Genomic DNA, 102,363 nt, shown 5'->3' on the forward strand with positions numbered 1-102,363 from the left:
AGAAATCCTGCTCTCCAGCATGGACAGAGATTGAGAGATTATTTTCTCAAAAGAGAAGACAGTTATTAAAACAGTACATGAACCTCATGATACTTAAGTTTACCACTGCATTTATATCTCAGTCCCACGTAGATTTTCCATACCAAATTTACCATCAAAGAAAAAATCCTTGAAGTCTGAACTTGTTGCACTGGTCTAGTAATGCCACAGTACAGGCACACCGAAACCCAGACTGCAAAAAGGAGGCAACAGGAGCGCAGGGTGAAAAGACAAAAAGATGAACAGCAGCGCTTCGAAAAAGAGAAGTTCAAAGTTCATTCTTCTCAGCGGATATGAGCAGGTAGAAAGACACCTGACCAATAAATAAAAACATTAATCTTTCCTGAATTATGAAATAATAAACCATATGTGAACTGAAATGCATTGATTCCCTCTTTAAATCTCTCGTTCTCTCTCACTTTTTAAAAAAAAAATATACACTACTTGTCAATCTTTTAATGTTTTTGAAAAGTCTCATGCTCATGAATGCTGCTTTTATTTGATCACAAATCCAGTAATGGTAAATAAAACAGTAATATTGTGAAATATTCTTTCAATTTAAAAATGTAGCTACAAGCAGCAATTACTAGAGTAATTTAAAAAACATTTTAAGATTATTTTAGACAAAATGGCCATAAACCATAAATACAATCACTAGTAATTTGATTTATTGCCTTTTCATTTTTGACCAATAGGTGGCACTGTTATCAAATTAATATGGCCTGGTCAGTGTGAGGTGACATTGGCACATAAAAAGGTGGGTGTCAATATGTCAAATATTTGCAGAGAAACAGCCTCAGATGCAGTTTGGCACAATGCCTAAAATTTGTAGCGGCACTGTACGAAAACTGTTCAAATTGGACCAACGGTTGATGAGGAGTTCGAAAAAGTAGGTTTTCAACATAAATCCAAATGGCGGACAGGAAGTTCAGCTTACTCCAGCGTATTTGGTAGCTATGTTGTCGGCAAAAGCCACGTAATATTTTGAGAATAGTTTAACTTAACTTTTTGCCAGCTTGGTCTGAAGATGATATGAGTCAAATTTGTTGAAAATTGGACTAACGGTCTATGAGGAGTTCAAAAGAGTAGGTTTACAACATGAATCAAAATGGCGGACAGGAAGTTCAGCCAATTATGGTATCGATGTTCTTGGTATGTTCCAAGGAATCTAACAACATCAGTCTCATTACAATATGATAATGTATGCAAAAGTAATTAGCATTTTTATAAATTCCCTTGTCACTTTTGACCACAAGGTGGCGCAATTTTCATGATTAACAAAGTCCAAGCGTTCTTAAAATATTGAATTTTTTGAAAAAATTCAAAATGGCTGGCGCCCAAGATGGCTGACCTGGGAAAATTGGGTATGGATCGAGTTGGCATGATCCACCAAAACTAAAGATATGAGTTTTGTGATTTTGGGTCAACCCATTCAGGAATTATAAGCAAAAAATGTGAATTTTTCATATCTCCTGACCACTAGGTGGCACTGTGCCGAAACACTGCAGGTAGTTTCAAGTCATGCTTGTTATAACACACACCAAGTTTGATCTCAATACACCAAATTGTTGCCGAGATATAGCCTCATATGCATTTTTTTGCGTGCTTTTCGGCAAATTCGTTTGCATGTTATTAGAGAACAGTTGTACGAATAAACTTGAATTCCATAACTTTTTGCCCCAAGGTCTGAAGATGATCTGTTTACATTTTCGTAAAAATCGACGCAACGGCCTAAGAAGAGTTTGAAAAAAATACAAAGTATTCGAACAACTGAAAAGAGCAACAAAAAAAAACTAAACCTTGCTTTTTTAAATTTTGGGGTTCACTCAACTTGGCATAAGCCATTTTCTGGCTTACAGTTATTAGCATAAACATGAGTGAAACTTTGGACAAGTGGTGGTGCTAGAGAGTTTTAGTTAGAGACTCAAAATTGGCTCTGGTTAATGTTGGGACTGTCCTCTATCAGTGTGTTAAGTTTCATAAATTTCCCGTAATTGGTTCTATGGGCTGCTAGACTTTTGGTGGAGGAAGAAGAAGAAGAATCCCAAAAGATACAATAGGTGACATCGCACTTTCAGTGCTTGGCCCTAATAACTGTTTTCTATTTTAATATACTTAAAAATCACTGTGTCAAATCTTAATCATTACAAACATTTAACCAGTAGTATTTTTACTATGTATTTTAGATATGTATTTTTATACATGTTGCTCTTAAGAACATGGGTTATTGTTGACCTCTTAAACATTCTTAAAAAAATAATAACTTTCTTTCATTAAAGTATGGGCACTGTTCTGAAGGAAACACAAAACCATCTCTGGCTACGGAAGTTTAAATCTTAACTGGTCCAGCTCACTCTTTATCACTTAAGGACAATCAAAGACTATTTTGTTATCAGGTACAGTAGACCTTTGCTCATACTTGTGTTGACTTGTTCAAGATGATATCCGTTTAATCTGGGACAAGAATAAGATTCAAACTTTGGTCATCTTTAAAGTTTATTATGGGATATGGTGGTTATCTTAGAATAGGGTCTTTGTATATTCACAGTAAGATTAATAATTATTGAGATGCTAGAATGAGATAAAAAATTGGCAACTTTTGTGAGCATGCTTTATTTAAACAGAAGCGGTGAGCATGTGGGACCTGGACAATGGAACGCTATTGTCTCGCTTCACACTTGACTCAAAGATCCAGACCATCTCTCTGCATGGACCCAACAACAGCACACCACTTTTGGGCTTCAGTGACATGTCTAATCTCCAGGACAAAACCCAGCACTACTTGTGGAAAAGACCTGTTTGGGGAATCCAGCAGTAGTGAAGATGTGAAAGATGAAGAAACAAACCAGAAATGATAAGAAGAGCATGGTGTACTGTATAATATAGGTTAACAAGAATGAATTCAGTCTGAATGAAAATAAAGGGCTTTATGATCACTTATATTCACTTTGTCTTGATCTTAAGGATTCAAAAGGAAATTTTAGTTGTACACTGTCCTGGGAATGCGAATGTTTGACTTCTATCAAAATGCAATGCATTATGATCAGCATTTCTATTGCTTGTTTTTCCACATACTATAAATTTACCAGAACTTCCCCGCCTTGCCCTCAGAGTCATGAGATCCATGTTATGATAAAACAAATCTTAGCTTGCCTGTGTTATAACGTTACATCATTTCAATGTATTTTCTTAGAATTCAGATATATGTATATTAAGAGAAAAATATTTAATTGCATATGCGAGTACTTTGACAATTTGGTGTGTATATGCTTAAACAGACCCTCCTTACCGTCAAGCATGGTGAGCATGAGTCAGATTTTCACTTCCTGCATTTGTCACATGATAGATAAGCACAATAACAACTTCCTGCTTAAATTCGGTTTAAGGATATTTAAACAATTGTATCTGCGTTATTAAGGCAAATAAAAATTAACTGATGCAATTTTTGTTTTGGCTTTCTTTTGTATTTATTTATTTTAGTGCTTTCTGTTTTCTTTTACATGAAAGTATGACAAGGGTGTGAAATCAGCGCATGACCCCTTCATTGTGTCAAGGTTGTGCTGACTGGTGTTGCTGTTGCCTTGTAACGACACGTTTAGACACTTTATAAGATGCACTATTTGCTTTTTGATTTGCTTTTTGACAACTCATCGAAGTATGAAATCTAATAAACAAGGCTTTCAATGCATATCTGATTCAAACATGAATGCCACGATAAAAAATGTCTCTTAAAAGCAATATGTTCCAACTAGCAATAGCCTACATATATAACAATGAGAAACAGTGACAAAATCTTATCAGATGTTAAGTTTCTTTTTCTAAACTAACTCGGTCACTGTATTGAATTTCTGGGACGCTAAAAAAACACACAAGAGTTGTGATTGGACAAACGCTCAAAGCGAGTGGAAAGGTTGAACCTCCTTCACTTCATCAGTGGTTTCGTTTCAGGCGAATAAGTGCAGTGTGCGAAAGCCTTTCAACAGCTCATACTTGCGCCGCTCAACAGCTAACAATTCAGCAAATCTTTGTGTCAGTTACATCGGAATAAATTCCACGATGAAACACGTATTATTCCTCATCGCGCTTCTCATTGCTGCAACAGGTAAAGTACATTATTTTACAATATTACTCGCATTGAACTATGCAATTACCGTGTGTATTTACCATTAATTAAATACTGTGGTAGTAACTTTGACACATAGTCTACCAACTGCAAGATTACTGAATTGCATTGCATTGCATATGTAAGGAACTTGAAAAAAAGAAGGTGCAAACCAATATAACACTGACAGATTTCAGCAATAAGGAAGTGGTTGTGTTCCAACATATAGACCTATCTGTAACCTTATATCTGATACCTATTTAAACATTTGACGTCAAGTCTTACTATTGAGAACAATTAAAAAAAAAAAAAAGACAGGGGATTTATTATTTGACATACTTTCCGGGAACTACAATAGTTTCGATTATACGCTTGACTTGAATACAACGCCATTAAAAAAAAGCTGGTAAAACAGCGCTAGTAAAACAAAACTAAGGTCAAATTTTAAATGAGATGTTAGGATATAGTTATATACAGGAACACAACCACTTCCTTATTGCTGAAATCAGTCGGTTTTATTGCACCTTTTTGCACAGAGTAGCCTACCATACTTTATCTTTCAGGTTCCTCACAGTTCGGTGCAATTTCGTTATCTTTCAGTACTAGTGTATATCACTTTGTTATTGTATATTTTCTCTTACTCCTATTAATATTTATAATGGACAAGTGCAGTTCACAAGTGTAGCTACACAAGTTTTTTTTTGTCTGGTGAACTGGTAAACGACCCGCCGAAACTTTCCCTAAACCAAAGAGAATGTCAGTCACTTTGTCAGCACTTACATTTCTTTTATGCGGCTAATCGAATGATCAGACATCACGTGAAATCGGCTGAAGTGAATTGTCACATTTCTCTGTTGGGAAATGTTTGACGTGTGTGCACTTGTGACAGCGCGTGCTAGGGAGGAAGTGAATGTGTGTAAATAGCACTACATGTGCAGAACAGATGGACGCATAATTATAGCTGCATAAATATTGTTTTGCTTTTTTTCCTAATGTTTCTTATTGAGGATGAAGGTTTCGTCAGATTTAACTTCCATTTGGAGAGAAATTTTCACATTCTCTGTCTGCATCTTTCTCCTCAGCTCTCACCTCAGGTGAGGATGGTTCAGCTTATATGGCCCTTAACCTGAAAACAACAACAGCCCCCAGCCTGAATGCAATTAATCTCAACACAACAACAACTACGACCCACAGCCCCAACACAACAACAACTACGACCCACAGCCCCAACACAACAACAACTACGACCCACAGCCCCAACACAACAACAACTACGACCCACAGCCCCAACACAACAACAACTACGACCCACAGCCCCAACACAACAACAACTACGACCCACAGCCCCAACACAACAACAACTACGACCCACAACCCCAACACAACAACAACTACTACCCACAACCCCAACACAACAACGACGACCCACAACCCCAACACAACAACGACGACCCACAACCCCAATATAACAACTCACAACCCAATCTCAACAACTACTGCACCTACTACTGCACCAATACCAATGCCAACACCATCTACCAACATGACAACTGGGAACTATAATATCAGTGATGGTAAAGGCGCACTGTGTATTATGGTTGAGGTGGCAATCGGGATTCGTGTGAACACCAGCGAGGTAAGATTTCTTCTGTTGGAGTGAGAGATCTACATCCAAATGTGGTTCTGCTTATTTCTAAATCACTTATATCTTTCACACTGTCTACCTTGTCATTCTTCCATATTCCATATAAATATAATCTGCTCTTAAACATTTGTGTCTCTCTAGGTAAATGATACATACATTGTTCAGCCGAAAAAAACGAATGTCAAAGGAAATTGCTCGGAAGAAGAAGCTTTTTTCATGATCTCATTCAATGAAGGCGAAATTTCCTTACAGTTTCAAAAAGTAAGTCTGTTTTCATCTTTTCACAATAAATTCTTGAAAATGTTTTTTAAAAGGTGGCAAGACATTTCATAAACCATATTAACCTTTTAAATGTAGAACAGTGGTTTTCAAACTTTTTTTTTAAGAGCAACCCTATTTTTTTCTTCTAAATTCACATTTATTCATTTAGCTGACACTTTTATCCAAAGCGACTTACAATTGCTATATATGTCAGAGGTCGCACGCCTCTGGAGCAACTAGGGGTTAAGTGTCTTGCTCAGGGACACATTGGTGTCTCACAGTGGATTCTCACAGTCACACCAATGGCATGTGTCTTATCCACTGCGCCAACACCACCATGAATACTGCTCGTCAGGAGCAGCTGGGGTTAGGTGTCTTGCTCAAGAACACCTTGACACTTGGTCAGGTGGAGCCGGGGATTGAACCAACGACCTTCCGGTTTGTAGACAACCTACATGAACCACTGAGCCACTGCCACCCCGTTTCACACGACGCTATTTTTTCAGTCTATCTATCTATCTGTCTGTCTGTCTTTCTGTCTTGAAACAACTTCTGCACGTACTGTACGCCAAATTTTAGCAGCATGAAAAACAAAACTTTTATTCAAATTCTGAATGCACTATATGTAGCCAAGAACGCGAGCAAATAGCGCCCCCTAAATCACTGAATAACTTTCACTCATTTCAATTTATTGTGATCTCAGAAAATTCCTCAGAACTCCGGACTGAAAAAAAACTCTGGCGTATTGAATGGCGAGTGGATTCTGACTAACTGAAATGCCTCCGAAATTGCTTTCCAGAAATAAACAGATATGTCTGTGATTGGCTACAATGTTCAAGACTGAGTGCCACCACAAACACACATTGGAATCTGCCGCGAGGCGGTTGACGCTTCCTTTCGTTTTGTGTTTATGTGTTTAATTTGTTTATTTTAGTCATTAAAGTTAAGTTTGCCAGTTACATGTTACATACTTTTTCCTTTAATCATCCTGGCAACCCATTTTTTAAGTGTTGCAACCCACTTGAGTTGTCACGACCGAGCGCCAACCTCCCGCTCTCTCTCATGAGGCCAATAAGGAAGTGACTAAAACTGCAATTCATCGACTGGCCGCTTGAGGCTGGCTGCAAAAGAGAGTCAGTCCCATAGACTCCCCATGTTAAAATGCCCAACTTTACAGCAGAAAAAAAACATGTTTTCAGCCTGGTGCAAAAAAAGATTTTGGTCTAAATAGCTAATTTTGCCCTTCATGACAACTTTGAGGGGGTTGAATTTTTTTATAACTCATCTGTTTAAATTATATTAAGACTTAAAGTTCTGCATAATTAAGGGCGTAGCCACTTGAGTGACAGGGGGATTGAAGCTGTTGACACTGCCGTCACGCTAGGTGGGTGTGGCTTCAGCAATTAGCTCCCGCCTTCTTGCCCATTTTTGATTGTCCGGGAGAGTCACGCAGTGACGCGCTGCCAAGATGGCAACGGCCTGCTCAACACACTTTAGGCTTCAAAAACACACTTCAGGAGTCTACAGGTGACGTCACGGACACTACGTCCATACAGTCTACAGTCTACGTTTTATACAGTCTATGGTCACGACCAAGGGTTTGAAAACCACTGATCTAAAAGATTGTTTTAGCATTGCAGTGTAAGGCTAGTGCTAGTATTCTTTCTTGCGAAAAAAGTTAATGTATCTTTCAGTACAACCTGAAAAACTGGAACTTTGAAGGAGTTTAGGAGGAAGTATAAAAGTATTTTTATATTTATAATTTTTAAAATTATTTTCGGTCTGATATGAAACTGAGCTGACTCAGTCATTTATAAAATAAATCAATAGGTTAACAGGGAGGCACAAGGTATTCGTATTCTATTGTGTTTGTGTATTTTTGGTTAACATTCTAATAATATTTTTTCTCCCTTTCCAGAATAAGGCAACAAAAAAGGTTTACGTCAAGTTTGTGCAATACGATTTGACCTATGCTTTCAGCAAAGGAAGTAAGTTCCCTGCCAAATATGACTAGTACAATTTTTCTTGTAAAACATGCACAACAACACACATCCTCAGTTTTCTGCAGTTTATTCCCAGGACTTTGAACTTTTATTTATATAGTTAAAAAAAGAGCGTATCTAAATAAAGTGGTTACATTTTGGTATTGGTCTATTTTAACTGTAATAAGTTATATATGATTTTTTAACTTATTGGCTTATTTAAAAATCTACTGAAAACAGAAATCTTGCTTCAGATTTTTTTTTTTTTTTATGATATAAACAGAAAAGCTTTAATAAAGCAAACACTAGGCCATGCAGCTTAACCAGTCTGGCAACAATAAATATAAATGTCACCTTCTGCCAAGAGAGAATAAGGAAGTATTAGTGTCATTGTTGGTTACAGTAAATATTGTCTTTACCTCACTGTGAAAAAGTAATGCGTGTACATGCATTTCATTTTCAATTTAAAAACAATAACTTTATGGCATTGCATAAGGACTCATAGATATTTAGTGCTAATGGCTATAATTATGACTATTATTATCACAATTAAGTTTGTGGGATTAAGAACAGGGAGAGACCTGGTTAATGTTTTTATCATTTTGTGCACATCCATGCCTACACTAATCTAATTAAATCTCACTAATTAAATTATGTTTATTTTTGTTATCAAAGTGCAAAGACTTTACAAAGGGATGAACAACTCTCTTGAGCTGTTTTCTGTGGATGCGGGTTACTCTTACTCCTGCAAGGACGAGATGGTGTACATGGGGAACGGTGTGAGTCTGGATCTGACTCGATACAAGGTTCAGGCTTTCGATATCAAAAACAAGAATTTCGGACCACGTAAGTATAGAGTGATGATACTTCATTATATTAAAGCACTCCATCCTTGCAGTGGATGACAGTTATTTTGTTACAAGCTTACAAGTTATGTTGCTACTGAACTGGACATTTTTAGGCACTGCATATTTTGTGTCCTAGATTCTTCATACAGCTTGTTTACAAGGATTGTTGCAAAACTGTCATGGCGATGCAAAAGAGCTGGTTAGACCAGCCAGATGACTCTAAACAAATTTCTGCATGTTATAAAGTCCAAAGGCCACCTATTAATTAATGTGAATCTTATTCCCAACATGTTTTTTTATGATAGTCTGCTTTTAACTCAAAATGTTTGTTTGTTTGTTTGTTTGTTTAACAATTTACATGATTTGTTAGCTTTAAAAGTCATGTAAATGAAAATATTATCTTCAACAGAACTGTTGAATGAGCAGCTGTTACTGCAATTTTTATATATTAAAACTTATAAAAAACATGCTGGGAATAAGAACCACATTAGTTAATAGGTGGCCTTTAGACTTTATAACAGCCAGGTGTCTCCTAAGTATCTACTGGAATACACTGCAAAACTTTGCCCAGATTTTAGCCCCATTTTGCAGTATTGAAAAAAATCAACGCTAGTTGCCGAAAGTCACAGAAATTCATGCAGTTTATGATATACCAGGGCTGTCAAAATAGCTGAAAAACTGAATTTGAATTTTGTACTTAAATATTATCAAAATTCAAATTATATTCTAATTTAAAATGCATCATTTCAGTTAGGGTGAAGAAAAGCTTTTGGCTTCTCTCCTGAGGCAACGAGAGCGCATCGAGCAAAATATTACTAATGCACGTTTATTCATGTAGGCAAATTCAGACACATGGTTATTGTTTTCATATGTCATGCATCTCCAGGCAATGGCACTCATTTCTGCACGAGTTTAGAACAACTTGTAAGTCCTTGATAGTGTATAATGCCCATTATCCCCTCTGTAATCATTTACAAAGTCAGTTATGATTCCTGGTGTTTTAAAATCTGTTCAGATTTGAAAAGTGGTGTGGTGTATAACAGCTTTTAATTTTTGCAACTACAATATTGACTTTTCAGTTCTTACAATGAGACATAAATTCAATCTGTTCTGTTTGTGCTTGTACAACAGCTGAACTATGCAAGGCTGATCAACCTGACTACCGCGTTCCCATCGCCGTGGGCGTAATCCTCATTATACTCATCATCATTGTAGTCATTGCTTACCTCATCAGCAGGAAACGGAGGACTGATGGGTACCAGTCACTATAAAGGCCTATAATTCATGATTTATGAGAATAATAGCAATTTCAGTTTGCATGAATTTTAAAGCTGTTATGTATGTCTTAAGCAAATGTTGCCTATGTATACCAATGAACATGGATGGCCTAGGACCTTTCCAAACAATGTGTACTATGCAGGGACAGTCTGCCACATCCTAACACAAAGTGAATCTGCCATCCCACTTTCGACATCACTTTAAGATCATAATACAACCAGATGGCAAATGGCTTACATGCATTGTTTTAGCCTATATTTGTAAACTAATTAACTTTTTTCAAGAACCTAACCTAATACTGACAATACAGAAGGATGTGCATAAACTATTGTTGCTCCATCTTAAGTGTAATTGGTCTTTTGTCTAGGTATTGGTCACTGTCTGTCACACATCTAATGCATTTTCTGTGATAGACGATAAGACATTGTTAATCTGATTCTTTTTAAAGGGGCCTAAAGGGATGCTTATAAGGGAATTCATTTGCTTACATTGTGTAATTAGTAACAGAAAGGATTCTACTAGCAGTTGCAATCTAGTAATCATTCTGAAATTTTTTTTTTTCAGTTTTTAACCTGAAGAGTTGTACTATTCTGTATTGTGTTCTGAAGGTGCATTTACAGTGTGAACTGTCTTTGGGGGAATATTGTGTAATTTTGGTTACAAATAAAAAAGAATTTGTTTAAAAAAATCAGTGTTTTTTATTTATTAAATATGCATTTAATAGAACACAAAATAAACAATGCATCGTCCTGGAAAAACGTTTAAATTTGGTCTTATTTAGTCTGTCATTCTCACCTTACACAGCATTGTTGTGTGTTAGGTGAAAAGCAGTTCACTCATATTTAAGAATTTCATGTGGATTACCTTGTGTATCAGTGGAACCAATGCAAACTGGAGATTTTTGTTCACATGAATTCTGTGGTGTTAGCCTGGAACGAGCGCTCCTGAAAAATGAAAAACACAAGCACTATTTTTGTCAGTGTGTTGGGAAAAAAGCACACAAATAGATGAAAAGGAGTTAAGTTATGAAGAATTACTTAAATATTTATTTAAATGTGCTTGTTGCTAGAGTGTGACAGTGGGACTGATTAAGGTCATCTGTACAGCGATGTCACTCATGCATCCACCATCAACCTTATTTTGCAAGTTACAAATCAGCACGGTAGTAAAAAAAAATTTTTTTTTTAGTATGGTTACCCACTTTCTCAATGAATCAATAAATGATAGATAGATAGATAGATAGATAGATAGATAGATAGATCTAGAAAAAATAAAAATACCCCCTAAAATATGTTTTTGATTTGAATAATTATGTACGCCTTGAGAGGATGAAATATACATGGAATAGAGAGGTGGCGCTCAAGAGCTCGTGCGTACGGGGGTGCGTCTTAAATTTGGGAATTGCTAGGAAATTTGAAACCAGCGTCGGTCAGGAAATATGCAGGAAATATGCAGTAGTGGACGTAGGGGAAAACATTTAACATTTGTCAGCTTCAAGCTGCAGCTATCCCCGCCTCATCATGTTTTCTAATGCTTTCATAACATAGTTGAGAATCATTTTTGTACAAAGTTTGGTTAAAAAAGAACACGAAACCTAAAAACTGATTGGTTTATGAAAAAAAAAAAAACAAAGAAAATAATAATAAAATAATTGTTTTTCCTTATACATGCCCTTTCATGTCCATTTTTTAATAACTCCTGGCGTTAGAATAAAACATTAATCAAATATATTTTTGACAAAAATCGTTTTTCTACGTGTGTTTCTTATGCTCCAACCAATGTAATGACATAAAAAGAAAAACTTTTTCATGGTTCTCAGCCTAAATGCAGCTCAGTCGTGTACGCTGCCATCGGTTTTTTTTTTTTTTTTTTTTACAAACTTTTCATTAAGTATTGAAGGAGACCTCACTGCAAAAAAGACGTAACGTTAACGTTATGTGGTGTCAAGTTTAACCTCATCATCTGTACTGACGACAGACCGTGAACTCTTCACATGCCGGATGGAAGAGGGGTGGAAACATTCCGAAAACCCCACAAAAGAGCCTTTCTAAGGGATTCTGGTCGCAATAAAATAGCGATTGTTTTGAACGTATGTTTACATTGAAGACCAGCAGAAGTGAAGAAAATGACCAGTAAGATATAAATGACATGCATTTTGGAGATTGTTATTTGTATCAGCCGAGCCAGGACTGATCCAAGAATTTTGTTGTAAATCAACAGGCGAACCCGAGGAGGCAACGGCAGAGGTCTCGGAGCCTGCTGCCGCACAAAGCGCGAGCGAGCCGGGGAACTTACTGGAAGTTACTTTCCAGAGGAACCCCCGTCAAAAATACAAATACCTGGAGGCAGAACCCAAGATATTAGGGGTAGACCTGAAGGTGATATCGGAGTAGAATACAGTGCAGTTTCAAAAACATCTACTGAGTAGTTTTATGTCTCATCCACAGGTGACCGAAATCGCGCTGGCTGTCTTCCTTGTTGGCAGAATCCCCCTTTTTATAGGAATAACCGGATTTAATTTACAATGCTTAACTCTGTCATTTTCATTTGTTGTAAGTGTTCATTTAAAATGTTTTAACAGTAAAATATTGTATATATTGTTAATTGTATTTTTCCTTATATATATATATATATATATATATATATATATATATATATATATACAATACAGACCAAAAGTTTGGACACACCTTCTCATTCAAAGTTTATTTTCATGACTATGAAATGTTTGATTCACACTGAAGGCATCAAAACTATGAATTAACACATGTGGAATTATATATGGAATTATATACATAACAAAAAAGTGTGAAACAACTGAAAATATGTCATATTGTAGGTTCTTCAAAGTAGCCACCTTTTGCTTTGATTACTGCTTTGCACACTCTTGGCATTCTCTTGATGAGCTTCAAGAGGTAGTCACCTGAAATGGTCTTCCAACAGTCTTGAAGGATTTCCCGAGAGATGCTTAGCATTGTTGGCCCTTTTGCCTTCTGTCTGCGGTCCAGCTCACCCCTAAACCATCTCGATTGGGTTCAGGTCCAGTGACTGTGGAGGCCAGGTCATCTGGCGCAGCACCCCATCACTCTCCTTCTTGGTCAAATAGCCCTTGATGCCTTCAGTGTGACTCTACAATTTTCATAGTCATGAAAATAAAGAAAACTCTTTGAATGAGAAGGTGTGTCCAAACTTTTGGTCTGTACTGTACTGTATATATATATATATAATTACTAATTTTATATTTAAAAGTAGAATTTCTGATAGTATAAATGTTCCAGCATCTCTCTATAAAAATATCCCCACTAAGATATACCACTATGATTTCTTTGAACAGGGCATAATTGCTGGCGGTGTAGCGATAGCAGCACAGAAGCTTCATCTGCGGACAGTAAGATGGGCTTCTGGACACATCAGAAGACATGAAATATCATAAAAGATATCTATCATGCATGCTAATTCTATGTGCAGAATGTACCCCCTAAATTTCCCATTCAGAATGTGTCGCTGAAGTGGCACTTAGAAATAAGGTTTTGAGTGTGTGTCTGTCGTTTTGTTTCTCAACAGCTCAAGGCTTGTTTGGGAATGCAGGTGGTCACATGTGTGGCATATATCGTAAGTCTTATGGAAACATTTTTACGGGACCTACACTTTATTAGCTGCCAGGATCCTTATTTTTTCGGGATAACACATGGAAATGACACATGTGTACAATTAGAGGTAAGCAAAACAGTTTTAAATAGAAAATGTTAAATTTATCATTGTCACTGTATGCTGTTCACATTTGCAAATCTCAATATGCTGTGGATTATGCATCATTTAAATATTGTTATATATGCCTATGTGTGTGTGTGTGTGTGTGTGTGGGTGAACTACATGATATTTGGCAGGTGGTTTTAATGTTTTTTATTGTTCATCCTCTTTACTTACAGAAGGGATTTCGTCTGCTGTATTCAATAGATGAGCTCACAGAGGTGACTCAGATTGTCCTCTCTGCCACACTAGCTGCGTACTGCTGCAAGGTGATTCCTTGCTGCTCTCCCAGATCTCATGTGGTGAGCAATTCTCATTTCATATCTGTCGATGCCAGCAAGCAGTATGAATGATGCACAGTATTATGCACAGTTCTCGATTGTAAACTGCTTCTGTCTTTTTCAGCCCGTCATCGTTATGACGCCACCCACAACTCCGCAATGAAAGTGAGAGTGTGTGCATCTAAAAAGACTAATATTACTAATAAATCTCAATCTTAGAACAAATAATTAGACACAAAATAATACATTATACCTTTGTTAAACATAACATCACTAATATATATATATATATATATATATATATATATATATATATATATATATATATATATATATATATATATATGTATCAATAGCAATAAAACATATTTTTTGCATTGTACTTAAAGTAATAAATTTCATATACACCCACCGACCTGATGTCATGATTGAATTCGTTTTTTTTTTTTTAAATGAATCAAAACTTAACAAATGTGTGATGCTTAGCAATTTCATGAGAAGAAATAATGCCAATTTTTTTTAAAGGTTCAATGAATTCAATTATACGTCTGAAAATCATTACTGACAATTTAGAAATTATCTTAATGAAGAATCTTCACAGGAGATAACCATTGGCAGAAGAATTGTCTCTTGGTCAAACATCAGTTTGTAGCAAACCTTACTTCACATTTTAATATTGATGATTACTAATGCTGGCCAATAGACCATGAAAATATGATATAAAATATATTTAAACTGTCAAGTCTATCTCATGATTTGACTATAATAAGACATCTGAAAATAGAAATCAAGAAAAAAGAGAAGAGGCTTAAAACCACAAGTACACACAATAAAAGTGTGAAAATAACTGGATGAAATAACTATTTACTTTATGAACTAAGCCAACTAACATTATTCATATTCTTTTGGTTTCTGTGAATATATTTATATTATATATATTAGAAATACTTGTATTAGTTTTATTAGTTTCTTTATAAATATATAAATAATTATTTAAATATAAATATATAAATAATGTTTGTATAAATTAAATTGCAGTCTTTTAGTTATTTTAGTACTTCAAGTTCAATTAAATTAAAATGAGAAATGACTGGCATCTATCTGAAATAAAATGTTTATAAAATACCATTTGAGAATATGAATAAATATATGCAAATATTATATATTTATTTATTCATATTTGCCCGTTTATGAGTTTATTTGTATATTGGTTTGAGATAGTTGCATACAAAATTGAGAGAGATAAATATTCTAAAATCACTTTCTTATTTTCCAAACTGGTGCTTTGCTGAGACTTCCTAAAGTAAGTCTAAAAATATTTTAGTTTATAAATAGTAACAGAAAATGAATAATATATTCGCAAATGTCCAATATAGTTTCCTTCTACTAAGAGTTTTGTGTCACAATTTATCAAGTAAAAGAAAAAAAAGAAAAAATCTGTTCGTCTCCTGACCAGTAGGAGGCGCCCAAACACACTGTGTTTATTATCACGCTTGATAAAGATGGCCGGGGTTGACAATGATGGGGAGCGGAAAACAACAGACAAAGATGACTTGCACGTGTTAAAGGTTTGAACTGACGCTTTAATTTTACCTCTGTCTTTTAATAAAAGCTAAAAATAAATAGTCATCCCCGCATTCAGATGATGATGTCGATGACGGATACTGTACACATGGCTGCTGCGACGCCTGTCACTATAACAACTGATGCACTGCAATGTAACAACAGAGAACGAAGAGGTTTTTTAAGACAAGCAGCATCTGAATCTCTTTTATTAAACTCTGTGCAGTGCAGTATAGTCTGATCGTGTTATCCTAACGTGCTTTCCATCATTCTTGGTTGTTTTACCCATCATTCATCTCCCTCTGGAAGAGATGCCTACTGTAGTACAGTTAGACCGAGATAAATTGATTTGAGTTTGCAAGAAAATTTTGACATAACGTAATTGTTAATCTCGTCTTTGATTACAAATACTGTTATGCCACAGCTTTACTTCAATACATGCATTTTTTTTGTAAGCGAAAGCCACAGTACAATATAATCTCTTTAGCATTCTTTTAAGCTTTAGCTTTCTGTAATAATCTCTCACGATTTGCTTTCTTTTGATTAAAAAGGATTCAATGCAAGTGTGCGCTGACTGGGACTATCATTCTGTCTAAGATCTCTATTTGTGTATCAACGGGTGACAATTTATTTTTGGCTGAACTGTTCCTTTAATGCATGAAATCTCTTCGATTTTTTTGGAGGAACTTCAAATGAGCAGTTGTTTATTTATAGTATGTTTCTCTCACAGGAGCTGGTAGATGATCTTTACTCCTTTAGGGACCGTTACTTTGAGACGCACAGTGTTGAAGATGCTGGTAGGAAACAGAATGATGTTGCTCAAGAGATGGCGAAGACACTTAAGAGGCTGGAGGAAAAAGAAGGTGCGCATTACTTCTGCGTTTTCTACAAATTTTTAGGGCAAATCATGTTTAATGTTTAATAAAATATACTCTTGACAAATAATAATACAAAAAGTTGCTTAAAACACAGCAGGATCCTTTATTACTGTCTCAGCAACATTAAAAATGTCACATGGGTTAGAAAAACAAAACGTTATTTTCTTATTACGTATGTGTTTACTAGTATTATAACTCTGGCCTGTCTTTCAACAGACGTGTACAAACACAGTGCCCAGTTCCTGCTGCTATGGGGTCGGTGTCTGAATGTTACTCCAGGGTTTAGTCAGACTGCAGAGGAGTGTCTGTCCCGGGCGGTTAAACTGGAACCGGGTTTGGTTGAGGGCTGGAACACACTGGGAGAGCAGTACTGGAAGAAAAGAGACCTGACAGCGGCTGAGACCTGCTTCACAGGTGCACTACAGCAGGTGAGTCCCAGGCCTCGTTTACACTGCCAGATAAATGTGACCCAATTCCGATTTTTTTTCCTCATATGTGACACAGATCGGATCTGTTATATGACAGTGTAAACAGGAAAAAAAGCACATGCATTCGGATATTTTGAGATCGGTTTCAGGCCTCACTCATATGTGGAAATAAATGGAATATAAATCAGATACGTGCCAATGCGACTGTAATGTAAACAGGCAGATCGGATTTTCTGAGGCATTGCGTTCTGTACGTCATTAAATATGCAATGATTTGGTACTTCTCCAACGTCATATGTGACCCGTCCTGGCAAAATGAGTGTAAATTTGCATGGGCTATTTTGAGCTACAGGCAAAAAAAAAGGTATTTGTACATTTTCTCTGCTAGCTTCTCGCGCTGACTGTCATCCGAAGTGCGTACATATAACGGCGCTTCTGACGATCCTGATAAATACACACATATGCAGAATTACAATATTTCAGAATTCATGCAAACATATCTGCTCTGTCTTAAGTGAATGCTTAGGGAACTGTTGGGGGAAAACATCTGATGTGCCACATTATATTAGATCTATGCATTACAGTATAGGACTTCTGTATCATTATCATAATGTTAATCTTACAATAAAAGAGGGCATCACTCACTGCACTTCATTGAACTGCTTTTGTAGTTTTAATAATCAAATTATTTCTAATGAACACACAAGTTATTTTTACATTTGTTTTTCATACATGAATGCTTTAGTTTAGATATAAAATGATGAATGTAATGCATGTTTAAATACCCTGTCTGTTTAGTTCCCATTTGTCTGCTATTGGTGTATGATACCCCGATTTGGATTTGTGTTTGGATGCTCTTTTTCCTCCTGTGTATTATTAAAAAGCCTTATTTGTTATCTCCTTCGTCGTTTGCTTGATTTACACTCCAGGACGTATTACACTTGAACTGTTTTTTTTTTTTTTAGCAATTGTTCTTATTTAAAATAGCTGTATTGTGATTATTAATATAGTAATTAACAATATGAAAAGATGGAGGACTTCACTATCGACTTCAAATGGGTGACTCTGTCAGTTTTTGTCAGTTTCCAACAATTCATAAATCATTTTGATGGTCTTTAATGGAGAATTTAATCCCCCCACCTCCCCCCTCAATTTTTTTCCCTTAATTGCTCATTGTGGCTCATTTTGTCAGTACAAGTCGCATATTATTCTCATGGGGAAGCACATGTGGAGGCGGTAAATGACAACAACACATGCACAATGTTTCAAGCGGTATGGCAAGTGTAAACACATGAATCAGATATGGGTCACAATTGAAAGAACATGTAAACGGACAGCCAAAAACATTGGATATAGACTACAAATCAGAATTGGGCATCAAGACTTGCAGTGTCCTGCATGAGGTCTTATTATAGCCAAAAACAACTGGTCCCATTCATTAACTGTGCGTACACACTATTACTCAATGTTATGATCACTTATAAATTTACATTTGATTTAATCTTAAATATATATCATATAAAGTGTAAAGAAAGTTGAATTATAGCATGAGATGCAAGGTTTCTCAGTATAACAGAGAACATGTACAGTCAGAGTCGGCACCAGCCCAAACAATCTCGAAGGAAATCCAGAGCCAGGGAGGTGAGGGGGCACAATAATTGGCGTTGGTACTGACACTGCGTGTACAGCTGTAATAAGACAAGAGGTCTGTATAAAAGGTGTTTATTTTGGTGTTGAGGAATTTGTTGTCAGAAGTTATGCATAAAAATAATGACCATAACATATAAGCAATAATCCTTGCAATTATTAGTGAATGAGACCCAATATCTTTTATGATGTCTGGCTCTTTTGATATTGGATTTCTCACTGATATTGTATTTCTCATCCAGAGTAAGAATAAAGTGTCTCTGAGAAGCCTGTCTATGGTGCTGCGACAGCTGCCACCGCAAGAAGACACTCGGGGGCAGAGAAAACGCATTGTGGAGAGTGTGGAGCTGGCCAGGCAGGCTGTGCAACTTGACATCACTGATGGGACTTCGTGGTGTGAGTGCATTACACTGCTATTGCAAAAAAAAAAATACATTAGGTGCATTCCTTTTGACCTGTGAAATTGGAGTTAGTTTGGACTTTACAGGGTATTCCACCCCCTTAAAGGGACAGTTCACTCAAAAATGATTTACTTACATTCTTCAAAATATCTTATTTAAGAAAGTCATACAGGTTTGAAACTACATAAGGGTGTTTAAATGATAACAGCATTTTCCGGTTCAGGTGAAATATCCTTTTAAATAAAAGTGAAATGTTTTTCCCAAGTGAAGTGAACTCCAATAGATATCCAGGCTGTCGATCGGAACACAGATATTGTTTCTTATCAACATTTCTGAATAGAGACAGAATATAATGTTGGTATATTTAATTTTTCTTTCGGTTTGACCCAACAGATATTTTAGGGAACGCATATATCTCCATGTTTTTCACCAGTGGACAAAACCCACAGCTCTCTCAACAAGCCCTCAGTGCCTATGCACAGGCTGTGAGTATTTCTTCATAACTCTTATTCATGTATCAACTTTCATTTGTTAATATTCATAATATTATTTGGCCAAAACTGGCTGTCATCATCTTGCCTTATAATTTTATTGGTGCATATTAACAGGAGAAAATCGACAAAGCATCCTCAATGAATCCTGACCTCCACTTTAACAGAGCTACGGTAACAATTCTTTCATTTGCTTTCTCACACTTTCTCAGACTCTGGTGTTCACCAGCAAATATGTCACCATAAAACCAGCATCATATCCACGTTGTTGCTTATCTAAACTGGAAAACAGCCTGCTTTTGCTCTTCCACTGTGTATGGCAGGCCTAAGAAACTCTTATCTGTCACCAGTTGTTCCAGTATGAAGAGATGTACAGTTCAGCTCTGGATGGATTCAGCCGTGCTGCAGCTCTGGATCCTGCCTGGGAAGATGCTCGGGAGAGAGAAAAACAGCTGCTGAATTACCTAGACCAGCTTACAGTGTTAATAGAGAATAAGGTGAGATAGTTTACAATGGCACGGAACATGCATTTTCAATTATTTCTATGGGAGCTAAACTACTGACAGCAGAACAGAGAAACATCGCTGAGAGCATGTTGTGAACGTTGAAATGCTCAACTTTATTCAAATGTCATGTGAAAAATGGAAGGTGGCAGCCAAATCCTGTCAGGTGCATATAATGATGTTTTTTCATGAAAATTTGAAAATCTGCATTGAACTGGAGTTTCTATTGAATTTATATGTAAATCATATATTTACATGTCTGGTCTCTTTCATTGTCATATTATTTACATGTCTGGTCTCTTTCAATGTCATATTATTTACATGTCTGGTCTCTTTCATTGTAATATTATTTACATGTTTGGACTCTTTCATTTCTGGTTTTAAGCAAGTGTATTAAAATGACACATCTTGATTTTTGGGCATTCGGAAAAAACACTTCCATCTATCCAACAGTGTGTATATATGATGATTACGTTGGAAAACAATTTGATTAAACATGTAGTTGTAGGTTGTTTCCAGGAGATGGCAGTGGAGTACAGTCAAACAGTATTCTGGAGGTCCGTATGGAACCACATTAACCTCACACTCTGTGTTTCAGGGGAAAGTAAAAGCTCGGCGTCTTCGTCACATGCTCTCCTCACTCAGCTCCTCCACTTTGGGCCCATGCTCCTCCCCTCAGTTCCGGTCTCCCTCAGGCCGCGTGGGGAGCCTTGAACCCCGCAGCTTATCCGCTCTCACTCACGGTCACAACAGCGGGGTGGCAGCACTAGGAAAAGTGGTCTTCAGTCTGGCCTCAGAGGGCCGTATGGCCTTGTGAGCTTAAATGCCTCTGTCACATTAACACCCTCTACAAATATTTACTAGACATTTACTAACTAAACTCTTACTGGATATAGCTAAATGTCTGCTGATTGATTTTTAAAATGGTTTTCTTTTTGCAGCACATTTGGCATGGTGGACAGTGAAGAGACCTGTTGCGTAGTAATGGTGTATAATACAGCAGACAGCTGGGGTGTTTTAATAGGGGATACTGTAGTCATTCCTGAACCACAGGTTAAACGGCACAGCGTAACGCACAAATATAAGGTATGTGTTCAAAACTTTTCATTATATTTTATAGTTTTATATCTCCACTTACACTACCAGTCCAAATGTTGAGGTCGATAAGATTTTAAAATATGCTTTCAGCATCATTACTTCAGTCTTTATTGTCACATGATCCTTTAGAAATCATTCTAATATACTGATTTGGAGACATTTCTTATCATTATCAATGTTGAAAATCATTTTGCTGCTTAATATAATATGGAAATATGATACTTTTTTTTCTCCAGAATTCTTTGGTGAATAGAAAGTTAAATAGAAGAGAATTTTGATCCTATTAATGCATCCTTGCTGAATAAAATTATTCAATTCCTTAAAAATATATATACTTATTGACCTCAAACTTTTGAACAGTAGTGTACATATTTACACAATCAAGCAAGATTTCAACAAGTTTGCAGCCATTATCCGTGGCCACAGATGTAATAACCAAATTATAAATGTATCTTATTTTTGTATTACAATAGCTGTAATAAATACTGATGTCTGTTTCTTCTTTGCTACTCCCTGTAGTCATATGACTTCCGAAGTATACGTGTGGACTCTCCCTTGCTCCTTATAGTCAATGGGAAAAGACAGGTGATGAAAAGCCAAAGTGCAGCCTTTGTTACTTACAAACCTCAAAGTGAATGAAGACTCTAGAGAGGACATACGGTGAGAGCAAAGAGGGTAGTGTTTTTCCAGTTTGTATATATTTAGTTCTGTTCCTGTTTCTGAGGATGGGAAAACTCTGTACATATTTTTTTTTTATTTTCCTCTTGTTGATGGGCATCATTGTTAAGATTGTGCGGTCTGTTTCATATTTGGGTTGTGAAAATAAAAAAATGAAATCCCAGTCTTAATCTAATCAGTTTGGCAGTTCCTACAGGAAACAAACGTAATTAATATAGGGGTTTTTCACATATTTTAATTAGGAGTTATTTCCCACAGTAAGGTCATTTACATTAGTGGAAACATGTTTGGAGTATTTACTGTATAACACCTTCTTTAAACTGTGTAACAGCTTTATCAGTAAATAAAGCAATTGAAAAAAGAAAAAAACAAAGAATTAAACAAAAAAGCATCCTAGTGAAACTTAAATCATACTTAGTTTTTCTTGATAAAAGTCTGGGTTCTGTCTCGGGTGGGTGTGCTGAACTGGAAGAAAGTTTTATTGTTTTCTGGCCCCAGTGAGAAGAACCTGTCCCCTTCTGATCCCAGGAATGAAGGACTGCTATGGGGAGAGCGTGGTTTGACCAAACCTGATGACAATAAATTGCAATGATTTTCATACACTACTATGCTTTAGAACAGTCAATCACCTCTGAACAATTTTAGTCTCAGTGGGATAAAGAACTCTCGACATGATTTTATTTATGCAGGTTTAAAAGTATACAACTACAATAATTAGTTTAAATAAGGAACCATTATATTTGTTTCTAACTAATGCATTTTTTTTTTCGTTTCTTTTTCACCTGACCTGTAGTAAAAGAGTGGGATATGGGATCTTTCTCCCTCGTTCCCAGCGTATGCATCCGCAGTGAGTCGAGAAGTCCCTGCAGCTTCTGATATTGCCTATTTTGTTCATTCAGTCGCTCCAAAACCTCACTGTACTTCCGCTTATATTCTTCCAACACCTGCAGAATGTAAAAGTTGAAGATGAGGAAACTGTTAAAAGAAATACAAAAAAGCATCCCTCTCATGCTTCTATATATACAGTACCAACTATAACCAATGATTTGATAACTTGATTGCATGTTTCTTGTGATCTTAAACTTCTGAACTAAAGTCCCGTAATTGCTTCAAGGCTTGAAATCACAAAGAATTATTATTATAATTTTTCTTGGGATGGTGAAATTGATGAGTTGTGATATTATGAAATGACAGCTTAAAATGAATTTTATTTATTATAAATATGATACAAAGCTGAATTTTCACCATAACAAATGCTCAAATAACTTTTCTTATTATCAGTGTTGAAAAAAAGTTGGGCTGCTTAATATCTGTGTGGAAAGCGTGATACTTTTTTAATGAAAGGAATGTAATGTAAATGTAAATGTTGAAGAACCAACAATGTTTCGTCTTCCATTTCTTCTTGTCATTTCATCATTTTTTTCTATTATTCAAAAATTTGGAAAGAAGTTATTTTGAGTTACTGTGTGTGAACTGCAAGTGTGGGCATTGGTTTGATCGTGTTTGAGACCTTTTTCAAGGATGCGATCTCCCCTCTTAATGCATTTAACTCGAGCTCTTTGCTCTGGTTCTGCTGGATCATAAACTTCTCCATCTGAAGCACTTGTCCCCCAGCCCTGGACAAACTGTACTCCATCAGCAACCTCTCCTGGTTTACCTGAAAATAACCACAAGCAAAAGTGAAAAATGCAAGGTGCATCAATCCTAACTTTTTCTGTTTATGGAATTGCAACACTGCAGACATCAAACCTGGTAGGTCCAGAAGTCTAGCGCTTTATGACTGATTTCCAAAACAGTTTCAGGCCGTAATCCGACCAAAACCATAGCCTTGTATTGCTCTGAGGGTGCCAGCTCGGTTCTAAGCACGTCCAGTTTGCCCGAGAGCATGGAGGAGCACGCGGGGCAGATGGCAGGTGTGCGGCTGAACTCCTCTGAACCGTGTTGATCACAGAAGGCGTGAGAGCAGGCCGTGACCCACGCGAACCCACTCAGCTTTGCCCGGCAGTTATGCAAATTACACAGCAAGGTGAATTTAGGTGCAGACATCGCGGTTCTTATGGAAGGAAACAGAAATGTAAACTATTATGTCTCTCAGTAACGTAATATGTATGTTGTCTTACTGGTTAAGCTAACGGAAAAATTATAAAAAAGGATATTTTAGCGCTTTACGTTTAAGCTGGCAAAGCGCGGGAAAAGTATTCCAAAGCTTCAATATTTCTGAATACTAAATCAAACCAAAGCGGTTATAAAATATACATCCCTTTTCGCAAGTATGAAGCTTTACAAACTGGATAGTTTACCGGAAAGTTGCGGGTGTGTTGCTCATTATATTTACAGTCAGTCACCGATAAATTCACCGCGTGGGTTTTAACCTCCTGAGACCCAGAAAAAAAAAAGTTTTGTGAAATTTCCCCCCCCCATGTCATTAACGTACATTGTTGAGAGCATACGATTTATTATTATTTAAAAAATTGAATGACAATTTATGGAACATTTTATTTTATGCATATGTTATGTTAGAATGGACAAAAACAAATTATTTAAAAATATATATATATATTTAGGATTAGGTAACGTTAATACGTTTCAGAACGGTAATTTTATGAATGATATAACAATGATTTGATATAGCCTACCATGTCTTTATGCAGGATGTGTGAAAAATTGCAATAAATGCGTTTTCCCACTGTATACAATGTAACTATACACTGTATCTAATTTGAATATTAATGTGTTCTTGGGGCAACATGTAATGAAAAAAGAAGTGTAGCCTAATGATGGGAGTAATAATTGGCAATATTTTCATAATAATATCTAATATTTCATAGGGATATTGAAATATAATTGATTTCCCTCTTCATTTGAACAATTGTGATGCACTTTCAATAACACTTTTCTTTTCCTCAAGACCAACAGAAACATTCATAAACAGTGTTGGGCTAGTTACACAAAGAATGTCATATATTAATCATCACTAGTTAGGCCTACTCCTTTCAAAAGTAATATTGTTACTTTACTTATTACTTTCTGGAAACTAATTAGTTACACTACTAGTTAAATTACTTTTTTTCACGCCCCACAGAAGTTATAACTGTGTATCTTCCACATGACATTCTTCTAGAATGTTACTTACAACACATTTCTGCCTCATCATTTGACCAAAATCCATTGGATCGCAGTCAGAATTTATTAATAGTGACTGATTCAAGTAGAAGTGTTGAATTAATCTCATTAATTATCATGTGTAGCTTAAAGCTAATTGTAATTTCTCCATTACATATGACTATTTCATTATGTTTTTTATCAAATCACATTAGTTTGTAAAAAACTGTTTAATTTTTCAAAGGGATTTTTAGTTATAGGCCATATATAGTATTTTAATAGTATAGTATAGTTAAAGTAGGCTACCACATGCTGATTGGATGGATGTGGGTGGGATCTAATGCCAGGTTGAAGTAAAGCCACAACTTATACAACAGTGTTCAGATAATTTTTTTTCCTGACAAAATCAATATGCAATATTTCTATCTACTGAATGTAAGCTTTTCCATATTCCATGCTTAAATCAGCCGGGTTGAGGCATCAACAGTAACTAAGCTATTTTATGGATGTAACTGTAATAATATTACTGAAATCTTATTAGTAATTAGTTACAGAACAAGTAATATGATTACTGTTACTACTGCCCAACACTGTTCATAAATAATGTTTACGTACTCAGAGGAAGAATAATAATAAAAAAATAAGAAAAATTATGTTCATTGGTCAAGTAAGTTGCACTTAATAAAATATGGTTTTATCTAAGGAAACAGAAAACATATTTCATGATGGTAATCCCATATGTGTTACACACTATTCAAAATTATGTTTTTAAAATAAGTATTTTTGGTCACTAAGACTGAATTTATTTGAAAAGTACTGTATAGAACAGTAATACTGTGAAATATTGTTAAAATTTATAATGTAATTTATTCCTGCGATGGCAATGCTGACTTTTCAAAAGCCATTACATATGTTCAATCAATTTATAAAATAAAAAAAAGTTAGCATTTATTAGAATTTTCTGTAATAATGTACAAGTCATTGCTGTCACTTGTAATCAATGTAATGCATCCATATTACTGATCTTACTAACCCAGACCTTTTGAACTATAATGTAGTTTTTATTTTTCTAGCCCAATGATTGTTCAAAACGCATTAAATATGCTGAAAGTGATCACACGGAGTGTTTCCTGAAACACTAGTCTCCTCCAGCATATCTCTATAGCCAAAATACATCAAAGGCCTTCTCAGAAGAGAAACTACAGATACAGCATTTCTCCAAAGTGTCAAGTGCATCAACCGGGCATGAGAAAGGTATTAGTCTTGAACAGTGATCTAATGACCTTTTTCTGACTTTTTTCCTCAGTTTTTCCTATATATATATCCCCATTTTGGCATTGTTTAGATTGACTAACTACTATCAACCAAAATTATAAGCAAACACATATATTTGGAAAATGGTACTTCCTCTGAAGAGCATTATGTAATGCGAATCATTCAATGTTCTGTCTGATTTGATTGAACGAGATACTATTTTTAGTTGTAGGAATCAAGCAATGCAAATTCTTAACTTTAATGTTTAGAAAAATTACCAAAAGAATGCAAATTAGCCTACATTCTGTCCACCCAACCAAGCATATTTTCCCAATCAAATTCAGCCAAATGTAGAGTAAACCATTCCAATCTGCCAATAGTGATGAGTACTGTATATAACAACAAATTAACAAGTAGAAAATAGAAGCAATGCAACAGATGCATGAGAGCAATAATGGTTTTACTGTAGCCTATACTAACTGTCTCTATTTCTTTTTGAATTATTGGTTTGCCTTAAGCATACAGTATAGCCTAATATTATTGTAAGTATTTTTATCTGCATGAACAAACACACTCAAGTATAAGAAAAAAACTGCCTAATGGTCAGCGGACAGCTTGGCCTTATATGAGACACAGTGCAGGTCAGCTGCATGTTTTTGATACATCTAATTAAAAATGGCTTTTCACTTCATCCCTCCTCCACGTGGTGTATGGGAACAGAGGCGGGGGTGAAAGGGGGGCATTGTGCGGAGAGGCAATGGATCCTGGGGGTGAGAGAGAAAGAGATGCCCACTCAACTGTGTCCATGTCGCCATTGTTGGAAATTCCCTTCCTATTCAATGCATTTTAAATAGAGCTCCGAATATTCGGACACACCGACAAAGTGAGCGATCCGCAGGGGGTCTTTACTCCAGCAGCCCGTGCATTTAGTCTATAAACCGCTTGACGTATTATCTCATCCCATCACCTCCCTTAAGTTAAGTTATTTTTTGCTTTCATAGCATTTTTGATTATTTTTTAAACAAAACTTTAACATCTGGTGTATTTTTTACAAAGACGTTCTTCCACTATCTCTTTCAATATAAGCTATACTTTTATAAGCTACTTTATATTTGTCCATCCTTCTAGGTAACCCGATAACATTTACAGTCATTTTTAACCTTCCTGTGAGTCAGATGATTTGCAATGAAGCCTATTGAGATTTCACATAAATCTTGATAGTCCTGCCAATACAAAAGCTGTCTGTCGTTCTCAAATCTCACTGGGTGCAGTAAATGAAGTGTAGTCATTAAGTTGTTTAAACAGACAGATGTCAGAATCCTGAGGGGTATAAACTCCTCTTTTTTGCATACATTACAAGCATATGTTTAAATATAAAAAGGCACGGAATTTCGTTTTGATTCATATTGGTATATAACTCAGTTGTCTAAATTACTAGAGAGCTGCTATTAGCATTAAGAGAAACGCAAAAGAGGGAGAAAGAAAGAAAAAGAGACGGTGTTCCGCGCCATTGAAATGCAAATGTCAGAACAAGGAGAGATTGTATTTGTGTGTGTGTGTGTCTTTGGAGAGGAGAGGGGGGTCCGCAGAGTGGACAAGTTTGAGAAAGAGGGGACTTGTTGAGGAAAAACAGCCACACGCACTCGCCAGTTCACACAGCAAAAGCGGACGACGCCATGGTTCGCTTCAGCAGCCCACACAAATTTTAAGTTTATTTTTATTTTTTTATCAACTCTTTCAACAGAAGCCGATGTTGTCTTAACGCGTTCTGCAAGGTGGATTATTTACGATCAAAGGAGTTCGATACTCAGTTACTCAATACCAATCTTATAATTTGGGTTGCGAAGTTGATTGATGTCCGTAACTCTCCCCGTCTGCTCGTGAATCATGTCACGCCGGAAACAGAAACGGCCCCAGCAGCTCGTTAACGCGGACCCCGGTGGCACGCGCTTGATGCCGCAAGGTGAGGAAATCAATCCTTTGTTAATTATTTGTTACCCTGGCTTGGACTAATTGATAGTGATGTTATATATATATATATATATATATATATATATATATATATATATATATATATATATATATATATATATATATATATATATAAACAACGACTTGTATAAATGCGACTGGTTAATTAAAAAAGCTTTTTGCATAACTAGTTTTAGTTTACCAAGAGCACCTGTTATATAAATAATAATGTTGTATACTTTTTTTCTTTATTGCTAAAAATAGGAACTATTTATCACCTGACGAATTATGATACAGGTTAAAATGCGCTTGTGCGTTTGGCCCTCTACTCAGTGAGTCATTGTTTAAGAGCAGCAGCACACATCTCACATTTCTAACATGACCTGACTTTTTAAAAATAAGTAGTTTACTGACATTTCCCACTTAAAATGTCTGCTATATGTGTTATATTGAAAGAAGGTTCTTGAAGACAAGTTGGTCTAAAGGTGTTCAGCCGTATGGCTGGCCATTATGTTTACATTAATCACTCAGGGGCCATAACTGCATTAGCTTTTCACTAATGCCAATCCTCCAAGAGACTTGCAGCATAGTCAGTTTGATTGCTGGGGGTCTTTTATACATTTAGAGGAGTCTCCTATTCAGTGTGAATAAGGTATAGGCAAGGGGGAAGGGACATAGGGGGTGTTTGGGTAAAGATTAATCTCTTCTCACTCTATTCTCTGCCTTTTCCCTTATTCTCTCTCTCATGTTTCCATGTGCTCCTCTTTTCTGCTCCCACCGTGCACCCCCCCCCCCTTCCCACTCCCTTGCCTCTATTCACTTTGTACCTCTGCTCAGTTGGGGGTTCCACTGTTAGAATACAGAGAGGAGAAAGAATGTACCATTGCATGTATGCATGCATGGATGGAAGAAAACTGTAGCTAAAGAATCTTAAAGATACAGCACCTTTGTGATTCGATTTCTATAGCTATTGGCAAGAACAGGTAGAAAGTTTTGAAGGTTTTTTTTTAGAGTTGAGCATTTCTGGTGCATTTCAGCAGATCTGATTTGACAAGTCTGTGTACAGTCATTTTCGGTATCAGTATGCCAGAGAATGGAAATAGTTAATCTGTCAGTCAACCCACTATTTTCCCAACCCCCTTCTTCTAGTTCTTTTTCTGCACTCAAGATTCTAAAAGAATTTGACCTTAGAGCTCATGAAGTTAGGTCATCTAGCCAATCAGAGCGCATGGACATTGCCCAAAACCCTTTCTATGCCCTGACCTCTGACCCTGCATGGGGTCAGGGGGGAAGGGTGAATAGAGAGATGAAAGATGTAGTTGATGGACAGAGGGTTGGGTTAAGAGGGGTTATGGGTTGTTGTGGTGATATCTATTGTCCTCTAAAAAGCATTGCAATAGATGCAAGCTGGTTGGTGAGTAGTGGCAAAAGTGAGGACAGAAGATGTGAGTGTGGTATATGAAGGTTGTGATTTAAGGGTAAAAGATCTTTAAGAATGTGGAATGACAAGTGGTATTCAGCGTGAATTCAGGTGAAAGAATTCTGTTTACACAGGAGTTCGCCTTAATAGGAAGGCTTTCTCATAACTCGTTCTTATAGATCTCTGTTAAAACTATTAATATATTGAATTAGGACATAATAAAACAATGCGACAACATTACGTTTTCAAATACTTGTCATTGTCTGATGAATCAGTGCTATATAATTATTAACCCTATTTTTTTTCCCAGATGACCAGCTACCAGTGAAATCTCCATCCACCTCTCTTGCCTCTGAAGCTACCTCGTCATCTTCCTCTTCCTCTCCTACATCCCTTCAGGACTGTCAGCCTCCTTTGGCCCCAAGACCATCTCCTGGTGGCCTTCACGCCCCCTCGCTCCCCAATGAAAGCTCATCTCCTCCCCACTGGCCAAATCACATTGCCTCATATTCTACATCTCTGCCTAATGCACACTCATCTCTTTCTCCAGACTTCCCACATCCTTCCCTGTCCTCCCAGACCCACTCTCCTCCCCCTAGCCAGCAGAAATCCACTCATATTCCATCTCATCAGCCCCACTCCACTGTGATGTCCCCACCAATGGGTATTTCTGCCACCACCACTACCTCCTCTTCCTCATCTTTATCCTCTTCATCATCAATGGGTGCTCCCCCACATCAAGGAAGTCCTAGTCCCATCCACCAAACTCCTTCATCACCTTCAGAGCAACTCCAAGTGCCTCCGACCCTCGCTGTACTATTAGAGGAACTTAGGGTCCTGCAGCAAAGACAGATTCACCAAATGCAGATTACAGAAGAAATATGCAGGCAGGTGCTGCGCCTAGGTGGAATGGTCAGTGCCCAAGATGCACCTCAGGGATCTGTGGAGGGTCAACAGAGTGATCCAGGCTCTAGCTCCCCACCTAATACTGTCTCTGGTGCCTCTTTAATTACCCAAGCTCCTACAACCAAGTCCAACATATTTCTCACAAATGGAACCAGAACTCCTTATTCCACAACTTCATCCTCAACATCTTCCTCATCCTTAGTCACCTCTTCAGCCTCTGTGCACCCCCTCTCTCTAACGCTAGGACTTCCACCTCGCTACCTCAATGAAAAGTCTCCCAACACCTCCATCAGTCATGGCAATGGCATGAATTTCCAAACTCCTCCGTTGCCAAGGGTCAGCCTCTCCCATGACCAGCTATTTCTCAGTTCCACTGTTAGTACGTCAAACGGATCTTCAAGCTCCTCTTCAGGCCGCCAGCAGCACACCTGCAGGTTCTGTGGGAAGGTTCTAAGCAGTGACTCCTCACTACAGATCCATCTGAGATCCCACACCGGTGAGCGTCCATACCAATGTCCAGTCTGCCTTAGTCGTTTCACTACCCGCGGCAATCTCAAAGCCCACTTCCTTCGTCACCGTGAGCAAAATCCTGAGCTGTCACTCTCTCTCTTGCCACCTGCTCTGTCTGAGCAGAGCCAATCAGGATCTGGCTCAGGGCCATCACAGAGGCGCAGAAAACGTCGAGCAGAGGATGAGGAGACATTTGGGGTTAAAGGTAGTGTAGGTGTGCCAGATAGTTTAGCTCTTGGTTTCCTGTCTGGGTCATCTCATCCATCTCCCTCCTCCCTTCCGTTACCACCCAGTGTTGATCTGGCCCTGCTATCCACTGCCCACTCTTTGCTACAGCTTAACCGAGCCTCAGCTGCAGCTGCTGCCTCTGTTTCCACTAGTGTGCAGTCATCATCTTCATCCATCACCTCTTCTGCTATGACTGGCCAATTCAAAGGTGCGAAGCAGCAGAGGTTTGATGAGAATACACCACCACACTCTACTTTACATCCTGGTTCTCCATATTCCCAGCTGGCACACCTTCCGAAGATTCTCTTCCCATCAGGTTCCTCTGCCCACCATCCTAGCCTTGCCCTTCTTCGCCCTCCTCACCTCCCTTCCCCTCACCTCTCACTTACCTTCCCTTTCTCCTCATACCCCAAACCTCAAAACTCCTCTCCTACATCCTCCTCCCCTTCCTCATCCTCTGTCACCTCTGACACCTCAAAGCTGCAAAGACTGGCACAAAAGTTAGAGAAGATGCCCCTCCCAAAAAGCACCAATGAAGGCCATGCTCACACTAATGACATATCCACCACCTCAAGCGCTAATGCTATCTCAGTTTACAGGAGGGAGATGATGGCGGCCTTAGGGCTGAATCCGAGTCCCAGCAGTGAGCCAGCCAGCCAAGAGCTCCAAGGGTCAACTGCCTCCTCTTTGGTTCCTAATCAGTGTGGGGTGTGCCTCCGTGTCCTTAGCTGCTCAAGGGCATTACGTCTCCACCAGGCCACTCACTTGGGTGAACGTCCATTCCCCTGCAAACTCTGTGGCCGCTCCTTCTCCACAAAGGGAAGTCTAAGGGCTCATCTAGCCACACACAGAGCACGTCCAGCCAATGCACGTGGACAAAATTCATGCCCGCTCTGTCAACGCAAGTTTACCAATGCCGTGGTACTGCAGCATCACATTCGGATGCATCTGGGGGGCCAGTTGCCTCCAGAAGGTAATGGGGACCTGCAGTCAGAAGAAGACCCTGGTCAGATGGATGGAGTTACTTTACCCAAAAACCTTCAATCTCTTCCTCTAAATATGAGCATGTCTTCCTCTGCTAGCTTACTGGAGTCTGAGGCTAGCCTAAGAGTTGCTACATCAGGTGATGCAGATCAGCTCATGGAGTCAGATCAAGATCATTATGACAACACACCTGAGACTAGTCCAGCTGTCACCCTGGAGAAGGAGGACCCGTCAGGAGAAAATAGCTCAGCTGACAATTCAGTTCCAGCAGATGAAAACCATTATGGCACAGTCCATCACAGCAAATCTCCAATTGTCAGTGGCTCTGCAGAAGAGGATGAAGAAACACCCTTATCTCTCTGTACCCGGACCAACTCCCAGGACACCTTATTTGATAAAAAATGGCTCAATGGCACTTCACATCAAACAGTGATCACCGGGCCAAACCCTAGTTTAAACTCTGAAGCTCTAAGTCTATCACCTGCCCTCACTCCACCCTTCAGCCCAGGGCTGTCCACTGATTCAAAATCGGACCAAAGTAGCAAGCAGACAACACTTCATGTGAATGGAATAGACCGTGTTCTTGAGCCCAGTGATGGTGACTCTCACCAAGCCATAGAGAATGATTCTTTGCACATTCCAGACAGAGCCGTGGAGCAGAAGGTGAAAGCTGAGGATGCACAAGAGTCTGCAGAAGAGGATCAAAAAAAAGATAGAGAAAAGAGTGAAGGGACATCATCAGAGACTCTTGTAGCCCCTCCACAGCCACAGCGCTCAGAGAAACCTTACAGCTGCACAGAGTGTGGAAAAGAGTATGCTAGCCGCAGTGGACTGAAGGTACATAGATTAATGTACTACTTTAAAGAAGATGGAATGTTAGATGACATGTTTATCTTTGAAATATTCATTAACTACCCGTGATATTGTGTTTACATTAGAAACAAGACTTCTAATTTTTGTGTGTTTCAACAGGGTCATATGAAAATCCACAGCGGAAGTATGAATCAGGTGGCCAGTAGCACATCCTCACAGTCCTTTGAGGGAATAGTTGTGGAGCGTACAGAGGAGTCAACCCATCGGAAACTGAGAGGAGAAGATGCTAAAAACAAGTCAGAGGAAAGTACAGATAAATTGTCCTTGACTGCGCATCCGGTGTCTACCACTGACAGAGATGACAGACCTGAAGACACTACTTAAAAGAATGCGATTAGTTAGGTTTTAGCACTATCCTTGTTTACTGATTTCTATGACAACCTTTTTCAGCTTTGTGGTTAGCAGTAGTTTATAATTGTTTGATATTGTAGAATATCAGTAAATCAGTCCATATGTAATAGTAGTGCCTTTTCATGAAGAGAGTTAAATCATATTGATAAAGACTTAGTAAGTCTTTCGACTTAAAATTTCAGGATGCACAGAAATTGGATCTTAAAAATAGTATTTGTGTATAACAAATGACAAGCAAATTAATTATCTGTCTAAGTGCAATTTCAGAAATCAATTTGGAACTCCAGGATATACATAAAAAATTGTTGTAAAACATTTAAAATATATATATTTTCAAGCAAACTCTAGGAAAAAAGGGACTGACTTGTGTGAAATAAGAGAGGATTGTAGGGATCATACCAAAACTGATCAACTGATGTGCAGCTGAATGTAAATATCAATTTTGTTTCATGTACCCTGTTTTTTTTATCTTCTTTCATGCTGCTGTACTTTGTAGGTATTTCTCTAAATAGCTGCACTATATCTGTGACTGCTGAACTCTTATTGACAAAGGGGGTTTATGATCATGTTGGGATTGTATTGCTGAGAGGGTCAGATTTACTTTCTGCACAAAGCCTGTTCTTCAGCTTTCTTGATTTTAAAAGCTCCACTGATTTGTTAGTATTAAGGAATTTTATTTGATTAAGAAAAACAGCAAATCAGATCAGTTCTGATGATGGTACAGATGAGCAATTGCTATAGATTTAAGCTTTCAATATTTTTGTAATCTTGAAGGTTGAAGCAACTTTGTTGGCCCTGTTGAACTCTATCAATCTTTGTGTTGTAATTTTCATGGATGTAATTTGGTCCTAACTTGTCAAAAAGAGAAATAAAGTCAAAATGAATGTCTCAAGATTTGAGTTTTGACTTTTTTTTAAATCTATGTACATTATTGTAATTGCACTGAACACAAAACTGCCACCTGTTAAGCTATTTTCAGCATTAAATGAGGCTTTTTTGTTCTTGTTCCTGTTCCATAAGGCACTTTGTTCTTTATCAATTGCCCCCCCCCCCATTAAAAAAAAGTCTGCTTCCTTTAATGTTTTAGTTTCCCAGATTGATGGTGTGAATGTTGATGGCTGTATGTGTGTATGCTGTGTATGTTGCGTGTGTGTGTGTTTGTTCACACACACACACACACACACACACACACACACACACACACACACACACACACACACACTTGTGTAATGCAATTGAGTGTGCAGCTGTACAGACTTCACTCCCTCCCCTCAAACACCCTCTTGCTTTCTGTCATGCTCTCTTTCATATGCTCGCTCTTTCATTTTCTCTTTCATTCTTTGCCTCTTTCACTCTCTTTCCACCCCCCCCCCCCCCCCCCCTGTGTAATGCGGCTGACACACAGGAAGCTCTAATCCTCGCACAATGTCCCCCCTCATCCCCCCTGAGCGTCTCTGCGCGGGATGAAGGGGAGGTGGAGACCGACCCGGCCAGCTGTCCCTAAAATGGCTCCTAATCCTGCCTCTGCCAGGCCCTTGAAACCATGACAACCTGTAACCAAGGAGAGAAATTTTGAGGTTGAGAGGGAGACGAACAATGAGCCAGAAACAAGGCATGTGGTAGAAGTTTGTCGACATGCATTCAGGAAGGGATAAAGACATGTTTCAATCAAAAATAAGGAAATCTTCAAGAGACAATGCCAAAAAATGTGCCAAAATGTAGCATCTTAAGAGGCCAAAAAAGCATCAAGACGTGATGAATGTTTCTGCAGTGAGTTGTCAAAGATCTTTAAAAGATGAATTTGAAATCAGTGGATGTAAAGCTTTTTTCCATCTAGGCTCGGCACTTCAGGTGGTTCATAAACCAATAACTCCACAGTTTATTTGTAAATGACTGTACAACAGCATTTTGTTTATGTTTACTTTTATGATGTTAATTCAGACTTTTTTTTTACGGGAGTTTAGTAAATATCTAGTCAAAAACTAGTTCCAAAAATAAAAACTAGAAGAAAAAATCTGGTTGCAATAATATAAAAAGATAACATCTAAAGTACTGAAGTAGTAGTAAAAACAGCAGCAATTGGAAAGCGCTTTGCAAGTCAGAAAAAATGGATGTGGTGTAACATCCTATTTTGACCACACGGTGGAGACACATACACAGGTGTGTACTGTAAATAATCCAGTCATTTAGAGAGTTACAGAATACTATATTGTATATTTGAGTAGAATTACAACATTCATAAGGCAAGGTGTCTGAAATGCAAGCCAATCATAAACTGTTTGAAAGGGATTTTAATCTTCTCTTTCGAACATCTCCAAAGCAAAAGCTATAAGCTGTAATATCATCTTATTTCATTGGTCTTTTTTTTTACTCATGTAGATGACTTCGGGGCTAGTTTTCACATTTTACCCAAGTGAATATTTCTCAGGGTATATTTTATTACTATTTGTAAGTATATTATCAGAGATGTCCAGTTGTTTATTTAATACACTGAATTCATATAAATGTATATAGCCTATCAATTATTTAAAAAATAATATGACAAAAGTACATAAAATTACTTAATATTTAAAAGTAAACAAAAAACTAATTCAAAATGTATACTATATCTACATTTACATTTAGTCATTTTAGCAGACACTATTATCCAGAGTGACCTACAAATGAGGACAATGGAAGCAATCAAAATCAGCCAAAAAGCAATGATATGCAAGTGCTATAACAAGTCTCAGTTAGCTTAATGCGGTACATATATGCACATATGTATTTATATTGTACTAGTATATTTTAGTATATATAATATATACTATAAATTTAATGGTTCAAAAGTTTAGAGAGCTGTGCTCTGTCCCTTTTCTCCTCCCCTTACTCGCTGTGTTTGCAATCTGTATTTGACTCACTGAGAGCAGAAGTTCATCAATCTACCTCAAACTACTCGAGCGCACAAACTGAACGGAAGGGAACTCAAGCGCGAGCCGAGACCGTATGACTGAGATCTCACACGGCGAAATAAACATGAGCTGCAAATCGACCTCGAGCGTGTCTACGAAAATGAACGGCAGATAAAGCATCAGCATCCTGATGCCAGTTCAGCACCTGGAGGAAAAGGTAATACAAAACTATTCCACTCAGCTCTTGCGTGTTTGCCGTCATTTAAAGCCAGAATTATTATTTCATTAAGTTTTAAATTACACATAACTCATTGGGAAAATGCATATTGTATGCTTACATGTTTTAAATGGACTTTGTACATAATTATCATTAATTTATTATAAACATTAACCTTTAGTTTAAACAAATTAGTTTACATAATGCACTGATGAAAATAATTTTCACTTAATATTCTGCTTTACAGCAAGGCTATAGTGGCTTAGGCTGTAACCTTGAGTGATTTCGTTTTATAGTCATTTTTTTCAGAGCACTTATCAGCATGTCCTGAACCTTGCTCTCCGGTCCCTAAAGATCTTGCATTGGTGTGGCTGTTTAATTATCACGTGCAGTAATTACCTACTGTCCACTCACTAACTCAGTTCTTTAATCATCCTCTCTATCTCTTTTGGTCTTTCCTGAATGCAGCCTTCTTTTTTTGTGATAAGACCTTCCCGACCATTACCTAGGACTTTTAATCAGATCTATACGACTGCTGGAGTTAGTGTGTGAAAGGTGAGAATTATTCCAAGGGCCCAATATAATTGCGTGCAACAATTTTAAATTCTAAGTATGATTTCTAAAAAATTTTAAACTACCTTTTTAAATTTTTGAATTTAAACAATTAGGTCACCCAGAATCCTACAGGCCTAATGTATAATGTTAGATAGCCACATCCAGTGCAAAATCCCCATTCACTTTCCATTCTGATTTCATGATGTTATCTTATTAGTTAACCTGTGCCAATATTAGGCCTTTGTCAGCGTACAGTTTGGCATAGTCAGCATCAGTGTCACTCAACTTTGAGCTTCAAATATACAAGCTGTCAATTAACTAGACATGTGCCTGTATGTGCATAATTTTCATACTGTCATGTAAAGATGTTTCCCAGCCTATGCTCTTTTGAGACCACTGAACCTTAAGGAGCATGTGATATATCAGCATGCTGATGCACCATGTTAAAAGCCTGAGAGAGCGAGAGATAAAATGAGAGAGCTGAATTGGACTTGACTTATTAAAAATCCCTATACTTGGTCTTGGTTGACTATAGATCAGGTTGATCAATGTCCACGTCAGGGATGGCTGTTAGCCGTTGGCTAAGACACACCAATCCTGTTCTCACGCAGTATTGGAATATGAGCAAGCTGGATGTTTTTCTTACATGTAGACCTTTTTCTCTGTGCAGCTCTGTTTACACACTTTTAAAAAGCCATTTGCCATGGCGTCTAATGGATCCGTAATAGCTATGTGTACATTTGAATAGCAAGAGTGTAAGCTCTTTATGATTGCCCTGTTTCTTTGGAGATTATTAAATGTGCCTGCATGTGTGTGAATACTGAACACTCTTCTTCTGTATCTCCCAGATGTCTCCTGAAGATCTCAAGAATTAGCGGGGAACTTTTCAGACCTTCTTTAAACTCTTGTACCTGAATGTAGAACTGGTCTAGATAGTCTTTTTTTTAATCATCCAACCTATCGGCCCTTAAAAACAATGGCGTCTTACAGCCCTGCACCCACAGAGGAGCAGTCCTCAGAGGTGTCCAACATAAACCTGAAGGCAAATGGCTCACAGGAGTCCATGAAACTGAAAAAAGAAATATCTTTGCTCAATGGTGTGTGTCTCATCGTGGGAAACATGATTGGCTCTGGGATCTTCGTCTCACCCAAAGGCGTACTGATGTATAGCGGCTCCTATGGGTTGTCTTTGGTAGTGTGGACAGTTGGTGGGATCTTCTCTGTGTTCGGGGCACTCTGTTATGCCGAGCTCGGGACCACCATCACCAAGTCGGGTGCCAGCTATGCCTACATCCTGGAGGCATTTGGAGGCTTTTTGGCTTTCATTCGTCTATGGACTTCTCTTCTGATCATCGAGCCCACCAGTCAGGCTGTGATAGCCATCACCTTCTCCAACTACATGGTGCAGCCCATCTTCTCCACATGTATAGCACCCTACGTGGCCAATCGTCTGCTGGCTGCAGCCTGCATATGTGAGTTGATGCATTAGGATGTGTGTGTGTATATGATTGGGAGTTGCTTTTATAGGTTATCTGTGAAGGTTTGCATACTTCAAGTCATCAAGAACAAAATTTGAGCAATGGAACTTAAAAGGCATCAGAATGCATCAGACGAGTGCTGCTGATGTGGAGGGTTGCATTCACGTGATTCGTCTCGCTCAGCCCAGACATGCACAATTGCACAAAAAAATGCAAACTGAAACAAAAAATGACAATTGAACTGGAAGTTCTTGAAATGCTTCAGAATTTGAATCTGAATTTTTTTCACACATGTAATTTAGATAAATGGTTTTCAATCCTGGTCCTGGGGACCCACCTCACTGCACATTTTGTATGTCTCCCTTATCTGGCAGGCTCAGATGAACTCATGGAGCTCTCACCTAATGAGCTGATGATTTAAATCGTAAGACATGCAAAATGTGCAGAACGGTGGGTCCAGGACTGAAAACCGACCTAGATCAGTGGTTTTCAACCCTGGTCCTGCATTGACCCCCTCTAATCAAACACACCAGAATCAGGTCATCAGCTCATTAGTAGTGAATCCATGACCTGAAATAGTCTGACATTCATAAAATGTATTTAAGCAATACCAAAAAATTTAAGTTAATCTGATTGCAACATTCACATGCACGCTTCACTGTAAGATAAAAAGCAATAACAAGAAGCTGCTGATTTCTGGAAGGTAAAGTCCTTCTGATTAACAGTCTTGCCCTCATGACTAATAGCTAATGTCAGCTCAGTTTGGAATAGAGCCAAAAGCATGTTGAGAGGAGAAAAATAGTTGTCTCATCTAAAATCTTATGCCAGAGATACACTTTCCTCACAAATACAATGTATACTTTCTTCTGATTATCTCTATTATAAAGGACAGTAATATTTACAATGTAAATATTATTTCCTATTTAAAGAGTTCAACAAAAAAAAATTATTCTGTCATCATTTACTTGTTCTCATGTCATTCCAAACCTTTATGACTTACTTTGAAAAGTGTTGGTAGCTAAACAGTTTGGTGACCATTGACTTCCATTGTTAAAAAAAAAAAAATAAATCATTTCTCTCTCTCTCTCTCTTTTCTCCCATTTATCTTACACAGACAGAAAGAATATCTGAAATGGATCTGGGATGACATGGGAGTGAGTAAATGATGAAAAAATGTTCATTTTGGGTTAACTATCCCATTAAGCACGCTTAATATTTACATTTAATTAAGAAGCCTATATAAAATAAAATATAATCATGTTATAACATGGCCATATTCCACAAAAAAGAAATAGTTCACCTCAAAAATGAACATTTTGACATACATACTCATGTCATGCTAACCACATGAAACACATAATTATATATGGTTTCTATACAGTGGAACTGAATGATGTTAGTTATATATATATATTTTATTATTAATTATAAAAGAGGACATAACCATGCAGGAATGAGACACGTATATGCCTGTGTGCTATCTGGTCTCCTTAAGCAGAGAGACTCTAGATTAGAAATGGGCGTGCGAGCAGTTTATGAACTTGAGGCAACATTGATAGCAGCTATAAGAGATAACATGAAGTTGGAGCAGGGCTAGAAAACATTTTTTTTGGAATGTAACCCAAGCTTAAAAGACACCGGCGAGGGTTTGTGTGATAGAGAATTGTAACATCCATGAATTATATAGTTTTTTCCCTGTTATTTAAAGTGTCAGACTCTCAAATGGTTCATGGAATACAGTATCAAAGAGCAGGTGCCTACAGCTGGACTTTCTGTACAACAGAAAAATAATAATATCCCGCTCACACACGCAAACTTTAGTGCTGTCCTAAGCTGTTTCACTCTTTGCAAAACAACCAGCAGGAGTGCTAGAGTCAGCAGCTCTGTTTCCTCAAGCCAGGAAGACTACCTTACAAAAGACATACACATGATCAAACACTCGCTCACACGCTCCCTTTGTCTGAACCTCTCACACAAATCAAGACATTCCAGGGTCAGAGCAAACTGACCCCTGAAGATCGTTGATCCTCTTGGAAAACAGGGGAAGACCGTATCCATTTTGTGTTATGGCAGTGATGTTGTGACTAGACTCAGGCTCCAATTCACAAGAACACCCATGTGGATCCTTAAAGGGATAGTCCACCCAAAAACAAACAGTCTGTCATCATTTACTCACCCTCATGTCGTTCCAAGCGTGTATGAATTGCTTTCTTCTGTGGAACACACAGAAGATATTTTGATGAATGTTGGTTACTAAACCATTTTGGTTCCCATTGGATTCCTTGGGGGGGGGGGGGGGTACAACTGAAGTCAATGGGAATCAAAACTGTTAATCAACATTCTTCAAAATGAAATATTTTCAACAGAAAAATATATGCATACAGGTTTACAATGACATTAGAGTGATTAAATGATGACAGTAATATATCCTCGTACATATCCACCTTGAGCACAAAAACAACAGGGCCTATGCCAGTTGCAAAATATATATATCTAAAAACAGTTGTTTCATCTTCACCTGTGTTTGTTCTGCAGGCTTGCTGACCTTTGTAAACTGTGCCTATGTGAAGTATGGAACACGTGTTCAGGACTTCTTCACCTACGCAAAGGTCATTGCCCTCATCGCTGTCATCATCACTGGCCTGGTCAAGATATTCCAGGGTAAAGCCACTACAGGAAACTTTTTACTCCTGTATAATGGTTTTAACTTTGTATCTGTATATATAATATAATCTGATTATGCTGGTTCATGTGTGTTTGTGGTCTAGGTTACACACAGAATTTTGAAGGGCTGTTCTCAGGTTCATCTCAGGATCCAGGTGATGTGGCTCTGGCATTATATTCTGCTCTCTTCTCCTACTCTGGATGGGACACGCTCAACTTTGTCACAGAGGAGATCAAAAATCCTGAGAGGTAATTTATCTATAAGTGAAATTAATATTTTTATTTTAGCAAGGATGCATTAAATGGTTCAAAAGTATATCTATCTATCTATCTATCTATCTATCTATCTATCTATCTATCTATCTATCTATCTATCTATCTATCTATCTATCTATCTATCTATCTATCTATACTGAACTAAATGATAAACACAACACTTTTGTTTTTCCCCATTTTTCATGAGCTGAATTCAAAGATCTAAGACTTTTTCTGTGTACACAAAAGACTTATTTCTCTCAAATATTGTTCACAAATCTATCCAAATCTGTGTTAGTGAGCATTCCTCCTTTGCTGAGATAATCCATCCACCTCACAGGTGTGGCATATCAAGATACTGATTAGACAGCATGATTATTGCACATTATTGCCACAATTAATAGGCCACTCTAAAATGTGCAGTTTTATCACACAGTACAATGCCACAGATGTTGCAAGTTTTGAGGGAGCGTGCAATTGGCATGCTGACTGCAGGAATGTCCACAAGAGCTGTTGCCTGTGAACTGAATGTTCATTTCCCTACCAAAAGCCGTCTCCAAAGGCGTTTCAGAGAATTTGGCAGTACATCCAACCGGCCTCACTACCGCAGACCACGTGTAACCACACCAGCCCAGGACCTCCACATCCAGTGTCTTCACCTCCAAGATCGTCTGAGACCAGCCACCCGGACAGCAGCTGCAACAATTGGTTTGAATAACCAAAGAATTTCTGCACAAATCGTCAGAAACTGTCTCAGGGAAGCTCATTTGCATGTTCGTCTCAACCTGACTGCAGTTTGTCATTGTAATCAACCTGAGTGGCTCATATTCGATGGTGTCTGGCACTTAGGAAAGGTGTTCTCTTCACGGATGAATCCCAGTTTTCACTGTACAGGGCAGATGGCAGACAGCGTGTATGGTAGTGTGGGAGAGTGGTTTGCTGATGTCAACATTGTGGATCCAGTGGCCCATGGTGGCGGTGGGGTTATGGTATGGGCAGGCGTATGTTATGGACAACGAACACAGGTGCATTTTATTGATGACATTTTGAATGCACAGAAATACCATGATGAGATCTTGAGGCCAATTGTTGTGCCATACATCCACGACCATCACCTCATGTTGCATCATGATAATGCATGGCCCCATGTTACAAGGATCTGTACACAATTCCTGGAAGCTGAAAACATGGACCCCCCGGACCCCCCAATACAGTAAAACTGCACATTTTAGAGTGACCTTTTCTTGTGGCCAGCCTAAGGCACACCTGTGAAATAATCATGCTTTCTAAGTGATTAGTGAGGCAAAGCCAGTGGCACGCCGTGATCGTATAGTGGTTAGTACCCCGGTTCGAATCTGGTTCACGGCAACCCTTTGCCATTGAGCATAAGGGAAGGTTTAACACTTTGGGGCCTAATGGTTAGAGAGCTGGACTAGTTACCAGAAGGTCACTGGTTCAAGTCTCGGTGCTGGCAGGAGTTGTAGGTAGGGGGGAGTGAATGAACAGTGCTCTCTTCCACTCTCAGTACACATGACTGAAGGGCCCTTGAGCAAGGCACTGAACCCCCAGTTGCTCCCCGGGTGCTGGATATATAGCTGCCCACTGCTCCGGGTGTCTGTTCATGGTGAGTTCAATTCTAACTTGCAACATCTTGGGCATTGTGCTGTGTGATAAAACTGCACATTTTATAGTGGCCTTTTAATTGGGGCCAGCCTAAGGCACACCTGTGCAATAATCATGCCGTCTAATCAGCATCTATAGCATATAGATGCATATATATATATTTATTTATTTATTTATAAGTTGCTCCTTTTTCACTTCTGTTAAAGGGATAGTTCACCCCAAAAAGTCTCATAAGCTTAATTGATTTGGTCTAAAGACTGAGGAATTAAGGATTATTTCAATTTGAAAACTAAATATAAAATAGCTACCAAAATATTGACTAAAAGTAATGACTAAAAGTTGACAAAAATGCAATGAATTTTTTCGTTGACTAAAACTAGACTAAAACTATGAAAGACTCAAATGACTAAAATGTGACTAAGACTATTAAAGGCAGGGTAGGTAATACATGTATAAACAACTTTCTTCCAAATTTGTTTAAACTTTCTATATATATCAATGCATAATTAAAATGTAAGTACTCTGATAAAAAGAGTATAAAAATCGAGTGACTCTAGACCGTTTAATCTGTATTAAACACAGCTCATTATTTCCATTTCGGGCGAAACATAGGATTGGCTTAGGCGACTGTCACTCTCTCGCAACCATGGCAACCACCTTTTTGCCACACATGACCTGCCCACTTGCGCGCACGTTTGATTTGAGGAATTCAACAGGCACGGATCCTAGGAATAGCAAATCAATGGCAGAGAAACAGCAAGCAAAATTCACCGTACCAGCCTATGCAGTTAGTGAAGGCAAACCAGGCAAAAAAAGGAAGACAGTAACAGTACTAGAAAAGGCAATGAACAAAAAGTCTTTGGATAAACAAAGAAATAAAACGCGAGTTAAAATCGGCGTGGCTTTCCAGCGATGGCGAGAACTGAGGGAACTCAAGGGGCTGAAAAGTGACTCCTTGATGGCTTTATTTCTGCTGGACAGGTAAATCTTTCTTTTTGTATTTTGATCATACATATTTTTTTCATGAAGCATGTGTCATTAGCACACGTAGCTGCGTAATATAGCTAACATAACATTACTTAGCGAGCCATAGTAGAGGCTTTGGAAGGAGCCCAGAAGGGAGGGGGTGGAGTGAATGGAAATAATGAGCTGTCTTTAAAACAGTCGTGAGAGGTCTACAGTCACTCGATTTTTATACTTTCTTTTTCAGAGTACTTACATTTTAATTATGTATTGATATATAAATAAAGTTTAAACAAATTTGGAAAAAAAGTTTTTTATACATTTTTTTTTTACCTACCCTGCCTTTAAGCAATTTCGTCTCAAGACTAAGACTAAGACTAAATCAAAAATGCCTGCCAAAATTAACACCGTCTGAGAGTTGTAGGCTTAATTGTAAAGGTTTACAGGCCAGGAATTGTATGCATTATAATGCTTTCTGCTGCTCTCTGGTGGTCATCGTATTTTGCAGAAATCTCCCGCTGGCCATTGCCATCTCCATGCCCATTGTCACAGTGATCTACATTCTTACCAATTTGGCTTACTATACAATCCTGCCCATTCCTGCCATCCTGGACAGTGACGCCGTGGCTGTGGTGAGTAATCTGAGGTGGGCATCAAAATTGTTCATCAATATAGATTCATCTTTAAGCTATTCAAAATTTTGCTTTTATAAATTTTTTTTAAAAAGTACAATAAAATAACATAACTACATGCACTACTGTTTGGGGTTTGTAAGATTTTTAGTTTTTGAAGTCCACAAAGTTCTCACCATGGCTGCATTTATTTGTAAAAACATTAATTTTGTGATATAAAATTATAATTTTAAATAACCGTTTTCTGTGTTAAACTTTTTTATTTTTATTTGTATAATTTCTGTGATGGTAAAGCTGTATTTTCAGCAGTCATTTCTCCTGTCTAGAGTGTCACATGATCCTTCAGAAATCATTCTAATATTTTGCTTAATATAATATTATTTTTTCGTCTTCTTTTGTAAACAGAAAGTTAAAAATAACAGCATTTATTTCAAAATATCATTTTTGTTATATTATTGTAAGTGCATTTACTGTAACTTTTGATCAATTTAATGCTTCCCTGCTGAATAAAAGTGTTCATTCTTTAAAATAAATAAATAATAATCAAACTCAAACTTTTGAACAGTAGTGTACAGTAGTGTAAAAAGAAAAGAGAAAATTGGTACAATAGTCTCTAAAGGCTAATAAAAGTTTTAATTCACAGACATTTGCAGACCAGGTATTTGGGTATTTTAATTGGACAATACCAGTCGCTGTTGCCTTCTCCTGCTTTGGGGGATTAAACGCTTCAATAGTGGCTGCTTCAAGGTGAGTAGTCTAACGTGTGTAGTTTAATCCGTGTCATTGTGGCCATCTGAATCACCACATTATTTCATCTCAGGGGCCATTTTCATTCTCTACTCATTTCTCATTTGCATATCTCCACTCAGGCTGTTCTTCGTGGGCTCCAGAGAGGGCCACCTGCCAGACTACCTGTGCATGATTCACGTCACCCGCTTCACCCCCATCCCTGCCCTACTCTTCAATGTCAGTTCCCATCTCCACTTCTGTCATAACATGCTGTATTACATGTGCTAATGTTCTATTTCAATCCTGTTTTTTCCTCTTACAATGATGTATTTATCTGTATTCAATGTCTTTAAAGTCATCATTAATATCTTTAAATCTAGTGTAGCTGTTCTCAGATGTTAATCTCACTAATGTCTTGTTGTGTGACAGGGTGCCATGGCTCTTGTGTACCTGTGTGTGGAAGATGTCTTTAAACTGATTAATTACTACAGCTTCAGCTACTGGTTCTTTGTGGGTCTGTCGATCCTGGGACAGCTGTACCTGCGACGGAAACAACCAGACAGACCAAGACCACTAAAGGTAAGCACAAATAATGAGAACGCTAAATCCAGCTACGCTTTATTTTTTATTTCAGCCAAACCAATGCAACACTCAAGTGTTTCTTATGGAAGCCAGTTTCTGCCTCAGGAAAAAACAGTTTCTGCCTCAGGAAAAAACAAAAGATGGAAATAAAAGTCTCACTGTGTTATTTAAAGTCACATTGTGAGATATATAGTTGCTATTGTGATAAAGCCTAGAAAATTGCAATTATGAGTAATAAAGTCACAGTTGTGACATGTAAATATCTGGCATCTTGCTGTTGTATTATATGCATTGTTATTATATATCATAAATATTAATGTATTATATACCATAAATATATTAATAAATCATAAAATATATGCAATTTTACGTTAGAAGGTCTGGTCAAAGGGTGTTTGGTAAGAATCTTAAATATTAAACAAGTAAATGGTATTTCATACTGTGTACCTTTTGTACTGTGTGATCTTAAAGGTATGTAATATTTATGAAAAACGATATGTTTATTTCCATAATGTTCATGCATTTCAATACAAAAGTTAAAGGGATAGTTCACCCAAAAATGAAAATTGTCATCATTTACTCATACAGATATTTTGAAGATTGCTGGTAATCAAACAGTTGGTGGTTCCCATTGACTTTGACTAGTATAAAATAAATATGACTTGTGCTGTGTGTGATGAACTACTAACAGAAATAATTTTTTCAAGCAGAACCACTGAATAATTATCACTCCTTTATCTTACCTTTTCTTTTTCTTTCAGCTCAGCCTGTTCTTCCCAATTATATTCTGCCTCTGCACAGTATTTCTTGTGGTGGTGCCTTTATATAGCGACACTATCAACTCATTAATTGGCATTGCCATTGCCTTATCGGGAGTCCCTTTCTACTTCCTGTGCTGCCATCTACCTGCCACACATAGGCCTATGTGGCTCAGGAAGTTTATTGGTAAGTCTCTTAAAGTAATTTAGGTTTACAGTTCATTGCTCCTAAAGCTGATAGGTGTCTGATATGTCTATTTTCGTTTCCTCTTCACCAGCATCTTCAGGTATTCTCATTCAGAAGGTGTGCTACTGTGTTCTTACGGAGATGGACACGGAGGGGGAAAAGGCAGAGTAGAAGAGGAAAAGGATGAAGCCCTGACAAGAAAACCGGAATAAATCTCTGGACCCACAACTTGACATGCAACACACAAGCTGCTGATGTAATTAAACTCATTTTAAACTGGTTTACACGGATATCATTTTAGATTGAGTGTAAAAACTTCCCCTATGTCAAAGCAAGTCCTTTATATTTATTAGAGATATTTATACTACGTTTTGATCAGTTGAATGCTGGACTGATGGGGAACAGTAAACCAAGTCCTTGCATGTGAAGAAACTTGGATTTTGAGGTTGTTGCGGGGCTTGGTAAAATGATAAAATTATAGCACTGATCACAGAGAAATAATTTAGAGACATTTGTCCAATTGCTTTGAAACAGTTATAAACCAAATTCTTGCACATTAATTCATACACACTTAAATGTAGATGCTTGTACACTGAGAGTCTAAGACATTGTTGTTTGTTGAAGAAAGGAAATGCCAGTGCCAGTACAACATCTTTATCTTTACAAGTGTGTATATGAATATTGAAAGCAATATTTTCCATGTTTTTTTTAAAGACTGAAATAACCAATGCAGTGTTATTCTGGATTTGTAATAAATAACTGGTTGAATATAACAACAGAAAAATTAATTAAATAAAGGACAAATAATCCAAAACCTGTGTATGTTGATCATAAAGGGACACATAACTATTAATGTTAAGTGGGTGAAAACTACTAAAGAGATATTCATTTGTATGAGTGTGTATGCATGTTAATGAACGGAGAGAATGGTAAGGCAATATGATCGCTCTGTAATAGCAAGAAAACCCAGCACAACACCATTTCCATTAAACACTTACTTAGTCTTAATTGTTCCACTCATCCCTAAGTCATTCTCAATACATATGTACAAAACCATCACAATTCTCCTTTAAGGTCTTAACCAGTCGTCTCTTCCCAGGGCCTCTTCTTGTCTTCCTTGGAATGACTTGATTTTCCTGTTGACACTGGTGCTGCTGACTGTTGGGGGGGGTTATGGGTAAAAGTCTGCCTCAGAGGACCTTTAAAAAAAAAGGGCAGGGATAAATTGAAAATTGTGAACAGACAAAAAAAAAAAAACGAATATATAGCTTCACAAGTGTTTACACATTTATAGTATGCCAACAGAGGTACAAGCATTTATCCTTACACTCTTAAATTTCATTCAATACCAAAAAGTATCAATCTAATTTCAAATGTTCGGGTCAGTAAGATGTTTTTTTTTTTTTTTTTTAAGAAATGTTTATTCAAGATGGACACATTAAATTCATTAAAACTGACAGTAAAGATATGTTGCATAAGACTTATTTTTAACTTTCTATTAATCACATTTCTATTCATTCATGTTTTTTGAGCACCAATTCAGCATATTAGAATGACTTCTGAAGAATCATGTGACACTGAAGACTGGAGTAATGATGCTGAAAAGACAGCTTCGCATCACAGATAACAGAAAAAAAAAGACATTTTAAAATATATATAAATAAGAAACAGTTATTATAAAATGTAATAACATTTCACAATAATAAAATTTTTGATCTGTATTTTTACTGTATTTTTAATCAAATCAATGCTGCTTTGGTAACAAACTTCTTTGAAATTCATTGATATAATCTTGTTGAGCCCAGTCTTTTGAGCATTAGACAGCATAGGCAGTGCACTACGGAGAGCAAACCCTCACCTTTGGCTGCCAGATCCAGGTGTCCTTTAATTCTTCTTTCTCTCTCCTCCAGCTGCTGAGCCAACTGTGCATTCTTCCATCCTGAGGTGAACGAATACAGAAACATTACATAAAGTGTATAAGACAAAGAGAAATGATGCAGATACAGTAAACTGTTATTACTATTGAAATAAAGCTGATGAAAAATTAAAATAAACAATGTTGCCTTGCCACTAACTGAAATAAGGTGAAGTATTACAAAAAGTAAAATGAAAACTGAAATAAAAAGCTTTATAGAAAAATTAAACAAAGTGCACATAAAATGCATTAATGCACATATCAAAATGACTAAAATGTACAATAATCGGAATATAAAAAATAACATTTCATTCAAAATATTAATAAATGCTATGATAGCACAATACATAATTGATACTAAAACAACACTGTTACAGAAGATAACCAAGTCTTAAATTCACCCAAACCTTTCTTGATGCTTTTTATGAAACCTTCATCGGGAGGTAGTGCTGAGGGTGGGTGTGTGATGCGTTCTGGGATACATAACTTCTCTCTCACGACTGGGTGCCTCAGCAGGGCCACCTGACCCAGTGAGAAGAGGTTAGAGGTCATCCAGTAGGTGAACACTGCCTGTAAAACACACAGATCAAATGATACTAAATCATTACAGCATGACAAGCCAAGATGGATTTCATAACAAATACAGTTGAAAAACTTGGAAAGAGACTGTGAGAGACTGACCGTGGGGAAGCTAATCGTCATAGGGAGGATCACAAAGGGCATGATCCTGAAGACAGTCTTCATGGCCCTCAGATTGGGGTTGTCTACACCAGATTCAGCTCCCAGCTGTAAAAATAATTGTAACCATTTAAAAAATTGTAATACCCCCAAAATATGTCTGTCAAGCTCCAGGAAAAAACACTGTTTATGTGGTCCACACAAATACTTATTTTTCTAATGCCACACAATAGCTTTGTGTGAAATACAGACCAAAATCTATGTTTTAAAATGTAAAATTAAAAAAGTAGAAATATGGTAAAAAAAAAAAAAATCCATCATGACATACTTTTATTGTTAGGAAAAAAGCTTCTTCGAAATATTTAATATATTTGATCATTTCACAAAGTAAGCCAAATGTTTTTGAAATGACATGATAGTCAGTAAATGGCAAATTTTTCACAATTTTCATGAACCATTCCTTAAATAATTACCTCTAAAATGGCAAACATGGTGCCAGTCACAGCAATGGGGAGAATGTAAAAAGGATCTGCTGCAGTTAGGTCTGTGAACCACCAGACGCCTCCAGTCTGCAGACTTGGTACGGGGAGATATGCCATCTTACGCAAGGCAATGAAGAAAGAGATGAAGATTGGAGCCTGAGGAGTAAAGGGGATCAATAGGGTATATATGATAACTAAACAGCAGCCAACTAACCTAGTTATTTGATCTTGACACCTAAACAGATGGTCACTTTAACAAAACACTCACTGACCTGTACCATGGGCACTAGGAACCCACGCAAAGGGTTCACATCATGTTTCTTCTGAAACATCATCAAGTCAGTGTATGCTTTCGAAACTGGGGGAAAAAAGGATATAATTTTAAATTTGATCATTAAATTATTGTAATTCACTACTAAAAGTTGGGGACTACAATGAGAGAACAAATTAAAGGTCAAAGGACAGAAAAAAATGCAAGAGATAAGATCATTTATACACCATGACTATATATATATATATATATATATATATATATATATATATATATATATATATATATATATATATATATGAAGAAAAAACAAGGTTTAGAAATTTAGACACCTACATTCAAATTTGTTACCGCTCTGCTTGGCCTCGTTGATGTGGTTGGTGAGCTTGGTCATTTCTGGCATGACGTTATACAGTTTGGCTGCTTCCCTCTGTGCCTTTACAATGACTGGGAACACAGCACACCGAGCAAAAATGGTGCCTGAGGAGAAAAAACGGAAATATTTGATTTAAAAAAAAGACAACAATAATAATAAAAAAAAAATTATATTATATAAGAGAGAATATAAATACATGCAACTGGCTATACAGGAGCACAATTATTCTACAGAGAACCATACAAATTTATTTGAATAATGTGCTTTTTTGCTCATTTAAGCGGTCTGTGTTGCTGTAAAACGGCCTAATTCATGTTGAATGAATTTACCTGCAACAATGGCGCCCCACCATGGCAGCCCAATGCTAACATGCATAAACTCCAGCAGATTCTGGATCAGGCCCACAGGTGTGCTGCACCCCAGGCCGAGCTCTGATAGACTGGCTTCAGCTCCAACCTCCTGCAGAACATCCAATGCAGTGAGAGGAGCCTCGGCCCCCTGCTCTGTGATTGGTGGCGTGACTGCGGGGGCGGGGTCAGCAGAAGGACTTAAAATGGAGACTGGGTCAGATATCGCAGTATTTACAGGTTCAAATGAAGTTGAAATGCTCTGCACAGTTTCTGTCATCTGTAAAATAAGCAAAATACTTCTTAATCAATCAAAGAAGTCAATTCACAAAAAATATTCAGAGACCTGTTTAATCTAATTGGGATTAATGGAAAAGTGTATATGAAGTAGTATAAGTACTCTGCCACTGTAATTAAACTCCTTTTGAGCAACCGACCTGTGAGCTGTTGTGTCTGACCGCCACAGTGCTGACCAGCAGGAACTGGCCATGATTGGGACACCCGAGAAGTGCCCTAACTAGTGGACCCCTGCTTCCTCTGCCAGTGTGAAGATGTGATCTCGGTACAAACCACTGCAACAAGATAGTAAAAACTGACTTTTTTCTGAATTCTATCAAACACAGGCCTTTTTCAAATAATAATAAAACTGCAAACAATAGGGTGTTTGGGATATTTACGTTTATTCATTTAGCAGACACTGTTATGTCATATATCATATCAACATTCAAATTAACATAAGCAATTTGATGGAAGAACAAAACTTTAAAAGTACACCATTCCAAGTTTAAAGTATAAACTACATAAACAGGCAGAGATGATATGCAAAAAAAAAAAAATTATTAAATTTGAAAAATAGGATTTATTTAAAAAGTGCTTTTGCTAGAATATCTAAGCCAGTTGTTCTCAACCTTTTTGATTTAAAAGCCCCCTACTGTCCAACACAAAATTCAAAGGCCCACCACATAAGATAATATTATCAGAAATGTAACTACAATTAAGTAGAATATATTAATAACAGAAATGGGTGTCAGTATAGGTAAATTAATTAATTAGAATTCATACTGTGACTGAAGAAGCTTTAAAGAACTCGAATACTAAGTTTTTTTTTTTTTGGGTGGGGGGTGACCACTTATCTATTATATACATCAGTGGGGGTGACTTTAGCTTACTGATTTTGGTCTAGTAAAGATAATAGTTTAACTTTATCTTGATTTTTCATTGCATTTTAGTTATGTTAGATGATTAGTTATTAATTAATATTAGGAAGTTAATATATCAATAGTAATATATATATTAATTATTATAGTAATTACATTAATAATGTAAAGTGACTCCTGGCTGAGAAGCACCGATCTAAGCTCTAAAGAATTTAATCATCGAAACGGATTGTAAGGGAAATGAGTAAGCAGTCACATTATGTAGTTATTCTATATTAAGTGTACATAATACACACACACACACACACACACAAACAAACAAACAAAGAAAAACAAACAAACAAACACACACACACACACACACACACACAATGTATAAAATGTATTTATTGATTCCACCAAACAGCCCAGATCAGGATACCTTGCTTTCCAGACAACATAGCCATTCATCAAAAAATCAACAATCAGATAAATAGTTTTTATGCGAAAACTAAACCTAATGTTAGTTCGAGTTTTAAGTGTTTTGAAGATGAAGTAAAGAGACATAAACACCGGCTCTAACCTGCACAACCTCAGCTATGCTCTTTAGCTTCTGTCAGAAGTCATGTCATGTGAAGTACTAAAGTACATTTGCACGTGTATTGGGGAGCAAATTGAAAACGATCAATATGCCACTCACCTTATTCCCTATTATAACAGTAGGAAAAGTGGAAATGCTCGCTGTGCTTGTCTGTCGAAACATACATGTTGCAAGACATTCTGTGACCACTCTGCGCCTGAGCGCAGCCATCTTGGATCGAACAAACACATAGTACGGTAAGCGCAAAGGGACAATTCGCTTTCGCGCCGCCCCCTTTCAAATAAAACCATACAAAGCTTGCTTGATGTCTGCGTATGTTGTTGGCTGACTGAGGAGGACATCATTAGGGTACTTCAGGGGGATCCCGACTTATCTGTAGTTTAGTACCAGTGGTGTAGTCCTAAAGAAAAAGTTGTTCTAGCCCATCTGTTATTTCAGCTCTTTATAATTTCAGCATGTTTCTTTGGAATTATATTCATTGTGAAAAGTGCTTCACAGATACACCTGAATTTAAGTTTTTTTTTATGTTTCATCTTAATTTGATGTTTAATTTTAGGCTTTTAATCACTGATTGTATTATTTAGGAAGGGAATGATACTTCCTGCAACGGGATTTTGCAGCGTGGAGGCAGGGCTGGACTGGGGATAAAATTTGGCCTTGGACATATCCAGCCCACGAGTTCCCCCGTGAATGTTCTGCTGGGTTATAAGGACTTCAACTGGAGTAAATAAATGAATAAATAAAGCAGGACAGAAACAAATAATGATAGATATTATCAAAATTCAAAGCAAATGCATTTTTGATAGAAATACAATTGACAGTAATGATTTTGAAAAAAAGAAGCCTAATTCTTATATATTTTGTCTTTCCTAACCCTCGTGTGATTGCAAACCTGCCAACTTACGTTCTTCTGTGGAACACAAAATAAGATATTTTGTAGAATGTTACCAAACCATTTTGCTTATACCCTTGATTTCTACTGTATGGACAAAAATGTGTTGAATTTCTCAAATTATCTTCTTTTTTATGTTTCACTTGACTTTAGAAATAAATTCATGCCGGTTTGGCATGATGTTGAGTAAATGGCAATTTACATTTTTTGGGTGAACTATCCCTTTAAGAACTTTAATATTTGTAAATAACACACACCTAATCCAAATAAAGCACTGATATTTATCTTTAATCTGGCTCTTACTGAATCAATATTTTACTTCTATTAAAATTAATCAGAACTAAACATCTAAAGAGAGAAGTTCTTGCTTAGAATTATTAGGCCTATTAGACGGTGGTCACTAGAAGTAAAACCATGGTAAATTATACTGTCCTGCTGAATTGACAAGCCTTTGTATTGGCGTTTTCAAGTTTACCTCTTCATGTAGGCTTTTTTCAGCCAGCATCACTACAGATTTTTTATGTTCTCATATATCGCACGACTATAACAATTCTGTGTCACTCACATCTGAATGGATGAAGAGACTTGCACTGCTTATCACTTTACTTTGTGGCGCAAGCGCAGCGCTGTGCGGGAGACTGTTCCGCACTTTTGCGCGCGGCTGGCGGATGCATTGCGTAGCACCGCTTTAGTAGTTTGGTGTAATTCGAAAACAGTGCCTAATGTGGGGGAATTATCCCTCGCATCGGCGATCGGCTCACTACTCGACCGGTCCACCAGTCCGGGAATGTCCCGGTGCTCCCGATGGCATCTCTCTCACTTCAGCGGACACGCGCACCCAGTAGATGATGGGCGGAGAAAGGTAGAATGACAGAAGGGATAAAGCACCAATTACAACAAAGAATCACGAGTTTCACACAACTGTATGGGACATCGTTTAAGGGGAAGCTAGCTGATAGTTGATTTCGGACTTGCGAAGCAACAAAACAAGTTGGTAGGCAATCAAATCAAAATAATCATTAAAAGTCATAATACGCAAGCAACGTATTGTGACTTCATATACTATACACGACTACACTGTTTAGTAGCCTACTTAAACGTTAAAATGACGGAAGAGGTTAACTGGGAAGAAGATTTGGAAAATGACGCCGCGATAGCAAACCTCGTCCATCATTTGAGTATTGACTATTACTTCTTCTTTTTTCCAATTAAGACTTTTCATAATGTGTTATAGCCTACATAATGATAAAAATAAGATTATTTGACTATAATATATAGCCTATGTATAAAAATAACATCAATAGCAAAACCGAAAGTGAAACCATCACAAACTAATTTTTAGAGGAAATATAAAAATAAAAATATGAATCATTGTTTTTCAAAATTCAGATATCCACAAACAACATATTGGGAAATCAGATCGTAATTCTGAAGCACGGCCATCAAATGAAAGAGTGGACTTTGGTGAGTAAACACCTGTTCCCATGAATCAAATTAATCCGCATTCTAATATAAATTGAAATTGAAAAGCGTGATTTCAGCATTTGGTTTATGAACGTTCTTCATATATTTTTAAATGTCTTTGTTATCAGTTGCATTGCCCTGTGATCATCGAATGCCGACAGACTATGTTGTTGCTTGCTTCAAGTATTATCTTAAACAGGTCGGTCTATATTACACTGTTTACATTTTGACTGTCTTTGATTCCTGTGCTACATGTATGTTTAACTGGTTCTTGTCTTCTAGAAAGAGACTGAATTTTCCTGCCCTCGTTTCGATGAGGTTCAGAAGAAATCTTGCGGTCGGAAGCTCTGTTATCGGGACCTCTGTCAGCTGATACCACTGACAGACAAACAAAGGGAATTCTTAGAGGAGAATCTCGCTGCCCTTGTTGCTAGAAGGCTGTTTGACATTAAAGCTGTAAGATCATTAATTTTGTCTGCTGTTGCATGCATGCATATGGCCTCCTAAACGACAGTCCAAAATGCATCTGCTTGTCATTGCTGCAGTGTCCAGGATGTCAGTCTCATGTGGAAAGACGAGATCGAAGTAACCTGTGCGTAAACTGCACTATCTGCACGGCCAACCTGAAACGGACTTACTTCTTCTGCTGGAACTGCTGCAGGCAATGGAAAGGGCCGACCAATAATTCTGTGCGATGTGAAAATACTGGCTGTGGACAGAGAGTGGTAAATAAAATCCAGTTTAATTGACCAAATAAATGTGTTTTAAAATCTTTTCTGACAACATATTATGATTCTGTTGCATCCAAACAGAGAACCTCAGATCCCCTTATTCCATGCAATCCTGAGTTTAAAATGAAAATGCTTAAAAAACAGGGAGACGATGTAAGTTAAGTTTTACATATCACAATATTTGAAAATAGCTATTATAAATCAATATTTTTATCACTAAAATACATATTGTTGTGGTAATTGTCTTAATGATGAGAGAAATGTTGTATTAATTGTGTCTTTATGTTTGTATATTATGTGCAATTGAATAAAATATATATTTTTGTTAAACCTTTTTTCTTCTTTGTCAAGATATACCAGGTAAAAGACAAAGCCCATGAGAGAAAACGTTTGGCACTGCTTATCAACAATGTAGAATTTAAAAACTTAGATGACAGGACTGGGGCAGACAAGGATGAGCTGAGTATGGAAGTGCTGCTTAAAGGTCTGGGTTACACTGTGATCACACTCAGAGACCTCAGTGCACAGGTGCATTTATGTGTATTTGAGCCAATGTAGCCAACTTTTTATTTATTTTTGATATTTGATCTTGATGGTCTGATGTTCAGGGTATGCTTGCTGCCATGCGAGACTTCGCCCAGCGAGAGGAACACACTGAATCGGACAGCTGCTTTGTGGTCTTGATGTCCCATGGAGATGCCAATGGAATTTGTGGGGTTTTTGACTCTTTCGACAATGAAGAGGAAGAGGACATTTTTCCAACAGATTACATTTTTAATAGCTTGAACACTCCGAACTGTGCTGGATTGCGGGACAAGCCAAAAATCATCCTTATCCAGGCGTGTAGGGGCGGTGAGTTTCAAAATGCTATTTGAGAAAGAATAAAAACCATTTTTAAGTTCTACTATTTAAAATGTCGGCCTATTTGATTGGTTATAGCCTCATCCATTTCTAGCAACATGCTTTAGCAAATTTTGCCCTAATGTTACAGATAAAGAAGGCAGTGTGGATGTCCCGGACGCTGCGCCCAGACGCAGCAGAAGTAAAGAGCACCGTGAAACAGACTTCTGCTGCTTTAGATCCTGTACTCCAGGTAAATATTTCCTTATCATTCCGCTCCATTTACTATAATATTGCATGAAACATATATAAAAAAATTATAGTGGTGACATAGAGTACATGGGACATACCTGGGATATTTGACTCAAAACTTAAAATTCCGTCATAGTTTAATCACCCTCAAGTTCTAAATCTGTTTGAGTTTCATTCTTCTACTAAACACAAAATAATATCTGAAGAATGTTGGTTACTGAACGGTTGGTGTTCCCCATAGACTTTCATAGTATGGAACCAGAAACTGTTTGGTTGCCCACATTTTTCAAAATATCTTATTTTGTGTTCACCAGTAGAAAAAAATCATCATAGGTTTGGAACGATATGAGGGTGTGTAAATGATGACAGGATTTTAGTTTTTGGTTAAACGTTGGTCACTTTAATGCTAACTACTGGATAATGGATATACTGTATTGTTTAAAAAATGTGTTAAAACTGTGTGTTATTTGATTTGTATCTAAGCGATGGTGTTCTGTCAAACAATGTATCTTAATTTGTATTCTCTATACAGATACTGTGTCCTACAGAAACAAAAAAAAAGGCTCAGATTTCATCCAAGACATTGTGGAAATATTTAATCAGCATGCTCACCAGGATGACATCGAGGAACTCTTCAGAAAGGCAAAGTCACATTCTTTAGCAAAACAGACATCAATGCCGAAATGTGTTTTTTTGATAGTTGACTGAATGGTTAACTTTACTTCCTTGTTATTCCTTGTCAGTAATAATGCATGTCAGTGACAATAACAAACCAACCAAATACCAAATACTAAGAGGTCTAGACTAACTATATATATATATATATATATATATAGTTGAACATTTGAGGTTATGTGTGGTTGGTTATGTTGTAATATTTATTTTTATTTTTGAAACAGGTCATTAAGAAGTTTAAGACAACACATCCAGATCAAATGCCATGCAAAGAAAGAGCAACATTATCTAAGAAATTCTTTCTCTTCCCTGGGCTGTAAGATACAGCAACTACAACTTCTGTCATCATTATTTTAGAAACATGATTTATGCATCTTTAAATTGTCATCTCAGGAGTTCCTGTTTAAAGAAAACAAGAATTTATTGGCCTTTGAATGAGTTTGTGTGTTCATATAATCCTTGATTTTGAAAATCAACAGATTTATCTTGTTTTCCAGCTTGAAACTTGACTTGAGCACCCCCAAACCCAAACCAAACTATAAGTTAAAAAATATTGATTGAAGGACTGATACAATTAAATGAACTAGCTCTATAAATGTATGTATGTAAACTTGTATTCATTTTTTACTGCTTTGTTCAGTTTCTTTTAATTATAAATATACATTCTGAACATTTTAAATAAAAAAATACATGATTTATGTTGACCTGTTAGTTTGCTAGATCTGCTGACCTAGATCGCAGATATAATTTCTTGTAACCCCTGGATTACCTGTATTATAAAACAGAAACCAGCTACACTGGGATCACAGATTTAAGATTTTTCTTAAATATACCATTAGAAGTACCTGAATAAAGGTTTGCCTCAGCTAAACATTTGCTGGTTTAATGGTCTTTTGTAATACATTTTTATGACATAATACTCACATAAAATAAAGTGGAGAGACCTGGATATTAGATAGAAAGTCATATGATTTATCTGTGAATTATTACTATGAAAAAATACGCTATAGGCCTACTACAAGAGTAGACATGGAATAACTTGTCCACAACTAAACCCATAAAAAAGAAAGAAAGAAGCCTGAGCCTGCTTCTGCCTCATCTTCAATGGAAGTAGGGGAGAGTGAGTTAAGTTGAGCCAGTGGGTAAGCTGACCCACCCCCTTTTTGTACCAAAAAATAGCATGAAAAAAATAAGCTTGACTAACTCAAATCATTTGAAAATATATAAGTGAAAACTAAAAAATTAGATAACAAAAGAAAATGCAAAGGAAATCAAAAGGAAATTCTAAATATTCAGTGATTCACCACCTTCCAGAAGATTTCATCTTCTCTTTTGTGCACTTTTCTTTTTAGTTATTTTTCTGCCAGACTCAAGACGTTTAATCACTTTTTAACATCTTCAATGTTTTAAGGATTTTTGTCTTCTTCTTAAGATGTTTCCTTCTAACACAATGCTTAAATTGTCTTTTTGAAATTGCAGTAAACTCTGATGTCACCATCTTGCTGAGATTTTCAAGTAGTTCTAGAGTGTAATTGTGGCCATTAGGGATGTCAATGACATGGTACCTTTTCTGACAACTGCCGACAACTTTACAAAGTTTGCTGCGTTTGGAGATAAATGTGTCAATGGTTTGTCCAAGTTTTTTAAGCTCTCTGCCATTTGTGAAGATAATCATCATATGTTTTGTCATTCCTGAATATAGTCGTTTTCTGAAGGCATGGAAAAGACCTTGTTGTTGTTCACTAAATTTACAAATCGGTGTGACCCAGAGAATCACATTGGGGCCAGGGTCACATAACTCAATGCATTTTTCCATTTCATGGCTCCAACTCTGTTCATCAAGGGAAAAGAGGTTTGGAGTGTCCACTACAGTGATCTTTCCCACTGTCTTTGCCATGGACTTTTTGGTCACAGTCTCTGATTCACTTCCACAAGTAAAGTAATTTCCACCAAGGATGATGTTGCCTACTGCACTTTTCCCAGCTCTGGAAGGTCCTATTAGAAGGATCCTCATCGGATGCAGTACGCTGTCAGGGCTCAACACAGCTGTTTTGAACAACACATAAACATAAACTAAACACATTTTAAAGTGTATTTTTGTCTCTGAAATAGCAACATGTTGAAAGAGTTAGAGTTAGTGTGTTTCACCTGTACCTTTCCTGTACATCAGCATGTATGGTAGGTGTGAGCTGTCAAAGAAAATAGAAAATACTTTTTACTAAATACTACGTCCAAAAAACAACTGCTTTACATTCTTCACACGAGAGAGAGAGAGAGAGAGAGAGAGAGAGAGAGATCAACACTCACTTTTTCAGTGATGCTTCTGAAGTCTGTAAAAAAGGATGTGAATATTTAAAAAATAAAATGTACAGTTTGAGTCATATGCAATAATGCTAACTAAACTAACAAACAAAAGTACCTTTCTTACTGTGTAGTCATCAAAACAGTACCATTTTCCATTTTCATAAGATCTGATGATTGCATCGTAGTGTCCACCAGTGTATCCACCCTTATGGTTGATAACAGCATAAAGATCATATTTAGGCCATTTATCCTGCAGAGAAAGATAAGGGTTTTAAATATTTAGACTATTTTCTATTAATTCTGCATAACAATTTTCCTTTTGTATGATAATTGATTAATGATACCCCATTGTGTAGACTTGGAGGTACATCCAGACAACATTCGTTCTTCTTGTAACTCATCTGCATGTAATCAAAGTCAAACCTCTTCAGATGCAGAGTTAAAACAGTGGGATATTCATCTATTGCACTCCACTGCAAGAAGAAAATAAAAAAGTTGCAAACTCATACAGTAAATCAGTCATCTGTGATGGATGTTGAAAATCTCACATTTTAATTTACTCACAGTTTCTGTTTCTGTTTTTTGGTCACATTTATCACAGTACATCCAGTCATCCTCTTCAAGTTTTGAATGTTCAAAGAAGGTTTTCAGACCATTTTTCTATATTGTCACCATGAAAAAAAACACCATGCAGTTTTAGAGGAAAGCTACTGTAAGCAAAAACAAAAAACTTGACTAACGTAAACTTTGTTTTGCATATTATGTACATAGTCTTCCTACCACATCATATTTCTCATCATTTCCAACATCAATAGACAGAAGTATTGAGATGAAGGTGTTGGTTTCTTTGGTTTCCTCGCTACATTTACAGCATTTTGTTATGTTGCTCATTTTCCCTTCAAAGACCTGGAACAAAGTCAGTTTTGATACAAAGGCTACTTCTTAATGTTATTGTTTAGCCTTAAGCCATCAATGATAATTACAGACATATTTACAGTCAGTTATTTAATCTCACTTAAATTAAAATACATTTAATATGTGAAATACCTTAGAGGCATGTGTCCCCATTGCTTTCAAAATCTTCCGATAATACTCCACTGCATCTTGTTGCTCAAAAACTTGAATATATATATATATATGTGTGTGGAAATTAAAAAAAATAGTTTACTCTTGTACTTTCTGTTAAATTAAACTCTTATTAAAATTTCAGTATTAATATTTGCTATTTAACATGGTTCAAAACTGTGTTGATTTGAAAATTAAATGAACCCACCATTTCTTACTCCAAGACTCTTGGTTATTCCTTCAGTTGAGGCTGCTTTGTCTGACAGCTGTTCAAACAGCTTCTTGAGTTGTAGCAAGAGATTTTCCTGACCACAATCTCCAAGCACTTTATGACTAATAATCAGGGAAAATTAATAATAAAAAGTTTGTCAAGCGAAAAGTAGAAAGACAGTAAAGAATTGTAGCATTAGTCATACCAATAATCACAATAGTCCTTGAAAATGTTTAAAGGCTATTTATTTATTTTACCTCACCACTGCTTCTCTGAATTTTGGGGTCATGAATAGACATTGCAATACTGCATTTAAGTAGCAGGTGGCACCTTGATTTTTCAGTCCATTATATTGGACTTCATTCCTGAATACAGAAGTAACACACATACACAGAGTCAATGGATGCACTGCATGCACTCGACAATCCTCACAGTGTCCTTAAGCATTGAGTAAAAAGAACAATTGTGGCAAAATTATGTTGTATTGCTATGCTATAAAATAATTATTGTGATTTTAACAGTAAAAGACTGTAAAATGTTACAGTAAAAACCTGTTAACTGGTTATCAGTAGTTTCCCTATAAATGTAATTACATTTAATGTATTCTAGGGTAAAATACTGTTAAAATTACAGTTTTTGGAAGTGAAAAATTAAGTGAAAATGAAATTGTACAATTTACAGTCAAAAACCGTAAATTGAAACTCCCAGAATTCCCTTCATGACACATTTGATGTTTTTTTTTTTTTTTTTTTTTTTTTTTTTTTATAACTAGGCTATGTTTCTTCTTAGTTTTTTATTCTTAGTTGTGTACATTAGGGTTTTATCTCACACATAATGTTGTTAAATGAATGTTTCTGGCATTATTTCAGTATCATGTGTTACCATGATGTCTAGGGTTTGTGTGAATGACACTGTGCATTTTTATTGTGCATTTAAATTTAGTCTGTTACACCTAAAATGTTGCTATTTTTACGGTGAACCAACCACAGCTGACAGTATTTTAACGTAAATGCCACAGAAGGTTTAAGGTTTTTTTTTTTTTTTACAGTGAGTGTAGCCTATAGGTATTTCACATAAATCAACAGATAAGCAGTCCACAAAAACAGAATACCATTGATCTCTCGGCAGTTAGAACTACTTTAAAAAATGTTTTATCTAGGCTGTGTGGTTATTTTAAGAAGTCAACCCACCTGTTTGGAGAGTCACGTTTCTCGGCTGTGAGAGTTCCTGGATTCTTCATGCTGTATAAGGAACGGACAGCTGATTTGTATTGGAGGCTTTTGAAAACGTGTCTGTAAGGCAAACCGGTTTTGCACTTGTCTTTTGGTTGATATGTGTATGAACGAACACTTTCTGGGAATAATTGTAAATGCAAAATGTATGCTAAATTCAGTTAAGCTGAGTGGGATCAAACAGAGTATTTAGCCTATCACTGAGTGGATAGTGAATTAGCCTAAATTCCATAAATATTAATTAAAAGACAGATTAATATTCGAAGAGCCTAAGCATCGAATATTTTGCATTCGAATTTACCTCAGATGAAATTCGTCCTTCTGGTAAGTTACAATTCGTAGAGGTCAAAGCAGTCTTATTTGCGATCAATTCTCCGTTTCAGACTATAGCACGTCCAACTTCGACAGGCAACTGAAAAGTTATAGTTTTACTTTCGAATTCGCGTGTTGAAATCGCGACGGAAACTGTCAAGTGGACAGAACGTCAATGCAAAGAACATCATTTGTCATCATAAGTCATAATTCTTAAAATCCTGGACTAAAAGCTAAATTCCAGAGATGGGTTTCACTGATATCCCCGATGTGACAAGCATGTGAGGTGACAGACAAGACCCCATTTACAATAGCCCAGTCCACACACTCATAGCCAACACATTGATTCATTAGTCAATAAATGTAGAAGTGTCTCTCTGTTTAAAATGTTGTCTTGTCGACGAGATCCTTGAGGTAGACTTGATTCCGACAGGTACTCAAATTCTTAGTTTGGAAACCTCCGTGGAAGACATAAGACATATGAGGAAGGTTAAAACATTCTAAAAGACTTTAACAATCGTTATAGGCTACATGTAAACATGTCAGTGCACGTTTATGCTATTTTGAACAAGTGTGTAAGTGTAATTGGCTGTAGATTTCAAATTGTTAGAAAAATGAAAAGTAAAAAGACAAATTCACTTATTTTCTAATTAAAATTAGCCCTCTATTGCTTTATTGTTTGCAACTCGTCTATTCTTTTTAACGATGTGGTTACACTGGTTACAAATGTGTCCAGAAATAAAACAGCTAACATGCATAGGCCTATACATTTCTTTTTGAATCTCAAAATAGCCATTTTATTGAATTCTTCCTCTGATGGTGCAAAATTAACAGTTTTCTTCCCACCCTTTATTCCAACTATGATCTGGTAAATCTTTCCCATTTTAGGAGAGCACAACCAAGTTGCAAAATTCAGTAGCTATGAACCGTGGACGTTTCACTTTCTGTTTATAGCCATATATGCTTGCGAGGTGTTGACGCTCCATTTGATAAAAACAGGCTATATGGCTATATTCGCCTACATCTTTGCTCTTTAAATTATAATACTAATAATAAAAACATCACACTATCTACTTTTGTCGTTCAGATTTATCATTAATTTATTCTGTAGGCTAGATGGATCATATAGACTGCCTGCAAGAATGGCTCTTTGGAATGAGGAAACACCAGTAAATTAAATTAGACTATTTTTATTAGCCTTTGCTATAACTTTGCGTGACAGGTATAACCTCAGCCCGTCAGCCGAGAAGACACGTGACAAACTGGAAAGACAACAAAACAGTCAACAAAAAACCTAGGTTTCGTTTCATTTCTGAACTGACTGCTGAAGCGACAATGACGGAACAACAGCGGGAAGAAAAACGCTACGATCCCAAAGACAAAACACTGAAGTTTGTAACGCGCCAGGATGACATAAGTATGTATACAGCCTACACAACCGTTAAGATACATCTATTTAAACTCACTTTAGTGAAGGTCAGTAATCTCGGTGGGTTATTTTTCATATAGGCAGAGACAACACGAAAACAAGTGCGCTTTGTCAACATGAAGGCTTGAATTTATACCTGAACCAAAAATTACTGATTGCACTTTATCTAGACATGCTAAATCTCAGAGCGAATTAATAGCCTATTAAATATTGCCTAGCTACTGTAATGTTTAGACTGATTATTACTGTGTAATGCTACATAGGCAACTTCCACATGAATCCTTTCATGCATGAATTTTTAAATCACAAAGTATTTTTTATGTTTGTTTTAATTTTTAAACAAGTGAAAAAACATGCCAATAACTTATAGTTTATAGGCTGTATGTTTCTATATAAGTACTTCTGAATGGGCTGAGGCTGGGATTTAGCAGGATTGAAATTAAAGGGAACATAACACACAGTTTCACCCAGTCTCATTTTTAATCTAGAGTAGGCTACCTATAGAGTAGTACTGCATCTTTCATACCTCAAAAAGGCTTTAGTTTTATTATGTTTATAAAAGAAAGATACAGCTTCATGATTCTCTCTGGAAAAAGCAGAGCACCTGGATGCGCCTTGTTGAATTTGAAGCTGTTTCACTTACCGTCTGCAGTTCTGAATCATGACCGGGATCTTTTATCGCTGGGACCGCTCCATCCTTCAGGGTCAAACTGGGTCTTGTTTATAAAACGTTCATCAACAAACACTCTTGTGAAACTCCTTGCTGCCCCTGGAAAAACAAATGGCATACACTCTTTACTCAATATTGTTATCAAGTCAGGTGCATTTCACAAAGCATTGACCAAACATTTTGGCACACTGATTATCAAGGTATTGCATAGAAACTGTATTTTTTTGAATGCTAGTGATTGTATGCTATGTGTCATTAGTGCTGATTTTCCTTTCAGCTGGGGATGATGACCCTGAGACTCGTCGTGCTGAGATGTCATGTGGCCATGCAGTGACCCCACAGTCACTGACTGCATGGTGTCGTAGTTTGCTTGACCAGGTAATACATTTAAACATTCAGTACTTGTTAACAGGCACATACAGTAATCTAAAAGTATGTCTGCATTTTATTCTCAGGGTCAGCACAAGTTCCTGTGTCCTGCACTTAAAGAAGACACACTAAAAAGATGCAATGCAGAATGGCCCTATGCAGAAGTGCGGAGGTTGGCTGTACTGACTCAAGAGGAGCAGAGCCATTTTGAAGAGACGATGGCCGTCCTCGCTGCAGCTGAGTACTGCGAACACAAAACAGTGAGTTACTGGCATAAATCACAACATATATCCAGAAATATTTGCATTGTTGAATAGATTAATAAAAACTGATTTTTAGAAGTTTATTTGTAATTCCATGGATGCCTTTAATTTTCTATTCAGTGCCCTGGATGTCAAACATTCGTTGAGAGAGCGGACATTACCAACCTCTGTGTCTTGTGCACCATCTGCACGGCTGAGAAGGGTTGTACATTTCAATTCTGCTGGCAGTGTATGAGAGAGTGGAAAGGCCCTGGCCCTCGATCTGACCGCTGTGACAACCCTGGCTGCACCAATCCCGACATTGAAAAGTTGGCAAAATGTCGTGAAATAAAACTACCTGAAGTCAAAAATGAGAGCTGTCCCTCAATGCGCGCTTGCCCCACTTGTGGCAACCTTGTGGAGCATGACACAACGGGGTGTAAGAATATCATATGCAATCGCTGCAGGGTAGAGTTCTGCTTCGTTTGCCTGAAAGTCACTCAAGTATGCTTGCAAACAAGCAGTTACTTCATTGGCTGTTCTGCTGGGGTCGCGCCACGGCAGACTTCCATTCCTTCCTGGAATAGGAACTGAAAACCATTGAAGAAGCCAAACAAAATTATGTTTTATGATAAAATGTCAAAAACGTGTACCTTGAATGTAATGTAAGTTGCTTTGGTTAAAAGAGTCTGCCAAATGCGTAAACATGTAGTAGGCTATATTAAAATGTTTATTCCTTTTGTGTCTGATTCTAGGTGAAGGTTTTCTTTCCATTCTTCTTATATTGATTGTTTACCCTCTTACTGCATTTTGTAAACATTTAACTATTTTCTAGGCATAAATGAGAGTGAATTTGAAGAGGTTTTCATATTGTAGAATGGGTAATATGGCCTCTTAAATTTTCTTCTGCTGCAATCATAAATTGATCTAATATACAACAATAAAATCAGTTTGCTGAAAAATATTGTAGCAATGGTATATTTAATCAGTGCTAAAATTACAAGTAGGTATTTAGAACATTTATGCAACCGTTGTTTCTCAAGTACATAAACAAAAATAAGGAAGAAATATCTTATTTTCAAATGTGACAGGTCAAATTTTAAATGGAATTTCCCTTAAAGTCTTTAAAGTTTCTGCAAAGTAAAAATCAGAACAGACCAGGTATGATGCCAAATTCAACATTATGACATACTTTTGTTACATGTACAAAGGCCTTGGCTGTCTGAGAACTGTGACATTGTATTTCAAAGAGGAAGACATTGCTTTATTATTCTCTGGAATTTCCTGTTAACAAGCCGGTGACTCAAATGTTAGACAGGTAAACAATTATTCAACAAACCTTAAATGGAGTTTCCCTTAAAGCCCAAAATATTTATGCAGATAAAAACAGTTAAGATGTCGTTTCAACAATATGAAATAAATATGAAGCAGTTAAACTAAATCGCAATGAATCATGCAAAAGTTGAAATATAAATTTTGGGTTGCATGGTAGTCTATTCTAATAAACAATGTTTATTGCTTCTAATTATGGTTCACCTCACACTTAAGTTTTCAATCACAGAGGAATGACAGCAGGACAAGTTCTGTCTCGGTCCTTGGATTGTCCTGTAAATGTAATCAGAAGGGAAAAGCTAAGAAAATATAAATCATCTCTTATTCAAGTTTATGAAGATTTCATAGATTAACTGTTTACCCTCTATTAATTAACACATTTGGTAAGTGTTACTGTAGTTTTGCTACTATAATAATAGTCGACTAAAACAATTTTAAGAGTGTTTTTATTTATAAATCACATTAGCTGCAGCACAACATCTGAGAAAAGAGTGCTTGGAAATATTTTATAGGACTGTGAAGTACAGACTAGTAAAGGCTAGCTATGCCCTCTAGTGTATGCATGTGCAACCCTTAAGAGGTTGTTATGATATGATGCCACATATGAAGTATCTAAGCTATATCAGTTAAACAAATGACCCACATTAAAGGTTTGTAAACATTCAAGGAATATAAATCTGTATATTCCTACCATGATTTTTGGCAAAGAAATCACATGAAAGCAAATGTGGACCCAAATATGAAAACTTACTTATCCTCATGTGGTTGGAACTGGGGCTGTCTAAAGCTAAAAAAAAGGCAGAAACAAAATTACAGCCTGTGTGCACGCTCATTTGAAGGGCTCTCTTCAGGAGAAAATCAAATGTACGATTCTCAAAATTCAAATTGATGTTCAAACCTGGTGCCTGCACAATCAGAACCATTGACAATTTAGATATTTGTGTAAGAAACAACTTCCATGTACATTTTAAAATAATTTGATTTATATTGATGAACACCTCTAATGATGTAGTCTTAATTTGCGAAAAGGTGTATCTCCAAACATGGTGCATGCATAGCATGAGATTGCAGCTCATCTGTAACTTCCTGCAGATCTTTTTGTTTCCTTCTGCGTTGTAATTACAATCTTCTTTATCACTAGTAAACCAGATCTCAAACACTTTCAGATGTCATCATCAACCAGTATTCCTGTATCTTTCAGAAAATTATATTTTTCATTACGGAGTAGACATTATAATGTAATAGGCATTTCAAAACTTAAAGATGCACATAAAGAGACATGTCTGATTATATGTAATCTTTATTTAGCATGAGCCAATGAATTTCACTCCAAACAAGAAAAATAATAAACCTTTACAACAAAACAACTGGACCCATCTGTTAACATTAATATAAAGGGAAAAAAACTCTTAATAGGGGCTATTCAGAAGGAAAACTATGACTGGGCGTTGTCTGTGTTGAGCAGTCACCCTGATTCTGAGACTTGAGCTTCTTGTAGTATTTCTAGAGAAAAGAGAAAAAGGATCAACGTTAACTTGAATAGATGTGTTCAGTCTTGAATAAAATACTGGTACCATTTTAAATTAAAGTACTGTTCTTAAGAAATTAACATTCAGAATAAAAATCAAAACTTATACCTCCATGTTCTGGTAATGCTTTAGGCTACCACAGTGACTTTTCTTAGCAGTTTCCTCATTGCCATAGAATAAAGAGCAGAGTCTGCAAAAGAAACCCGTCTTGGGCACCACAAAGTCAACCCCTATGAAACAGTAAAAAAAAAAAAAAAAAAAAAAAATTATCCATTTGATTCAGTCTTTGTGAACAATATTAACAAACAAAGATTTTTTTTTTTATATAAAGCCAATTGGTTGGCTTAACTGATGTTTGCATAATTTCTAGTGGATCTCTTACCGATGGGATTGTTTGGTATAAACGGGGGCAAAGTGAAGTCTTCAATCACAGGGGCCTTTTTAGCTTCTGGTTCCTGTGTTGGATCAGTCTCCCGCCTTTGCTTAGACTCTTCTGCAAATGAAAATGGAAGAGAGCAATAGGTAAGAACACTGGTACCAACAAATGCTAAATAACTATCAATGAGATTAAACACCTTTGATTGTGGATTTTCTGTCAGAGACTGGTGTCTCAACAGTATCACTCTCTGGCTTTGCAGAGTTGTCATCTTTAGCTCTCGTCTTGTCCTCTTCTGATCCTGAAGAGACCTCTGCAGTGACCACTGCAGCTGACGAATCTGGAACTTTCAAGTTTTCAGCCTTTCGCGGTTCTGTCTTAACATCAAGATCCATTGATTCTACAGCTGCAGAAGGACTCTCACTTATGGAAGCAGCTGCCTCTGAATCACACTCCGCATTTGCATCAGGCTCCTCTGCCTCTCTTTTACCTCTTGTTGATCTCCTCACTAGAGAGCAAAAGGAGAAAATGGTGCTTACACTTAGAAATACTCATCTCAATCTCATCTGAGTCTTTAATGAGAAAGAAACTCTGCTTTCTCTCTTTTACTCACCTGGGGTCTGGCGTGTTCTCTTTCTGGCCCTTGTAGCTCTCGTTTTAACTTGTTTCTCCTCCTTGACATCTTCACTGGGTGGTTGTTCCTCTTCCTCCTCCCCTACTTCATCCACGGTTACAAAGTTCATCTTGCGGAGCTCTTCAAGGTCACAGGGATCCTCTTCTTGGCTTGGTGATTTAACCGGCTCTTCTGGTATGATTGGTGTTGTGGTTCTTGGGTTGTCTTCACTATGCTCCACTTCCTCAATCTCCTCATCGTCACCCTTTGCCTCATCCAGGGTTACAAGAGTCTGGAAAAACAAAGAAGAGGTTGTGTTAAACTACAAGAACTAAACCAAACCAAGGGTAGCCTTAATGAGTGTTTTGAACACAACTGTGGGGGTAGCAAGCAAAAAAAACGACCTCAGGATTGAATGAATCAAACTCCTCCTCTTCATCAACAATCTCATCCAATGTGACTAGGCCTTGAAGTTTTTTGTCCGATTGGTATTCTTCACCCCCTGTTTCATCATCTCCAACCTCATCAACCGTTACAAGTGTCTCAGGGACTTCATCAGCCTTCGAATACTGTCCCTCATTTGTTTCATTAAGAAAATCTTCCTCACCCTCACTGACCTCATCAAGAGTGACCATTGCATCATGGGAAGGAATTTCAGAGATCACAGTTGCCTTATCTTTGTTCATCACTGGGGCAGATGTTTCAGGCTCCTCAGGATGGACATCATCTGATTTATCTAAAGTTTCTGTAGAAGTTGGTGGACAACCTTCTTTCTGTGAAGGAGAGGAAGAAACTGACTGACTTGGCTCAAATTCAACCAAGGCCCCAGTGCCATGATGTTCTTTCATGAGGGTCTCAACATTGCTGTCCATCTCTGCTGAAGCAGTTTCTGCTACAGTACAAGGCCTTGTTGTCTTGTTCTTAACAACGGCAGTTTCCATTCTTTCAGTTCCCAGCGGTTTATCACCACTCTCTTCCTGAAGCTCTTGCTCTTCTGGTTTTGAAGATGCAATAACTTCTGCAGCTGGTGTGGTGTCCATTTTATCCACACATTCAATTACTTCAGGTTTTCCAATGTCAGAAGCAATTATTGTGTCAGTTAGTTTTGGTTTATCAGCAGGACCAGACTCTGTCATAGGGGAGACTATGGAGTGGAAATCGGGTTTATCCTGGATCTTCTCGTCTTCGGCTGAAGACTCAGTATTTGAGACCACAGTCTCCTCTGCATCATCCCCGACTTCATCAACGGTCACAAACTCATCAATGTTAAATGGAAACAGCTCCTCATCTTTTTCCTGGAAAGCACAAATTCTTAATCAGCAATCCCCATCTTCAGCTATTAGACTGCAAATATGTTAAATGTTTAAACTCACCTTGTCAGCGGTCTTTGTTTTTGAGTGACTTCTTGAAGGCTGTGAGTTTTTGCTACGACTCTATAAAAAAAGCAAATAAATCAAGCGAAAAGATTACAATTTCAGATTGATTAAGAAAGTGACAAATGATACCTTGAGGTTTCTTTTTTTTTTTCTTAAACATCTTAAAACAATAGCTATATATCTCTCTCTCTCTCTCTCTCTCACTGGTACACCTCACCCTGCGATCAACATCATGCCCCCTTGAACGCTTTGATGGGGGGCTTGAGTGCTTTGATGGAGGGCTGGATTCCCGCCTGCTCCTCCGGGAGGAGGACCCAGAAGATCCCCCACGCCTGGTGGTAGAGCCATCTTCTTCAGAATTACCCCTGATCCTGTGCCTACATGTAGGCTCTTTCTCTGGGGATGAGGTGTCCACAGGCTTGCTCCTGGACACGGAGTTCTGAGACTTTTTTTCTTTCTCATCCTGAACCTTTTTGCTCTCAGCTTGAGTGGTCTTCTTGGTCACTTGAACAGGCTTTTTTGAGCTTGATGGACCTTTTGTGGTTTTCTTCTCTGCAGCTTTTTCCTCCATTTCCGCCTTCTGTTTGGCTTCTTCTTCAGCACGTTTTAATGAAGACTGTAAGCGACACTGATGGACAGCTAATTCAAGGGCCTTCAAAATCTCCTGTGTGAGCGGAGGAAAGTCCAGAGAATTGTCGTCAATATGGAAGGGCTCAAGCTCCGTTTGAGGACTGTTTGAAGCACGTGTAACTTTGACTGCAGAATTACTGACAGTTTGATCAGAAGTGGAAGGTAGGTCAGAAGCAGGATCAAAGGGTGGAATGGAGTCAGATGCAACAGCTACAGGACCATGCTCTTCAGCAGATTCAGTTTGATTATTAGACTTAGGATTGATGTCGATCTCTAAAGGTTTAGTTGGTCTCAAGTCATCGGCTTGGCCCTCATTTTCTATCTTGAGCTCATGTGTTTCCAAAACTTCCTCTTTGACATCAGTGCCTTTGGTAGGTTCTTCTGGACTCTGGGTCTCCATGGCCTCTACTGCAGTTTCCTCACTGCCAACAGTTGAAGCAACAATCTCCATTTGTGACATGGCCTCAACATTATTGTCGTCTTCTAACTTTTCATTGTCAATTTTGCCGCCTTCCACAGATGTAGGAACCAATTCTTTGGGAGCATCTTCAGCCTCAACCACATTCTGATCATTTTTCTGGAGCAAAGTCCCTGTCTGATCAGTTGTGTCTATTAAAATGGAAGTTTCTGAGGAAGCCAATTCATGTTCTGCTTTTGCAGCCTCAATTGAAACTTCAGATTCTGAAACAGAAACAGCAGATGCAACTTCAAGCTCTGTTTTTCCAGAATCTGTAGCAGAAACAGAGGATCCCAATTCATGCTTGGTGTTTGGAGATTCTACTGAAATGGCAGATTCTGAAGCAGAGACAGATGATTCAACCTTAAGCTCTCCTTTCCCAGGCTCAGCTGGAACGTCCGATTCTGAAGAGTGAACAGAGGATCCAGTTTCAAACTCCTTGTTCTCACTCTTCGATTCTGTTGAGGGAACTGAGGATCCAGCTTCATGCTCTTTTTTCACAGATTCAGTCTCAAGGGTATCGATGACAGTTTCATTAACAGCCTGGATTTCCTTCTTTGCTTTATTCTCAGGAGTAGCCGTTTCTCCATTAGCAGACACATCAACTGTAAGGTCTTTGGTAACTGCAGTAACTTCAGTTGCAGCTGTATCAGCGTTCACCTTTCCTTCACCAACACTTTGCAAACATACTTCATTATTGCTTGTAACAATACTTTCTTTTGCTTTAGCCACAATAATAGCATCAGTTTTGGGAGCTTTGTCTTTTGTGACAGGTGGATCTGCAGTAGATGCAGCAGAAGCTGCTGCCGCAGCCACTGGCTTCTGGGCTTTGATGGTATTTGTTTTTGTTGTCGTCGCTGCTGTTGTACCAGGAGGGTTCGCTCTAAGAGGAGAGTTAAACGTGAGAGAAAAAATTTGACATTTCCAGAACAATTTTTATTTTAAAAAATATATTTCTCCCCTTACCCTTTTGCTACAGGCTTCTTTTTTAGCTGTTAAACAAATAAAAACATGGTTAGTTGAATTTTTAATTAACTGCCTCTGTAAAAGCACTGAGATGCCACACATGAAAAAAACAAAACACTAAAATACCTTGAGTGGTTTGGCTAGTTGGAAGTCAAGGTTATTGTTCTGGACCACACAACGAAACTTGAGGAAGCGAAAGAAAATAGCTCTTGCTTTAGCGGCAGTCTCCATTTCAAAAATAATCTGAGATTGAAAGAAAATAAAACAATATTGCAAGTCAACTAAGTCACATTTCCCTTTAATAAAAGAAAGTAGATTTCATAAGATGGAAGAAAAAGACCCCATCTGTGTTTATAATCACTACAATAATAATACAATACAAAAATACAATTGTTTAATTAATACAGAAGTTGAATTGGAGTATCTTACCCAGCCATTCAGAGGCAAAACTTTCTTGAAGCCACCATAGCGTTGAATTATGTTCTCTACTTGCTTGATTGCGGCAAGTGTTTTTGGCACATTATTAACAACGAGAAGGCGTTCTGGCAAAGTAGTGATATCCTGTAATCAGGAGGGAAAAAAGAGAGTCTGAGACATGATACAGGCTAGTGAATTTTATTTTAATGTTAAATTTTTTCTAATTTACTTACAGGTGATTTCTCCATGTCCAGAAGAACTCTGAATACGGACTCCTTTTGGGCAGATAAAGATAATAGTATCAATGAAGCAAGTATAAATGTACTTGAGACATAATGCACTCTCACTCTGATAGACAACAGAGAGTGTACATTATTCTTGCATTTGTAAGTGAGAACACCAAATGTTTAATACATTTAGATTAAGAACCAAAACACACATAAAATGTTCTTGGACATTTATAAAAAAAAATTTCCCTATGTGTAACTTGACAGAGACCGAGATGAAGAGCACACTCACAGAGTAGTTCAGGTCGATAGGTTGCATCATCATCTTGATGGTAATCTCTTTGTCTTGCACCTTAGCTGGTGTCTCAGAGTAGGCCTTCACCATTGCTTCAACTGCCTCTGTGTTGGGCATCTGCAGATAGGCCTAAAAAAAAGCATAAAATATACTGTTAAAGTAAATACAATAAAATAAAGTAAAAATAACATACATTAATATAACAATGTAATGAATTCAAGGATTTTTGAATGTAATGTCCTAATATTATTACCTTATGTTGAGTGAATGCTATGAGAGGAGTTACACTGAAGCCATATGGTTTAGCAAGGCTGGTAAGGTCATCCTCAGTAACCCCTTCGGGAAGATTCGTAATCTCTACTATATTTTTTCTCCAGGGTATTTCCTGTAGTTAAAGAGAGAACGTAAGTAGCTTTTGTTTTAACAAACCGACTGTTTTTAGATGTAGAATGAATAAATAAAACAGTTTGGAGGGACAACACAAAATGCCATACCTTCTTCACTAACGTCTTGGCAACTGCTGCCTCTGTCAAATTATACAAGCAAAAGTTATAGAGATTACCCTGCATGACCACGGGAACAATTACAGATGAAAATCTATTAATTTACCTGCACCCTTAGCAGGGAGTTTAGTTTTAGCTGTCTGTATAGTCTTTTTGAGGACACTGAATTTTCCCTTGGTTACTTGAGATGACTTGATGGGGCCGGCTGGTTTTCCCTTAATTACTTGAGACGTCTTGAAACCTGTCACTTCTTTCGCTTTAGCTGACTGAGGTGCCCTCATTGGGTTTGCACTCTTTACTTTTGCTGATTGGGTTGATCTTATTGTAGTCACCTCTTTTCTGTAATGAAACAAATGCATTTACAGAACCTTTAGTAGTGTGTAAATAATTATTTTATGTATAATTCAAAAATATGATATATAATTTAGATACACTGCAAAAAAACTGCAAGCGTGAGAACTTACTTCTTAACAAGTCTTTCGGTCTTAACAGATTTTCTACCATCATTAATTCTTGCATCCTACAAAAATGCACAAATTGGATTTAATGTCAGGGCTAGGTTTAGTTCATCCGTAAGGTGACTTAAAGAGTCAAACATACCTTCTCCATGCAGATCTTTATAACCTGTCCATGAATTTTCAGGTTCTTACAGTTGAGCAAAGCTTTGGCATCCTCCTCTCTCTCCATACACACTGAGGCCTGAAGAGAGTAAGAACCACAAATGTTTCCAACAGCTACACAAACTACATTTCGAATGCACATATTTGCATTCCACTAGCATTAAACAGTTTTGGAGCCAGTAGGTTTTACTCCTTTTAGAAACGAGTTAATGCTTTTACTTACACTGTTACACACAAAAAAAATATTCAAAGATTATAGAAAAAAATATTAAAAAAATTTTTGCAGCTGTTTTCAACTGTGGTAATAAGAAACGTTTCACAAGCACAACATTAGCATATTAGAATTATTATTGAAGGATCATGTGATACTGAAAATTGGAGTAATGTTTGCTGGAAATTAAGCTTTGCCATCACAGGAATAAATTACACTATCAAATGTATTAAAATAGAAAACATTCAATTTTAAACGGCAATAATTTCACAATATTACTTATTTACTGCATCCTTAAACAACTAAATGCAGCCTTGGTGATCATAAAAGACTTTCAAAAACAAAAACTCTGACCCCAAACTGCTGAAGTTGAACAATACTTGTATTTGCTGTGTTTGTACATTTAAAAAAAAAAAATACACTAATGATCTCTTCTAAGCAAAAAATATATATATATTGGTCACAAAAAAGTATTCAAATTAACTTAACAGGGCACTTATGTGAGCATATACACACACATTATATTTATATAAATAAATAAGTCTGTCTGACATGTGAATGTAAAATATGAATTCCAAAGCAGTGAAGGCCACACATTTTACACAGAGGTAGATAAGAAACTAACTACCTGCACTGTGCTGTACATTCAAAAATCTAAGCAAAATAGAACCACAACTGGTAAATGTTACTTTTACCTCATTAATTGCCTTGAGGAGGATGGCAGTATAAATCTTGCCAAAAGGTTCAATGGCATCAGTCAGATGTTTGCTTGTAGTCCCAAAAGGAATTTGCATGAGCCTCAACAAGCAAGCTGTGCCAGGGGCATCCTTGGGTCTTGGCTTCATGTCATGCAGAATCAAAGAAAGATAGCAATTAGATTTCATTCACAATGATATACATTCATCAATACTTTTTTCAAAAATGATTTGATGACAACCCTGAAAGAAATATGACAATACAATAACCTCAAAGCCAAAGTAATGGAGGAACAAATAGCATTTACTGCAATATGTGGATGTACCTTTGGAGTGCTGGAGGACTTTGAGGTGGAGATTCTGCTTGACCTGGAGTACTCCGCTCTCTTAGGAGGGGAAGGCCGTTTCCAACTACTGCTGCTACTGCTTCCCTTTGATAAGGAAGTAGTGGAACTACTTTTCTTCTTTGCTAGCTCAGCAAGCAGGGCAGGTGCCAAGGATTTCACCACAGCCTTCAAAGTATTACTGTCTGTGATTGAAGAAAGCTCAGCTGTGGGCAAGAAAAGAACTTCATGCATTAGTACACCAAGTGATTTGAAAGCAAACTGTATATTTCATTGCAAAAGCAATGCAATGAAAGATCTTACTTGAAGACATGAGCTTCATGGCCAGTCGTTCACTACTGCTAGACCTCTGCTGATGGGAGGGGCTGCTCCGCCGGGGGCTTGAATGTTGTACAGGAGAGCGCCTACTGTAAACGGGAGACCTTGACCGCTGAGATGGTGGACTACGGGATCTCCGTCTGTAAGGACTGACTCGAGATTTCCTATGGGGGGACCGGCTGGGACTTCCCGAACGGTGGTACTTTCTAGGGCTTCGGGAGCGCGATCGTTTACGACGGCTTGAGGAGTCATGGTGCCGCTTCGGGCTGGGGGATCTGGAGTACGAGTGCGACTGGGTGTGCCGCTTTGCACTGCTGTGTTCTGATTTGGGCTCAGGTCTGCAGATGATTGAAACATTTTCATGTAAATTTAAAAACCTTCTTAACATAAGATTAATTCTATTTCTAGACCTAAATGTCCACGATTGGATGTGGTAGGGATTTACCTTGAAACAGAGACAGCATCAACATTCCAGTCAGGATATCTATAATAACAAAACATAAATGAGAAATTTTCCAGTGGAATTCTTAAGCAATACAAGCCAATCATAAAAAACACTCACTGTTTCCTAAGACGTCTACAGCTCTCAATGTGAAGATTTGTGTTCTGATGTTCAAGCCAGTCCTGTTAACAAACAAAAAGCTTTAATTTTCAATGTTTTGCTTTAATAATTACTTGTTCAGTGTTTTAAATTGTGCAATAAGCTAAAAAGAAAAAAGAAAAAGATCCACAAAATTTTGAATAGAGTTAAAAACTAAAAAGAAAAGAGAATTCCCAGAAGTCCAAATTTGAGACATGATAAAGCTTGTTAAATCCACTATCGTCTCAGAGTAAAAAGTCCATGATTTTTGACGACAAAACTTTTTCTGACATGAAAAAGTCCAAAGCGTTGCTTCAGGTTTTACGAAGGAGATCGCCATCCACCTTTTGTCTTCAGAAGTCATCAGGTCTGCCTTCACAACAGGTACAGTATTTTTTTCAGCAAGTCCAAAGTCTTAAACTAGGTTTCAACAAAAAAAAAAAAAGTTCATCGGGCTTCCCTCAGGTTTCCAGAAAACTGACTGATAAATCTCCTTCTGAAACTGGAATTGGCTCGAAGTAGTCAAGATCAGCCAGTTATTATCTACCGGTACTCTATTTACATCAAATTATTGGCAAATGTTTTAACCCACACTGAGGCAACTGCACAATAAATGAGCAATTTAAGTTAACAAACATTAAAATTTCCTGACATTTTATTTCATAGTCAAATTTAGTACAGCTTTAGCTCAAAGTTCAACACATTTAAAATAAATGAAACCGCAAGTGAAACCTTTTACACAAGAAAATAAAAATAAAATAAAAAAAAGCTTTCAAATGAGGCACTATTGGGTAAGAAGATACTCACCTTAATCTGGATACATTCAATGTTACATAGAGAGCATGTATGAGGAAAGATTCTTGGAGTAGCTGCGGAGTAATCATTCATCATGGTCGGAGTTGGAAGCCTCTTCGTGGCGGGCACGCTGATTGGAGGTGGAAGGAACGGGGTCCAGTTAGCATTCGGACCTCCGGAGTTTCTATCAATGGTCATCAAAGGAAGAACACCAAGTAGAGGTGGAATCTGCGACGGAGGTCGACTGGAAGGCTGCAGAATAGGCTGGGAAGCAGATGGTCTCGCTGGAATCATCTTAGTGGGTCTTGGATCAACTAGTGGAGGTTTCTGAAGCTTTGGAGCTTGTACAGGGCCTGGAGCTGGTTTACACGGATGAGGATGCTTTGTGATGTCCATGCCACTGAAGGGTGGTCCAGAGACCTCCCTCACATACTTTTGTGGCTCTTTAGGCAGGTGTTCACTTGCATAGCCATCCGGGCTCTCCTCAGGATAGCCAAATTTACTAGAATGTCCATAGTCAATGACGTTGCTGTATTCAGTTCTCGCATCAACGTCCCTCTTCGCTTTACGCATTCGAATGTCTCGTAAAATAAACGGTAGGTTGTCAGGGGTCAGTTGATTATCTGGATAGTGGCTTAGAAGTTCTAGGTCCTCATTGGAGAGTCCAAAACTTGCTAGGATGCTGCTGGCACTTTCAGAGGTGTAGCGTGAAGGTCGCGGTCCTGGTTGTCGCTGGCTTTCCAAACCACTTGATCCTCCACCAAATCCCGTAGAGTTGAACAGCTGTGAAGAACTGGAAGGACGATCCAAACCTGAAGATGTGAAGAGCTTGCCTGGGGCTTGGTATTGGGACCAGTCCCCCTTATCAGATCGCAAATTCCCAGAAAAGCCGCTCCTGGAGGAAATCACTTCATCTCTCGTATCCCCTCTAATACGGGGATCTGCTTTTTTGGGTTGCTGGAGCATTTGAGTGAGAAGGCGAACTTCCTCATGGGCTTCCCGAAGGTTTCGATCTATGGCGACTTCGAGATCTGGGGAAATCTGCGACTGGCGCTGTCCCAGTGAGAAGGGCTGGTTGACCATCAATCCCCCGCGAGAACTGGATATGGAACCTGGGCCAAGACGGGCTGCTCCCAGCTCCATTAGAGGCTGTGACCCAAGACCATACTGGCCAGGAACAACAGGTCTCTGACCACTGGGGAACCGCCCTCCACTGGGATTATATAATGGATGTGACATGGTGACCTTAAGCAAGCTGAGCAAGGTCAAAGCAGGTGATGCAATTGCAGGCGGAGTGACACTTGTGCCAGCAATTGCATTCAGCTGGTGCAGTGCCAACTGAGTCTTTATCTGTGCCAACTGGAGTGAGACAGGGCCTAAAAGCGGCAGACTCCCAAAATGCCTCAATGCAACAGGGGGCACACAACTTTCCGAGAACAATGAAAAGCTGGAAAAATTAAGGAAAAAAAAAACAGAAAGGATTATCGGCTTGTCGTCTTGACACAGAAATGGCAAAGCGGATTGTGACCATTTTCCCCTTCTGTAACACAATCTCAAATCTCCAGCTTCTAGGGATTTAAACAGGTTTCCATGTCTTCACTGAAGAAGAAAAAACAGCAAGCAAGGACAAGAGAGACTTTCATGCATGAGTTTTAGTAAGGCTCTTTTATCACCTGAATGTAAACAGGGAGGGACAAACATGCCTCGAAACAGGACAACATGATAAGCCAGACTGTTAATTTACAGATATTAGACAACTAATTTATTAATAACCTGTGAGCAATACTTCAGCATTTTACATTAATGTTGGTTTGATATAATTAAGAGTCTGGACTCAATGTTGTCCATCCCTGTCAAAGATCACTAAGGTGACTCCTCTTCATGAACATATCAATGACAAAATTAAGAGACTAAGAATCTACTTCAGTAAAAAAAAAAAAAAAAACAGAAAAAAAAAAAAAAAACTAAGCAACCAGGCAGTGTTGCCAAGTCCGCGGATCTCCTGCGAAACTGGGCCCACTTTTATACTGTTGCCATGTTTTTTTTTTTTCAGTCCGTCCTACTTCCCTGAAACTATTTCTACGAAGGTGGTTTTGACATTTTGACAGCCATTTTCCCCTGGAACGAGATTGGGCTAGTTTTTAGCACTGATTGGGCTGATTTTGTTACGCAGACTTGCCAAACCTGCAACCAGGGTTGCTTTTTTCAATGCTCTCTATGATCTACTTAGGCATATAGTGCTTTTGGGATACACAGTCCAGATCAAATAAAACAATACAGTGAGTGGTGTAGCACTAAAAAAAAAAATGCATCTCTACATTCAGTTTTTCCAACAGTAAAAGTGTCAAACGTCAACTGGAAACAGCATACACCACCCATTCTACTTCTATAATGTCCCATATTTCCAAATTTTATAACAAATAAGACAATTATATCCAATTTGGGAGCAATTCCTATTTAGATCTGTCGTTATTACCCATCAATGCCATAACCTTAGTTAATTGGCAATGTAGCTGGAATTAAATTAAATTGTATTTTTTACCGTTAATGATCTTATAGCAAATGATGAATTTGAAAGTTGGATCTACTACTTTGTTGAAATATTCTAAAACCTTTTTCCCCCCTCATAAATAATGTGCACTAAAAACTTCATATAAAGACCAATATTATGAATTAAAAAAATGAGGTCAATTTTGATTTAGATGTCGACTTTAGAATTTATTTAACTGATTAATTAAAAAAAAACATGCATATACAATTTAAAAGTAGCATATCTGAATTTAACAGATTTATCAGAATTTAATAGAATATGTGTGCAAGATTGCATCATCAAACATTCACCTGAAATCATAAAACCACTGGGTTTTGGATCGCACTTTCTGTCATTATCCCGCAGGAAGTGTTTTAACGGGAACATTTACTGCGAAACGAAACTCAGACGTGAGGCCGCCATCCAGTGACTGAAAACAAAATGTCCACTGAACCTCACACAGCAGCCAATTCAGATAGCAGGCCTAAAATAGTATTAAATGCCAACCACTGGACACTAAACGGAGGTAACATTACTCTTCCGGTCTTTAAGAAGAACGAGACAAAAACACGATATTATATTTGAACCCAAACATCTGCTTCAGTTACCCTCTTGAAAAAAAAATAATAGAGCACGTGTACAGCAAATGAATGGCATGCAATATCGTGAATCATGCAATATCGTGTACACAACTATTAAAAATTCTTAACAGACTGAACAGCTGACCAATCGATCGTGACGCTTTATACCCAAACGACAATATATAGCGCTTCCATTACGAAACCGCGCCAGATCGAGCGTCATTTTAATTAAAGCGGTATAACTTAGTCTGTATGGGGTGCTGCTAACGTTATGTTTTTTGCCAGTGTACCTCGTACAAAACGAAAGTAATGTTTAAATAAACGAAACACGCAATAGGAGTGATTTTATGGGCAGATTGGTCATGAAACCAACCCGATACATGCAGGCCTCTGCTTCGCCCTATGTATCGTTTAACATTACTCCGATCTCAGTCGACGTTTTATAAAGAAAAAACGATTTCATTCCACAAATAAATCACCACATCTACACTAAAATGGTTCCTAAAACGGTTGAAATGCACTACAATAACATACCTCGTATTTTAATATGCAAAATCTTACTGAGGAAATCCGACGACGAAAACGCTCCACTCTCTGGAGACGGCTGGTCGAACGGCTCGCGTTCAGGCGTGATCAAATGAGTGAAGAGTTGAATCACGAGTCAGGAAAACCAATCAAATCCGAGCTCTTGTGACGCGGAACACGTTCCATCGTTCACTTATTACGTAAAAACGAGTTATTTTGCGAGGCTGGCGCACTTTTTGCATAATAGAAAAAGGAGACAGTTTTTACGCCGTTTATTGAAAACAGCAGAGAGAGGGTCGTTTTCCATCAAGGGTATCCAGGAGATGGCAGTGTTTTCATTTTTAAGACGGACTCTTCTTTCAGGCAAAGACTGTGGGCCTTCAAACATTTCACTTCCCTGTCTCAAAATAACGTAATAACAAAATTCCACATTAACAGACGCAAATATTCACCCAGACCTCTCTTTTTTGTTTTCATGAAATAATTTGACTTTCACTGATCCAGTTGTCTAAGAACAAAAAAGCTTTGTCTGTTTGTAACTCTTTTAATGACATATTAGTCTCAAATTGTTTTTTCTTCAATGTGTAATGTACCACAGTCTAAGGTAATGTAATAAACACCCCCTTTTTCTTTTTTTTTTATTTAGTTATCATTGTCTATTAATTAAAAAAATTTCACTTCCCACATTCTTCAGTGAAGCTATATATTATATCTATATATTTTAGCGCATTTGAAAGAATGTTGCGTGACTGATGATGTTATGGTTCACCATGCCTATAAAAAAGCAGCTGTAAGTAGTTAATAATTGTACTTGTTTACTATATTTAGGCTTTAGATTTCTATTCTTAGGTATACTAGACTATGAGGACTTTTAGTATTATATCACTGATGTAGTAGCATGATTATTTTCATGATGAATATTTTCAGCTCAGTTTATTTTAGATCCTTTTTTATTATTTAATGTTAAAATAAACAAGCTCATAATGTCTTATCTGAGCAATAGACTGAATCTCATTTAAATCACTTTAAGAGAATGCCATTAGCTTTAATGGAATATGACTGCTTATCCAGTCAGGTGCTTTTGTGTTATTTAGTGCTGTAAGAAAACACACTGATCCCATTGTTTTAGATGAGGTTACTTTAAGTAGCCCAGAGTAGCTGTGTTATGTGGCTGACGACGACAAACATCACACACAACAACAAGATACAGTAAGCCCTAGCATGCAGTCATTCCTATATATCATGTGTGAGAGTGTGAACCTCTAGAGATTCCTGTAACATTATCTCAAATACTCTGTAAATCATAAAAAAAATGTTTCTGGTTTCCAAAAAAATATATAATGTATTTTTTAGTTTTCGATGAGCTGAGAGATAACAGGAAATCTATTTAATGTTTTTGTGTGTGTGTGTGGGTGTGTGTGTGTGTGCAAGACAAGTGTGAGATGAGAAATGCTATTTTATAACTAAAATTCTTAGAAAATATTTAGCATTAAATGCTTAGAAACACATATGGGGAAATAGTTGGATACCTTAAATGGACACATATGTTGAATATATATATATATATATATATATATATATATATATATATATATATATATTATGATTGGATGAGATAGAAGCATCCTGGTTTGATTAGGATATAAATATTAGGAGCAGAGGGTCACACTCTGTATGACTGTTGAACTTTTCTTGCAATAAAATCTACATTCTAAAGACTTTTGTCTCATACATTTATTGAAATAGAAAATTGCCATGACAATTGTATTTTTGATCAAATAAGTGTTGCCATGGTGAGCTTAAGAGACTTCTTTCAAAAACTCTTAAACTTTTGATTTCATCAGTAATGTAGGTTAGTAAGGCCACTCAGTCATGGCTTGCTCATTAAGCCATTTTTCATGGCTATAAATGAATCAAATTCTCTTACATCAGTTTGGCAATCCCAAACTCACACCTTGAGTATTTACTGTGCTTGATCACTTGTTAATCTACTTGGCTGAACTTGAGATCAGTTAACCAAGAGAAGGAGTCTGGGCTCTGCTTCCCAGAAACATTATAAGTGTACTGTAAAAGTGACTGACGCCAATGTTTTCTACAATCTATTTAGCTTTCTAATGCTTTTTGGGAGACTCAGCACTAAACCGTTAATTGCAGTGAAAGACACAGAAGAGAATATTAATTTCACACTTGCTTCTAAACCTATAGCTCATCTAAGTTTTCCTTTGTCTCCCTTTTCTTCTCCATAACTTTCTTACTGGCCCTGGTTTATGTCCAAGTCCAGCATAGCGACAGACCAAAATCATTCAAGCACCAGGGGCCAATTTCAATCAATAACAATTTGGACACAGAGAGAGCTGGCCGCATTGCAAACACTGAGATGTGAGCGACAGAAAGAAAAAGAGACATGATGAAAGGTTTAATTTGCACTTTAAGCAAGAGCGTGAGACATAGATCAACTTAGATCAAGCATTATTGTGGAGAACAACTTTGCATGTAATGTAGCTACATGACACTTTATCCTTGTCTGGCAGGACAAATGATGTGGACAGTGAGGGGTCCCGTTAACAGATATCTAATTTAATATAACAAGAATAAATGGCCTCCAGGGGTTGGGGGAATACCTGCCACTCAGCGCTTCAGGACAGACTCTCCCAGGAGAACTTCAGTTCTTAAAAGGTCACGATAACACAATAACATAATGTCCTCATGGCAGATGGAGCTCAGGCTACAAGTATTTGCAGTTTGCATGTAACCCACTGTCTTATTTTAGATGTCTAAGTTTACTGTGTCAGATCATAGAATCATTTACATTATATATTGTGCAAACTGTTTATTAGGCAAGGCAAGGCAAGTTTATTTATATAGCACATTTCGTACACAATGGTAATTCAAAGTGCTTTACATAAAAGAAAGTAAAATAGTAATGAAGAAAAATAATAACAAGAATAAAACAAGCAATTTTAAAACTTTTAAAATTATTAAAACTGTACTTATTTAAAATGAATTTAAAACAGTTAGAAAATGATTTTACGTAAAATTAAATAAAAAGAAAAAACTGTGAAAATATATATTGCAATCAGTTCGGACATTGCACAGTGCTCATTCAATAAATGCACAGCTAAACAGATGAGTTTTAAGTCTAGATTTAAATGTGACTAGTGTTTTAGCACATCTGATCTCTTCTGGAAGCTGATTCCAACTGCGGGCGGCATAGTAACTAAAGGAGGACTCCCCTTGTTTTGTGTGAACCCTTGGTATTTCTAACTGACTCGATCCTAATGATCTGAGTGCTCTGTTAGGTTTATATTCAGTGAGCATATCTGCAATATATTTCGGTCCTAGGTCATTTAGTGACTTATATACGAGTAAAAGTACTTTAAAATCAATCCTAAATGTAACTGGAAGCCAGTGTAAGGACCTGAGGACTGGTGTGATATGCTCAGATTTTCTGGTTCTAGTCAGAATCCTGGCAGCAGCGTTCTGGATGAGCTGCAGCTGTCTAATGGTCTTTTTGGGAAGGCCGGTGAGGAGCCCATTACAATAGTCCACCCTGCTGGTGATGAAGGCATGAACAAGTTTCTCCAAGTCTTGGCTGGAAACAAAAGATCTAATTCTTGCAATGTTTTTTAAATGATAGTATGCTGATTTAGTTACTGCTTTGACATGACTATTGAAACTAAGGTCTGTCTCCAGAATCACACCAAGATTCCTGACTTGATTTTTAGTTGTTTGACCCCTAGAGTTAAGGTATGCATTCACCTTGAACACTTCATCTTTGTTTCCAAATGCAATGACTTCAGTTTTTTCCTTGTTTAACTGAAGAAAGTTCTGGCACATCCAACTATTAATTTCATCAATGCATTGACAGAGGGAGTCAATTGGGCTTTAGTCATTTGGAGATAAGGCTAGGTAAATCTGGGTATCATCAGCATAGCTGTGATAGGCAATTTGGTTCTTTCTCATTATTTGACTTAGTGGAAGCATATACAGGCTAAACAAGAGCGGTGCAAGAATTGACCCTTGTGGGACTCCGCATGTCATGGACGTCCACTTAGACTTATGCTTTCCTAGACTCACATAATAACCTCTCCCTTCTAAGTATGACCTGAACCATCTGAGTACCATCCCTGAAAGCCCGACCGAGTTTTCCAGTCTCTCTAGTAGTATGTTATGATCGACAGTGTCAAACGCAGCACTGAGATCTAGCAATACCAGCACCGATATTTTGCCAGAGTCACAATTTAAGCGAATATCGTTTATTGATTGATTGATTGATTGATTGATTCCTTTATTGTCATTGTACAGCGTTATTATCTTAATGAGTGCTGTCTCTGTGCTAAGATGCGGTCGAAAACCAGATTGAAAATTGTCCAGGTATCCATTTGAGTTTAAGTATTTGTTCAGCTGATTAAAAACGACCTTTTCTATAATTTTACCTATAAAATGAAGATTAGATATTGGTCTAAAATTGCTCAAAATGGTGTTATCAAGATTGCTCTTTTTCAGGAGGGGCTTAACAACTGCAGTTTTTAAGGAGTTTGGAAATGTCCCAGAAAGAAGTGAGGCGTTCACCACTTCTAAAAGATCTGCTTCTAAGCAGTTAAGCACACTTTTGAAAAAAGATGTGGGAAGTGTGTCAAGATAGCAGGCTGACGATTTTAGGTGCTGCACTATGTCTTCCAGAATTTTGCTATCAATTGCTTCAAAAATCGACATAGTATCATTTTTATATTGTGGCCTAATCTGTCTGACCTCTGCATTACATGAGGATGTGCTAATCGCCTTCCTGATATTGATGATCTTCTCAGAAAAGAAGGAAGCAAACTCATTGCATTTGCTGTCTGAGAGCATTTCACTGGGAATCTGACTTGGGGGGTTTGTCAGTCTCTCAACAGTGGCAAAAAGAGTACGAGTGTTACTTAAGTTACTGTTTATAAGGTTTGAGAAGTAATTCTGTCTAGCTGTGGCTAGTTTCACATTAAAAGCATGAAGGCTGTCTTTGTAGATGCTATAGTGAATTTCAAGTTTTGTCTTCCGCCACATCCGCTCTGCTTTTCTGCATTGTCGTTTCATAGTCTGAACTGCTGTTGATCTTCTCCAAACTGATTTCTGTCTGTTTGTTTTCTTACTGATTATTATTGGAGCAATATCATCAATAACATTCTTAACTTTTGAGTTGAATGAATCAAGGAGAGTATCAACAGAGTCTGCAGAAATGCTTGGTGTTAAAGATATAGCCTCCATAAATAGTACACTTGTGTTCTCGTTATTGCATCTCCTTCTGACAGAGACCGATCTAGATTCAGTTGTAGCAGACATCAAAATATCAAAGAAAATACAGAAGTGATCAGATAGTGCTATGTCCTTAATAACAATGGATGAAATGTTTAGACCCCTACTGATGATTAAGTCTAGAGTGTGTCCACCTTTGTGTGTGGGTCCATGCACATGCTGAGTCAAGTCAAAAGTGTTTAGAACGGTTATCATTTCTTTTGTAGTTTTGTTTTCTGAATTATCTATGTGAATATTAAAATCCCCTGCAATAGCAAAACAGTCAAACTCTGAGGAAAATATTGATAACATTTCTGTGATCTCTTCAACAAAGGCTGGAGAGTATTTTGGAGGCCTGTAAATAATAATAAACAGAATGCGTGGAGCACCTTTCAGCACAATCCCTAGATATTCAAAAGACAAGTACTGACCAAATGACACTTGCTTGCATTGATAGACATCTTTAAATATAGCAGCTATACCCCCACCTCTCCTAACAGTCCTGCAGACACTCATGTAAGTGAAGTTAGGAGGGGCTGCTTCATTAAGGGCTGTTGCATTGCAGCTGTCTTCAAGCCATGTTTCGTTTAGAAACATAAAATCCAGATTGTTTGTGGTTATAAAGTCATTGATTAGAAATGATTTATTTTTTAGTGAGCGAATGTTTAAAGATGCTAACCTGATGGCTGTGCTTTGTGTCTTTACATCAATTTTAGTTTGATGCATAATAGGCCGCAGATTAGATGAGTTTGCCCTTCGGCTTGAGATGGCCTTAGACTTTCTATCACGTGATAAAACTGAAATAGAGAAAGCTACAGGCACACTGGGTTCCCGCTTATATTAATTATTATATTAATTTACTGACTAAACTCACCACCTGCTTTCCTGTTTGACACTGTAAAGCTGCTTTGAAACAATCTGTATTCTATATAAATAAAGGTGTCTTGACCTAACAGAATAGATCACCAAAGATTTGATTTGAACAAATATCTTCAGAATGGATTTTTGAATCCTGAATCATTTACTTCAGTCAAGAAAATGTACTCACCCTCACACCATCCAAGTAAATGGTTATATCAATGTAAAATGAATGTTAATGATTTGGTTTAGTTGTCAGTATGAAAGAATATACTCTCGCAGCATGATTTCTTATGGATATCTGTTGGTTAGCTCAAATGTGCTGGTTAATGTTTCCATTTTCAATTAAAGTGGGCGATGGTCTCATCACCCCATCTGAAATGAGTTCTTTCAGCACCTCAACACCTTCTATTTCAGAGTACAGACACACACAGATAAACACTTACACACCCTCATACAAACACATCCCCTTTAACCTTCTCCCGGTCCCATGATTTCAGAATTGTGCTGGCGAGGCGTTTTGTGGTAACAGTGTCCTCAGATATGTTCACCATCTTTTCTGCTGTAACTGAAAACAGCTTGCTCCTCATTTCAGCTGTCGTCATCTAACTCCTTTTTTTCCAAAGCCTGTTCTAGGTTCATGTGTTTGGTGAAAAAATCTCTCAAAACATATATTTTTGATTTTGAATAAAATATATTTCATATTTTATAGGTTAATCATATTAACAATAGTCAAAGTAATATAAAGTTGCTGTAAGTAATCAAGTCATAGACCAATAGATAAGCTGTATTTGCACACCCTGTATTTGCACTTGAATTTTGGGACTGGCTGCATTGACATGACATCCTTTAAATCAGCATAGCTTCTCTGAATTACCTTAATGGAACTGTCCATCACCCTTTTGTGTCAGTGCTGGATTACTTCAAAAAAATTTCACATTCTTTTGACATCTTGTATATCCATTTTTATGCTTTGCAAACATTTTTTATAACTTTACTATAGTAACAACACGTGTACTTCTAGTTGTGGTACTGTTAGGGCCACAATCTCTTAACACACACACAATCACTTTAGAGACCATGCATGCCCATAAAACAAATCCAAAAACATATGTAACTGTAACGATATCAACCTTCATATTCATCCGGAAGAAGGAGGCGGGAACCGGCGGACAATCAAAAACATTTTAATAACAAAATAAACACAAAACAGCGCACCAGCCCCTCACGGACGACTGGTGCGCATAAAATAAAAACCAAAACACAACTAAAAGCCCAGGCCTGGTCCTCTCTCGTCCTTCACTGTCGTCGCTCCAGTTTTATATCCTTCCATCTCCTCCATGGGCCTCGAGACCGGTGGGACGAACAGGTGTAGTTCATCTCCAATCACTCCCCCGGCCTCGCTCCCATGTCCCTCGGCCCCGCCCCACTCGTCACATACCCCCATCGCCCCTCGCAGGCCGGGGGGTACTCCCGAGACTGCGCTCTACTCCCCCCCCCCCCCCTCCGGGGGGGCCGCTCCCGGGGACCTGCGGGAACCTGGGGGTAGGACAGGCGAGGCGAGAGAAAAGGAGATGGAAGGAGGAGCGACAGAGACGAGAGAGGGGAGAGAGGAAAAAAAAAAAAAAAATTCCGGTTCCCAGACGCACCGCTGCTCGGCCCTCCACCAGCTGGGTGATCTCCTCCGCGGTGCCTGGCGGTGGCACTGGACGGCCCTCGGCGGACGGCACGACACTCCTCCGCCGCCCGGTGGACGGCGACGGCTCCTCCGGTTTTGGGCAGCCGGCAGGAGTCCCCCGTTCCCTGCTCCTCCCCGTTCCGGCGGAGGCAGCAGGCTCCGGCCACCTGGCGAACGGCGCCGACTCCTCCGCTCCCTCACGGACGGCAGCCGTCTCTCCACATCGTGGGCGGCCGGTAGCGAGCTCGCCCGTCCCCGGCAACTCGCTCCAGTCCACCGCCTCGAGCGTCCATGGCGGCACACTCCTCGCCAGCTCGATGGCACCGCGGATTCACCACAGCGGCGAGGGATCTTCAGCAGCGCGTCCCTCCTTCTCCCGGGCTTCGGCACCACTGTAATGATATAAACCTTCATATTCATCCGGAAGAAGGAGGCGGGAACCGGCGGACAATCAAAAACATTTTAATAACAAAATAAACACAAAACAGCGCACCAGCCCCTCACGGACGACTGGTGCGCATAAAATAAAAACCAAAACACAACTAAAAGCCCAGGCCTGGTCCTCTCTCGTCCTTCACTGTCGTCGCTCCAGTTTTATATCCTTCCATCTCCTCCATGGGCCTCGAGACCGGTGGGACGAACAGGTGTAGTTCATCTCCAATCACTCCCCCGGCCTCGCTCCCATGTCCCTCGGCCCCGCCCCACTCGTCACAGTAACCTTCTGAAGGAGGAACCCATAAATCTTGTTAAGGGGCCCAGATATAGATATCTACTACTGCCTATCTATGGTCCTTATGGCATTAAAACTTAACGAAGGCCAAGAGTCAAGTTCATACTAGCATGTGCTAAGAACATATTCACAGATTCTGTGGTATATAGCATAGACGTATAAACTGTATGTGAATTCATTTTTTAGTATGATAAAATGTTACTTTTTTTCAAGCTTATTGTTACTTGTGACAGTTGTGTGCAATTTCTGCAAACAGCTAGTGCCATGAGACTATGATTAACACATCTAATTCAGCCAGTAAATCTTGCCAAGGTGTTCAGAATAGTCTGGTCAGACTTTCATTCTTGTATTTATCTTTGGTTTGATTTCATGGCAACTGATTTGTCTTACAGTTAACCTCCAGAATTCTACGCAATAGTTACACACCAATAGAAACACACATTAAAGGTCAAAATTTGGGAATGATTAAGAATTTTTGAAGGATCGTGTGACACTGAAGACTGTCTTGACTGCTGACATTTCAGCTTTGCCATCATAGGAAAAAACATTTTAGAATATATTATTAGAACAGTTCTTTAATTTTCTTACTGTATTTGTGATCAAATAAGTCTAGCTTTGGTGACCATAAAATACTTGTTTTAATAACATTAAATATCTCAATTATTCCAAAGAAATGGTAGTATATATATTTTTAATTGCTATTTTATTGGCTTTAAAATAGATATTAATATTTATCGTGCTTGTAATGACAATCACTTCAAATATTTTCTTTTCTTTAGCACCCTGACAATGATTTTGAATTATACAATGAAACAAAGCAAATGTAGAGGAGGGGCAAAAGTAACCATAATCTCCTAGTATCAGGCACGTACAAACATCAAAGGGGGGTTAAGCAGCTGCCCCTTTTTCTTTGTTTAAAGAAAGTGGCCTGTTTTTTTTAAATAGGTGAATATATGTACTGTATATGTGTGCGTGTGTGTTTCTGTTTGTGCACAGTTTTCCATATTCAGAATATCAATAACTTCAGGAGTCAGCTGTCAATGGTAGTCCTTAAGATACTGTATCAGCACAATAACACATTCAGGAATTTTGTCAATTTTGCACACCCCTAATGTATTTAACGTTTTATTTTTATTTTTTTAATTTAAATAAATATGAGAAGTGCTTTTTTTTTCACTTGAGCCACTGCCCCTCAAAATGTTTGTTCATGTCCCTGCCTGGTATTTATTTTGTCAACGTTCAATCAATGGCATAAGCCTGTGGCTGTGACTACTTCCAGAACAAACAAATCAGCATCATAAATCTGTTTCAGACTTTGTTCAGACTTTCAGCAAGCTGTAGTATCATCATCACAGCTTTAGTTCCAGGCCATATCACCGGACTTGATCAGATGTCTGGGAAGCGACAGCAGATTGTCACCTTCTATGATACAACAGTCCACATAATAGTTTTACCTAGCAGTTGATTGATGCAGTGAAGGTCATCATTCAGCATGGCTTAGCTTACCATCTTCTAAGTCATAACACTTTGCCATGTGCTGTATTTATGAGAGCAATCATGCGTTGTGTGTTACTGCTTTACTGAGTTTGCATTCAGCTGCTTGACATGGCTGGTCCTTCAGCTCAAGGGTCTATTTGAAAGAAGCAGCATACTGTGGTAGTGTAATCCATACAGACAGCAGAAAGATATTGTCTTTTTGCCTCGTGTGCTTTGTGAATTTGTCATAATTATCTTTAAATTCCAAATTTGTTTGTTATCAAGATAAGTATAATAAAAATGCAGTTTCTGATGATCACAATGACACTGAAAGTGATATGAACGATTAAAATGTTGAGGTTAATAATTATATTTCTGCATTGATGATGATGAGAACTGTGACAAATAAAACAAATGATTTACAAATGAAAGGGAAGCTGTGTTGGGATGTAAATGGCATATATGGAGGTGCTGGAATTTACAAAAATGCCACAGAGGACACACTGTGGGCTTCTCCAGACAGTCTCGCTACAGTCCCACACAACTGTTATGTGCAAATGTCAATGTCAAAAGCCCAGCTCAAAAATTGACACACATTTCAACAGTCCTGTTCATGTAGTAATATCATGCTCTATATCATCTTCTGACAAAAGACAATGTCAAAAACACAATTAAGTCAAAACTCAAAATGATCTGTTTTGGTAATTTAATCTTAGCCTTTTTAACCTTATTTGTAAATCTTTTAAAATGTTAGATTTCTCATCCATAGAGGATCCGAGTTAGTTGGTGTTCGAGCAATGCGCTTATGGTCACTGCCCCAGACAGCAGAGGAAGATCCATTGTTAGTGTGAAGAATAAGGGAGGAAAAAAGGATGTGAATTGGAGAGAGAACAACAAAATCCTTTCATCCACAGAATTAGTGGGTTACATCAACAAGTTCAGCCGGGGATGGAGGGGGAACATACCAAAGCAACAATCAGTCCATAATCATGGTACTTTTTAAGTATTCCTAATAGCAAATACTGCTTTGAATTAAATGTAAAGTACCTAGATTTATTTAAATATTGATGTTGGTTCTTGTTTTGTTTTGACCGTGTCTTTCATTCAGTTTAATGTGGGAGATCCTGTATGTGCAATGTTATCTTAACCGGTGTTAATCTGGGCTGAGTGACGAGAGGAAAGCAACATGAAGTAAGCAACAGTATCCTCTAGTCATGTGATCAAGAGAATAAATCTAGGCCCCAAATGTAAAGCTATGAAGCTTGCAAGAACAGAGAGGGGGTTTCTTAAATATGCTTCTAATTTCATGGCATTTATTTTAAAGAAAACTCTTATCTTTCTCATTATCCGTAAGGTAACAGTTTCTACACTGTACTCCAGATATATTAAAACAATTACCAGGCTGACTGTGGCATTATATTGCAGGCTTGTCTAACCTCATGTTGGGATAAAAGGTTCAAGAGTGCATTTTATACATGATAATGACATTCCTTTGCACAATAAACTGCAGACTCAACAGGTGCTGGTCCCTGCAGCCGAAAACCAACCCCTTGAGCTTCTTGTTTCTCATGCTAGTTGGTCTAAGTAACATTATAAATGAATACAACATGGATTATATAATTAGACTATTGCTATCAGGGGATACTGACTCACACGAAAGGAATGAAACCAGACATGACTAGTCTATGATTACAGATGCCTTCACCAGCAAATTTGATTTGATGTGACATTGCCAAAAAAATCTTTTTAAAGACTTTGCAAATCATATTCAAATGAATGCTAATTCATTTCATAGAACTACAAAGTAGTAGGAATTCATTTTCTTTAATTAGTATTTTTGCCTTGTTTTTCAGTTAAAATATGAAAAATCATTAAAACAAGTTACATGGAACTGAGCAACACCGTAAAACATTAAGACTTGTTTTCATAGACTGTCTTGAACAGAAGTAAATTTTGTCCTAATGCACTGAAAAACACAGGACTAATTACTCTCATGTTAAAGATACATTCTCTGAAAACAAGCCTCAATAATATTTCAAACACATTTATCTTGTTTTAAGGATTTTTAGAAGTATTGTTTTTTGCAGTGTATGTAAATAATCACTGAAACCCATTTGAAAAGTTGTTCTTCTATCTGTACTTCTGGAAGGTCAATAGATTATTCATCAACATAAAGTTTAGGACAAGACAACCAAAAACAGGCACATGAGCAGGACACAAAACGCAACAAATCTCACATCCATACAGGTTAGCGAATCAAACTGCGTACGATTGGAGACAAACACAAATAACATTTCTTGTCTGTTTTTGTTTCAGAGCCAACGTTTTAAGCCACACATTTTCATATACAAGTAATGCTTAAGCGCTGAATCTGGATCAGCTCATGAAGTAAATCACAACTGATCTAAAATCAGAATATAATAGGTTGGTGTTAAAACACGTATCCACTTACCTATTTGGGGCATAAGGTTGGGAGAAGAGAGCCAGGCTATTGACCTGTTTGTTGGCATTGTTACTTGTGATAGCATTTGTTGAGCCATCTTGGGAGTTTAGTTTCTTATTGTTCTTTATCATACTTCCACACCAGAAAAGCTGAATGGAGGGCTCACATCTGCTCTGGGACCCAAAGAGACCTTAAAATCCACAAATAAACCAACCCACGGGACTACAGGGTCTGAAATGCTTTCAGAAGGATAAAAGATGCTGGTTGTTGTGGATAGTCTTATGATGATTGATTGGTTGCTGATCCTTACCTGGTGGTGCAAACAGGGTATTCTTTATGGGTCGCTACATGAAATTACCTGGTGAATGGGTAATAAATTAGCGCAGAAAGTCCCAAAATAATGACTACGTCCAATAAATGATACCAGAGCTCTGTAGCTAGAAGATCTTCATTTGACGTACATTGAAGAAAATTGATTTGATAAACCCAAGCTGGCATTGCCTTGTTGACAAAAATGACACACTTTCATATGCTGCAAATACTCCTTTAAAAAAATGTAAAGTCTCAAAATAAGGTTGGATTGCAAAGAGTGTCCTGGGATTTCAAGCCACATGGCTTCTGCCACCCGGATCAGTCAGTTGGTGTGGCTGGGCCAAAGTGTCACATGCCGGACGTCTGTAGGGAGGGGAGAGAAGGGCGATCTAGAGATAGAGAGAGAGAGAGAGAGAGAGAGAGAGAGAGAGAGAGAAAGAGAGAGAGAGAGAGAGAGAAAGAGAGAGAGAGAGAGAGAGAGAGAGAGAGAGAGAGAGAGAGAGAGAGAGAGAGAGAGAGAGATGGTATTTTGCCTCTCTTCATGCTTGGTAGCAAAGGGTAATTTAAAGAGACATTCCATCCTTCTATATCCTATGCCCCCATTCCTCTCTCTCTTTTATCTCTCTCTCGCTCTCATAGCTAACTGCTGACCCCATGTGTTGGCTCAATCTCTTGCAAATTTACATTTTAATTAGATATGTCAACAAGACCTGTCATCAGAGTAATTTTAGGTTTTTAATTAAAATATCAAATTATTGAGATTAGCACCACTCCATTTCCTTGCAAGGCCACAAGATCACGTCACCTGTCCTTTGTAACGTCCAACTGTTAGGGTCTGGAATTATAGTCAAGGATTGTTCACCATTCAGAATTAAATTTAGACTGCCTCATAAATTCTTGTAATTTAATCAAATTTAAATTGAGATAGAGTAAGAAAATTTGAATTTGAATAAAAAGGAAGCAGAATGAAAATTTCAATTGCAAGACTTTGTTTGAAAAGACCGAAAAAAGCTTTGAATTTTGATAGGCCTTATGGATGGGTGGATGAGCTCATCTTGCTCATAATCAAATATGACAAATCATTGTATATTTTTTGTAATTGTACAGAAATGTGGATTCATGCCCAGTCAACTGTGTTGAAGCCTCTATGAATTCTCTTAATCATATCTGGAATGCAAACTTATCCTTCACTCAAACTCAGCTGTCACTGGAGGCTCAAGAGTTTGAATATAAGTGTGTCCTGTGTGAGTGGACAGGTTCAACTGTACCTCTGGCCCTCCATCCACTGGCAGTAAATCCCTCCCTTTTGACCTGCCAGATATCAATTACTACACTCTAACTGTGTGAAGAGAAAACCCTCTTGAAACTGTTCTGTTTGTTAGCTAAAATTAGATTAGTTTTTAATTAGATCAAGCCTGATTATTGTTATAAGAATTACAAATGCACTCATTTAATACATTTTAAATGTGTATATTTGCTAAAAGTTTATTTTGTGCATGCATATTGCCATTTAAAAAACAAACAAACAACCGACACAGATTAAAATCCACAAAAAATGGAGATGGACTGCAGGTTAGATATACGTTTATGGTAAAATGCATGTCCTGCCTACATTCTTGAAATGAAAGCAAATATGTAGACTGGTACAACATGCATCGAGCCCATGTAATTACAAGCATAAAATGCAGGTGGTGGTAGATGTGGCAGTTCCAAACTTATCAGCAGCATCAAGTGTATAAAAAGCAGAAACAACATCAGCGACCAAAGAAGGAGTAAAGTTGCGGTCACTTTAACCATTGCTTGGCAAATTTTCATGAGTAAATTCCAGTCACTCCATTAGGCTTCAGTGTGAACAAGAGTTTCGCATGAGGGAGAAAAAATTCCCCATTAAGATCTTACTCATGTTCAAGTTGCTCACAACAGAAAGCTGCTTGCTTTGAAAGTGACATCTCTTTGCTATTGACAACAGACAATGGACCTTGTTTTTTATGCAATATTTCACTAAAATGTCACTAATGTGATCACAACTTTAGAGAGTGTGGAAAAAATGTCTTCATCAGAAAAAACAGAAGCTCTTAAACTAAAAGAGCACATTAGACTGATAAAATGCTCTGATTCTTAATAGATATAAATGTATCCAAAGTTTTGGGTGTCACACTGGTGCATGACAACACTTCTGTCACCTAAAGTGATGCACTAAATATAACACATAATAATACACAGAATAAAACTGTGGAAGGATAGGCTTTGAGAGGTAGTGTATAGTAAAAGTAAAAATTAGATGAAAACCATTGCATCAGTGAGAGGTCATCTGATTTGGGTCCGTAGTCAAATTCATTAGATATTGGTGATTTATCTCCTGTATTCAAACTGGAATATGAGAAACATGAGATCTTTGAGGGCTGTGACTGAGCAGTTCATCATATAGTAACTAACTAATTAACTAATATTTTGTTTTGTTTTGTACCAAAGCAGATTGTCTCGCTTTTTGTGTTTGTTCCATGATGTTTTTTTAATCTTGTATTTTTGAGCACTTTGAATTATCATTGTGTATGAAACTTTTCTTCTCTTGCCTTACCTTTAAAGGAAGATTTATGTAGGAAAAAAAAAACAAAAAACAAAACATAAAACAGGAATAGTGTAATAGTACAGGTAATGGTGTAAACATTTTTTTTAAACTGTAATCTAAAGGTTTTGTATAATGATGATGATACTTGATAAAACATCTGGATATCAATTTTGTATCTTTATCTTTATTGATATGTATAATTATATTGATTAATAGAAGATTGACATTGTCTTTGTAGAGCATATGGTAGAGAGAAACAATCTGATCATTTGAATATGTCCCTCATTAATGTGATAGCGCATGTAAATATCATTACTTCATACTTCAACATCTGTTTAGAAAAAAAAATGCTAGTGCTACTGAAGGATTGGCAGATTGCAGCAGCCTGTATTTAACTTAATATTGTGCTTATCTAAATGGACCTAAAAACATTAAAATGTGTTGTTGGTCATTTTTATATGCAGGTTGATAATGATAAAAATGCATTGTGGTCAGCATTTCTAGACATTCTGAGCTCTATTGGGGATAGACAACACGTCCTACTCATTGTGGAAATCATACTCTAGATTTAATACTGTCACATGGAATTGATGTTAACGGTGTTGAAATTCTGCAGCAAAGTGATGACATCTCAGATCATTATCTAGTCTTGTGTGAAATCCATTAAGCTAAAACTGTAAATTCTACTCCTTGTCACAAGTATGGTAGAACCATTCTACCACAAAAGACTGCTTTGTAAGTAATCTTCCTGATTTATCTCAAACTGTTAAGTAATTTCTTACTGCTAAATTCTGAAAAAAACAGAGGTGTTAATTATAGGACCTAAAAACTGTGCATGTAATAACCTAGAACACTGTCTAAGACTTGATGGCTGCTATGTCATTTCGTCGTCATCAGTTAAGACCTTGGTGTGCTTTTTTATAGCAATTTTTCCTTTGAAAGTCACGTTTTTTAGCTTTTGTAAAACTTCATTTTTCCATCTCAAAAATAATTCTAAATTGTGACCTATGCTCTCAATGTCAAATGCAGAAATGCTTATTCATGTGTTCATGACCTCAAGGTTAGATTATTGTAATACTTTATGGGTTGTTGTTCTGCACGCTTAATAAACAAACTTTAGCTGGTCAGAAATGCAGCAGCTAGAGTTCTTACTAGAACCAGGTAGTATGATGATATTAGCCTGATTCTGTCAACACTGCACTGGCTCCCTATTAAACACTGTATAGATTTTAAAATCCTGCTTATTACTTATAAAGCCCTGAATGGTTTAGCACCTCAGTACTTGAGCAAGCACTTATTGTATTATAGTACTCCATGTCCGCTGCACTCTCAAAACTCTGGAAATTTGATAATACCTAGAATATCAAAATCAACTGTGGGCGGCAGATCCTTTTCCTGTTTAGTTCCCAAACTCTGGAATAATCTGCCTAACACTGTTGCCTTACACTTTTTCAGCGGAAACCAGGACAACTATATGAGCCCCAGAGACAGATCCTAGACAGCAAGACCACACAACCAGTTAAGTCCTCTGCATCTTAGGTGCTTTGCTTAATAAGAAAGCTCTAAATCTTACCTCTAGTTTCCTATGCAGTACATATTCAGTGGGTCGACCAGTCTTTCAAACTGTTTTCTGTGTGGAGCAATACCTGGCTGTGGCCTAAGATGAAACTGTCTTTAGTTGTGTTTGTCTGGCTGATTATCCTGATGCTTGGGCCTTACATTGTGAATTCTTACACGAAACTGCCTGTATGGCTTGCAATGGGACTGTTTCTAGCAATGTTAGATGTGTGTTCATCTTGCTATGTCATGATTTTGTGGGTTTTGAAGAGTCCCAAGCCAGGGGATTGAAAGAAAGAAGAAGCAAAACAACAGAAGAGGAAGGCTTTTGTAGTTGCAGTCATCTTGTCACTGGGATTTAGCTATGGGACAGTCTCATGTGTATGTATGTGTGTGTGTGTGTGTGTGTGTGTGTGTGGTTGGGAGTTACCATGTTAGAGTGCTGATTTAATTAGTAGCAACAGCTGCTTTCCAGCACTTTATGTAATGTGTGTGTTTGCGTGTCTTGTTTGTTAGTTTGTTGCAGGCGCTGCTGGAGTTCTGTCGTGCTCTCCATGTCGGCTCTGGACGTGGTGGTTCTTGAAGTTTCCAGTGAAGTTGTCCTTGTGGGAAATTCTCTGAGATTCCTGCTTTCGTTTGCCCATTGCAGTCCCTGTGTCACGGAGTTTTCTGTGATAATAAACTGTTTAACTTGCATTTGGATCTTCTAACCTTCTTTCTTCAGTATATCATCACAGTGTAACAATAAGATCAAAGGAAGCAGGAGGAAACACTACAAAAAAATGTGCTGGGATGTTTCAACCCAAGTTTGAGTCAAATATTGACTAACTCAACTTTTGGGTTAAAAATTATTGTAAGTAATATTTTTTGGGTGGGGGGACTAGGAAATGAATCCAGGAGAACTGAAAACATGACTCACAGGGCTTAAATACACAAGTATTAACTAACTAAACAAATAAATAAATAATTAAGACACACCCGTTGAAACAATGAAAAGAACAAAAGATTAAATAAAAACCACAATGGACTACAAACCGCCACAGGAAACTGTAAACTGAGATGCAAGAAGTCAAAACTAGGAACATGCGATAGTATATAACAGAACCTCATAGGAATCCACAAAATGTAAACAGAGTAAACAAAGAGTATTTGTGACAGATTTATTTTTAAAATGAATATTTATAATTATTTTTTTTTTATTAAACACATATTATGGTTCAGATCAGATAAAGGCATGTGTTTGATTTTAAGCATTTTGTAATTGTATCTTCCCTCAGAACAATTTTGCTACTAAAATAAGTGACATTCAGATTTTTAAAGGCATGTCACAAAATTATAATTTATCATTTATGATCATCTCTGAAAATCCTTAACGTTTTTGGTCCAAGGACGCCTGTTGATTTGTGACAGGTAGAGGTACAAGGGTCCACTAATAGGCTCTTTGGTTAACTTTCATCTGCAGATCTGTTTTATAACAAGAGCATGTTTTCTTTTTCAAGTGTGGCAAATACACATGACTCCTGCAGTTACCTAACATCTCACTGTGTATGAGAGGAGTGGCCATCAGAACACCATATACAAAGAGAAAACCTCACAATGCTCTGCAGGCTGCACATTTACATGTAAAACTATTCATGCGTAAGTACAGGGGTGGGTTTCTTTCTCAACGCAGTTGAATCTTTGTAATAAAAAGGGTTTTATCAGGTTATCTGGTATGATGGTAAACACTGTTTGCTGTATTATCTATACTAATAGTAATATGTGCTTAAGCCGTGGTAATATAATGCACCTAAAATGGATGTTAATTTTTTTGCAAAATGTACCACATTTACAGTTTGTGGCTTTATATGGAATACTCTGCCCATTTCTGAAATGATACATGCAAAGTATAGACTATATTTTTCCTCTATTTCACACCAGGGCAAATCTCACTGAATATGGAAGTGAACAGTACTGTTGACTTTTTATCCAGTTGCACCTCTCAACCTGGAAGCAACTGTTCTGGTGATCCATTTTATGAGTGCATGGACTCCTATCCAGGAAATGTTTTCACTGGCATATTCATAGTGCTGAATGTCATCCTTTTTCTGCCTCTGAACTGCTGGATTCTGTGGCTGATGTTGAAAAACAAATGTGTTGTATGGTCAGACTTCGTCATTTTGAACCAATCTGTTTCTGAGGTCATTTGTGCTATTTCCCTCAATGTTTTTCTGTCAGGTACTTTACTTAATAAGAAAGTTGTTGTTCTCATCTCTAATTACCTAAACAGTACATTTCTGGTGGGTCGACCAATTTTTCAAACCATTTTTTGTGTGGAGCGCTACCTGGCTGTGGTTTATCCCTTGGTTTATATAAAATACATAAAAGCCCCTAAAGCTAAAATATTATTTGTTGCGCTGGTCTGGCTGATAATCATGATGTTTGGATGGCATACTGTGGATTCCTACCCTAAACTGCCTGTATGGCTTGTAATGGGATTGTTTCTAGCAATGTTAGTTGTATGTTCATTTTGCTCTGTTATGATTTTGTGGGTTTTAAAGAGACCCAAGCCAGGGGATGGAAAGGAGAAAGAAGGAGCATATCAGCTGAAGAGAAAGGCTTTTGTAGCTGTCACGGTAATCTTGATGACACTGGTGTTTGGCTATGGGACAGTCTCATGTGTTATTATACTGAGGGATACACTTCAATACCACACTTATTGTTTACTTGTAGGTTTAAGTTGGTGGACCCTTTTGCCAAGCACTCTAGTTCAACCGTACCTTTACCTGTCAAAATTGGACAAGTTGCCATGCATCAGAAATATTTAATGTATCCATAGATGTTGTTTAATATAGAATATATATTAAATAGTGTTAATATATTTTTTTCTGCATACTATACAATAATAAATCTGTAAATGCTTCAATAAATGGTTGTCAATCTTACCATGATTATTTAAAATAAAGTTTCAAATACTACTTCAAACAATTGTGTTTGTTCAGTGTGGTTTTGTGAAATCCCAGGTGTTAGTAATATCATCTTTGTCAACATGTGCTCTATAGGCTTTGGTAGAAAATTTCTATATAAGGCACAAACCTACAGTGTCATCAGTTTCAGTTAATTTGAATGTAAGGGGAACTAAAGTGACAACCTCTTTACAAAGAGTAAACAAGATTTTTAATAATCATGATCCATACACTTGCACTTGTCTGTATACTGTTTTATCAATGTTGGAACTAAACTCTGCAGGAAAGTGGATCTTAAGGGCCTGAGTTGAGAACCCCTGGTCTACAAAAACACGGCCAATGGTACCCAATGTAGCACATGCACAATTATGTACAGCCAACAGTATACTTTTTTTGTGTTCCACGAAAGAGAGCATCTAAGTTGCCAGAAAGTCTTAATTAAGGTGTAAAAACATCCATTGTACAGAGCAAAGCTCACATAGCAATCACTTTCAAAGCAAGCAGGTTTTGGTTGGCCAACGCAGCAAAACCAGTTCTGAAATCTGCATGGGGAAATCTATTAGATTGCTATTGGCTGAAAAATGGTAAATGTCACCGATTCTCTTGACAATTGTTTAAACTATTTCCAGAGTTTGTCTCCCTGCAAACCCAACATTTGAGTTTTTCTAAATTAGTAGTTATATTTAATGTAAAAAAAAAATTGTAAACGTACACTACCGACAGGCTTACCATTTTCTAATTTACACCAGTTATTAAAGGAAATAGCTTACAAGAGTCCCATTAGCAAACACTTTTATATGACATAATTTAGTAGTCACCCCTGTCAACATGTGGTCTATAGGCTTTATGGAAACATGGTGCTTACAGGAGGCACAAACCCACAGTGTCATCTATTTCCAGTTCATTTGAATGTAATGCAATCTGTAGTGACAACCTCTTTACACTGTCACATCAGTGTTTTTCTTTTGGGAAAATGATCAGACATTGATTTGCCTGAACTGGGTATGTGTTGGTTGAATAATACAAAGGAAAATCTTTTTTTCTGACAAGGGATCAGCTTTTAAGCTCTTCTTATAAATATAACACTCATATTTCCTGGATGGA

General features: G+C 37.5%; 11 protein-coding genes across 19 annotated transcripts; 7 read left to right on the forward strand and 4 right to left on the reverse strand.

Moving 5' to 3' along the window:
- The first annotated feature begins 3,974 nt into the window (after nt 1-3,974).
- Nucleotides 3,975-10,705, forward strand: LOC132102696 (macrosialin-like). Its single transcript, XM_059507304.1, has 6 exons — nt 3,975-4,141; nt 5,224-5,777; nt 5,928-6,047; nt 7,966-8,035; nt 8,705-8,875; nt 10,009-10,705. The coding sequence occupies exons 1-6, from the start codon at nt 4,096-4,098 to the stop codon at nt 10,146-10,148; spliced, it is 1,101 nt and encodes a 366-aa protein (XP_059363287.1). The 5' UTR covers nt 3,975-4,095; the 3' UTR covers nt 10,149-10,705.
- Nucleotides 10,706-12,127: 1,422 nt separating this feature from the next.
- Nucleotides 12,128-14,475, forward strand: LOC132096722 (uncharacterized). The gene is made up of 7 exons (XM_059502293.1): nt 12,128-12,287; nt 12,376-12,521; nt 12,603-12,707; nt 13,490-13,543; nt 13,720-13,872; nt 14,085-14,207; nt 14,311-14,475. Exons 1-7 carry the CDS (start codon nt 12,281-12,283, stop codon nt 14,347-14,349), a joined length of 627 nt encoding a protein of 208 aa, XP_059358276.1. The 5' UTR covers nt 12,128-12,280; the 3' UTR covers nt 14,350-14,475.
- Nucleotides 14,476-15,642: 1,167 nt separating this feature from the next.
- LOC132102704 (tetratricopeptide repeat protein 5-like) lies at nt 15,643-22,036 on the forward strand. Its single transcript, XM_059507317.1, has 10 exons — nt 15,643-15,754; nt 16,480-16,612; nt 16,844-17,055; nt 18,945-19,098; nt 19,497-19,588; nt 19,712-19,768; nt 19,945-20,091; nt 20,696-20,910; nt 21,039-21,183; nt 21,715-22,036. The coding sequence occupies exons 1-10, from the start codon at nt 15,689-15,691 to the stop codon at nt 21,832-21,834; spliced, it is 1,341 nt and encodes a 446-aa protein (XP_059363300.1). The 5' UTR covers nt 15,643-15,688; the 3' UTR covers nt 21,835-22,036.
- Nucleotides 22,037-22,091: 55 nt separating this feature from the next.
- LOC132102710 (E3 ubiquitin-protein ligase CCNB1IP1-like) lies at nt 22,092-24,258 on the reverse strand. 2 transcript variants are annotated; one of them, XM_059507331.1, is made up of 5 exons: nt 24,174-24,258; nt 23,623-23,926; nt 23,384-23,530; nt 22,661-22,817; nt 22,092-22,442 (listed from the first exon to the last, which is right to left on the reverse strand). In XM_059507331.1, exons 1-5 carry the CDS (start codon nt 24,197-24,199, stop codon nt 22,288-22,290), a joined length of 789 nt encoding a protein of 262 aa, XP_059363314.1. In that variant the 5' UTR covers nt 24,200-24,258; the 3' UTR covers nt 22,092-22,287. The 2 variants fall into 2 exon arrangements, with proteins under 2 accessions (XP_059363314.1, XP_059363322.1); XM_059507339.1 differs by having other exon boundaries at nt 24,043-24,255.
- A 3,497-nt stretch (nt 24,259-27,755) lies between these two features.
- Nucleotides 27,756-34,364, forward strand: LOC132102725 (sal-like protein 1). The gene is made up of 3 exons (XM_059507351.1): nt 27,756-28,192; nt 29,931-33,085; nt 33,221-34,364. The coding sequence occupies exons 1-3, from the start codon at nt 28,117-28,119 to the stop codon at nt 33,443-33,445; spliced, it is 3,456 nt and encodes a 1,151-aa protein (XP_059363334.1). The 5' UTR covers nt 27,756-28,116; the 3' UTR covers nt 33,446-34,364.
- A 2,020-nt stretch (nt 34,365-36,384) lies between these two features.
- LOC132102732 (Y+L amino acid transporter 2-like) lies at nt 36,385-47,760 on the forward strand. Of its 2 annotated transcripts, none has more exons than XM_059507364.1 (10): nt 36,385-36,580; nt 37,984-38,607; nt 41,149-41,274; nt 41,382-41,526; nt 44,627-44,750; nt 45,394-45,497; nt 45,620-45,716; nt 45,909-46,058; nt 46,823-47,006; nt 47,098-47,760. In XM_059507364.1, the coding sequence occupies exons 2-10, from the start codon at nt 38,112-38,114 to the stop codon at nt 47,175-47,177; spliced, it is 1,506 nt and encodes a 501-aa protein (XP_059363347.1). In that variant the 5' UTR covers nt 36,385-36,580; nt 37,984-38,111; the 3' UTR covers nt 47,178-47,760. The 2 variants fall into 2 exon arrangements, with proteins under 2 accessions (XP_059363347.1, XP_059363354.1); XM_059507371.1 differs by lacking the exon at nt 36,385-36,580 and adding an exon at nt 36,817-37,135.
- A 226-nt stretch (nt 47,761-47,986) lies between these two features.
- LOC132102747 (mitochondrial inner membrane protein OXA1L-like) lies at nt 47,987-53,059 on the reverse strand. Its single transcript, XM_059507383.1, has 10 exons — nt 52,912-53,059; nt 51,513-51,647; nt 51,058-51,355; nt 50,689-50,832; nt 50,354-50,439; nt 50,073-50,237; nt 49,603-49,707; nt 49,329-49,491; nt 48,865-48,945; nt 47,987-48,205 (listed from the first exon to the last, which is right to left on the reverse strand). The coding sequence occupies exons 1-10, from the start codon at nt 53,020-53,022 to the stop codon at nt 48,084-48,086; spliced, it is 1,410 nt and encodes a 469-aa protein (XP_059363366.1). The 5' UTR covers nt 53,023-53,059; the 3' UTR covers nt 47,987-48,083.
- Nucleotides 53,060-54,800: 1,741 nt separating this feature from the next.
- On the forward strand, nt 54,801-58,200 carry casp23 (caspase 23, apoptosis-related cysteine peptidase). Its single transcript, XM_059502308.1, has 11 exons — nt 54,801-54,882; nt 55,094-55,168; nt 55,297-55,367; nt 55,451-55,624; nt 55,714-55,893; nt 55,981-56,052; nt 56,251-56,427; nt 56,508-56,751; nt 56,891-56,992; nt 57,524-57,633; nt 57,891-58,200. The coding sequence occupies exons 1-11, from the start codon at nt 54,810-54,812 to the stop codon at nt 57,984-57,986; spliced, it is 1,374 nt and encodes a 457-aa protein (XP_059358291.1). The 5' UTR covers nt 54,801-54,809; the 3' UTR covers nt 57,987-58,200.
- A 550-nt stretch (nt 58,201-58,750) lies between these two features.
- Nucleotides 58,751-64,332, reverse strand: si:ch211-212k18.13 (ubiquitin carboxyl-terminal hydrolase 47). 3 transcript variants are annotated; one of them, XM_059507406.1, is made up of 12 exons: nt 62,780-63,052; nt 62,437-62,599; nt 61,504-61,611; nt 61,244-61,368; nt 61,018-61,088; nt 60,751-60,876; nt 60,535-60,630; nt 60,315-60,443; nt 60,086-60,220; nt 59,974-59,996; nt 59,815-59,855; nt 58,751-59,712 (listed from the first exon to the last, which is right to left on the reverse strand). In XM_059507406.1, exons 2-12 carry the CDS (start codon nt 62,484-62,486, stop codon nt 59,045-59,047), a joined length of 1,572 nt encoding a protein of 523 aa, XP_059363389.1. In that variant the 5' UTR covers nt 62,487-62,599; nt 62,780-63,052; the 3' UTR covers nt 58,751-59,044. The 3 variants fall into 3 exon arrangements, with proteins under 3 accessions (XP_059363389.1, XP_059363396.1, XP_059363406.1); XM_059507413.1 differs by having other exon boundaries at nt 59,821-59,855; nt 62,780-63,051; XM_059507423.1 differs by lacking the exons at nt 62,437-62,599; nt 62,780-63,052 and adding an exon at nt 64,257-64,332.
- si:ch211-212k18.15 (uncharacterized protein LOC563681 homolog) lies at nt 64,019-66,448 on the forward strand. Its single transcript, XM_059507437.1, has 4 exons — nt 64,019-64,207; nt 65,167-65,267; nt 65,345-65,518; nt 65,642-66,448. The coding sequence occupies exons 1-4, from the start codon at nt 64,126-64,128 to the stop codon at nt 66,092-66,094; spliced, it is 810 nt and encodes a 269-aa protein (XP_059363420.1). The 5' UTR covers nt 64,019-64,125; the 3' UTR covers nt 66,095-66,448.
- Nucleotides 66,449-68,114: 1,666 nt separating this feature from the next.
- Nucleotides 68,115-94,146, reverse strand: LOC132102795 (zinc finger protein 638-like). 5 transcript variants are annotated; one of them, XM_059507457.1, is made up of 26 exons: nt 93,886-94,146; nt 77,797-79,231; nt 76,972-77,033; nt 76,855-76,893; nt 76,395-76,747; nt 76,074-76,297; nt 75,748-75,891; nt 74,822-74,920; nt 74,686-74,741; nt 74,328-74,560; nt 74,213-74,244; nt 73,972-74,103; nt 73,716-73,847; nt 73,430-73,471; nt 73,209-73,340; nt 72,906-73,022; nt 72,780-72,805; nt 70,944-72,696; nt 70,724-70,783; nt 69,755-70,645; nt 69,351-69,642; nt 69,162-69,245; nt 68,937-69,083; nt 68,744-68,854; nt 68,470-68,591; nt 68,115-68,335 (listed from the first exon to the last, which is right to left on the reverse strand). In XM_059507457.1, exons 1-26 carry the CDS (start codon nt 94,005-94,007, stop codon nt 68,252-68,254), a joined length of 6,924 nt encoding a protein of 2,307 aa, XP_059363440.1. In that variant the 5' UTR covers nt 94,008-94,146; the 3' UTR covers nt 68,115-68,251. The 5 variants fall into 5 exon arrangements, with proteins under 5 accessions (XP_059363440.1, XP_059363431.1, XP_059363464.1 ...); XM_059507448.1 differs by having other exon boundaries at nt 68,937-69,245; nt 93,886-94,133; XM_059507481.1 differs by lacking the exon at nt 93,886-94,146 and adding an exon at nt 81,457-81,697 and having other exon boundaries at nt 68,937-69,245.
- Between the last annotated feature and the right edge of the window lie 8,217 nt (nt 94,147-102,363).

Source organism: Carassius carassius, chromosome 2 (genome assembly GCF_963082965.1).
Source record: "Carassius carassius chromosome 2, fCarCar2.1, whole genome shotgun sequence".
In the NCBI taxonomy this organism is placed as follows: Eukaryota; Metazoa; Chordata; class Actinopteri; order Cypriniformes; family Cyprinidae; genus Carassius; species Carassius carassius.

Coding starts and splice junctions, on each gene's coding strand:
- LOC132102696 (XM_059507304.1), top strand. CDS start 4,096: ATGAAACACGTATTATTCCTCATCGCGCTTCTCATTGCTGCAACAG. Junction 5,778..5,927: donor TTCGTGTGAACACCAGCGAG/GTAAGATTTCTT, acceptor GTGTCTCTCTAG/GTAAATGATACATACATTGT. Junction 6,048..7,965: donor TTTCCTTACAGTTTCAAAAA/GTAAGTCTGTTT, acceptor CTCCCTTTCCAG/AATAAGGCAACAAAAAAGGT.
- LOC132096722 (XM_059502293.1), top strand. Junction 12,708..13,489: donor CTCTGTCATTTTCATTTGTT/GTAAGTGTTCAT, acceptor TTCTTTGAACAG/GGCATAATTGCTGGCGGTGT. Junction 13,544..13,719: donor AGAAGCTTCATCTGCGGACA/GTAAGATGGGCT, acceptor GTTTCTCAACAG/CTCAAGGCTTGTTTGGGAAT.
- LOC132102704 (XM_059507317.1), top strand. CDS start 15,689: ATGGCCGGGGTTGACAATGATGGGGAGCGGAAAACAACAGACAAAGAT. Junction 16,613..16,843: donor GAGGCTGGAGGAAAAAGAAG/GTGCGCATTACT, acceptor GTCTTTCAACAG/ACGTGTACAAACACAGTGCC. Junction 20,911..21,038: donor TCAGAGGGCCGTATGGCCTT/GTGAGCTTAAAT, acceptor TTCTTTTTGCAG/CACATTTGGCATGGTGGACA.
- LOC132102710 (XM_059507331.1), bottom strand. CDS start 24,199: ATGAGCAACACACCCGCAACTTTCCG. Junction 23,531..23,622: donor TAGACTTCTGGACCTACCAG/GTTTGATGTCTG, acceptor GGTTATTTTCAG/GTAAACCAGGAGAGGTTGCT. Junction 22,818..23,383: donor AGATCGCATCCTTGAAAAAG/GTCTCAAACACG, acceptor TACATTCTGCAG/GTGTTGGAAGAATATAAGCG.
- LOC132102725 (XM_059507351.1), top strand. CDS start 28,117: ATGTCACGCCGGAAACAGAAACGGCCCCAGCAGCTCGTTAACGCGGAC. Junction 28,193..29,930: donor CACGCGCTTGATGCCGCAAG/GTGAGGAAATCA, acceptor TTTTTTTCCCAG/ATGACCAGCTACCAGTGAAA. Junction 33,086..33,220: donor CTAGCCGCAGTGGACTGAAG/GTACATAGATTA, acceptor GTGTTTCAACAG/GGTCATATGAAAATCCACAG.
- LOC132102732 (XM_059507364.1), top strand. CDS start 38,112: ATGGCGTCTTACAGCCCTGCACCCACAGAGGAGCAGTCCTCAGAGGTG. Junction 38,608..41,148: donor GCTGGCTGCAGCCTGCATAT/GTGAGTTGATGC, acceptor TTTGTTCTGCAG/GCTTGCTGACCTTTGTAAAC. Junction 41,527..44,626: donor GAGATCAAAAATCCTGAGAG/GTAATTTATCTA, acceptor CGTATTTTGCAG/AAATCTCCCGCTGGCCATTG.
- LOC132102747 (XM_059507383.1), bottom strand. CDS start 53,022: ATGGCTGCGCTCAGGCGCAGAGTGGTCACAGAATGTCTTGCAACATGT. Junction 51,648..52,911: donor CTGTTATAATAGGGAATAAG/GTGAGTGGCATA, acceptor ATCTTGTTGCAG/TGGTTTGTACCGAGATCACA. Junction 50,238..50,353: donor TCCTAGTGCCCATGGTACAG/GTCAGTGAGTGT, acceptor TTTACTCCTCAG/GCTCCAATCTTCATCTCTTT.
- casp23 (XM_059502308.1), top strand. CDS start 54,810: ATGACGGAAGAGGTTAACTGGGAAGAAGATTTGGAAAATGACGCCGCG. Junction 55,368..55,450: donor TCAAGTATTATCTTAAACAG/GTCGGTCTATAT, acceptor CTTGTCTTCTAG/AAAGAGACTGAATTTTCCTG. Junction 55,625..55,713: donor GGCTGTTTGACATTAAAGCT/GTAAGATCATTA, acceptor TCATTGCTGCAG/TGTCCAGGATGTCAGTCTCA.
- si:ch211-212k18.13 (XM_059507406.1), bottom strand. CDS start 62,486: ATGAAGAATCCAGGAACTCTCACAGCCGAGAAACGTGACTCTCCAAAC. Junction 60,877..61,017: donor TGGGGACACATGCCTCTAAG/GTATTTCACATA, acceptor ACTTTGTTCCAG/GTCTTTGAAGGGAAAATGAG. Junction 60,444..60,534: donor AAAAAACAGAAACAGAAACT/GTGAGTAAATTA, acceptor TTCTTCTTGCAG/TGGAGTGCAATAGATGAATA.
- si:ch211-212k18.15 (XM_059507437.1), top strand. CDS start 64,126: ATGACGGAACAACAGCGGGAAGAAAAACGCTACGATCCCAAAGACAAA. Junction 64,208..65,166: donor AACGCGCCAGGATGACATAA/GTATGTATACAG, acceptor TTTTCCTTTCAG/CTGGGGATGATGACCCTGAG. Junction 65,268..65,344: donor GTCGTAGTTTGCTTGACCAG/GTAATACATTTA, acceptor TTTTATTCTCAG/GGTCAGCACAAGTTCCTGTG.
- LOC132102795 (XM_059507448.1), bottom strand. CDS start 94,007: ATGATAAAGAACAATAAGAAACTAAACTCCCAAGATGGCTCAACAAAT. Junction 74,921..75,747: donor TCCTCAAGGCAATTAATGAG/GTAAAAGTAACA, acceptor TACTCTCTTCAG/GCCTCAGTGTGTATGGAGAG. Junction 70,646..70,723: donor AAACAAAGACCGCTGACAAG/GTGAGTTTAAAC, acceptor TGTGCTTTCCAG/GAAAAAGATGAGGAGCTGTT.